Consider the following 144179-nt stretch of genomic DNA (forward strand, 5'->3'; position numbering starts at 1 on the left):
TCGGTTTTACTTAATCACCTGACCTAAGGCAACCCAGCACCAGGGGAAAAAGACCAGCAGCAAGAAAACCACAACAAGATGGCGGATGGTCAAAAACAAAACAGATTCTAACAGTCGGAAGCAGCGGGTGCATGACCGCAAGTATGAGATTTTCATGCTTATGGTCACATGCGGACTAGACGTGCACAGCCTCATTCAATGCCGGAGCATTGAGCGATGCCAGATACAGTCTAGTTGGAATGTGGCCCGAAGTATGCATATCGTATACTTGTAGTCACATGCCCGTCCGGCGTCCGCTCCTGGATCCGTAGAATCCTCAGTGTGTGCAATGTGAGGATTCACGTCTGCAGTCACATAGACTGGACAACCACTTTAAAGTTATTGACCACGCTCCTTCCTTTTTACCCTTTAATATATTTCTAGGCCTTTGTGTTTTGTGTTTCTTGTAAGCAGAGATCAGATTCAGCAATGTCATAATGCCAGAGTGCAGTCACACCACTGACCACCAGGTGGCGCTGTGCTGTTACAGCAGAAAGACCTTTAACTCCTTCACTGGTGAATGTTTTATAAGGAAACATTGATGCAATCTATCTGTAAATAATGTGTAGCACAATCCACTCGGTGACTGTAACATTATAATGTAACCACATACTCCACAATTGGTTACATTGCTTGTTTTGATGAAAGTGTATTTTTTTTTGCTTCTGCATTTGTAAACACAGAGGGCATCTAAATTTATCCTCATTGATCCTAACCACATGCAAATGATCCAGCAGGTCTACCAGTGATCTCTGCAGCTGCCCATGGAAATGCACGAAAGGGAGGTGTTAGACATGAATGGGCAGGGCTGGCAACAAAGGTGGCAGCCGCAGAGCCAGGCTGCAGATCACATTAGCAGATGCCACAGGACTGCCATCAGCTGTATTGCCATACATTGTATAGCCCTGTCTTCCTACAGCAGCAGCATCCCCTATTCAGCTTTCATCACTGCCTCCTCCTCCTCCTTAGTGAGGCCCAGGGAGGGGGCAGAGATCTCCCATACAGCAGTGTCTAGGAGCAGAGCTTCTGCCATAGCCTGGATGTGAAGCCTCTGTGCCTGGATCAGCACTGAATGCAGCAGCCAGCATGGTCTCCCTGCAGCCAGGACAGCAATGAGCCCCTTACTGAATCACCCTGACCTGCATGTAGGACCCCCGCCCACAGGTAATGCACTGCTTGCTTGTAAGGCCTCCTGTGTGTTCACCAGGCTGTATGATTGCCATAATGCATGCATATAGGTATGAATCCTATACATTTCTGGATTACATTGCCTTGCTTTCCTTCCTTTGTTCCCAACACATTCCCACACTTGTCATCATGGAGTATTATTCATTCATCAATGGAGGGGGATGAATCACTAATTCAGGGTCTTTTTCCAATTGGAGCAGTGTCTAAAAATTATCGCTTTCCTCGTAATTCAGCGTACTGTTCCATAATGCTTCTATAATAAGGTAAGCGCTACCTGTGACTACATCGGGCCAAGTCTTTCGCTCGTGCGCCATTTTTATATTTGTGATCGCTTACTGTTTTTCTAAAATGTTGCACGTCTGACCGCTCTTTAGGATAGAAAAATAGAAGGAAAAACTGAGATGTTTGTAGATGTCTTAGAAAATGATGTAACTCATTCACAAATCTAGCTCCTGATGGCAGCGCCAATGTTTCCTGTGTGTAGGCCTCGTGGTGGAGCTCGACATTAAAAACCTTATTTTATTACATACACATGGAACAAAGCGAATTATACAGGGACGATGATCTGATGATCTACTGTATAATACCCACTTTGCTGACAATTCCATGTGTATGGGTTATATCTCTTATAACGTGCACACCCAGGAGTCGTCAGTACATGGGTCCGTTGACACAGACTCTCTGACAAAGCATAGGTTCTCGGGTCCGGTATTAGGCTAGGGTCACTCACATACAGCGCTGTCCGCTGAGCGCTTCGTCGGGTTTTCTTTTAGAATCGCCATAAAACAGGATTCTGACGGAAACCACAACAGATCGCCAGCGGAGCCATTCACGTCAATGAAGCTGACGGATTCACTTTGGACACTGTCTGGCCTCCATCCTGGTTGTAGTCTTCTCTTTCAGACATGCACAAAAGTGTGGTCTGTAAGGCTATGTGTACACGTTGCGGATTTTTCTGCGGATCCGCAGCGGATCTGCAGCTGCGGGTCCGCAGCAACTTTCCATGCGTTTACAGTACAATGTAAACCTATGGAAACCGCAATCTGCAGTGCACATGCTGCGGAAAAAAACGCGCGGAAACGCTGCGGGTTACATTCGCAGCATGTCAATTCTTTGTGCGGATTCCACCTGCTCCACAATAGGAATCTGCAGGTGGAATCCGCATAAAAACCACCTTTTACCTGCAGATTTCTCAAATCTGCAGAGCTCCAAAATACGTGTGCACATACCCTAAGCAATATATGTGGGATACTTCCACAGAGGTCTGAGGATTTTTTCCATTCATAGAGCTTTCTGTGTCATCCAAAGTGAGAAAGACCGTCATGGCCACTGCTCCCCTCTCAGGAGCTTACCGGACAGAAGCCCCCTTTTCTATTAACTTCAATTTAATTCCCTAACTGTGCGTATGGAATTTGGTTTTGTAACTTGGACAAGGCCTATATATAAAGTGCGTGGAAACTGTGGAACCACTTACCTCCTTGGCACCATCTGCCAAATATTTTTAATGGAAAGCACCTCTGAGAGTGGAGAGCGGGCTCAGGAGCTGCGCTCGCTCCATATGAAGTCAGAGCTGGATGTTATACCCAACTGGGCTCCTGCTGTGATCAGAGATCATCGAATCCAAGCATCTTAACTGTTTAGATGCTGCGGTCAGTAGCAAATGTGGGATTCAAGTTCATTCAGGTGTCCGTGGATTTCGGTCTGAGCACACACCGGTAATGCAGGGTCTGGCCACGTCTCTCCCAACTCGAGTGCTACAGCTTCATAGGGTATATGAACCTGTCACACTCGGGTCAGGAGAACCGCGGCCTGTCTGCGCCATGCTCGGACATCTGAATGTGCCCTTAGGCTAACTTCAACTATCTGTGAAATACTGACTGTGTTCAGGTCACAAAACATGATGAGGCCTCGTATAAGCCCAGGTTAGGCAACTCGCCGGTTGAGCAAGTTGGTGCGATCCATCCATGGCCTGTTTAGGCATGACGATCACATTTCCATGCACACCGAATGATCGTTGACATGATTATTTTGGGCGTATAGAACACAATGTTATCGGCAGCACATGTTGTGTGTACAGAAGGTGATGAGCTGACAAAATAATGATTTCTAAATGTGTGCTCTGCTTGTTGATCAGGTGATTGCCAGTTTAGCACCTGCCACCTCCACCAGTCAGCTGGTATCCCCGCCGGAGCTGAGGTGCTCTGCTCCATACACTGCGTACATCCGGCCGCTGCCAGCAGTGATACCAGCTGATTGGTGGAGGTGCCGGAACTCCTTTTAAGGCTATGTGCACACGTTGCGGAATTTGCTGCGGATCTGCAGCTGTTTTCCATGCGTTGTACAGTACCATGTAAGCGTATGGAAAACAAAATCCGCAGTGCACATGGTGCGGAAAAAAACGTGTAGAAACGCAGCGTTGTTTATTCCGCAGCATGTCAATTCTTTGTGCGGATTCCACAGCGTTTTACACCTGTTTCATAATAGGAATCCGCACAAAAATCGAAAAAAAAACGTAGTAAATACGCAGCAAATCTGCAGGTAATCCGCAGTGCGGTTTACCTGGGGATTTTACAAAAACAGTGCGGAAAAATCCGCACACCAATCCGCAACATGGGCACATAGCCTAACACTTCTCCTATGTATATCCATGTTCTACCCAGGCTCAGACTGGCCCACAGCAGAACAGGAGAATCCTCCGGTGGGCCCCTGAGCAAGAGTGGAACATGGATGCTTCTAGAGGTATTTTCGACATAAATATTTTTACGACATTCAGATGTGTGATGAGTCCTTGATTGCTAAAATAGATAATTGATATTTATTGTCTTTTTTTCAATGTAGCGGTCTTTCATTTTTTCATTTTAATTGTAGGAAAATCTCTCACTAGGAATATTTAAAAGTTTACACGCCCTCTATTAATTGTAATGATTTATGAGCACACCTGTGTATCCATCACTGAGTTGGGGAATAATGAGTACGGTACTTGTTCTCCAGATCATAAGAGCACATATAGTACTCAACCCTATTAATACAGTCTATTATAACTCTATCCCGGAGCGCTGATAGTGAAGACTGTGACAACATGGGAAGCCAAGGGTTGACTGTTTACACGACAAGAGTTTTACATATTAGATGAAGCCATTGAAGGATGTGTAACTGGTGGAGAAAGGTTGAACTTGATGGACTTGTGACGTTCAACATATGCAACTATGAAGAATAAAGGCAGCCCTGGACATATCCTTACTTTCAAAATCGAAAAGCTACCCCCTCAGAATTGTTCCCCAAAGTCCGTTTTCCACAATGGAACAGCAGTGCATGTAAACCCAATCTGTGTACAAATGTGTGCACCCGTCTTGCGCTGTAATTATTTATATAATTTTTTTTTCCCTAATTTAATAGTTTGCCTTCAAACGGCATTGAAAACTGTGCGTACTGCTGCATTAGAAAAGGCATTTAATTTAACAAGTGACTATCCTGGATCTCCGTGTTCCTGTGGAATCCAACATGGTCACCAGAGTTGGACTGGTCCACCCTTTATAGTGGGCCCAGATTATACAAATGTAATAGGCGTAAGTACAAAACAGAGGACGCGAGGTCCAACATAGCCCAGACCAATCTGCCGCTGATAGATCCAATGCACAGACTACATGGAGCGCAGCAAGATTAGGCAGCTAGAACAATAAAGTCCAGCATCCGGAATCATGACTTTTATATCTTTAATTCATCATTTAAAAACCTTTGAAGTCACCATACAAAATTGGTAAAACGCTTCTCAGAAAAACATCGTTTGTCATCCCCTAAGCTTTATTTTATATAAGGCATAGATCTCGATGCTGGAATTTTATTGTTCTGGCTTTAGAAAGGATCATTTGTTGCTATGAATCGTAGCAAGTTATTCTATATAGTCATGATGTGGTGGTGAAGTCTTTTGTAGATAGGTCTTCAAAAAACTGGTGGGACCAAAAGACCTCATTCACCTGCTGACGGTCACTCTTCATTCTGATGAACTCTCCAGCACTTCTTCTCTCTAGATTTCCAAGGCTGGACAGAGGAATGAAAAGTTGGATGTCTTCTATAACTGCTGCGGATTGCCGATATACAGTAGCAAGTTGGCTGGTGCTTGTTTAGGCTGTGTCCCACAATTAGTTTTTGATTCTGAATATTTTTGCTGTCTAAGGGGATCTGCAGATGATCAGTAAATGCTGCGGGGTGGATGCTGTGTACTTGTGCAGCATCCAGTCCAGATGTTACAGCATAGTGGATGGGATTTCAAGAAATCCCATGTCCACTATGCGTCCAGAGACGCCCGCGGAGCTGGACATGTGGCATGTCTTCCCAGACTGCAGCATGTCAATTTCTCTTGCAGCGACGTGAGTCGGTGAATCCCCACGGCTCATTGATCAATGCGGATTCTCCTGTTTTCAATAGATGGCAGCGCTTAGGATGCAGCGAACATGCTCTGAGTCCAAAGCGCTGCCAGTCCCGGATCGTCTGCACATACCCTTACAGTACCAGAAAAGTGGATGGGAGTTCTAGTAATCTCATGCGCATTGTTTTTTAACCTCGTAAACTGACCTACGGTGCGTGTTTCACATCCACAGCGTGTCAACTTATCTTGCGGCTAGGCTGAGTTTTATGTGACGATTTTCCCCATGAACTTGCACTAGATGTGGTGGATCCACTTAAAAAATGAATCCGCGTTTTTTAGTATGTTTCCACTGCAGAAACAAACTAGAGAAAGAGACTAAAAACCAGCAGCAGAAACACATGTGAAAACACACTGAAAAGCTTATAACTAGGGCCCTACAGGGATTGTTCGGGCCCCACACAGGGTTCTTATTGTTAGCTGCACATTCTCCGTACAGATGGGCTGTAGACAATGATGATTTTAGGACTCCCATAAATGATCCACTCGACTGGAGACTGAGCATTTTGCTGATTGATATGTTTACATGTGCCAATGATGGGGAACGACGGGTCTTGTGAACACTTGTTCATCCGATTTGGCCCCTGTAAACATACCACCGATTGAGAATAACAGATTTTAGAAGTAGAAGGACAGTCTTCAAAACGGAGTTCCTTTATCCTGGCAGAATTTGTGCAGTATGTGTTACACCTTGAATATTTGTTTTGTAGAAAAGCAAGTCTAACAGGCTTTCCGTATTTCAGTAACAATGTCTGTGCTAAACATACCGGTCAGTCAGTAGTGTGTGACCTCTGGTCAAAATAAAAGTAGCAAGGTGTGAACGTTCACCTTATTTCCCTGCTGGAGATAAAATTATCCTGCCTGATGGTTCCTGCACATGGCCGCGGTCCGGGTGCGATCTGACAAAACATCGGATCGCACTCCGACCAGTGTTAGTCTGTGAGGCCGTGCACATGTCACATTCTTCCTTTAACCTTTTTGAGAAAAAAATCAATGCATGCCCAAAATGATCTGATATTCGGACTCTACTCGGCCATGCAAGTCAGTGAGTCCATGGAAAATGTCGGACTGCACTCGGATCACATCCACGGACTGATGAAATGGAGAAAATTGAGGTTTTTATTTTCCATCATCTTCTCATCTGAGAGAATTGGATCACTCTCTGATCAGTGTGTAATCAGAGATTTCCATAATCTTTCCGATGCTCTCGTATGAGAATACACGATTGTCTGCAGCCTTAAAATAATAGTGTAATACTTCACCGAGAAATATCACTTTAAATAAGGGCAGTAAACTTTGTTCTTGTCACTTGTTTCCACAAACAAATAAAACCTGTAGAGCAAGTTGAACTTTGCATTTTTATAGTCTGTTTTGTGATACATTTGGTTCCATGTTCCGAAACAAATATGCACCTGCTGCTCAGCAGATGTTGTGAAATACGGTTCTCGGCTTACTAGAGGAGCTCGCACCATGACGGGGCAATGATATAAGATCAGTCTGTTGACTACCAGGATCCATATTACAGCCCTGACTCAATATGACATAACTTGTCCCACACATACAAGTATCTCCTAAATGTTACTAGGACATGTCCGACACAAATTGTGATATGGACACACATTACAGCTGAATTCCCTCTAGCCCTGGTCTCATATTGGATTTATTATTATGCCTTCCTTCATTATCAAAGAATGTCCGGATATTTTACAAACATTGCAGTTATATCAGTAGATATTTACTACCGTATTTCATAAACGTAAAAGGCAAAAGCTGTTAGGAATAAGGAAGGACTATGCTGTGTGATCAAAGCTCCCCACTTATGACCCATTGGTGGCATTTTCTGTGGATTCTGTGTCTGAATGATTTTGGTCTTTACAAGGAGGCTTGGCTTACAGGATCCTCTGGGGCGTGTCTTTAGGCTGCTCAGCATTCTTACCCTGTGAGCCACGCCCCCTTGTACAGACCATAAAAATTTGTATTAAATAAAATGGCCCATGTCTTTTGAAACGTATGGTGGAATTAAAAGCAAAACAAAGAAACAGAATACTCGGTGGAGCAGTGGGAATAAAATAAAAGCAAAAACTGGTCACTTTGACCTCGTGATGGGTCCTCTTTAAACTATGGCTCCAACTTCTGGCTACATTTTGTATTGTCCCTTGTATTCCCTGACTGCATTCTTAGTATAAACCCCTGGCAGCCTCATCAGTTCATCTGTATCCTGACCACTTGATTACCAATCTATAACTACTATTGGAACCACAACCCAGGCAAGCTTGTATCTCTGTGGGACGGTTATGGGTGAAGAACAAACCCAAAAAAGCTTGTCCAGCTGCCCATCAATAGACTTACCGGTGATAGCACCTGATTTTCTCATTCTCAACCTTAGCGATTTATATACAGGGTGGGCCATTTATATGGATACACCTGGGTGGGCCATTTATAAAGTTGGATCCAAGATGGCTGACTTCAAAATGGCCCCCATGGTCACCACCCATCTTGAAAAGTTTTCTTTCCCCCTCCCATATACTAATGTGCCACAAACAAAAAGTTAATACCACCAACCATTCCCATTTTATTTAGGTGTATCCATATACATGACCCACCCTGTAGATACCTACCACCAAAATATCTGCACCCTCCGGTCCACTCTTTTGATTGGATAAAGAGTGCGAGAAATTAATAGAAGAGACGATCATTTCCAGCTGTAATTTACTTCTAAAACAAATTATGCAAATTATATGTAAATAAATAGGAAAAAAAATCAATAATCGACCTCTACTTGCTGTCAGTGAATACAAACTTCCTACATTTTGACCGTGACGGCACAGTCTAGTCCTGCTCACACGGCTACATTTGTTTCAATGTATGAATATAATCTGTTATCCTTTGTATACGGAGATTAGGATAAGAGGAAGATTTTCGCTGTGTCTTTGTTCAGCGAGCAGTGAGTCGCCTACGCTGATACATTGGGGTCAGGATAAGTTTTCAGATTAGAAGGAAACATGTTTCTGTTCACTGTTTGGAAACAGAAGTTTTCATTAGATAATGATTTATATTTATTAGTATTGTATATTTATAGAAGACTAGACAATGCGTTTCCCTTTATTTAGAAATGCCTTGTAATGGTTCATTAATAATGGATGTATTCATTATGGCTGAGGATTCCTGATTGCCTCCAGTTCTCTCCATCCAGCATACGAAACATAATTACAGACAGAGGGCTGTTATTACACCTAATATTAAGCACCGTCGAGGGCTTCATGTCAGATCTCTAGCCTTCGACTGGCAGGGCAGCGTTCTGCTGATGAAAGGTGTTGAAATTTACTTTCACGGACAAATTGATCAACTGCAGTTTGATAGAATGATAAATATGTTGCATTTGCTATAATAATAAATGTACATCATACATAAATCATACACGCGGCAGGAAATCCTCACTTGTCATGAAATTGAGTAAGTATGACATATGAGATTGGCTGTTAGTGTTTCTTAAGTCATATAATTTGCTCCACTTTCAGAGCTTATCTTCAAAATATAATAGGTTGTTGTCTAAGTATATATATAAAAAATAACTAAAGGTGTCCATACAAAAATGGCGACTTGTCCCAATTTCCCGAAATACAAGAACACTTGCTTGACTCGCACTGGGATGTGCGTTAAACACACAGCATGGGCCATTTGTGGACTAACCGTGTAGGCATCAAAGTAAGATCAGATGTGATAATTACATCATTGGGATCTGTGTCTCTTCAGCTATGTCACGCAGGTGGTGCAGGTGGTTCATGGACCCACTGTGTCACGGGGCTGGGCTTGGCTAGGAGGGGCGTAAATAAGTGGCTAACCTGGTTTTTACTGGAGTTTCTGATGTAGCAAGAATTTTATCAAACAAGTCCAAAATAAAAGTATTAAATATTATAAGTCAAGGGACAGGTAGGATGGGGGAGAAAAAAGTGCATACGTGCTGTAAACAAAACTGGGGCACAGAGTGCGCGCTTAAGGTCATATGAATCGCCCCCACGTAAGGGCAATGGGGGTACTCTGCACCGGGTCCTTCGGTTCGGGGGATGTCACGGTGGCCTGACCCGGTCCGTGGCCCTTTGAGGGGCGTCCAATTAAAGGTGTAGTTTGTACGGTGTTCGTGACGCCACCTGTGGTATTCGGTCAGGGTGACCGACGCTGCTTAGGGGTCCGCTGGGGTGATGTTATAGCAGCGAGATGGTATACCTTCCCACAGGTGAAGTGTGTCCCCAGGGCTTCCCAGAAGTGTAGATGGTAATGGTGGACGATGTGAGGTGCAGGGAATAACGAGGACACAAGGTTGCAGTCTCTTTACCTTTTACTGGAAGCTTCAGCATCCACAGTTCAGGGTACGGACCACAGGGCAGGCAGAGTCCGGCCGGTCCGAGGGCAAATCCAGAGTCCCCCTATCCAGGTGGAAATCAGTAGCCTTCCTACTAGCGCCTGTGTGTTGTAGTCCCTCCCTGCTGAGCAACTCGGTAAGGTCCTCACAACTTTCGTGGATGTTTCTGATGTCTTCTCTCTGTCCCCCAGATGGTATGGATAGGACAAACCCGTATGACTGGGATTGCCTGAGGCTTGTTTATAGGTATTAAGGTTGGGCAGCCAACTTGGAATTGACTGTCCTGCCGGTCTCTGAAGTAAAGCGTATAGTCAATTACTCCCTCGGTGTTACGGCTACGCGCCTCAGAAGGAGGCTGCCTGTCTCGGGGCAGAACTCCTCCCGGTGTTTTCTCCTTGTGCTGTGACTTCGTTTCTCACTCTCTACAACACAGTTCGCTTCGTGTCCTTTCTTTGGATGCTGCCGCACGTGGGGCAGGCGCAGCTCCGTAGCTTTCTATCCCGCTAGGCCTCTGTCAGGATCCCACCCCTGACAGGGACCCTCTGTCTGCAGCTCAGATGTTCCTCCTTTTCCCCCTGTCTGCCTGACAGGTACTAACTGGGTCAAACCCAGGCAGGGTCTGACTAACTTTCTATCCAAACCACCAGTTTTACCCTTCTGTGAGGAGTTTCCTACTAGATAAGAGCATGGCAATTTCTGAAACTTAACATGGACAAAACAGAATTCATCATCTTTCCCCCATCTCACGTGACCCCCCCCAACGAACCTATCCATTACAGTAAATGGCTGCCCACTCTCCCCAGTCCCACAAGCTCGCTGCCTCGGGGTTATCCTTGACGCTGATCTCTCCTTCAAACCACATATCCAAGCCCTTTCCACTTCCTGCCGACTTCAACTCAAAAATATTGCACGAATCCGTTCATTCCTCAACCAAGAATCTGCAAAAACCCTAGTCCATGCCCTCATCATCTCTCGCCTTGACTACTGCAGCCTCCTGCTCTGTGGCCTCCCCTCAAACACTCTCGCACCCCTCCAATCTATTCTAAACTCTGCTGCCCGACTAATCCACCTGTCCCCCCGCTATTCTCCGGCCTCTCCCCTCTGTCAATCCCTTCACTGGCTCCCCATTACCCAGAGACTCCAGTACAAAACCCTAACCATGACATACAAAGCGATCCACAACCTGTTTCCTCCATACATCTGTGACCTCATCTCCCGGTACTTACCTGCACGCAACCTCCGATCCTCACAAGATCTCCTTCTCTACTCCCCTCTTATCTCCTCTTCCCACAATCATATACAAGATTTCTCTCGCGTATCACCCCATACTCTGGAACCCTCTACCACAACACATCAGACTCTCGCCCACCATCGAAACCTTCAAAAAGAATCTGAAGACCCACCTCTTCCGACAAGCCTACAACCTGCAGTAACCACCGATCGACCAAACCGCTGCATGACCAGCTCTACCCTCACCTACTGTATCCTCACTCATCCCTTGTAGATTGTGAGCCTTCGCGGGCAGGGTCCTTTCTCCTACTGTACCAGTTATGTCTTGTATTGTTCAAGATTATTGTACTTGTTTTTATTATGTATACCCCTCCTCACTTGTAAAGCGCCATGGAATAAATGGCGCTATAACAATAAATAATAATAATAATAATGGCTTCCCCTGGTGGATTGGAGTGTGAAGTGTGGTGTATGTTTGGTGATACCTGGAAGGATGAACTCCTTTATTACCTACAGACGTAATATCACTTACCCTGGTGGAAGAATGACATTACTGTAGCAACCAGGACTCTGGGGCGCTGCACTCCCCCCCCCCCCCCCCCGTTAAGTCCAGCACTCCCGGGCTGGGAAAAGAAAACAACAATACATCAGCAAAAAGACATACAATACATCAGCAAAAAGACATACAAATTTTTGGAATGCTGTAAACAAGTAAATATAACAATGCTTCCCTTTATGAGAGGTGAGAACACTTGAACGTTGCAAACAAAAACATATTTACATTGTGCGTATGACTTTAAATAACAATTATTAACTATGAACGACCATTACCCATACGGGTATACTATCTATTAAGTGCAAGTATAAACAGTATCTTTCTTTATTCAAGTGCGAGTACCCTCTAAGGGTATACTAGAAAACTTCAAAGTGCTAATTAACATTTCTTCCTTTCTTTTTCTTTCACATGCAGGACTATCTATCTACCCCTACGGGCTCACTGCATTTTTCTTTAGTTTACTTCAATTTTATTCATTAACATTTCCTATTCTTGGCTACATACTACCAGCTATGTATAAACATTATCACTATCTAACTACTTAAGGCAACATTATCACTTTTAGGCGAAAGTGCAACAAACGAACATTTCCTTTAAGAGGAAATCTCAAGTCTTTTTGAGGTAGCGCAAAATTATCACATCAGCAATCTGCAAGTTTACTTAAAGGCAACATGACGTGGTAGGAGATGAGGAACCCGTTACGAACCCCCGAACGTTGGTCCTAAGACGTGTAATCCTGACCCGGAATTCTGCCGCACAAACGGGTTTTTCTTCAGGTCTGTGAAGCAAAGCAGTTATTTTTACAGCATAATTAACAGCAGTTTCTGTAAGAGGCAGTCTCTGTAAAAGCCTCCTATGTAAAACCAGTAGAGAGCACTTTTAAGAAGGTGCAAACTATTTACAGCAACAGTTTGTGAATCATTCACCGTCCATGATTCGGTAGTTCTTTTGAAAAAGTTGAAGCTTGTGCAAACTTGAAACAACAGGGATCCCGGGTAAACAAAGGGATCCCTTTAAGAGTTAACCCTAGGCGGGTTTAAGCAGCAAATTGAGAACGAACAGTTAACTATTTACAATCCGTGGTTTCAAGGTTTATTCTAGTTCTGGAGGTAGCACTGGTGGAGGTAGCCCGGTTGGATACTGGCGGCTACCAGGTGCTACATAGGATGCGCCCTCGCTCCAGATGGGGGTCTGAGTACCCACAGTGTTCCGTTCAGGGGTAACCTGGGCACAGGTTACCATTGGAGTTGGCTCTGTGGCCACGACAGTTTCAGTATTTGTGACAGTGCACACAGTTGTCTTAGTAAAGGTACAAGTAGGCGTAATAGTCGTAGTGGTAGTAGTGTTGGGACCTGCTAGTTCAGAGACTAGGGGGTTAATGTCGTTAGTCTTAGTTGTGGCAGCAGGTAGCCCCATTCAAAAGAGCAAACAAAAAGCCAGAGCGGCACAGTCTCTTTTCAGTTTATGAGGTTCTTCCCAGACTTAGTTGTGGCAGCAGGTAGCGCTGCTGCGGGGCCTCTCAGCAGTCCTTCGGTCACCGGAGTACAGGGACCCTCTGTCTGCAGCTCAGATGTTCCTCCTTTTCCTGCCTGACAGGTACTCACTGGGTCAAACCCAGGCAGCGTCTGACTAACTTTCTATCCAAACCACCAGTTTTACCCTTCTGTGAGGAGTGGCCTAGTAGATAGGAGCAAGGCTCCCCCTGGTGGATTGTAGTGTGACGTGTGGTGTATGTTTGGTGATACCTGGAAGGATGGACTCCTTTATTACCTTCAGACGTAATATCACTCCCCCTGGGGGAAGAATGACATTTCTGCAGCAACCAGGACTCTGGGGCGCTGCACTTATAATACACACAGTATAGTTAGCAAATAGCCATTAATTCAAATACTCAGAATTAAGACCCATTACCCATGTTCATTACCAATGGATGTAATGGTCAAAGGTATGAAAGGAAACACAAAGTAGTAACCTCAGCATTGAGCTTGAAAAGCAATCCACTGAAACCAAGTATTGAAGTAAAGCATACCGTACCCAAGTAGAGAATACAGCGTTTCGGCGCTGCCTTCCTCAGTTTCTGATGGTAGAGTTAGGCTTGAGCTGCAGGTAGCCAGGTACCACTTCCCTGCAGTCCTCGGTACTGCAGCTCAGGTTTGCAGGGATCGGTGTCATGATTCACGTGCTACCCGTGTGGCTCAGGTACCGCTCAGGCTCAGGTACCGCAAGGAGTGTCAGGGTTCACGTGCTACCGATGTGACTTCAGGCCCAGGGACCGTCAGGCGCAGGTTCAGGCCCTGGCACACAAGGACCAGGGTTTTGGATTCAGGACCTGGCCACACAAGGTCAAGCGGTGGGGTTCCACTGGGACCTGACAACTCATTAGTTCCACCAGAAACTACTGAGAGAGAACATTGGCTCAGGCACCTCCATGCTGGAGAGGGTGGCCTTTATAAAAGATGCCTCCCAGTTATTGGCTGGTGGAATTTTGTAAGTGCCGGGAAGCCTGTGCGACGTGCACAGAACAAGAAGTAGGAGATTGGGAGCTCACCGCGTGGTCGAGGCAGTGATTATGTCAGCATCCCTGCACGGAGGAGGAGGAAGGATCATACAGGGGTGCCGGCATTAGTGTTACAAGCTAAATTTCCTTGAAAAAATGAAAAACTACTGCTACATTTTTAAACCTTCTAAAATGCTAACTAAATAAAATAATATTTTTCAAATGGTGGTGACTTAAAGAAAACATCAGGAAATTTTATTTCCCAATGTTTTTCCGTGATATAGCTATCTGGATTAAAGGGATAGTTATTGAAAGTTTGAAAATTGCAATTTTTGTTTACATTTTTGTCAAATTTCTGATATTTTCTATAAATAAACACAAAACATATCGACCTAAATTTACCATTATCATAAATTATAATGTGCCAAGAAAAAAATATTGTCAGAATCACTGGGATTTGTTGAAGCGTTCCAGAGTTATTGCCACATAAAGTGGCACTGGTCAAATTTAAAAAATTTGGCCCAGTCACTAAGGGGTTAAAAAGCAAAACAAAAATATGCAACGTGTGCATGAGATCTCAATAATTTAATTCTTTTTGTTAATACTCTGCGTTTTTTTTTTTCGTGCTCCAAAAACACAATCTGTGAACAAACCGAAAAACTGAAACTGTCCTATTTTCAGGAATGAGAGTGGATCAGCATACATTAACAATTATACAACATGACATAGGTTCTTTTGAATTACTTTTTTTTCTTCTCAAGTATTTTCTATCGATGCTGAAAATAGCACACAAACTAAGAGTAAACTTTTCCCAGCTTGCTATCATTTGCAACACTCTAATAAAATAGTTAACTTTTTATGGCTAAAACTGAACTATAAGTGCACTGGAGGAAAATGCACCAGATTTATTAAGAATGTAGATTTTTGCTATAATTTACGTTGGCTTCTGTTGTAAATTATAGTAAATCCGTTGTCCTGAGTTGCCTTCAGCCTTTTCCATTAAATCTCATCTAAGGTTTAGAAAAGTGGTGAGGGAGTAAAAAAAAAGACAAAAACTCATAGTATAAATATGACGATGTCCTTGTGTTTGCAGGTGCTGTTGCTGTCTGGGACTACAAGACTTTTAATGGAAGTCCTAGCCGACAAGCTTCATACTGGTCCTCTAGCTGCGGCCATATGATTGATCATGATGAGATCAATGTTAATGACAAGAGCCCAGACTGGCACAGATTCAGTAACAGCCCATTACAATATCTATGGCACATCGGGTGGTTTTCTCATTTGGTTGTTCTGTGTTGGGAACCATATTTTTTGTCTATTGTCCAGAGAGGGGAATGAGAAACTTGGCTTATAGCGAGGACCGAGTGGCAAATAAGGAGTAAAGAGGTGCTATGACTATCTCTCATTGAAATGTGTTTTTCAGACTATAAGACTCACCGGACCATAAGACGCACCCCAAATTTTGGGGTGGAAAATAGCAGAAAAAAATATTTTTATAAGATGGGGTTCTGTCTTATTGTCTGAATTTAAGGTATCTTACCTGAGAGCCGGAGCTGGTCCAGTGGGGTCACAAAAGGCAGAGTCCCTTCCTCCGGAAGCCGGTGGCAGCAGAAGTGCTGCAGTCCTGTGGTGCGATGCTGCGGGTCCTGTGTTGGCGTTGAGGCATAGCTGCAGCAGGGTCCCATCATCAGGATGTCGGCGGTGGCAGAGGTGTGGCGATGCTGCGGTGGTGGGCAGTGCGGAGTGCACCTGAGCAGGGTCTCTTCTTCAGGATGCCGGCAGCAGAAATGTGGCGGAGCCGTGGCCCAGTGTCCACAGTGAGCAAAGCGCATCATCGGTTTCCCGGCGCCCATCTTCCTGAAGCCATGGGCTGTTGGAGGCTTCAGAAAAATGGCCGCCGGAGGCCACGCGTGCGCAGATTGAGATCTCAGCGGATATTTCCTGAAGCTGAGTACCGTCGAGATTTCAATCTGCTCACGCGCAGCCTTCGGTGGCCCACTTCTTCAGGATGATGGTCGCAGGGCAACCGGTGATGCGCTCTGCTCACCGTGGACACTGGGCCACTGCGCCGCCGACATCCTGAAGAAGGGACCCTGCTCAGGTGCACTCCGCACCGCCGCCGTGGCATCGCCACACCTCTGCCGCAACCCCCCGGTAAGCCTGTGTTCGCACTATAAGACTCACCCCCCATTTTCCCCCCAAATTTTTTTGGGAAAAAGTCCGTCTTATAGTCCGAAAAATACTAGAATTCAAAAAACCTGGTTCTTTTCCCCCTGTAAGGCATCAGTTACATGCCCGTAGATTCTCTCATGCAAGAGAATCGGATCGATTACGCTAATGAAACTTGGCTCAAACTCTGATCTGAGTCTGAGCAGAGTGTCATCTTAGTGTGATCAGATTCTGTCGCATGAGAAAATCGTATTGCAGGTGTAGAGTAGAGAAGATGAAGAATTTAATTTCTCCATCTTCTTCATTGTCTGAGTCCGTGGATGTCGGACTTCTCACGGATGACATCCAATTGCAGTCTGGTGTTTCACACGTACCCATAGACTTGAATGAGTGCACGTTATTCGAATTATGGAGCCACTCGCCTCATGTTGTGATTTATTTCTACGGATCGTATCGGTCTGTAGGAAAATCGCACATCTGAACTGCCCCATAGTACAACTTTGGTCAAAGTGATATCCGATAAAACATTGGATAGCACTTGGCCGTGTTAAGGTACCTTCACACTAAGCGACGCTGCAGCGATATCGACAACGATGCCGATCGCTGCAGCGTCGCTGTGTGGTCGCTGGAGAGCTGTCACACAGAAAGCTCTCCAGCGACCAACGATGCCGAAGTCCCCGGGTAACCAGGGTAAACATCGGGTTACTAAGTGCAGGGCCGCGCTTAGTAACCCGATGTTTACCCTGGTTACCATTGTAAATGTAAAAAAAAAACAGTACATACTCACCTTCTGATGTCCGTCAGGTCCCTGTCAGTCTGCTTCCCACACTGACTGTGAGCTCCGGTCGGCCGTAAAGTAAAAGCAGAGCACAGCGGTGCCGACAGACATCAGAGGGTGAGTATGTACTGGTTTTTTTTTACATTTACAATGGTAACCAGGGTAAACATCGGGTTACTAAGTGCGGCCCTGCGCTTAGTAACCCGATATTTACCCTGGTTACCATTGTAAAACATTGCTGGCATCGTTGCTTTTGCTGTCAAACACGACGATACACGCCGATCTGACGACCAAGTAAAGTTCTGGACTTCTAGCTCCGACCAGCGATATCACAGCGGGATCCAGATCGCTGCTGCATGTCAAACACAACGATATCGCTATCCAGGACGCTGCAACATCATGGATCGCTATCGTTATCGTTGCAAAGTCGTTTAGTGTGAAGGTACCTTTATACGAGCGAGCCCTATGACAAATTGTCAATCCCTTTCCCACCTGCTGTTTAAATAAACTATGTGGTACCCCCCCCCCCCCCTATTTTTTGTTTGCAGTTTTCTTTTATGGTGTGGGGTTTGTCTAAATTGATATTTGCGATAAGGATGTACAGTTGTGCTCAAAAGTGAACTTTTGATCAGGGTCATTTGGATGTTTTGGGTGGTCATTATAATTTAAAAAGAGAAAACACAGTAGTTTGACAATAAATGGCTTCACCCAACCACTAACCATGACTGAGTGGTGAAAACGTTTTGGTGTTGTTATTCATATTCTCTGAAGAAAGGCCAAGAAAGCAAAAATTCTGCTGGGGTATGTAAACTTTTGAGCACAACTGTATGTTTCTGACATTAGGCCAAAAACATGGCACAATTCACACTGTGTGTAAAATCTGAGAGTCACCTAGTCGAGCAGATGCTGCTGCTTGTTTAAAGGGACACTGTCACCTGAATTTGGAGGGAACAATCTTTAGACCTAGGGGCGGGGTTTTCGGGTGTTTGATGCACCCTTTCCTTACCCGCCGGATGCATGCTGGCTGCAATATTGGATTGAAGTTCATTCTCTGTCCTCCGTAGTACATGCCTGCACAAGAAAGGGTGCATCAAACACCTGAAAACCCCGCCCCTAGGTCTAAAGATTGTTCCCTCCAAATTCAGGTGACAGTGTCCCTTTAAATGAGATTGCGAAACGCAGTTGTACGCTCGCCAAGTGGGTGTTTATTTATGTCATTCCCAGTTTATTCTCTGTTGATGAGTGGATTTAGGTGCTGCTTCTGCTTTCAAACAATATTTCCTGGACAGCGATAATCTCTGCTGATGGATTATGTTTTAGTATGTTGTTGTGATTTTATCCATTTTCAAATTGCTTATCTTGATAATTCCTACATCACGGGGGTAACTCATAAAACTATGAAAACCGACGAGGCCATAGGTTTTAATCTTTGTACAAGGTGGATTTAATCTCTTACAAATTACACAAATATCTTTGGATGATGTGTTTGGGGTTCCCCCAAAAAAACAACTATTGCATTGTACAGTTTGTGGTTGGATTCCTCAATAACACAACAGCAACAAAAATCATGTAAGAGAACTTGCACCTGTATAAGTTTCTGTGACTGTCCCATTTGAAACCACCACATCCAAGTGGATAGAACAGGTCTTCAGTGGGAGAAATTTTTACAACAAAATCTACAACATGTGAATTCATCCTTAAGAGGATATCCCAACCATAGATCCTTACGGTGCATTCTTAGGACACATAATCAATATTTGGTAGGTGGATGGTTGAAAAGGAAAGACACTCTTAGGAAACAGTGTCTTGTAGCATGCAAACAGTAAGCCAAGGTGGCAAGCGATGGTTGAGAAAGGGGAGAGACCTAGGAAAGGTGAGGTGGAATTCATTTCAATCAGACAATGATGATATGTCATATGTACAAAAATGTCCATGGCCCACTGTGGGTAGAATTGTTAGATAATTTGTATTTCTGATGATTAATTTTATTATTGAACAACCAGGGCTTCCACTAGAAATTTCGGGGCCCCATACTGGCAACATTTTCGGGGCCCCCTTGAGACTCCGCCCAGGCTCCACCCCAGCCCCGCCTCCACCCCTCGAACTGTCCACAGTCCCACCACTCTCTCTCTCTTGGAAAAACTCCACTTTTCACGTATCACACATTAACAGTTCCTATCACCAGATCACACATATAGCCAGCAGCTTTTGTTTTGGACAAAAGATTTTTTAAGCCGCCACCATAACACGGTAGATACTTTTGGCCGGGCCCTACTTTACTGTAACCTACTAAATATTTGTTAAAATATGCAACACAATTTAGGTATATTTTTATTTATTTTTCAATTTTTAAAATGACCAATAATATGTCCAGACCACATATTACACCACAGTGATCAAATAATATAACATACAAGGAACAAATACTGCCACACCATGACCAGACCACATATTACCACCACAGTGATCGAATGATATCATATACAAGGAACAAATACCACCATACCATGACCAGACCACATATTACCACAGTGACCGTATTATAATACATACAAGGAACAAATACCACCGTACCATGACCAGACCACATATTACCACCAGTGACCGAATAATATCAGATACAAGGAACAAATACTGCCACACCATGACCAGACCACATATTACCACCAGTGACCGAATAACATCACATACAAGGAACAAATACTGCCACACCATGACCAGACCACATATTACCACCAGTGACCAAATAATATCACATACAAGGAACAAATACTGCCACACCATGACCAGACCACATATTACCACCAGTGACCGAATAATATCACATACAAGGAACAAATACCACAACACCATGACCAGACCACATATTACCACCACAAAGTGACCAAATAGCACATACAAGGGACAAATACCGAAACACCACTGTCACAATACTGTCACCATAAGTGCCATTATACACCGGAGATCTGTACTTGGTATGCGGTGTCTGTGTACAGGTAATACAGTGATCACTGGTGACATTATACACAGGAGCTCTGTAAATAGTATACAGTGTATAGTGTCAGTGTATAGGTAACACACTGACTCACCAGTGACGTCTCTAGGTGAAGTCCTTCATCTTTGTTTTTCATCTTTCATCCAGCACAGACCGCCATCACTTCTTCCAGCCAGGGCTCGTCTCTGCAGGAAATAACAGTTATCTCGAGCTCAGCTTGCAGAACACATTAATTAATTTTTCCCAACTTCTACATTACACCACATGAAGAAAATAAGGCGACATAGTATCACTCTACACAGTAACAGGACCGCCCCACATTTAAAACAGTATACTCAAAAAATAAAATAAATACATCACTGCAGTAATAATATCCCTTAATTAGCCCCTATGGTAATAATATTCCCCATCCTGGCCCCCGTGTGTCTCATTCCTGGCTTCAGCCATATGTTCTCCCATCCAGCCCTCATGAGTATCCATTCTGCCCCATATGATCTCCCCATCCTGCCCCATCTGTCTCCATCGTATCCATCCTGCCCCATGATCCTGCCCCATCTGTCTTCAATCCTGCCCCATCTGTCTCCAATCCTGCCCCATCTGTCTCCAATCCTGCCCCATCTGTCTCCAATCCTGCCCCAGTGTCTCCAATCATGCCCCCATGTCTTTCATCCTGCCCTGTGTCTCCAATCATGCCCCATGTCTGCAATCCTGCCGTGTCTCCAATCATGCCCCGTGTCTCCATTCTGCCCCATCTGTCTCCAATCCTGCCCCATCTGTCTCCAATCCTGCCCCATCTGTCTCCAATCCTGCCCCCAGTGTCTCCAGTCATGCCCCAGTGTCTCGAGTCATGCCCCCAGTATCTCCAGTCATGCCCCCATGTCTCCAATCATGCCCCGTATCTCGCATTCTGCCCCCATGTCCAGCATTCTGCCCCCATGTCCAGCATTCTGCCCCCATGTCCAGCATTCTGCCCCCATGTCCAGCATTCTGCCCCCATGTCCAGCATTCTGCCCCCATGTCCAGCATTGTGCCCCCATGTCCACCATTCTGCCCCGGGCCCCCCAGATCGCCGCTCACAATAAAAAAAAAAGTTCTTCTTACCTGGCCGCTCTCCTGTGGCGGGCGAAGCTCCCTCCATGCAGCTGAAGCGCGCACTCGCCGGCGACGGACAATGATGTCAGCTGCCAGCCTCCGATTGGCTGGCGGCTGTTAACTATTGACGTGCGGGCACGGGCCCGCACATCAATAGCGTAAAAGCTGCCGCAGCGCCGCTAAGGGCCCAGTTTAGCCTGCCGGTAGGGGCCCGGTGAGCAGATGAGACTGGGCCTGATGCGGGCCCCCTCTGCCCACCGGGCCCTATATGCCAGTCAGGGCAGTAGTGCCCTGATGGCGGCCTTGTGAACAACTACAGAGCTGTCAGTTAGTCCAAAAGGTTCATAAACTTGAATATTTTTAAGAAAGAAAAAGTAAGGTTTTGTTTTTCTTAGGAGAATATCTGTGTGCCGAATTATTGAGCAACTAATAGTGTGCAGAATTATTATGCAACTAAATAAAAAATGTACATTTTCCCATCTCAATTGTTTATTTTCATCTGTTAAAAGTGAGAATAATAACAGAACAACTCAATGTACAAATAAAATTGCTGAAATCTCTAAAAAAATATCAGTGACAGTGACAAATATAACCCCCTTCTATTCAATAACAGTCATAAGCTCCACCTATAGAGTCTGTCTTTTTTTCACATGTTGATGGTCAACTTGTTGGACAGTACCACCCACAGCCTCCCAGACAGTGTTCAGAGACGTTACTGTTTTCCTTCACCTTAAATCTCCCATTTAAGAAGGGCCCACAAGTTATCAATAGGGTGTAGGTCAGGTGATGAAGGGGCCAAGTCATTGTTCTTCCATCCTAAGGCTATTACTGCCAGCCAAGCAGTGGAGACTTCGATACTGCGGTGGAGCAATGTCCTGCAGAATAATCGTGTTTTTATTTTTTTTCCTAAAGATGCAGACTTTTTTTTCCCCTGTAACACTATTTGAATAAAGAGTCTTCTAAAAACTAGCAGTAGGTTTGGGAGTTAATTTTGAGTCCATCTTCGATGTGAAAAGGTCCAACTAATTCATCTTTAATAATACCGGTCCATAGCAGTACTCCGCCTCCACCTTGCTTGGCATCTGCGTGAAAGTGGAGATCTGTGCCTGTTGCTGATCCAGCCATGGACCCATCCATCTGCTCCGTTAAGATTCACTCTCCTCTCATCAGTCCATAAAAACCTTTAAAAAATCTGTTTCCAGACATTTCTTGGCTCAGTCTTGATGCTTCACTTCTTGGTCAGTGGTGGTTGGGCTTCAACCTTCCTCACCTTGGCCATGTCTCTGAGCACTGAACATTTTGTACTTCTGGGCTCCAGTGGGGTTGTAGTTCTGGAATATGACAGCACTGGAGGATTATGCCTTCCTGGTCGCTTCATGTTTGATTCTTCTCAAATGTTTGGCAGTAAATGCGCATCTCTCTTTTTTTTTTTTTATCTCAACACCTTTGTTGAAACCATGTTGACTTCTTGCAACAAAACGTTTGATGGTTCTGTGCTCGCGCCTCAATATCTTAGCAGTTTTCAAGAGTGTTGCATCCCTTTGTAAGAGTTTTAACAATTTTTGAGTTTTTAGAATCAGATAAATCTTTTTTTTGGCCCATTTTGCCAGAGGAAAACTAGCTGCCTAATACTTCTGCACTCCTTGATAAAGAGCATTGTATCCTCAGACAGCACCCCCCTCATTACACATATACACATCACCTGATCTGCTTCATCCAATAAGCATTCAAGTTTATACATCTTTAAAAATGATGATATGGTCAAAATATTCATTTGCCTAATAATTCTGCACACAGATACTGTACATAAGGGTTGTCACGGTGTAGCGGGATCATCCTTATTCTTATTTGCACATGGAAACACGAGAAGCAATGGCATCAAACTGAAAAGGAGAGATAAAGATCAGATATTAGAAAAAAACTTTTTGACAATGAGGGTGATCAATGAGTGGAACAGGCTGCCACAAGAGGTGGTGAGTTCTCCATCAATGGAAGTCTTCAAACAGAAGCTGGACAGACATGGTTTAATGAATCCTCCATTGAGCATGGGGTTGGACACAATGACCCTGGTTGTCCCTTCTTGTACATATACCCATTGGCAGCACAAATTTAGGTTTTAAACAAACATCCTAATATCTTTGGTGTAACACAAAAACAACCAACAAAAAGGTTAGAAGAAGATAAAAAAAATCCTATAAGTCTGTCTGCCAATTAGTAATTCCATGCTACTAGATGTGATTCTTTTAAAGTGCCTGTCTGTATATTGTCTACCTAGATACATTTGACAAAGGCTAAATCCTTCAGAAACGTTTTGCGTCTCAGCAGTGATTGCGTCCTTGTATATCTGTTTTTTACAATACAATACAAACAAGTGTTACAATATCCGCAATGCATCGTTTGCTATTTTGGTAAAGTAAATCAATCCACTGGTATGTATAATCAATCCCTCCTTCAGATATGCTGGCTCGGTTCAAGGCAATAAGTTAATGTGTCAAGGAGTATCAACAATGCAGCATTTTAGAGGACTGCTTCAAAGAAATGCGCTGTTGGCACTGGAAGTAATGGGAGTTATAAAGTGAAAGCTAAGCATCTTCTAAATCTGAAGCATGCTGTATTTAATCTCCTTCTCTTGTAGGTTACCATGCCTAATTTCGGTCCGCTGACACTGTGCATCTCTGCGACGAGCTTTGCCGTTTCTCAGTTCCTGTTTCACGTAGGAAGCCGTTGGCTCTCGACGCGTTTTACCTGTGGCTTCACCAAGCTCAACCAGAAGCAGAAGATTGAATGGAACTCCAGGTACAACTGAGAATAGACCATCGGTGACGTATCACACAGTACCATGTTTACTCCACATTATGTGTCCATGAAGATTCACAAACCTCTACATTTTAGAGTATGTTCTTGTGTAACAGTTCTTTAAAAAATATACTATAGATGTCACTTTTTGTATATTTTGCATAGAAGTCCCACTGGATGAAAAGGTCTCTGCTGTTTTACATTGTAGGAAATGTAGTGCTCACGACTGACATTGTATAGTAGACTTAGGCAGCTATAACTTAAGGTAAGTAATGTAAAGTTGGGCAGCCCCATTGGCTCACATGGAGGAGTATTATGGCTCCGTGCAGCCTCCCTAGAGTTCTGAGTGTGCCTACTTTATCTGTGTAGAACTGTTATGCACACATAAAGTGAAAGACGGGAGTATTCGCTCACCTGGCGGTGGTGTGTGAAGGCGCAAGACCTGTAGACACGTTTAACTGCTGCTGCAGCCCCTTGTCTAGAGGAGAAAATCTTCTTCCAGATGAATAATATTAGAGAAGGATCATATCACGTTAAATGGGCTGCACTACGGAACTTGAGAAGCCTTTTAAGTTCCATGATGGTTCTTTATTGGCCCAACGCGTTTCGGTGTCTAAAATAAAAAATTGCTTTTTTACCTTGAGCTAATGTTTCTACATGTGGAGAGTGACATACCGGCTCTGGCATGTCAATGTAAGGAGTCTTATTCGCCGTGCAATGCTCCTCTGGGAAATTTAATATGCAAATTGCCTCCTCAGAGAAGAAGAGAACTTGAACTCTATAGCGCCACCTGTTGGAAGCAGTGATCCTACACGTCACTATCAACAGTTTAACGAGTCTTGCAACATGACTTAGGATACAAACATGTGGTGCGATAGACTTCAAGTCTTCTTCCCCTCTGAAGAAGCAATTTGCATATTATCTTGAGATAGGCGTCGAAATGCATTGGCATAGTAAAGAATCATTTTGGGCTTCTCATTTACTGCAGTGCAGCCTGTTCAATGTGATATTGTTCTCCTCTACTACTTTATCCCTGTAAGTTCCTAATTTTATATAGCAGCATATTTATGTGACACTTGGTTTTTATACATTGAGAAAGGGGCCACTCTGGAGCGGAAACGCGTTGGTATTAATAAACACCAATTTGTAATCCCAAAGCTCTTCATTCTCACAGTGTAGCCCACCTAAATGTGCCAGTTTCCACTTTTGCTATTATACATCTGGAAGACCCATTTCCTTCAGCCATGGTTGATGGCGCAGATGACTAAGTTTCCGTCATAAGAAAAATCTGTAACAGAACATCATAATCTGAGTTCCTGATACAGATGTGAACAGAGTATTATGTTGCATGATGATAATTAGTTTTTTTGTGATACTGGAGGTACTCTGAGAATTTTTTCCTCAGCGATTATGTGCGGGGGAACGATTCATTTTGGTTAGTACAGTAGGTAAGAGATGGTATAGCAGAAGTTCCCGTGTCAGACTGGGGTGCCAAGGGCCCACCAATAACTAATTCCAGAGCCCCACTTTTCCGCTACATGCAAATGTGCCATTATCCTCAATTACAAGTTTATATAACAATGAACTGGGTTGATTGTTAAATGAATAAGATGCCGCCTTTGCTGTACATAATTACCGTATGCAAGTATATTGTACCATGTACTGCTTATATAAGAGGGTGGCGGCCCATTCTAGCACAGGTGCCCACCGGAGGATTCTCCTGTCCTCCTGTGGACCAGTCCAAGCCTGACCAGAACAATGAATGCCATCCACTATCTTCCAAATCAATGACACAATTCACAAAAGGTTCTTTTGGTGGGGTTAAGTGAAAAAGTGAGGTTTATTTAGAGGTTTTGGGTAGTCCTATGGGATCAGTTGTTGGATGTGTTGGCTAAAAGGATTTGGGGACCAGAGGGAAAAAAACAGCTGATAAGTAACCATTGAGTCACAGAGGCATTTCTGGAATAATATTGAGATAGAGGAGATTACACTTTTTTGCAATCTTCTTTTGAGCTATTTATTGAACTCTTTATAGTAAAAGATCTGTGATTCGGTGGTTATTACCAACAGTCCATTTGACCTCACTCATCAAACCATTTGATTTTGAGGTCAGCGTCTACGAGTCTGTCTGAATATGTTAAATAATCCACCTCTGTCCTAATGCTGTCCATATATACTGGATAAATGTTAGAAGAATCAGGTAAGTACAGAGGGGTTTACCTGAAAAACTAAAGCTTTGTTCACACTACCATTATGGCTTCACTTCGCTATGCCAAATCCGTAGTCTGACTAATACTCCTGGTGCTCCAACAGATCCTATTCATTGAAGAGGATTTGTCACAATCCATTTTGCTTTTCGTAATTTTTCCAGGGAAGAATAGCACAGCTTGGAGAGCTATGCTTTCGAGACTGCGGATGGACTCGTGAATCTCTGAGCCTGAACGGTTTGGGGTGTCACAACAATCAGGCCTTTCAGGAAAAGAAAGACAGAGCAGCGCTTTGTGTCTGGGAGATATGCGATTACTGATAATCAGTTGATCTGAACTTTGATAATCACTCGCTTATACCAACTGCAACAGTCCAGTTTATTTACTGTATAATTGTCTAAGGGTCACTTCCGTCTGTCCTTCTGTCTTTCTTTCTTTCTTTCTGTCTGTCGCGGATATTCATTGGTCGCGGCCTCTGTCTGTCATGGAAATCCAAGTCGCTGATTAGTCGTGGCAAAACGCCCACGACCATTGGCACGACCAATCAGCGACGGGCACAGTCCGGTGGCAAAATGGCCGCTCTTTCCTCCCCGCAGTCAGTGCCCGCTCCATACTCCCCTCCAGTCAGCCCTCACACAGGGTTAATGCCAGCGTTACCGGAGCGCGGTATAACGCACTCCGGTTACGCAGCTGTTAACCCTGTGTGACCAAGTTTTTACTATTGATGCTGCGTATGCAGTAAAAAGATCGTCGCGCCGTCCTCGCCAGTGAAAGCGTCAGGTTCCGGTGCCAAGGATGCTATGCGAGAAGGACCTTCCATGACGTCACGGTCATGTGACCGTGACATCATCACAGGTCCTGCACGCATACCAATCCTGGGACCGGAAGCTGCCGCGTGCACCGCACACCGGCGCCAGGACTTCAAGGGGCCTTCGGAGGGTGAGTATATGTTTAATTTTGTATTTTAAGTCTTTTTTAACCACGCATATAGTGCCCACATTGCTATATACTATGTGGGCTGTGTTGCATACTGCGTGGGCTCTGTTATATACTACATCTCTGTGCTATATACTAACGTGGCTATATTATATACTGCGTGGCTGCTATATACTGCGTGGGCTGTTATATATTACGTGGCCAGTGTTATATACTGCGGGGGCTGTGCTATATACTGAGTGGCTGCTATATACTGCGTGGGCTGTTATATATTACGTGGCCAGTGTTATATACTGCGGGGGCTGTGCTATATACTGCGTGGCTGCTATATACTGCGTGGGCTGTTATATATTACGTGGCCAGTGTTATATACTGCGGGGGCTGTGCTATATACTGAGTGGCTGCTATATACTGCGTGGGCTGTGTTATATATTACGTGGCCAGTGCTATATACTGCGGGGGCTGTGCTACATATTACGTGGCCAGTGTTACATACTGCGGGGGCTGTGCTATATACTGCGTGGCTGCTGTATACTGCGTTGGCTGTGCTATATATTACGTGGCCAGTGTTATATACTGCGTGGGCTGTGCTATATACTACGTGGCCAGTGTTATATACTGCGGGGGCTGTGCTAAATACTGCGTGGCTGCTATATACTGCGTGGGCTGTGCTATATATTACGTGGCCAGTGTTATACTGCGGGGGTTGTGCCATATACTGCGTGGCTGCTATATACTGCGTGGGCTGTGTTATATAGTACGTGGGCTGTGTTATATACTGCGTGGCCACTGTTATATACTGCGTGGCCTGTATTAACGCAGCGGGTATTCTACAATATGTATGTATGTATATAGCAGCCACATAGTATATAGCACAGGCCACGTACTATTTGTCTGCTATATACTACATGGCTCCTATATACTACGTGGCCTGTGCTATATACTATGTGGCTGCTATATACATACATACATATTCTAGAATACCCGAAGCGTTAGAATCGGGCCACCATCTAGTCTATTATAATCAATATAATCAATCATTCATCACACATCCTCACTGACGATGGCATATGCCTTTCTTTCTTCTCACCTAATCTCTAATTTTATTTAGTTATACATTGTACAGATTAAGAGGAGGAAGAATACGGTTTCTCTATTGTCACTTACAGGTGGTAGCTACTCTATAACACAATGTTCAAACATTTTTAAAGGGGTTGTCCAGTGACGCTCATTACCGCATTGGGATGTGGAAGGCGCTCATGATGTTGCGTCTGCATGTACCTGCTGGGATACATGCACTATAGGCAGATATCATACGCATGCCCTGTACTGAGCTTCCAAGAATGCAAGTGTCCTGGCAGAGGTGACCGCATAGGCACCGTTCGTCCCCTGATGAAAAAGGGACCGGAGCCAGATAAACTTTTTAAGTGTCTTGGTACATGATGTATGACATTTAGCCACACTGACATCCCAAGCAAGGAGAGCAGTAATTAAAGAAGAATCCAAGAAGCTCATGGTCACTCTGGATGAGCTGCAGAGATCCACATCTCAGGTGTGAAGAATCTATCTACAGAGCAACTACTAGCTATGTACTCCACAAATCTGGCCTTCATAGAAGAGTGGCAAGAAGAAAGCAATTTTTTTAAAGAAAGCCATAAGAAGTCCTGTTTGCAAAAAGTCATGAAAAAGGTTCTTTGGTCAGATGAGATCAAAGAAGAACTTTTTGTGCTAAATGCAAACTTTATGTGGTGGAAAACTAATATTACACATTACCCTGAAAACACCATCCCCACCATCAAACATGATGGTGGCAGCATCAAGCTGTGGGGATGCTTTTCTTCAGCAGGGAAAGGGGAGCTGGTCAGAATTGATGGGAAGATGGATGGAGATAAATACAGTGCAATCCCAGAGGAAAACCTCTTGGGAGTCTGCAAAAAAATTGAGACTGGGGCGTAAGTTCACCTTCCAGAAGGACAAAGACTCTAAACATATTGCTAGAGCTACAATAGATGGTTTACATCAAAGAATATTCATGTGTGTGAAGGGCCCAGTCAATGTACAGACCTAAATTCCATTGAGAATCTGTGGCAAGACTTGAATATGGCTGCTCACAGATGCTCGCCATCCAATCTCACTGAGCTAGAGCTAGTTTGCAAAGAAAAATGGGCAAATATTTCAGCTTGTACATGTATAAAGCTAATAGAGACATACCCTAAATGACTTGCACCAGTAATTGCAGCGCAAGGTGGTTCTACAAAGTATTGACTCAGGGGGCTGAATACCAATGCACGTCACAATTTTCAGATTTATATTTTACAAATATTTAGAAACCCATATATTATTTCCTTTACTCTTCACAAATACTTGCTACTTTGCGTTGATATATCGCATAACATCCCAATAAAAATACATTTACGGTAAGTTTGTGGGTCCAAAGTAAAAAAATGTGAAAAAGTTAACTGGATATGAACACTTATTCAAGGCACTGTAAATGCCGTCATCTGTCTGTGCTTTATTGTAGCTTGAATTACCGTACTCAGCAAGCTAAACACAATTACATCACAGCATCTAATTTATAGTTTATTATAGTGTCTGGAGCCTTTTTACTCTCTGTTAGGTCCTATGTAATAGACATAATTAATGGTGATAATTTTATTTCTATATTGCCAACATGTTCCACAGCACTGTACAATTCAGAGGGGTCATGTACAAACAATAAGACATTACAGAGTAACACATATTTCAACACATATCAAGAAGAGTGAGGGCCCTGCTTACAATCTATAAGGAAATAGGGGGGCAAGAAAGGTAAAAAAAAAAAGTCCTAAGTCCTTGTCATGTAAAGTCCATCAATCATTATAATAAACTAGATGGTGGCCCGATTCTAACGCTTCGGGTATTCTAGAATATGTATGTAGTTTATTTATGAAGTTTTCAGAATAATGCAATTTATACACAGGATTCGGCCTGCCGGGCATGACCAATTAGCGAAGCGTGGTTCAAATTCTGCGCCAATTCGCAGCCAGACTGCGCCTGTCGCTGATTGTTCGCAGCCGGCCAGGCGTGACCAATCAGTGAAGCCAGGACCTGCTCCGGGTTTTTGAGGGCCCTGGGCGAAAGAGTCTCAGTGGGCCCTCCTCTTTTAACACATACCATGATTCATGATGCAAAGATACAGCAGAGAAATATAGCACAGCCAAGTAGCATATAGGACAGCCATGTAGCATATAGCACAAGCCACATAGTATATAGCACAGGCGACGTAGTATATAATACAGCCCACGTAGCATATAGCACAGCCAGGTAGTATATAACACAGCCACGTAGTATATAACAGCCCACGTAGCATATAACACAGCCCACGTAATATATAGCACAGCCACGTAGTATATAGCACAACCACGTAGTATATAGCACAGCCCACGTAGTATATAGCACTGCCCACGTAGTGTATAGCACAGCCACATAGTGCCCGTCGCTGATTGAATCAGCGACGCGGGATTTCCGTTACAGACAGACAGACCGAAGTAACCCGTAGACGATTATATATATAGATAGGGGCATTCAAATAACACTGCATGAACCGGTCACCAGCCATTATCTAAGTACAGATACAAAATGCTGCTGAGTGCATGGAGGTTGAGGAAATAAATGATAAGAAGAACCAAATTCCAGTAAAGGTACCGTCACATTAAGCGACGCTGCAGCGATAGCGACAGCGATGCCGATCGCTGCAGCGTCGCTGTTTGGTCGCTGGAGAGCTGTCACACAGACCGCTCTCCAGCGACCAACGATGCCGAGGTCCCCGGGTAACCAGGGTAAGCATCGGGTTGCTAAGCGCAGGGCCGCGCTTAGTAACCCGATGTTTACCCTGGTTACCAGCGTAAAAGTTAAAAAAACAAACAGCACATACTCACCAGCGCGTCCCCCAGCCTCTGCTTCCTGACACTGACTGAGCTCCGGCCCTAACAGCACAGCGGTGACGTCACCGCTGTGCTTTCACTTTCAGTTTAGGGCCGGCGCTCAGTCAGTGTCAGGAAGCAGAGGCTGGGGGACGCGCTGGTGAGTATGTGCTGTTTGTTTTTTTAACTTTTACGCTGGTAACCAGGGTAAACATCGGGTTACTAAGCGCGGCCCTGCGCTTAGTAACCCGATGTTTACCCTGGTTACCAGTGTAAAATATCGCTGGTATCCTTGCTTTTGCTGTCAAACACGGCGATACACGGCGACCTAGCGACCAAATAAAGTGCAGACCTTCTAGCAGCGACCAGCAATTTCACAGCGGGATCCAGATCGCTGCTGCGTGTCAAATACAGCGATATCGCTATCCAGGTCGCTGCAACGTCACGGATCGCTGGCGATATCGCCTAGTGTGACGGTACCTTAACAGTTGTGAAGTGAGAATTGGGAATAGATTAACCCCTTTACCCTCCAAGCCTGTCTCACCTTACTGAGCAGGCCAAATTTAACAGTTCTGACCACTGTCACTTTATGAAGTTATAACTCTGGAACTCTTCAACGGATCCCACTGATTCTGAGACAGTTTTTTTGTGTGACATATTGTACTTCATGACAGTGGTAACATTTCTTCGCTACGACTTTATTTGTGAAAAAAAAAAAAAGGAAATTTGGTAAAAATTTAGCAGTTTTAACACTTTTAATTTTTATGCCATTTAAATCAGAGAGTTATGTCACAGAAAATAGGTAATAAATATAATTTCCCACATGTCTACCTTACATCTGCACAATTTTTAAAACCTATTTTTTTTTTTTGTTAGGAAGTTAGAAGGGTTAAAACCGTGATGGGCTAACCACTGGATGTTCAACTCCGGCGGGTTCGGCCGAACAGTTAAAGAAAAACGTTTGGTGCTGGTACCAGAATAGTACCCAAACCCGGACCCCATTCACTTGAATGGGGGGCTTGAACATCCAGTGTTTGCCGCGCTGTCATTTGCATGACAGCATGGCAAACACTGCCTCTGATTGGAGGTAAAATTATTACCACCGGTCTGACAGCCTTGGCTTCCACACTGTAAATTACAGCTTGAGCTTGCAGCTGTGATCAAAGGTAAAAAGTTTACCTTCAGTCACTGGCTTCGGCTGATGGGACTACTGCTCCCATCAGCCTAAGCCTGCTTCCGTTAATAACAGTGAGAGCAGGCATGGCTGATGGGAGTATTCATCAGCTGGCATCTGCACTATAAAAAAATAATTAATCAATAACGTCTTGGGTCTGCCTATGTTTTTGATAACCAGCCAGGGAAAACTGACAGCTGCGGGCTGCAACCCTCAGCTGTCAGCTTCAACAAGGCTGGTTATCAAGAACAGAGGGGCCCACACGCCGCTTTATTATTTAAATAAATAATTTTAAAAAACGGCATGGTGTCCTTTTCATTTTTGACAACCAGCCAAGCTAAAGCAGACAACTGGGGGCTGGTATTCTCAGGCTGGTAAGGAGCCATGGATATTGCCCCCCTTGAGCCTAAAAATAGCAGCCCACAGCCGACCCAGAAAAGATGCGTCTATTAGAGGCACCAATTTTGGTGCTTTGCCCGGCTCTTCCCACTTGCACTGTGGTGGTGGTGGGAAGTAGGGTTCATATTTGTGAGGTTGATGTCACCTTTCGTATTGTCTGGTGACATCAAGCCCACGGCTTAGTAATGGAGAAGCGTCTATAAGACATCTATCCATTACTAATCCTATAGTTGTATGGCAAATAAACACACAGAACGAATCGCAGAATGAACAAAAACCAGCAATTCAGGATCTTTTTTTTTTTAATGCCATGTGGTAAAATTCATAAGGCTGCTTTTTTCTTTGGGTCAGTATGATTACACCGATACCACGTTTATATCTTTTTTTTATGTTTTGGCACTTTTACACAATAAAAACCATTTTATGGAAAAAAATTATTATTTTTGCATTGCTTCATTCTGAGAGGTATAACTTTTTATTTTTCCACTGATGGAGCTGTATGGCAGATTGTTTTTTGCAGGGCAAGATGACATTTCCAGGGATACCAGTTTTATTTACATTTGTCTTTTTGATTGCGTTTTATTGCACTTTTTGCTCAGCAATATGATGATAAGCATTGTTTTGCACCTTGCTTTTTTTATTCATTTTTTTATGGTGTTCCCTGAAGGGGGTTAACTAGTGGGACAGTTTTATGGTGCAGTTCGTCTCAGACACGGCAATACCAAATATGTGTATTTTTACATAAAAATAGAAATTTATCAGTATAATATATTTTTTGTTTATTTTTTATTATTTTCTGATTTTACTCTTTTTTTTTATATTTTTTTGCAACTTTTTTTTAAACTTTTTTTTTTACTTAGTCCCACTATGGGACTTTCACTTTCAACAGCCTGATCGCTGTTATAAGCCATTGCACTGACACAAACTCCTGAGCCCATGCTCTGTGCATGGCCTGAGGGGCCTGCCGTAGCCTGGTGACCCGGATGTCTCCCTACCTCTGGATGCCTGCTAAATACTGCGATTGTAGTATTTAGGCGGTTAAAGTGCCAGGAGCAGGACGGCACCACTCTTGCAGTGAGTGCTAGGTGTCAGCTGTCAGAATCAGCTGATACCTGGTGGAAATCGCGTGCGCACAGCTCCTGTGCGCAGAAAATCGCCGCCTGAACGTACTGAGTACTTCCAAGGTCGGTGAATACCTACCATCCAAGACGTACTGAGCACGTCCAAGGTCGTGTAGGGGTTAATGAGGTGAGGTGATAGGCCAGTCTATAGAGATGTATTTTTAGAGCATGCATAACACTGTGGATAGTGGAAATTAACTAGATTATCAGGGGTAGTGCATTCCAGAGAACTGGTGCAGCGTGAGTGAAGTCTTGGAGATGAGAGTGGGAGGTTCAGACTGTAAAGGATGTTAGTCTAAGGTAATTAGCGGACCAGAGAGCATGAGTACGGTGGTAAACAGATTTGAAAGAGAAGATGTAGGGTGGTGCAGGAATGTGGACAGCTTGGTGGATGAGAGAGATACGAGTATGTTTTATATTGTATTGTGTAGTGGATATGTAGCGCCCCCACTGCCGCAGGGCCGAGGGGTACCCGGTACCGGGTCTCTGAGTCTCTGCTCTGGGGTTGTCACGGTGGCTAGACCCGGTCCGTGACCCTGCTGAGGGGCGTACAGTAATAGATGTAGATAGTGGTGGTGGTGCGGTGCAGTAAATAACGAGGACACCAGGTTGCAGTCTCTTTACCTCTTTACTGAAGGTCTCTGGGTCCTCAGTCCGGAATACGGTTCACCAGGCTGCGCAAGTCCGGCCGGTCCAATGGCACCTCCAGAGTTCTCTTTGCAGGTGGAAATCTGTGCCTTCCTGCTAGCGCTATGTGTTGTGGTCCTCCCCTGCTGTGCTTACGTGATAGTCCCCACAACTGTTGTGTCTGTTTCTCGTGTTCCCTCAGAACAACTCGATTAGATGATGTTCTGCTAATCCTCCGTCCCTCCCGGTGTTATGGTTGGGACGCACCCGTATGACGGGTAGGCTCGGAGCTCTTCCGGGACCCTAGTGTCGCCCCTCTCCACAGGTTGCCCCCTATGTCTGCATAGGTGATTTAGGTGAGACAGCCCGCCTGTGACTGACTGTCCTGCCGTTGGTTTGAAGTATTGCTTGGAGCTAGATATATGAATACTTCCTCGGCGTTCCGGCCGCCGGTTGTGCGCCTCAGTAGGATGTTGCCTCGGTCTTACAGCACGACTCCTACTGGTATTCTCCTTCTTGCTTTGATCTCGTTTCTCACTCAGCACAATATATCTCGCTTCTGATCCTTTCTTAGGGCACCGCCGCTATGCTGAGCAGGCATGGTCCCGTGACGTTCTTTCTTGTTGCCAGGCCTCTGTCAGGGTCCCAAACCTGACAGGGGCCCTACCGAATCTTCCCCTACAACACCCTCTGCCACCAGGTGTTGTCTGGTTCCAACCCAGTCAGCTTTCTGTCTAACTTCCTGCCTGACCCCCAGTTTACCCACACGGTGAGGAGTGGCCTAATAAATAGCACCCTTAGCTCCCCCTGGAGGCCCGACTGTGAAATGTATTGGTGTATGTGATACCTGGTCAGATGAACTCCTTCAGTGCCATCAGACGTACCATAGCCCCCCTTAGCGGCGGAGCCACAGTACTGCAATGACCAGGACTCTGGGGCGCTGCACTCCCCCCCGGTTAAATCCAGTACTCCGGGACTGGGAAGAAAACAACAATACATGTCAGCAAAAAGACATACAATTTTTGTGAGTGCAATAACAATAAGCATATTGGAACAGAGCTTCCCTTTATGGGAGGTGAGGACACTTAAACGTTACAAACATGGTTAAATACTTTTAAATAACTTTTCTTACCCAACCGGGTATTCTACTAAGTGCAAAATTTTAAACATTAATTCAACATTGCCTTTAAGGATGTACACTCTGAATCCACTAAAGACCTTCTTATAACACATTATAAGGCTTAAGCAACTGTGCTACATTCTCCTACTTTATGTCTGCAGGACCGCCTGTCCTAAACGCTCCAGACCTACTGCCTCTCCTTTCCATTACAGGACCGCTCCTTTCCGCCCGAGCCTACTGTCCTTCCACTACTATACACAGTATAGAACATGTTTTTCTTTCAGTTTGAGATCACTGAGCCATCTCTATATGGCTCCTAAGAGGACTCACCACTAACCCCTACGGGTTCACTTCCTGTCCTCATCCTTCTGTTAACATTATTGAACATTTCTTACAATCAACTAATTGGTTACATTTAACTTTTACATATCAACATTATTACTTCTTCTTTTAAAGCATCATCACTCTTTAAGTGCTATCGATGAACATCCCCTTTAAGAGGGGACCAAGTCTCTATGAGGTAGTGCAACTTCTCAAGCTGCAAATCCGTATGCAGCAAGGACTCCAGTACAAGTTCCAAGAACCGTATCTTCGCAAAGAGTCCGTCTTTTATATAAAACCAGTAGAGAGCACCTTTAAGAAGGTGCAGCTATGTACAAGGAGTTTGTATCATGCATTGTTCATGATTCAGCAGTTTCTTTGTAACGGAACAAAAGGTAGAAAAACAACCAAAAAGCAATAGGGATCCCGGGTCAACAAAGGGATCCCTTTAAGAGTTAACCCTGGACGGGTTTAGCAGCAACATAGCAGAAAAACAATGAACTATTTACATGTTATGCAGAGTTTTAAGATCTTACTCTTGTGCTGGCGGTGCAGGAGGTGGTTTCCTTCCGGGCCTCACCAGACCAACGGGTCGCGCTGCCGATCCAAGGAGCGGTTCCTGCCCCAGCAATGACAGGATCCCTCGCCGTGATGCCCTTCTCACTGATGGACCAGCACGCCCCCAAGGTACATGGTGGGTCTGGGTTCCCCGCTGCTCCGCAGGGACAGGTTCCGTTGCCTTTTCAGCAGGAGGTTCATCTTCTGATGTTCCGGCAGCGGCCTGGAGTGCGACGCACCGCTGGACGCCCCAAGCTATCCAGCCAGCTTCACCTGTTTCCCTCCTCCACCTGGTGTAGGTCACAGCGTCACCTGGCTCCAGGTCGCGAGCAAACCTTCCTCCGCAGGGCTCCACTTCCTCCCGGTCCACACGGACCTGTAGCGGCTCCCCAATCTCCTGTATAACTCCCCTTCCGTGTCGGGAGTTAAAGGACACCACTACACCCCAGTGTGACGGCGGGGTTTCTTCCACGCTGGTCAGGTCAATCTGGGCTGCAGGCTGGGGCCGGCTCCGCCACGCCGTCATCAAGCGCCGCAGGTGTTCGGCCTCCGGCAGGATTCTCATGCCCTGTGTCTGCAGCGTACCTTCAGCCGCAGCCGGGTTGGGAGGAGCAGGGGACACCGGAGACAGGCGGACCTCCGTGGGCTGGCCCAGCCGAGCGAGCACGCGGGCATCAGCCTCCAAGCGGCGTGCTATCTGTCGGGCCTCGGCTGCGGCCACACACTCCTCGGACATTTGCCAGCTAGGTCGGCCCATCGGTGGTTCCGTGAGGGCCAGTCCCCGCAACGATGGCGACTCCTAGGCTGTGTCCGGTGATGCGGCTCCATGCCGAGTCGGGTCATCCCCACGCGGTGCTCCCTGTGTCGCCATCTTTATCTCCTCCCCAGCGTCTTCTTCCCACGGTCTCTTTCGTAGGCGGCCCCGTCTCCATGGTCTCCACCCTCCAAACAGGATCAGGAGGCGGACCTCGGCTGTTGACTGACACGTCCTCAGGACACAGAAATATTTAGACTGGGCGGCCATCGTCGTTCGCGCTCTCCAGCTTGCCTACGCCCACTCCACGCCCCTCTTCTTCTCCTGCGCTCTCCTCAGCGCTGCAATGGCGGCGGATTTTGGCGGCAAATGGCACAGCACAATCCTTGCAATAAAGTACAGTCCAAGCACAGTAAATCACAGTTCCAAGGCACACATGACCCGATTCCTCAGGCTTAAGTAGATCCTGTTCATGACGCCAAGTTGTGGCGCCCCCACTGCCGCAGGGCCGAGGGGTACCCGGTACCGGGTCTCTAAGTCTCTGCTCTGGGGTTGTCACGGTGGCTAGACCCGGTCCGTGACCCTGCTGAGGGGCGTACAGTAATAGATGTAGATAGTGGTGGTGGTGCGGTGCAGTAAATAACGAGGACACCAGGTTGCAGTCTCTTTACCTCTTTACTGAAGGTCTCTGGGTCCTCAGTCCGGAATACGGTTCACCAGGCTGCGCAAGTCCGGCTGGTCCAATGGCACCTCCAGAGTTCTCTTTGCAGGTGGAAATCTGTGCCTTCCTGCTAGCGCTATGTGTTGTGGTCCTCCCCTGCTGTGCTTACGGGATAGTCCCCACAACTGTTGTGTCTGTTTCTCGTGTTCCCTCACAACAACTCGATTAGATGATGTTCTGCTAATCCTCCGTCCCTCCCGGTGTTATGGTTGGGACGCACCCGTATGACGGGTAGGCTCGGAGCTCTTCCGGGACCCTAGTGTCGCCCCTCTCCACAGGTTGCCCCCTATGTCTGCATAGGTGATTTAGGTGAGACAGCCCGCCTGTGACTGACTGTCCTGCCGTTGGTTTGAAGTATTGCTTGGAGCTAGATATATGAATACTTCCTCGGCGTTCCGGCCGCCGGTTGTGCGCCTCAGTAGGATGTTGCCTCGGTCTTACAGCACGACTCCTACTGGTATTCTCCTTCTTGCTTTGATCTCGTTTCTCACTCAGCACAATATATCTCGCTTCTGATCCTTTCTTAGGGCACCGCCGCTATGCTGAGCAGGCACGGTCCCGTGACGTTCTTTCTTGTTGCCAGGCCTCTGTCAGGGTCCCAAACCTGACAGGGGCCCTACCGAATCTTCCCCTACAACACCCTCTGCCACCAGGTGTTGTCTGGTTCCAACCCAGTCAGCTTTCTGTCTAACTTCCTGCCTGACCCCCAGTTTACCCACACGGTGAGGAGTGGCCTAATAAATAGCACCCTTAGCTCCCCCTGGAGGCCCGACTGTGAAATGTATTGGTGTATGTGATACCTGGTCAGATGAACTCCTTCAGTGCCATCTGACGTTCCATAGCCCCCCTTAGCGGCGGAGCCACAGTACTGCAACGACCAGGACTCTGGGGCGCTGCAGATAGGCAACCAGTGCAATACATGGCACAGGGTGGAGGCATCAGTGTAGCGGTTGGACAGAAATATGATCCTGGCTGCTGCATTCAGAAAAGATTGGAGAGGGGAGCATTTAATAATGGGTAACCAGATTTGTAGCAAGCTGTAGTAGTTCAGACAAGAATGAATAAGAGTGAGATTAAGACATTTTGCATTTTATTATTTATTTGCTGAAATGTGACAGTTGTGCACCAAGCACTGACTGACCGAATGAGCCCCTGTTGCCATATGGGATGTTGATTGAGATTCAGATTATTTGTGAACTTGTGAAGTTTTACAACAAGCCATTTCCCGGCCTAGCTGTGACTGCAATGCACAAATACTTTTCAGCTTTGAATTTCACTGACTGGTATCTCTGGGTGTAATATGATGTGCCTGTAGGGAATTTAAAGTAGCTTTCCCCTCTGTCTTGGCAACCAAGCAAGTTAATGTTGCTCTTTGAGATGCAGAGCTGAACGGAAGGAGACCGCTGCATAGGAGATCCTGAAGCAAGATTTCATGCATTAGAATGCTAGGAAATGACATATTTCATAGAAACAACTTATTATTTTGTCATTTCTGTGCCTAAAGTTATTGCCTCAAATTGACTGGCTGTCTGATTGGAGATGCTGTCTTCCTGAAGCTTAACCAATGTCTTAATTAGATTCCCATTTATGAGCATAAACCTCTCCATAGTCTCTTTTCCCGGATGACCTTTTTAATATATTGTAATTAATACAGTATAATGCATTTAATTGAGCTCAGATAGTATTACTTGCAGTAACATTTGTAGGATTCAGCTGATGTCTGGCATCCGGTTACCCAAGATTCTTCTGGGAAATCATGTTTTATCTACAAAGTTAAATGTTAACTTTAGCAATAATTGTTAAAATACATCTCTTCTCCTAAGCTGAACAGCTTAGGCTAGGTTCACATTAATACAGTTCTCTCCGTTGACCACTAAATCGGGGTTTCTGTCCGAATCCCTGAAAAACAGCATTCTAACAGGAGACATTCACTTGAATGAAGCCAATGGATTTGCTGTAGACCCTACCTGGCCTAAAAAAGACGAATACTGCCAGGATGGACTCCAGATTGTGTCCACAGTGACTCCATTGTTGGAAAAGTGTTTTTTTTTGGGGGGGGGATTTTGAAAGAAATCTCAATGTAGTGCTCAATGGAGAGAAAACTCAATGTGAACCTTGCCTTAAATGTGAATTTTCTGCTGGTGTAGTGCCAAGATGGGCACAGTGATCCTGCATCACACAGGCTACATCAGGATGTCTCCATAAATAAATTTAGTAGCTGCAATGCATGTAAAGACATATCCCATAATTGCTGCTGTTTACCACATTGAGGATGAGGGTGCACAGTGTGCCCCAGCAGTGACTGAGGTAGCGTTAAGGTAGTTGCCAATTATAAGGCACAGAAGTTGCTTAGGTGAGCCACTGGGTTTGGACATGTTTACAAAAAAATCCACTGACACAGTTTGTAAACTCAACAGTGTTTTAATGGGTGGTCCGAAACTAACATTTATTTTATTCCTAAATGTCTGTCAAATGTCATAGTCTAATCTCTTTTCTAATATATATTAATTAAAAAGTCCCTATCGTTCTGTCACTACTCTTAAATTCTTTATTTTTAGACCAACTTCTTGTTCGATTACACTTTCTCCTTACAATGCTCACTGACAGTGCGCTCTCTTGCCAGCTCCTCATTTCTCATTAGAGTCGGCGAAGGAGCGCACTGTCCTTTGCACTAAAAAGAATATTGCATAGTAACAAAGTTTCCATACATCAGAATTAACAACCAATGCATGCTCAGTAGAGCAGGGACTAGCCCAGCCCCTGAAATGGACATCCAGAGGCTACAGTAGTGAACTCAGCCTCTGCCACCTGATGACGTCTCGTTTGAGTATCCCAGCATGCACTGCGGGCTCTCAAACAGGAAGTAGGTAAAAAAAAGAGGTTAGTGTAGTGAGGGATTGATACAGACTTTTTAATTGAAGTTTATTTGAAACAAGATTAGATTGTGACATTATTAAGACAGAGGACTAAAATAAATCTTAGTTTCGGATCACCTCTTTGTAATTTTTCCTCCGTAGAGGCGCTCAAGCATTGTAGTTACACTTCCTTAATATACATAAGGATAAAGGTTACACTTCCAAATGTTACACAAAGTGGTTCAGTATGGCACAATGCTTGGAGTTTTTAGTTAGAAAAGTATATTGCAATTTTTTTATGCAGCTTTTTATTGGAATATTCATTATGGTGTATCTATGTTGCTCTACATTGTGAAGAGACGCTGATCTGGCCTAGCTTCATCATCAGCATACAGGGAGACGGTCTCTTCACCTGCCATTTTCTCCGAGTGCAGGAGGCGGTTTCTTCCTGACCTACTTGTCCAAAGTATACTTGCATTTCTCTGCCATCAAAGTAGTTGGACAGCGCCATGCTGAAAGCTTCAGGTGAAGTCTTGTTACACTACAGATATGACTGAAATAAAATCTGAAATGTCTCAAATATTCATCCAGAATTTCACCTTATCTTGCGGTGCTCACTTCGGCATCAGGAGATGAGTTGGCCAGTGGTGTCAAGCTTGAATACATCGACAGCTTGTGTGCATGAGTGGCAGGTATCGCGCACCTGTCCTCTTCTAATGAACATATACTGCAGGTAGACATGACGTCTCTGGTTCTTCTCATCTCCTGATGCAGATATGAGTAGAGCCTGATTGCCACTTTATTACAACTGTCTGGTTCTGAAGGTGTAGAGGACAAGTTAATTGCATCTGTGGCCCTCACTTCTAACAACAAGTCGTAAAAAGCACATTTGGAAGTCCACAAATATTAAGAGACGAAGGCACTTTTTTAACATGATCTATCAAATGAAAGATTGACGAGAAGAGAATTCTGTTAATATTAAGATGCCTTAAGACTGGTGTTTTCGGTGTAGTACGATGCACCAAATTCAATAATAGGCACACGCCACTTAATGAATTCGGCACATCTCTTCAATGGCGTGCGCCTCAGCAAAAATGCTACTTCAATCGCAGTGTAAAAAACGCTGGCACATTTTCTGAATTTGATGGCCTGGCGTAGTCACACCTTGTCCTGCCTCTTCTTTGGTGGAGCTGCTCCGAACTGAAAAGAAAAGGCCAAAGTTCCAACATTTTTTCCAACTTCGCATTCTACAAAAATTTTGCAGTTTTGATAAATCTTGCCCTTAAGTTTTATATAGCGCTAGAAATAAAATAGGTCTGTAGAAATTTTGACAGTTTTGATCTAGGACTTGTATTTTTGAGAAGATTATTCAGTAGTTCCTTTACATCCCTTCTTGTCCCCAGGACTGTATCCACATTCCATGCAGTGGTGGTCGGATGTTTCTGCTTGTACATCTTGGTGTATGATGACACCGTCAATATTGATCCAGTGTGGTAAGTAGTTGCTGCCTCTTACACATTTCTTAGTGTAGGTTGTCTAGATGCCCTGCATATCAAAAAAGCGTTATTTTCCTCTGAGTGCACATAATATCTGTGGACATCAAAGATGGTGTTTCCTCTATTAGTATATTGTTTTCACTGGGCATGGGTACGTTTCCCTGTATGAGTTGCTATCGGATAACATCCACTATGACTTATCAAAAGTTAATTCATTAGGTGCCAAATACTTTGCTAATATTTTGGCAATTTGTATTATAAAGTGTATTTGACCCAGATCTTTACAAAATGTTGTCATCATGAACTTAGAAACTTAGCTGACCAGGCTCTTGAAATAAGTGAGGACCAAAACTTGGTTTGGCAAGTCGGCCCATTAAGGCCACATTTCAGGTTCTTTTTTATGTCTGATTATGGACACAGTATGCCAAATAAATAAATCTCACTGTTCATCAGAACTAGAGTTGGCGCTCCATCGGTTTCCCAATATGGGCACACAAAAGTGCTTTTATTACATCTGTTTAGAAGTGGCCTTAGGGTATGTTCAGACACCACAAACATTTTCCACTAAAAGGCATGCTGCCAATACCCAAAGCCACAGCCTTCCCTCAATGCCGTAATGGAAAAATCTTGTATATGCAAATGTATAACTTTGTTGTAGACTTTCAAAGCAGAAACCGCTCAGCAAAATTGCAGGAAATTAACTACAACTGAATGTGACCTGATGTGTAGACTCAGCTGAGCGTGGTGGTGCTGATACTTGGGTCATTTGGGTCTATCTAAGCTTTACTGAATGCACTGTCTATTGACAATAGACAATATGACGTGTAATTTTGTGATGATGATTCCATTTAAACAGTAACTAAACGTTTGCATATTTTTATATGTTGTACCCTTGGGCCCAGATTTCATAAAAGTATTTATGCTAGAAATCTGTTGAAAAACAAAGTCGCAAAACTTTATCGCAAATCGCAGTTGCGCAAACATTTTGTATTTTAACGCTGGTTGTGGTGACACCTGCTCATTTAATTCATGACAACTTGTGATTACATTACGCCACAAATCCAGTATCTGACTGAGTAAGATATATATGAAATGGCGTAAGGAGGGGCCAGCCACTTTTAAGTCGCACATCTTAATGAGTCAGGCACCTCCACCATGCCCACTCATCAAAACTGTCGTGAACAACACTTCATCAATGACTTTCTAATGACTGTACTATTCTCTGGGCCCTCTCTCAGGTTGCAGTTCTGCTCTGCTGCCTCCTGATCTGCGCCCGTCTAATAGGTCTTTTGAGCAATTAATGGGGGTCTCAGGTCTCGGACACCCATGGAATTAAAAGGCCGACAACCTATCAAATATTGTCCAAAAATTTAATTACTCTTTAAAGTTATACCTCTCCTCCCTAAGAACTTCAATCCATATTTTGAATGGAAAAAAAAGTTTGAGTGACTACACCAAAACTGGAACTGGACCTTCTAATAATCATCTAATAGAACGAAATGATAAATTCTTAATAGGTTTACATGTAAGTCATTTCTTAAGTCACACATGTATTTCATAATCTAACAAGCCATAGGCATTTTCCATACTATAGCTCAGTAGGTTGGCGAGTGGTATATATAGAGATGACCTGTGTATATCATTTAGTGATATACGACTGTCGTGTGTCAGTGGATAGCATTACTGTCAATGTAAATGCCTTCTTCTTGCTCTATAAACCATGTGGTGTTGCACGTTTCTTCTTTGGTTGATGTCTGGAAATGTATAAATACTTACTATATCGGGTGCATAACTCGCTGCCATCTATTTTCCAGGGGAGATCCCTTTCTGGTGAAGTTGAATGTTGCAATAACTTCAGGCTACCTCATCTCAGGTAAATGACGGCTGGGGAGGCATGGATCAACCACTGCCAGGTCTTTCCTTTCTTTAGGTTATAGGGCTATGCTGCCAGTGGTCAGTCCTTTGCATTGGGTGCCGTTTCAAATACTGCTGAGTGTCATGAAATTAGTAGTGATGAGCGAACGTGCTGAGATAAGGCGTTATTATCCGAGCACGCTCGTGTACCAACCGAGTGTCTTCAGCGTGCTCGAAAAATATGTTCAGGTCCCCGTGGCTGCATGTCTAGCGGCTGTTAGACAGCTAGAACACATGCAGGGATTGCATGTTTGTTAGACAATCCCTGCATGGGTTGCGGCTGTTAAACACCACTAGATATGCAGTCACGGGGACTTGAACATATTTTTCTAGCACGCCGAAGTCACTCAGTTAGCACATGAGCGTGCTCAGATAACTTCTTATCCCAACATGTTCGCTCATCCCTAGAAAGTAATCTAAGAAAAAGTAAAGTTGATTGGCACATCCAAAAAATAGATAAAATCTTAAGATTTTATCCCACAAGTATTAAACAATTAAAATCCACATGCTAGTGATAGAAAAAGCATGCTGACGCGTTTCTGGCGCTGTTTGAACAATTAGAGAATGCATTCTCTATGACTAAGGGCGCACACAGTCCCACAAATAATAATAATAATAATAATAATCTTTATTTTTATATAGCGCTAACATATTCCGCAGCGCTTTACAGGTTGCACACATTATCAACACTGTCCCCATTGGGGCTCACAATCTAAATTCCCTATCAGTATGTCTTTGGAATGTGGGAGGAAACCGGAGTACCAGGAGGAAACCCACGCAAACATGGAGAGAACATACAAAACTCTTTGCAGATGTTGTCCTTGGTGGGGTTTGAATACAGGACTCCAGCGCTGCAAGGCTGCAGTGCTATCCACTGAGCCACCGTGCTGCCCACAAAGACGTCTGCATATATCATTAGCATATGGATTTTAATTGTTTGATACTTGTGGAATAAAATTTGAAGATTTTATCTAATTTTTGGATGTGCCGATCAACTTTATTTTTCTTGGACTAATCCCATACAATAAATGCACAGTTACTGTATGTAGTAATGCTAGGAAGCCGTGCTACGCCTCTTCATGGCACCTAGTTGGACATTCCTGATTAATATTGGACTGAAGCTGTCCTCGCAGCCCACATCTAGGTGCCGTGTGCGCATGCTCCCTTCTTTGTGCCATTTAATAGTGACAGACCTATGATACGATGCCAATACAGTAGCAATAATAATTCAATAGAGCCGCATGGAGTCCAGGTTTTCTTTATTTTACGACCATTGCAATGGTTGTTACTGATTATGTATTGAAGAAAAAAAGGGAATTAAGTGAGAAATTGTTCACATCTCATCATAGTTAGTCATTGCAACTTTTCTCCAACGTATAAAGCTCTTAAAGGGTGCCACTGTACAGACATACAAAACCATGTTTTCCTCTTGCCATAATGTTCAAAAAAGTTAAGATCTGCAGTATGTACTTTCTTATACATTGAAGAAAAGGTATGGCAGAGGCATAAAAGCGTGATAAAGTTAATAGAGGCATAAACATGGTATAAACTTATTAGGGGCCTATTGCAATGTTTGGCATTTTGCAGAGAAGTCTTCAAGCAGTTACATTGGATGTGTTCATATACAGGGATATAAAAGGAGCCTTACCCATACAGACCTGTATGGTCTTCCATAGGAAGTATATAAGGCTCTGCTCATATCTAAAGTTGACCGCACTACATGGTTCATCAGGGGGCAACAAAAAGCAGAGGTTCATATACAGCCAAGGATAATAGGAGACGTACCGTCATTTCTGGTCTATGTGATAGCATGATGGGGGTGATATTTAGAAGTAAATGAAAGGGATTGTCCAGGACTTTTACATTGATCGCCTTTTTCTGTTGATTCTAATTTGTGGCGGATGTGTGGTACTCGTCTATGGCCGCTGTGCAGTTGATGGAGCTGAGCAGCTGCGTACCTGAGGACTTTTAGCCGCCAGCATCAGGAACAGATGATCGATGGGGGTTCTAGGTGTCGTACCCCCCAACAGTCAGATACTGATAACCTATCCTTCAGATAGGACATCAATGTAAAAGTCCCGGACAACCCCTTTAATGATCTTGACAATTGGGCTACATTATAAATTTTGCAACATTAGGCTGTTAGTTTCTTTGCTTATTTCTGGGTGTGAAATGAGATTAATTAAGAACCCATCAATGAACCCTTTGTGACAGAGTTGGCAACTCCTGTCATTTACTGAGTTCCAAGCGGATGATTTATGACCACAGGCCACATCAAAGGAGACCTGAACATTCATAAAGTCATAAATCAGCAGAAAGGAGCTCAGTATAAGACCTACAAAAGCATTACAAATTCTCTGTCACAAGGAGCTCACTGATGGGTTTCCTAATTAATCTCATTCTGCAGCCATCAATAGATGCACAAAGAAGAACAAAGAGGCTAAAGAAAGCAAATGGTGTCAAATTTTTAATGCAACTCAATTGCAAAATTTTAGCCCAAAATACACCCATTTAAGTAAAAAATAAAAATGCCCCAAAGGTATCCATTTCCTATTGTGTCTGTTTTTACACTTACTTTGAGAATTACTATACTGCACCACGTCCTGTATAGGAATAGTAACTGGACTTGTTCTGCAATGACCTGGTATTATCGGTTACAATATTCAGGCCCATCGCCACCTCTTTTAGGTTTCTTTCCATTGCAGACTGTATGTCATTCTGGCTTTTTCTCTTGCAGACTTGTTACTGATTATTTGTTACTGGAAGGCGATTGGGGATAAGTATTTTGTGACGCATCATGTGGCAGCTCTGTATGCTTACTACTATGTACTGGTGAGTGCCATATTAACTTATACTGCAGTAGTGCCAGCAGACAAGTTGGAAAAGCTTGGCTACAAATGAACTTCCAAGGCAACATGATCTAATTTAATGAGAGATCAGCATTACTTAAGAGGGTATAATGCCATGTAATACCTTTAATCCTAATTAGTGTCCCAAAAGGATTAAAACACTTTATAAATCCGAGTTCATTGGAACAACACCAACACCATTTGGACTTTTGATGTAAATCATTAAGTCATTTTGGTAAATAACTCTTCATCTTAAATGGGAAGACAATGTACCCTTGTAGCTGATTTTGTGGCCAATCTATGATGTACTTGGCTTGAGTTTTCTTGCCTTTTCTGCCAGGTAGGTCCTGCAATGACTTGTATAGCAATTCATGTTGGGTCCTGCTGGCAGAGATGGAAATCTGTTTGCACGGAATGCTGAATATTTCTTTCTGTCTTCTGTACAGTAAGATAATGCATGTCTGCCTGCATGAAAATGTCGTATTGAGGTTGGGATGGAAAGACTCTATGCATGTTTTGTTTTTAGATTCTGAAGTAGTGAAAGTTTTTGTGAAACCTACATGTGCATGTGCTCGTAGACGTAGTAATAGCCGTATGTGATGCCAGGCTTGCATGTACCGAGGCCTCGAATGTAGAATATTGTATATATGATAAATATTGTTTTTTTTTTGTATTTTATGTTTTTGGAAAATAGCAGCCCAGGAAGTGTGAAATGTACAGTTATTGCACCAATATTCTTCTCAATATACCATAATAAAAAACTACTAATAACGTACAGTTGTGGAACAGTAGAATAACATGTAGGGTATTTATTAAAGGGTTTGTCCACTACTCGGACAACTCGTTCTCAATCACTATATTTCCCCCTATGTTAAATAATAGCAGCTATGCTTGCCCCTGGGAGAGGAGGAACTGTTTCAGTGATGTTGGTGCCTCCTCTCCTGGTGTTCCCGAGACATTATGTCATGCGAGCCCTGCAGCCAATGTCATACCAGCTCTAGGAGAGCAGGCACTGTTCCATTGATCTTAGTGCCTGCTCCCCTGGAGCTCCCGAGACATTATGTCATGGGAGCTCTGCAGTCAATGTCACGCGAGCCCCAGGAGAGCAGGCACTGTTCCATTGATCTTGGCGCCTTATCCCCTGGAGCTCCTGAGACATTGTCACTCCAGCCCCAGGAGTGCAGGTGCTGACCTCACTGGAAGGCGCTCACACCGGAGTGGAGTATAGCAGTTATTATTTAATATGGGGGGAATATAGTGAATGAGAAGGGGTGTCCTAGTAGTGGACAACCCCTCTGATGCCGGTTTCAATGTCTTCTATCTGGATCCTATTTTTAGATTTTTGCTAGGACTTAGAAATAGTTAGAAATAGATGTATGTAGTGCCCAAACAAATGTTTTAGTAAGGTATTTAAAGGGCTTGTCCAGTTAAAACAAGTTATCACCTATCTTTAGAATAGGTGATAACTTGATAATTGGTGAGAGGGTTTCACCACTGGGACTTGCGCCCATTAGGACATTTTTTCATCCTTGTTAAGCCACTTTCACACAGTCAGTATTTTACATCCGTATTTGTAAGCCAAAATTAGGAGTGGAACAATCAAAGGCTGGAGTCCTGGGTTCATGCCCCACTAAGGACAACATCTGCAAAGAGTTTGTATGTTCTCTCCGTGTTTGCGTGGGTTTCCTCCGGGTTCTCCGGTTTCCTCCCACATTCCAAAGACATACTGATAGGGAATTTAGATTGTGAGCCCCATCGGGGACAGCGACGATAATGTGTGCAACCTGTAAAGCTCTGCGGAATATGTTAGCGCTATATAAAAATAAAGATTATTATTAAAAATAAAGATTATTAAAGGAAAAGTATAATAGAAACACGTCACCACTTCTGTATTTTTTTCATTCACTCCTGGTTTTGATTTACAAATACTGACGTAAAATACTGAATGTGTGAATGTGGCCTAACAGAAAGATACAGCAGGGTGGGCACCCGACTGCTGCTCAAATTAATGCTCTATGGCACTGCTGGAAGAAGCCGAGCACAGCTTCATAGGAAATGAATGGGGCAGCGGTCAAGCATGCGCAGTGCCATTCAATTCTAACAGGGATAACATTTCCCCGTTCTGGCGATCAGTACAGGTCCTAGTGGTCAGACCCAAACCAATCAGCAAGTCATGACCTATCTTGTAGATGGGTGATATCTTGTTTTCCACAAACAACCCTTATAATGCCATCCTTGATTGTTTTATGACTGTAGCTATGTCAAGACAACAGCGCAGTAATATAAAAGGATGAAATTGAGACTATGCTAAATAGAAGAAGGACATATTGAAATAATAAAGTGCTTTTTATTCTAATTGTTTTATATTAGATATTGCATCAGAGTAGGGTCACAGTGCACAGCCCCTTTGTCACCATCGCAGCACATGATAGAAAACTACTATATATTCACATAATATTGCTAATGGTCAAGTGCGTGGGCAACAAAATAAAACAAAGGGTATGTTCACACGGTTTTATTCTACATGGATATTCAAGTGGACCCACTTTAAACTCCACATCAAGGAGTATATGAAGTAGTATTTTATGTGGTTCAGCTGCAAAATCCATGTCAAAAACCTCTGGGGGGTTGAAATGATGAAGGCGATGTAGGCAGCACTGACGAGCCATCTATGGTACTTTTCTAAAATTCATACTTGACAAGATCCATGGCAGACAAAAATGAAATCAAAGATGGAAATACCGTAGGTTGAAAACAAGAAGTATGCATGAGGCCTAAACATTAATAGAAATATCATGGAAATTGCATCTTTTTAAGTGTAGAATGCTGGCACCATATGCCGCAAGTATTTTGTGAATGGGCCGTTGTACTACTGACGGTCAACAGGAAAGCTACTGCAAGAACGCCATTCATAAAATACATGACTATTAGTGATGAGCGAACGTGCTCGGATAAGATGTTATCTGAGCATGCTCGGGTGCTAACAGAATGTCGTCAGCGTACTCGAAAAATATGTTCGAGTCTCTGTGTCTACATGTCTCGCGGCTTGTGTGTATTTATCTAGAAACAGTGCCACTCTTGTCCATTGGTTGTGTCTGGTATTGCAGCTCACAATTATATACTTCCAAAAATCCAACCTTTTTTTCTAATGTGTGCGCTGTTCCAATGCAGATGAGATCTCGGGTACCGCCTGATTTATGGGTTTCATGCATGCCACATTGTCTACGTACACAATTTACCTGCTGTATTGACATTTCTTTCAGCAGAACGGCTCCAGGTTTATGAGGGCCCTTAGGCTACAGAGTCCTAGTGGGCCTCTCTTCGCTGTTGATTTTTTTTTACTCCTCACTTTCAAAGAACCAATAACTTTTTTTTTTTACTTTACGGTTGATGGAGTCAAGAACTTTAGATTTTTAACCCCTTCCCGACCTGTGACGCCACGTAGGCGTCATTAAAGTCGGTGCCAATCCGACCTGTGACGCCTATGTGGCGTCATGGAGGGATCGTGTCCCTGCATATCGGGTGAAAGGGTTAACTCCAATTTCACCCGTTCTGCAGGGACAGGGGGAGTGGTACTTCAGCCCAGGGGGGGTGGCTTCACTCCCTCGTGGCTACGATCGCTCTGATTGGCTGTTGAAAGTGCAACAGCCAATCAGAGCAATTCGTAATATTTCACCTATAAAAAGTGGTGAAATATTACAATCCAGCCATGGCCGATGCTGCAATATCATCGGCCATGGCTGGAAACCCTGATGTGCCCCCACCGCCACCGATCGCCTCCCCAGTCCTCCGTTCTGTCCCGTAGTCCCCTCCGCTCCCCCGTCCTCCTGCCCGCTCCCCCGTGCTCCGATCCACCCCCGTGCTCCGATTCACCCCCCATGCTCCCTCCCCCACCCCCTCATACTTACTGAGCCTCCCGGAGTCCGTCCGTCTTCTCCGTGGGTGCCGCCATCTTCCAAAATGGCGGGCGCATGCGCAGTGCGCCCGCCGAATCTGCCGGCCGGCAGATTCGTTCCAGGTACATTTTGATCACTGTGATAAAACTTATCACAGTGATCAAAATAAAAAAAATAGTAAATGAACCCCCCTTTATCACCCCTATAGGTAGGGACATTAATAAAATAAAGAAAATATATATATTTTTTTTCTGTACTATGGTTAGGGTTAGGGCTAGAGTTAACATTAGGGTTAGGGTTAGGGCTAGGGTTAGGGTTAGGGCTAGGGTTAGGGTTAGAACTAGGGTTAGGGTTAGAATTAGGCTATGTGCACACGGTACGGATTTGGCTGCGGATCCGCAGCGGATTGGCCGCTTCGGATTCGTAGCAGTTTTCCATCAGGTTTACAGTACCATGTAAACCTATGGAAAACCAAATCCGCTGTGCCCATGGTGCGGAAAATACAGCGCGGAAACGCTGTGTCGTATTTTCCGCAGCATGTCAATTCTTTGTGCGGATTCCGCAGCGTTTTACACCTGTTCTTCAGTAGGAATCCGCAGCTGAAATCCGCACAAAAAACACTATAAATCCACGGTAAATCTGCAGGTAAAACGCAGTGCCTTTTACCTGCGGATTTTTCAAAAATGGTGCAGAAAAATCTCACACGAATCTGCAACGTGGGCACATAGCCTTAGGGTTAGGGTTGGAATTAGAGTTAGAGTTGGAATTAGGGCTAGGATTGGAAATAGGGTTAAGATTAAGCCTGTGGTTAGGGTTATGGTTAGGGGTGTGTTGGGGTTAGGGTTGGGATTAGGGTTAGGGTTGGGATTAGGATTAGGGTTGGAATTAGGGTTATCGGTGTGCCGGGGTTAGGGTTGTGGTTAGGGGTGTGTTGGGGTTAGGGTTGTGATTAGGGTCATGGCTAGAGTTGGGATTAGGGTTAGGGGTGTGTTGGGGTGAGTGTTGGAGTTAGAATTGAGGGGCTTCCACTTTAGGCACATCAGGGGTCTCCAAACGCAACATGGCGCCACCATTGATTCTAGCCAATCTTGCGTTCAAAAAGTCAAATGGTGCTCCCTCTCTTCTGAGCCCCGACGTGCACCCAATCAGTGGTTTACCCCACATATGGGGTAACAGCATACTCAGGACAAACTGGGCAACAATTATTGGGGTCCAATTTCTCCTGTTACCCTGGCAAAAATAAAAAATTGCTTGCTAAAACATAATTTTAGAGGAATGAAAAATTATTTTTTATTTTCACGGCTCTGCGTCATAAACTTCTGTGAAACACTTGGGGGTTCAAAGTGCTCACCATACATCTAGATAAGTTCCTTGGGGGGTCTAGTTTCCAAAATGGGGTCACTTGTGGGGGGTTTCTACTGTTTAGGCACATCAGGGGCTCTGCAAACGCAACGTGACGCCCGCGGACCATTCCATCAAAGTCTGCATTTCAAAAGTCACTACTTCCCTTCCAAACCTCAACGTGTGCCCAAGCAGTGGTTTACCCCCACATATGGGGTATTAGTGTACTCAGGACAAACTGGACAACAACTTTTGGGGTCCAATTTATCCTGTTACTCTTGTGAAAATAAAAAATTGTGAGCTAAAAAATAATTTTTGAAGAAAGAAAAATGATTTTTTATTTTCACAGCTCTGCGTTATAAACTTCTGTGAAGCACTTGGGGGTTTAAAGTGGTCACCACACATCTAGATTAGTTCCTTGGGGGGTCTAGTTTCCAAAATGGGGTCACATGTCGGGGAGCTCCAATGTTTAGGCACACAGGGGCTCTCCAAACGCGACATGGTGTCCGCTAACGATTGGAGCTAATTTTTCATTCAAAAAGTCAAATGGCGCTCCTTCCCTTCCGAGCCCTGTCGTGTGCCCAAACAGTGGTTTACCCCCTCATGTGAGGTATCAGTGTACTCAGGAGAAATTGCCCAATACATTTTAGGATCCATTTTATCCTGTTGCCCATGTGGAAATGAACAAATTGAGGCTGAAAGAAATTTTTTGTGAAAAAAAAGTACTTTTTCATTTTTACGGATCAATTTGTGAAGCACCTGGGGGTTCAAAGTGCTCACTATGCATCTAGATAAGTTCCTTGGGGGGTCTAGTTTCCAAAATGGGGTCACTTGTGGGGAAGCTCCAATGTTTAGGCACACAGGGGCTCTCCAAACGCGACATGGTGTCCACTAAAGATTGGAGCCAATTTTTCATTGAAAAAGTCAAATGGCGCTCCTTCCCTTCCGAGCCCTGCCGTGCGCCCAAACAGTGGTTCACATGAGGGGTATCGGCGTACTCAGGACAAATTGTACAATAACTTTTGGGGTCCAGTTTCTCTTTTTACCCTTGGGAAAATAAAAAAATTGTTGCTAAAAGATCATTTTTGTGACTAAAAAGTTAAATGTTCATTTTTTCCTTCCATGTTGCTTCTGCTGCTGTGAAACACCTGAAGGGTTAATAAACTTCTTGAATGTGGTTTTGAGTACCTTGAGGGGTGCAGTTTTTAGAATGGTGTCACTTTTGGGTATTTTCAGCCATATAGACCCCTCAAACTGACTTCAAATGTGAGGTGGTCCCTAAATAAAATGGTTTTGTAAATTTTGTTGTAAAAATGAGAAATTGCTGGTCAAATTTTAACCCTTATAACTTCCTAGCAAAATTTTTTTTTGTTTCCATGGGTCATGAAGGGGTTAAAAAGCAAAGTTACCTAAAAACAGCAATTCTGACATTTTGTAATTTTTGTTTTCCACTTCAGTTTTCACCTTATGAGATAAATATTATGATATTTTGTAAATTCAGACTGTTCAGCAAAATATAATTTCACTTTTTTGATTTTATGGGAAAAGGACAGAGATTTGAACATCCCCGGGCAAAATGGCCCTGCAATTAATTGGGTTAGCCAGATCCTAATGCTAGCCATGCTTTCAGTATCAATGTATCAATTTCCAGAGGACTTTTAATCAGTAAATCTAAATTGTAGAATCCCAACAGTCATGGACAAAAGTGTTGGCACACTTGAAATTGTTCCAGAAAAAAAAGTATTTCTCCCAGAAACTTATTGCAATTACGCATGTTTTGTTATACGCATGTTTATTTCCTATGTGTGTATTGGAACAACACAAAATGAAACAGAAAAAAAGGCAGATTGGATATAATTGCACACAAAATCCAAAAATGGGCCAGATAAAATTGTTGCCACATTTTCAAAATTGTGGGTGGACAACTTTGTCTCAATCATGTGATGCTTGTTCAAACTCAGCTGTGGCAAGTAGCAGGTGTGGGCACAATGAAAATCACTTGTGAAACCAGATAAAAAGGAGAGAAGTTGACTCATTCTTTACATTGTGTGTCTGTGTGTGACACAATAAGCAAGGAGAACAGAAAGAGGATAAGAGAACTGTCTCAGGACTTGAGAAACAAAATTGTTGAAAAATATCAATAATCTCAAAGTTACAAGTACATCTCCAGAGATTTTGATGTTCCTTTGCCCATGTTCGCAACATAGTCAAGGCACTGTAGGTAATCTCCCTGGATGTGTTCGGCAGAGAAAAACCGGTAAAAGGATGCAACGTAGCATAGTCCAGATGGTAGGCCAGCAGCCCCGATCAAGTTCGAAAGAAATTCAAGCTGTCCTGCAGGCTCAGGGTGCATCCATTTGAGTGCAAACTATCCATCAACACTTAAACGGAATGAAACGCTATTGCAGAACACCAAGACGGACCCCACTGCTGGCACAGAGACATAAAATAGCTAGACTGCAGTTTGCTAAAATGTACTTGAGTAAGCCAAAATCCTTGTAGGAAAGCATTTTGTGGACAGATGACACCAAAAAAGAGCATTTTGGTAAAGCACATCATTATTCTGGTTACTGAAAACGGAATGAGACCTACAAAGAAAACACAGTACCTACAGTCAAATATGGTGAAGGTTCAAAGATGTTCTGGAGTTGTTTTGCTGCCCCTGGCACTGGGTGCCATGACTGTGTGCAAGGCATCATGAAATCTGAAGATTACCAAAGGATTTTGGGTCGCAATGTACTGCCCAGTGTCAGAAAGCTGGGTTTGCATTCTAGGTCATGGGTTTTCCACCAGGACAATGACTCCCAAACATGCACAGAAATGGATGGAAATAAAGAGCTGGAGAGTTCTGAAGTGGCCAGCAATGAGTCCAGATCTAAATCCCATTGCACACCTACGGAGAGGTCATAAAATTGCTGTTGGGAGAAGGCGCCTTCAACTGTGAGAGACCTGGAGCAGTTTACAAAAGAAGAGTGGACTAAAATTCCATTTGAGAGGTGTAAGAAGCTTGTTGATGATTATAGGAAGCGATTGATTGCAGTTATTTATTCCAAAGGGTGTGCAAACAAATTTTAAGTTGAGGCTGACAACAATTTTGTCTAGTGCATTTTGGGGGTTTTGTGTGAAATTATGTCCAATTTGTATTTTTTTCACACAACAGAAATAAACGTGTATAACAAAACATGTGTAATTGCAGTAATTTCCTGGGAGAAATACTTCATTTTCTGGAACAATGTCAAGGGTGCCAACACTAGGCCATGACTGTATGAGAGTAAAAAATTACAATTTAAATATGACATCTCTATTCATGATTGCATTTTTTATTGATAGATTTTTAGCTACTATCAACCATCCTTATAACAAGTGTGTGGTATGAGTGCATCATTATTTACATCCATCCATTAGTTTCATGTTTTAGATTTGTGTTGATATGATACTTTGTGTGAGTTGTATGTGAACTGTTTGTGGATGTCCTTTACACAGGGTTATTGGTACACTAATGACTCATTTAGATGAGCAGATAATCTGCGAATGATCACTCATTCCTGAATATCAACCTCTGTAAACATCCTGGATATCACCTGACAAACGAACAAAATGTGTTCTTGTCGGCTGTTCAGATAGTTGTCAGTAAAAATAATAATCGGAGCTACATTTCCCCCTATGAACGGGATATTTGCTGTCTATGGCATGGAGTTGTGTGGGGACAGAACAATCATATTATTGTTCTTTCTGTCCCCATCATAGTTCATCGGCCTGTCTGTAAACAAGCACTGATGGACTTGTATGTAGTCGATCGTCGCTTGATAAGGAGCAATGACAGCACACTAAATGCACCATTAATATTTTCCAAACCTGTAATCTATGCACTATTATTAAATCCATAAGTTAATAATTGCTAGCTGCCAATGCAGGCTGAACAGAGGCCCTCTAGATAGAGGACTGCTTTGAGCAACCCTGGTCCACTGTCCAAGTCAATGTTCTCTAGCCGCGGGTATTCCCGAGCTTTAGGATTTCCCTGCACGGTGTTTGATTCGGGGGCCTGCCGTCACCTCATCTGTGTGGCACACAAGTGACATTTCGCCAGCACTGACATCAACTGTTTTTGCATGAAGTGATTCTCTCTACCACTAAATTGTTCTCATTATATACAAATACCTCAATATACCAAATAGACAGGGATTTTCCTGTGTGGACAGCTGTTTTAAAGAGCGTTTCCAAACTTAAAATCTGTATTTATTTATTTTTTTTTTAAATCTTTCTTGGTTATATCAGCCTTTAAGAAACTCCGTATGACTCCCACAAGCTTTCAAAGGGTCTTCTAGTTCAGTAAAGCCCCCCATAAAAGAAATAGACAGCTGATGAAACAACAATGGTTCAGCTAGGAGCGATCTCTCCTGATTCCTCCATACTTTACCAAGGGCACCTCTGTTCTCTTAAAGAGAGCCACTGCCAAGCTTCTCTGGTACCAGTTCATTTCACAAAGAGCAAAAGAATTGGCAGTCCGAAATGAGAGGGAAGGTGGGAAGGCCTACATATACATTAGACTAACCACTGAGCTACCAATGTTGGTAGGTTTGGAGACGTTAGTCTAATGTGTATGGGGAAAAGGTTATACAATCATACTGGACAGGAAGATTACTGGATCAGCTGTCGGTCCAATGTCCATTGGGGCTTGCCCACTATCACTCGACAGATAAAGTCAGAGAGATAAGGAACTGTCCAATTTTTAACTGCCAACGCTTGTATTCTCTGTGAGATAAGCTGGCGCCAGAGGATTTTGACAGTGTCCCTCTCTTAGAGAACATAGGAGCGCTTGATAGAGTCAAGTGTTCCTGTATATGGAGGAATCAGGAAATAAAGCTATAAGCCAAAACCTTGTTCAGTTAACAGCTGTATTGTTTATGGTGGCTTTACTAGACTTTATCTAGAAAACTGGTTAGTAGGATTGTGGAAGTCGTATTAGTTTTCCTAGAAGCTCAAATAACCAAGAAAGAGCTCAAAATATAATTTTTTTAAATCATAAATTTGCTTTTTTAAAATTGCTGTTCAATCCAGGACAAACCCTGTCTACTTGCTTTATTAAAGCATTTGAATATTATGGGTTTGATTTAGTGGGCACTTTGCTCATCTTTGTGGTGCTACCTAGAGAAAGTTTCTACGAGACTGACAATTAGTTTAACTTCCCCACTCTTGAGACCCTGGGCTACATGAAAACTTCTGGAATCATGATTACTGGAAGTCTTCGGTGGGGCCCAGGAGATTTGCAGACTTTTCTGGGAGTCCAGGAAGTATTCTGGTTTTCTATGAGCCTCCTAGGCACTCTAGAAGTATTGGACAATATGCCTTGCGTTTATGAGTGATGAATTCCTTTTATCAGTTGAAGGCTTGAATGCATGTTTGTGTCTCCTACTAACTGCAACTAATTTCCTCACACTTTGTACTCAATTCTTAGTATGACAACACTTTTGTCATTCACTTCTTAATATTCAGCATCCACACGCGTATAATAAGCCAGTTACTGACTTGTCTGTGTGTAGTACTAATAGTATAAGCCAAGCTGTCTCCGTGCTTGACCATGATATGGATTTACCAGTATGTAAGAGTACTGGTATGACGGCTGTTCATATCTGTTGCGTTGGAGTTTCCTCTTGCTTTTTTAGGCAACTGTTTGCTCATGGACCAGTAAGTACGTCTTGTATGCGTACAGATCACCAACATGTAAGCTGTCATTGATGTTCTATGTGGGTAAGAACAATGGAGGGTTTACTTGGAGACCGGTCAGAAAGCCACAGTTTTACCACATAATTGTAAGGTTTGGCAATGTGTCGTGAAACTGCAACTCTCGACATGCCCTGCCAATTGTTAGGTAATTCACGGTGTAAGTTGTCCATAATGCCATCTTGGTAAATAAGCAGCTACAACAATTTACGACAGAAAAATGGCAACAAGCACTGGCATATCTATTCAACACGTCTGTAGAAATGGCAGCCACATTAATACCATTAGCATTAAAGAACTGTGGCTCTTAATTTACAAATGGATGGCAGATAAATGTTGTTCTGTCTTTCTGTTTCCCACACTTTCCCTCAAATTTATGAACTTCATTGTGTTTTGTCACTTCTAGTGAGTCATTGTGCGTGTGTAATGGAGCCATTTTGTCAGGTGTGCCTGTGGTCTGCAATGTTGGGCACAATGGTCTCACACAGTAATGTTCAAAATAATAGCTGTATGTTCAAAAACATATCACAAAATCTTTAAACTTGTTTTTATTTCCATACATTGGGAACATTGCACGCTGTTTTCTAATTCAAAACATGAAGAGAAATGTATATAATATTTAACTACTTTACAGAGAATAACAAAAAATGAACTTTGGATGGTTCTAAAAAATAGCAGTGTCTGCATTTGTTTTTGCAAACTCTCAATATGTACTTTTTTGTGGATTTGACATTCCTGTGAATCACTAACCTAATATTTAGTTGTGTACCCACAATTTTTTAGAACTGATTCACATCTATGTTGCATAGAGTCAATCAACTTCTGACCCCGGTCACCTGTTATTCCAGTCTTTGCCTCAGAAACTGAATTTTTGATGTCACCCCACAAGTGTTCTATCGGATTAAGATCCGGGGACTGGTCTGGTCACTCCATAACCTCAATTTTGTTGGACTGGAACCAAGGTTTTGCTCATTTACTGGTGTGTTTAGGGTCGTTGTCTTGTTGAAACACCCATTTCAAGGGCATATCCTCTTCAGCGTAAGGCAACGTGACCTCTTCAAGTATTTTAATCTATGCAAACTAGTCCATGATCCCTGGTATTCGGTAAATCGGTCCGGCACCATAGTAAGAGAAACATGCCCATATCATGATACTTGCACATCATGCTTCACTGTCTTAAGAATGTACTGTTGCTTGAAAGCAGATTTTGGGGGTCGTCTGACAAATTGTTTGCAGCCCTTGGACCCAAAAGAACAATTTTACTTAATCTTAATCTTATTTATTTTTTTTTAATCAGTCCACAAAATGTTTCTCCATTTCTCTTTAGGCCAGTTGATGTGTTCTTTGGCAAATTGTATCCGGTTCAGTACATGTCTTTTTTTTTAACATTTTAAAAATGGACTTTGCGGGGATTTCTTGCTGAGAGATTAGTTTCACACAGGCTTCTTCTTACTGTCATAGTACTCACAGGTAGGTTGAGACTGTCTTTGATCATCCTGGAGCTGATCATTGGCTGAGCCTTGCCATTCTGGCTATTCTTCCATCCATTCGAATGGTAGTTTTCTGTTTTCTTCCTCGTCTCTCTGGTTTGGCTTTCCATTTTAAAGCATTGTAGATCATTTTAGCTGGACAGCCTGTCATTGTCTGCACTTCTTTATAAGTTTTAAGGTACCTTCACACGAAACGACTTTGTAACGATATCGCTAGCGATCCGTGACGTTGCAGCGTCCTGGATAGCGATATCGTTTAGTTTGACACGCAGCAGCGATCAGGATCCTGCTGTGATGTTGCTGGTCGCTGAATAAAGTTCAGAACTTTATTTGGTCGTCCGATCGCCGTGTATCGTTGTGTTTGACAGCAAAAGCAACGATACCAGCGATATTTTACACTGGTAACCAGGGTAAACATCGGGTTACTAAGCACAGGGCCGCGCTTAGTAACCCGATGTTTACCCTGGTTACCACCGTAAAAGTAAAAAAAACAAACAGTACATACTCACCATCTGATGTCTGTCAGGTCCCTTGCCGTCTGCTTCCCACACTGACTGAGCGCCGCAAAGTGAAAGTGAAAGTACAGCACAGCGGTGACGTCACCGCTGTGCTCTGCTCTCACTGTACGGCGGCACTCAGTCAGAGCAGGAAGCAGACGGCAAGGGACCTGACGGACATCAGATGGTGAGTATGTACTGTTTTTTTTTTTTTACTTTTACGATGGTAACCAGGGTAAACATCGGGTTACTAAGCGCGGCCCTGCGCTTAGTAACCCGATGTTTACCCTGGTTACCCGGGGACCTCGGCATCGTTGGTCGCTGGAGAGCGGTCTGTGTGACAGCTCTCCAGCGATCAAACAGCGACGCTGCAGCGATCGACATCGTTGTCGCTATCGCTGCAGCGTCGTTTCGTGTGAAGGTACCTTTACCCTCTCCAATCAGCTTTTTAATCAAAGTACGCTGTTCTTCTGAACAATGTCTCAAGGAGAAATGCACGTACAACATGTCCTGGCTTCACCCTTAAATAAGGGCCACCTGATTCACACCTGTTTCTTCACAGAATGATTAACCGCACTAATTGAACGCCACACTGCTATTATTTTGAACACACCCCATTTCAATTAATTATACTAACACACAGACTCAAAAACATGCAGATCATGAATTCTGAGTCTGTTGATTTTCTTAGAATTTACTGCACGAACTGGTAAATTGTTTAACATGTGGTAATGTCATTTATACCAAAAACAGTGATTAATCTGGTTAGTCATATTGGACTGTTATTATTTTGAACACTTCTGTATATGAAATAGGAGCCTTATTATTTATAGCAACCAGGGGTCCAAAGTAATGTCATTAATGGCATGGGAAAAATGAAGCTCAGTTGCAATTGGTAACAAGGATACTTGTCACAGGCACCTGTCATGCAAAATATGCATTCTACAAGAAATGGCCTGGAACAATTCTCCAAAATATACCAGATGTGTAATCTTCTCATATTGTGTTATTATTGTGCCCTCTAGCAGTGAACAGATTATCACTTTCTCATTTTACACTGTGAATGATGGCAGCGGGTGTTCAGCTCCTCCTTATTCCAAATTGAACCTGATTTTAATGATTGATTTATCATAGCTTTTTCCTTTTCAATATGCTACGGGCAAAGATTTGGTTCAGCCCTGTCAGTAATGCTTGAAAAAAAGAAGGCTGTTATTATGAGGTAACTCATAACATACTAGGCCTCATGTATAAAACCTGCCAGTGTGTGGTAACTCATAACATACTAGGCCTCATGTATAAACCCTGCTGGTCTGTGGTAACTCATAATATACTAGGCCTCATGTATAAGCCCTGCTGGTCTGTGGTAACTCATAATATACTAGGCCTCATGTATAAGCCCTGCTGGTCTGAAGGTAACTCATAACATACTAGGCCTCATGTATAAAACCTGCTGGTCTGCGTTAACTGATAACATACTAGGCCTCATGTATAAAACCTGCCAGTGTGTGGTAACTCATAACATACTAGGCCTCATGTATAAACCCTGCTGGTCTGTGGTAACTCATAATATACTAGGCCTCATGTATAAACCCTGCTGGTCTATGGTAACTCATAACATACTAGGCCTCATGTATGAACCCTGCTGGTCTATGGTAACTCATAACATACTAGGCCTCATGTATGAACCCTGCTGGTCTATGGTAACTCATAACATACTAGGCCTCATGTATGAACCCTGCTGGTCTGCGGTAACTCATAACATACTAGGCCTCATGTATAAACCCTGCTGGTCTGTGGAAACTCATAATATACTAGGCCTTATGTATAAAACCTGTGTAGCAGTTGCCCATGGCAACCAATCAGTTAAATGCTTTTATGTTTTAAACTGCACTGGAAATATGAAAGCTGCAATGTGATTGGTTACCATGGGGTTCTCCTGCACTATGTCATGTAGATGATAACCATTTTAACCAGAATAAGGCTCTGTTCACAAAGCATTTGAGCCCTTCCCCAGAGGTGTACATTGAAGGATTTCCTTAGAACTATATACTCTGACTGTATACACCTCATATAGTGACATATATTGTCCATAGACTTTTGTTATCATCTTGCCAACTGCACAACTTTTTAAGACGTGCCGCCATTTTCACAAGAAAATGATTATAGGGCAGGACTCTTGATTACTTTATTTGTGTTTTTTTGTTGATAACCCGCAGCACAGCACAGACTGCCTGAACTTTTAAGCATAGACTTTGGGCAGTCCGTATTGCTGGTTATCACCAAAAATTGCTAATAGGGCTCGCTCATACCAGGAGGTACATCAGACGAGTGTTTTTTGTTTTTTTTTGCTTGCTTTTTTTACTGGACAGTACTTGATTCAATGGTGCGGTGCTGATGCACGATTTTTTTCACTTAATGGAATCTTGTCAGTGAAAAAAAACTCTCAGTATGCTGCGATTTCACTTTGAAATTGGAAGACACTCACCCATTCAAGTCTATGAATGCGTGGAAAACATCGGACTGCACTCGGAGGACAACTGAGTGCAGTGTGATTTCCGCGGACTCACAGAATGGTTGTACTGCAGAGTCTGGTTATACTGCAGTGTCTTGCAGTATAATAATTTTCTTGTTGCAGGGTGTGAACTAGATGACAGGGGAGACAAGGGAGCGCTATATAAGGATAGTATTAAATTATATCATTATTGGTTGCAAGTAAGAAATTTTGCTCACCTTCTGGGGTTGAGCAAATAGACACAATTCTAGGGTAATGTGTATTCCGTATTAATCCTTGTAAGCGTTCTGCTGCCACCTTGATATACAGTGGAGGGTCCTTCAGGAGGTTCCAACGTTACATACCGTACCTTATGTAATTTGTAGAAGAAATAAAAGAGGCACTTCCACTTTGTGCTTCCAGGATTTTTTTTCCACCTATTTAGCTGTGATTAACTCTATTTTTGTGTCAATTATGAACTGCATGTAAATTTGTATAAACATGTACCAATTTGAAGTGTGGCGTAGTTTCTGCAGAGCTCTGCTACTATACTGTATATACAGTGCTTCCCCTTACATTGATGTCTCCACATCTCATCTTTTACAATGGCAGAATTCAACATTTATCTCCTTTTATTGCTCTAAATTAAATGTAGTCTTAGGCAGGCACTGCGAAGAGGGAGCACTGTATATAAAAAATACTTGCAACAGATATTTTTACATCTCTGCTTACTTTCCAGGGTGAAGGAATGTTGCCATATTTTGGTAATTTCCGCCTCTTAGCTGAATTCTCTACACCTTTTGTCAATCAACGGTACGTCAAAAACCTTGTTTTGCTGTAATTTTTAAATATTGTGTGCATACGGGTCTTGTTTCATCCTGTCTTGCCAGAGGAGTGACATACAAACCAGTAGTATAGTACAGTGGGGGGGAGATGAGAAGATTGATATATTTTTGTGGGAAAAGGTTAAATAGAACTTTTTTTTGTAATTTACATTTCTGCTCATTCTGGGTTTAGTAGTCCAGTGGGCGGAGCTACGTACTACCCAATATCTCTGTGTCCACACTTATATAATGCTAGCTGTCAATAAGACCGCCCACTGGACTCCTACGACTAGAGTGAGCAGGAATTAAAATGAATAAATCCATTATACATCAATTAGTATTCTACTATATATAAATTTAGGCTAAATATCTTGCCACAAAACTTTAGATCTACTCAACTCTCCCTGAACTATAACTTTCTGCATGTTCATCGTGAAAAGTTCTCTTGAATTATATATAATGGTATAGTATAGGCTAGAGGGATTAAGCTCAAATTTTTTGCCTGGTTTTACTCTGTATACATGAAGCTTTGTGCATGAGTTGCATAGTGAGAGCTAAAAATTGGATCCTGTTGGTGTTGATAAACCTTCTGTCCTTGGCCTAATATATGTCATTGCACGTAATGTAATATTGCCTTCAGCATGATGTGCTTTTAATCACAGGTGGAGCTTCCGATTATTATTATTATAAAGAGTCTTGCCAAGCCAAACTTAGGAAAATTCTATTTTCGGGCGTCACCCCTGAATTTCTCATCCATTCCAAATCTAGTTGTGTTCTCAAAGGGGCTGTCCAGGCTTTGGTCTCTCTGTGACTGCAGACTGCCGGATTGTGACAGCTTGTGGAGCGCACGCTGTCACGATTCCCAGTGCAAGTGAACGGCCATGTGACTGCATGTATGTGATGTGCATGTCTGTCGTCACATAACAACTAACCTTATCCAGCTTCTCTCAGTTCTTTTCTATTGAGAGAAGCAGTAAGCGTCTTGTAGGTATGTGACCTCAAGTGTAAATCACATATATGGGAATCATAACTGCCAATTTTTGTCCCAAACCTGGACAACCCCTTTATTACACAACCCTGTATAGAAGAACAGACCGCTGAGAAATAGTAATAAACGTTCTCTCCTGACTTTTACTTACTGCTTCCATCACATCTGTCGTAAATCAGATGATAATCTAGATTGCAATTTGCTTCCTTCGCATATTAAGTTGCTTGAACAACACAACATCTATATATGAGGAAGGCAGAAGAACAAGGCTTTGTGTTATATATCCTGTAGTTATCACACTCGCTTCATTGTTAAAGTTTAACTTTAAGAAACGATTCCATATTATTTGTTTTGTGCACATCACTTTGGACAGTTGGGTTTTAATCCTTTTATCCCCTCAGTGCAACATAATTAACAATATTTTATTTTTTGTATCTGATTTATCATTAACGCTATTTCACCTATTGAGTTTTGCAGGTGGTTCTTCGAAGTCCTGGGATACAAAAAGCACTCCCTGCCTAACATGGTGAATGGAGTCTTGATGACAGTTGTCTTCTTCATTGTTAGAATAGCGGTCATACCGACCTATTACAGGCGGGTCTTTTCTACCTTTGGCACAGAGGCATTTCATAGACTGGGCTTAGGAGCACAGTGTGCTTGGATCATCTCCAGCGTCTCTTTGGATATAATGAACGTTATGTGGATGATGAAAATTACAAAGGGATGCTACAAAGTCTTGTATCACACTGATGGTATATCGACCAAAACTCAGAAAAATGGAAAAGCAGAGTAGAAGCAACAGACTTTCTAGTGTCTTCCATTCTTCCATCCTTCAGATGTTGCAGGCTCTGCCAGGACATGCATGTTTTTTTCTCCCCATGACATAAAATGTATTTTAATGAACTTCCATAATTACCTCTTCGTAATGATCCTTCTTCATATTTACATCCTGCACTTCCACCAACCATCCACTGTTCCAAAGAGCGAGAACTTCTCTCCTGATAAAGCGTTGTTGTCACCATAGGCTGTAACTTAGCAGGAAGTTGGAAACTTGGACACTCTGTGACCATCCTGTTCTTCACAAATACTAACATTGGTTGGCAAGATGAAGTTGGTGGGGAAGTTTCAGCTCATTTGATCTTATATTTTTTGCAAAGCTTTGCCAAGCATATAAGGTTCCTTGCAAATAACATTTGGGAGATCTGCTCTCTCGTACATCCAAGGGAGGCTAAGATCATGGCTCATGTCAAATAAGGGGCTTTTCACAAAAAAACCCATAAGGGAATATTTCACTTGTCCTTTGCGGCATGATACATTCACCTTTTTTTTAATCTAAAATATGCACAGAAGAGCTGATCTTCCAAACTTGGATTGCCAGGGGTCTTACTTGGGGGTCTCCATGAAATTATACAGATGTCATATAAATCCAAGGCACCTCCTTAAACGACACTCTATGTAAAGACAACTGAACTATTGATATGTTAACGGAATTGTTCCTTCTGGGATATTTATGGCATATTGATATGCCACGCCATAAATAACCAATATATGCAGGTCCCACTACTGCGACCCCCATCTATCTCTAGAACATGGGTTGACAGAAATGGGGAGGTGGTGACAAATGTGCGACTGTCTCCATTTTATATGATATTTCTGAAAATTGACACTCATGCTTCACCCTTAGAAGGTTCCACCAGGTTAACACGTTTCAAGCCAACCCTTGGATTTTGATCACCTTGAATATTCACAAATATTCACTGATCGCTTTTGAAATTTGCATATTCTATGAAATGCCATGATTGTGTAAACTATAAGAGGAAGGTATTGAAAAAAAACAACAACGAGCTGTCTTAAAAGATCAGTGTCTTGTTTTGTGGCAGACATAGTTTTATAGAATTAATTTTAATCTTACAAATGCTTAAAAAAAAAGAGTTAAGGATGGAGGGTATAAAGCCCTCCTCAAGGTAAAGAAACAATATTATGGTGGGAAATAATGTAAAAAGTTTTTTATCTGCCAGCACACTCATATGCACGGTTGAAAACTAAGGGCCTGATTCATCATTTGCATTTTTTCAGTAATTTTCTTTTCTTGTTTTGTGGTATTTGATGACTTTTTTTTGCAGCAAATTCTTCAAAATCTCACACTTGGTTCGTGAATTTTTTGCAAAGTAAAAAATGCTTTTTATTTTCGTACTTAACCTGTTTTGCGTCATTTTTATTGCGAAAAGTCACATTAGACTAAAATATGCAAACATTTAAGGCATAGATAAAATCACTCCAGGTTGGACTGCAATAGATTTGTGCAAGAAATTAGCAACAAAACAGTGTAAGTGCAATAATGAATTTGGCCCTGAGTCTACTGTAAATATTTGAGTGGGTCGACCGTAAAATGATAATTACACCCCCTATTTTTCATCTTCAGTTTGTTAGGTGCGATCAGATTTTACGTACATTTTTGGTTCATTATTGGGAGAACTTTTTCATGCGTTGCATATACAATAATTATCTGACTTCTATTACCTGATTAATTTTACAAGCAAAGAAGATCTAGATTACAAAGAACAAGCATGCAGAAATCCAAATTCCATGTTAGCCTATTTTCATATGTTTAATTCCCAAACATTTACCCCGACATGCGTCCCAGTTTAGGTATACAGTAGGATAAGCCCCCTGCCTACAGTAGCATGTAAAAGTTTGGGCACCCCCTGGTCAACATTACTGTTATTGTGAACAGTTAAGCAAGTTGAAGATGAAAACATATCTAAAAGGCCTAAAGTTAAAGATGACACAATTCCTTGGTATTTTAGAAAAAAAAATATATAGTCATTTTTTTTTTTCATTTTAAAAATTATAAAAAAGATAATTGGTCAATGCAAAAGTTTGGGCACCCCTGGAGATTTGTGTGCTCAGATAACTTTGACCAAGGTTTCAGACCTTAATTAGCGTATTAGGCTTATGACTTGTTCACTATCATCGTTAAGAAAGGCCAGGTGATGCAAATTTCCCAGCTTCATAAAAACCCAACCTCCTCTAACCTTGTGCCAAAAAATGAGCAGCCATGGGTTCTTCTAAGCAGCTGCCTAGCACTCTGAAAATGGTGGAGGTAGACAAAGCAGGAGAAGGCTATAAGGCTGCTTTCACACATCAGTTTTTTGCTGTCAGGCTAAATCCGGCGAATTTTGAAAAAAACGGATCCGTCGCAAATTGTGAAAAACTGATGCAACGGATCCGTTTTTTTTGCCAGATCCAACTAGCTGATATCCGGGGAGGAGAGAGAGAGAGACCAGAATGGGAAATCTTAAAAGCCTGCTCAGTTTAAGAAACCAGAATCCGTTGCCAGATTCAGTCATTTTACGGATCCGGCGCCATAGGCTTCCATTATAGCAAACGCTGGACACCACCGGATCTGTTGCTGTCCTTTTTTTCAGCGGACCCAACAAACGTTACAAACAAATTTTCGACAAATCCTGCAAAAAACGGATGAAATGAGAGGCAATCAGTCGCTAATACAAGTCTATGAGAAAAAAACGGATCCGGCGGAAAATTTTGCCTGATCCGTTTTTTTTCTAAATTGGACAGGTTGCAACTGATGCAACGGATCCGTTTTTTTTGCCAGATCCAACTAGCTGATATCCGGGGAGGAGAGAGAGAGAGACCAGAATGGGAAATCTTAAAAGCCTGCTCAGTTTAAGAAACCAGAATCCGTTGCCAGATTCAGTCATTTTACGGATCCGGCGCCATAGGCTTCCATTATAGCAAACGCTGGACACCACCGGATCTGTTGCTGTCCTTTTTTTCAGCGGACCCAACAAACGTTACAAACAAATTTTCGACAAATCCTGCAAAAAACGGATGAAATGAGAGGCAATCAGTCGCTAATACAAGTCTATGAGAAAAAAACGGATCCGGCGGAAAATTTTGCCTGATCCGTTTTTTTTCTAAATTGGACAGGTTTAGCCTGACGACAAAAAACTGATGTGTGAAAGCAGCCCTAAGAAGATGGCAAAGCATTTTCAAGTTGCCCTTTCCTCAGTTTGCAATGTAATTAAGAAATGTCAGTTAACAGGAACAGTGGAGGTTGAGATAAGGTCTAGAAGACCAAGCAACATTTCAGTGAGAGCTGCCCATAGGATTGCTAGAGAGGCAAATCAGAACCTCCACTTGACTGCAAAAGAAGTTCAGAAAGATTTAGCTGACTCTGGAGTTGTGGTACATTGTTCTACTGTTCAGAGACACAGAATGGCACAGAATTTCAGGAAAAGAATATCCTGCCAACGAATAAGCATGGGGGAGGATTAATCATGCTAGAGGGAAGAATGGATTCAATAAAATGTCAACAAACTCTTGATGCAAACATAACACCATCTCTAAACATTTTCAGAGTATTAGGCAGCTGCTTAGAAGAAACCATGACTTATGTTTTTTTTGGCACAAGGTCAAAGGAGGCTGGGATTTTATAAAGCTGGGAAATTTACATCACTCGACCTTTCTTAACGATGGCAGTGAACAAGCCATAACCCTAACAGACTAATTAAAGTTTGAAACCTTGGTCTAAGTTATCTGAGCAAACAAATCTCCGATAGTGCCCAAACTTTTGCATCACCCTATTTTCCTGTTTGTAATTTGTAAAAAGTGACTATATATGTATATATATTTATTTTACCTAAAATACAAAGGAAATGTGTTATCTTTAACTTTAGGCCTTTTGGAGATCATTTCATCTTCAACTTGCTTAACTGTTCACAATAACAGTAATTTTGACCACGGGTGCCCAAACTTTTACGTGTATGTTTTGTTGTAAAAAAAAACAAATGGTATACTTTTGTGGGATACTTTGAGATACATAGACAAAAATTGGTATACCAACCTAATCGAGTGAATGGGGTCTATGGATCCCATAGATGTGGGTGTTCGGAGCTTCACTGGTGCATATGGCAAACGTGTACTGTAAAAGGAGTGTGAACATGGTGTTGGTGGAATACATTGCTGTCTTGATAGATTTATTAATTAACTACATGCACTATAAACAACCTGTGAAACTGTTGATGGCGCCAGGTAGCACAACCAATGAGCATTTTATTATAATGCTCCTTCTCTGTTATCTAAATCACTCTTCCTTGAAAAAGAGTAGTATGAACAGCTCTCCTAGTCCTTTTGTCAGACAAATGAGTGCACGCAACCTGGCAGACCAAGGTCTTGAATGTTCTTGAAATATAAATGTTGAAAATAGTAAAAAAAAATGAAGCTGCGCTCTAAGTGATCTTTCTAGACAGTTTATACCGATCCAAGATGCAACGTTTCGGCTACATTAGAGTACAGCCTTCCTCAAGCATGGTGTCTGGAAATATCACTTGGAGTGCGGCTTTTTTTTTTTTTTGCAACGTTTTACCTTGTAAAAGGAACCCGTCTTAGGTGCTAGAAGTATATACGATTCTCTAACATACAGGTAAAGGTTCAGTGGTGAGCCTTCCACAGAAGAGATACAGATTGCAGAATTTATTGTTGTCTGTTTGACGATTTTATGTTTATTCAGAATTTGGAAGGAGTTAAAAGGAATGATGTTTATAATATTTTGAGAGTTGCTATACCAATATTGATGTGCCAGTCTTTTTTTTTAATTTACATTATTTATTTATATTAGCATTTTCATAGGGTCGCAGTGTGGGCACCAATTTGCATGATTTTTTCTTTACTGAAGTAAATTTCTGCCAGCTGGCACCCAGCGACGCATAGAAATGTGCTTGGGCTAAATTCCTAATGCTGCATTCAGCAGTTCTTCATGAATGCCACCTCTATGCATCTGAGCTAAAAGTCACAAAGTCATGTGAAACACCTGTTTTTACTCATCCTTTTACTTGATTTTGTAAATCTTTTCTCCTCATTTCTGTTACACTTTCGGCAATTTTATGAAAATAGTGTAAATATCTTTTCATTATTATCATAGGTTTATATAAAGCTCTCCATACACAGTGCTAGAATTTAGTGATGAGCGCAAGTGCTGGTTACTGGAGTTTGCCTAGGGTGCTCGAGGGACATGTTCGAGTCCCTGCGGCCACATGTTTTGCTGCTTTTAGCCACAAAACATGCAGTGATTGCCTGACAAACATGGGCAATCCCCACATGTTTTATGGCTGTCTAACAGCTGTGACACGTGCGTCCGCAGGGACCTGAACATGTCACTTGAGCACCCGCGATGCTCGGTGCCTACCCAAGCACCCTAGGAAAACTCCAGTAACGAGCGCTTGTGCTCATCACTACTAGAATTTCATAGATACAAGTTGCTTTTGGTTATCAGAAGTATTTGATATTACACTGATTTGTGATGGAAAAATAATGTAATGATTGCCCGTCATTGCCTTCTTTTTTTAATACACATTGGAAGCACCAGATGTAATTGGTGCCAATGGTCCATGCGGGTGAGTACAAGGCGTCTCACAATGTAAATGGTATAACGTTCCTTCAGATTAGAGGAAGGTTCAATGAACTCTAAGGTTATGTTACCATAGAATTTTCTGAGACATTTAGAAAAAAAAATTTTTCAACTTCAGGAAGCTTTTTTTTTTGTTTAGCTACGACATCTTTAATTCGACAGCGCAGCCTTTTTTTCTTGATTCGGCTACGCTGTTGTTTTTGTATTCGCTTTTGCGATGGCAGAGCCACCAGCGTCTTTTGCCTGTATCTTCTATTGTATAGTGAGAGCAGCTTCCAAAAGAAGTCGCCCGAAGAATTAACATGTTGCTTCTTTTAACCACTCCAGTGTTTCTGAAGAATGAAGCGGTTGAATATATCTTCTTACTTGTTTAATAGAACAAGTTTTACATCACTATGTTATGTTTTATTACTCACCTTATTGTCTATAACTATAATCCCTTTCCCATAAATTGTTAAAAAATCCCCCCAAATAAAGAGAATATTGTTGAAGCATGAAGCGGTTAAAAGAAGTAACTGAAATGCTGAACATGTGCACAGCAATGTTGTTTTGACATTGCTGTGCATTATGTTCATTTTTTTCCCTGCAGTTTTTCACCTCTTTTTCAGGCGGATTTCTGGCAGAATCCTTTTGAAAAAGACTTTATGTTCACATTGTCTTTGGAACGTTTGATGAGGAATTTTTCTTTTCTTGAAGCATTTCCTGACGCGTTTTTGCAGACACTTGATTTGACAGTGCCTTGTTTAGAGCAGTTAACATTAGGATCCACTTCAAAGAAGTGACATACTTTTTATTTTCATCCACCTGGCTTTTTACAAAAACTTTTCTGGGAACAAAAATTCTCCAAAAACAACTCTTCTGAACAGCAAAGTGAAGTTCATAGAGTTTTCCAAGCTGCTTTTTTAAAAGAATTTTGGAGCAGATAATCTCCAAAAAAAACTCCCAAACAAACTGTGTGAACATAGCCTAAGTTACCATTTTATAACAGAACTGCAGATGTTTGTGTGCTGAAAATTATTCCGACCAATGGTTATTTAAGATTGATATTAACAATGCTCATAATACTTTGTTAGTAGTTTTTAAAAGATATCTACTAAAAATGTACTGAAAGTTGCATACGATTACAGCAATCTTCCTATTTTTACATGACTTTCAATTGTTCTGATCATGTGAAAATTTGAGTCATCCTCTAATCTTATCTCGCACATTCAGTACAAAGAGATATAATGGTGCAGTTGCTCCATGATCTTGATCCTTAAGCATTTATACGTCTCAATAATCTTTGCAGTTATTATCTTCCTATTAAGTTCTAAAGAGATAATTATCTTCTGTAATGGCTTGATATGTAGGAGAAAATAAACCTTATTATGGGCATTTTTACTGTTGCTGAACAGTGTTTAACCAAGAGTACTGTAGTATTGTAAACCAGAGAACTGAGAAGATAGTCCATGTGTTAATGGATGGGATTAGGTATCTGCAAATGAGGGTTCCCTGGTTATAAAAAAATAAAATTAAGATTTTGCACTATATTTGAATCCTATTAGGTAAAGCTACAGTGCCCATCCAGAGTTTTCACTAAACCAAAGGGTTCTATGAATCTTAGATCTTCATAGGATTATATGAAGCTTGGGTGTTTGTATGGAGTTTAGGTCACCATAGGGTTACTTTAATCTTCATAGGTTAAATGGTGTATGGTGCTTAGTTCACCATAGGGTTGTAGGGAGTTGAGTTCATCGTAGGATTGCAGGGAGCTTAGTTAACCATAATGCTGTATGGAGCTTAGATCACAATAGGGCTGTGTGGAGCTTAGTTCACCACATGGTTAAATGGAATCTAGTTCACCATAGAAGCTTAGATCACCTTAGGTTTGTATGGAACTTGGATCACTAAAGGGTTGTGTGAAGCTTGGGATCATCATATAACTGTATGTTCATATCACCATTGGATTGTATGGCACTTAGATTGTCGTAGGGTTGTATGAAACTCGGGATCATCATATAATTGTATGAAGCTTAGATTGCCAACGGATTGTATGGAGCTTAGATCGCCATACTGTTGTGTGAAGCTTGGGATCATCATATAATTGTGTGGAGCTTAGATCGCCATTGGATTGTATGGCGCTTAGATCGCCATTGGATTGTATGGAGCTTAAATCGCCATCAGATTGTATTGAGCTTAGATTGCCAACAGATTGTATGGAGCTTAGATCGCCATCAGATTGTATTGAGCTTAGATCGCTATTTGATTGTATGGAGCTTAGATCACCATCGGACTGTATGGAGCTTATATCGCCATTGGATTATATGAAGCTTAGATCATCACTGGATTGTATGAAGCTTAGATCGCCATTGGATTGAATGAAGCTTAGATCGCCATTGGATTATATGAAGCTTAGATCACCACTGGATTGTATGAAGCTTAGACCGCCCTAGGGTTGTATAAAGCTTGGATCATCATATGATTGCATTGAGCTTAGATTGCCGTAGGTTTATGTGGAGCTTAAATTGCCATAGGGTAGCATAGCGCTTAGATCACTATAAGGTTGCATAGCGCTTAGATTTTTATTCATTTGGATTAAATGCATTTTTTTAACCAATTTTCCACATTTTATGTTAAAAAAAAAATTTGTGCTTGCCTAATAAGGTTAAAGGGACTCTGTCACCTGAATTTGGAGGGAACAATTTTCAGCCATAGGGGCGGGGTTTTCGGGTGTTTGATTCACCCTTTCCTTACCCGCTGGCTGCATGCTGGCTGCAATATTGGATTGAAGTTCATTCTCTGTCCTCCATAGTACACCCCTGCGCAAGGCAAGATTGCCTTGTGCAGGCATGTACTACGGAGGACAGAGAATGAACTTCAATCCAATATTGCAGCCAGCATGCAGCCAGCGGGTAAGGAAAGGGTGAATCAAACACCCGAAAACCCCGCCCCTATGGCTGAGAATTGTTCCCTCCAAATTCAGGTGACAGAGTCCCTTTAAGGTTACTTTTAATTGTGTGCAAAGAAATGTGAAGACTTGAGAAAGCATTGGTTTGAGGCGCTTCTCCAATGTGACTTTCAGATCCTGCTAAATACTTGACAAAATGTGAATATAAATACTAAGGACAACTAAATGTACTGTAAATCTAGGTAGCTTAAAATCTATCTCCCGCCAAAAAGTTAGCACTCACTTTTCACTGTGATTCCACCTCCCAACCCTTCTCACCTGTTTAACTGGTTTCATTAGCAGCTGAATGCTGGCTTACATTAAGGGCATCTTCCCACGTAACTCTGCTTTTTTTTTCTGCCATGTTTTTGTGCAGAAAATGCATCTTTGCCATAGTTTTTTGGGTTTTTGTTTTACGGAGTTCATTACATTGTAAACATAACTCAGTAACGCGATTCTGCAAGTCAATATGATTACTGTGATAACAAATTTGCTTGGATTTTTGGTGTTAGTGGTGGAAAAAATTCAGAAGCTTTTGTTTAAAAAAAGAAAAAAAAATGGCTTTCTGACACCCGTAAAAAAAATATTTGTAGTTGATGGAGCTGTGTAAAAGCTTGTATTTTGCATGGCGAGCTGACATTCTTATTCATACCATTTTGGGGTAACGTGCTTCTAATTATATTTTTTTAGTGTGGTGGTTCCTGAAAACACCCTGCAGCTTTGGAGTTTCCATTCTTTTTTCTTATTACAGCATTTACCAGTTGGGTTAATGATATATTTTGATACATCAGACTTTTACGTATGCGACAATACGAGTTATATTTATTTACTTTTAATTGCGAAAGTGGATGATTTGAATTTTTCTTTATATTTTTAAAACTTTTTTTTTTTTTACTGTTATTTTTTTAGTCCTCTAAAAGGACTTGAACCTGCAGTCGTACACTGTATAATGCAATACCATAGTATCACAGCATATAGCTGAGTTTTAGAGTAGGACCTAGATGGCAGCAACAGGGGCCTTCAAAAGGCCCCCCGGCTTCCATGGTGTCCCATCAGTTCCCCGCAATTTACGTCACATAGGGAGCTGATGGAAGCCCGTGCGCATGACAGCTGCGCCATTTAAATGCCGCTATAGACGCTATTGACAAGGGTGTTTAAATCGTTAACAGGCGCAGGCGGAGCTCAGCTCTGATTGCTGATGGTAGACACAGACGCTGGCTATGGTATATAGCCGGCATCTGTCTCGTGTGGAGCACTCCACAAACTCTGACACGTGATGAATATATCCGTCATGGGGCATTAAAATGTTAAAGACATTGGAATATGTATTTTATTGTGCATTTTTGGTGCCTGAAAAGGCTATGTAAATAATGTAGTTGTGTTTTTAAATGCAGAAACCCAGCATTTCTGCGGTAAAGAAAAAAATGTAAACTGTTTGGCAATCCAATCAATTAAAATTCAAGAATTTTTATTGTGGATCCTTTAAAAACAATGATGGAAAAACGACTGGCGACGCTACTTTAAGAAGAGGACCATCAGCTTCTTCCTGAAGCGGCTTTGCATAGAAAAACCTTGTTGGGTCCGCCAACATCTTAAAGACGTCGTGTGTGAATAATCTAAAGATCGCTGAATTGTAATCAATAGGACTTAACCGGTCCACAAATTGTCCACAGTTGATTACTCCAATGCTGTTGCTCTAGAAGCGTGATGCCGGGGTCTCCTTTGAAAGCTCAAGCTATTAGACGGGTGAGCTAGGATTGTTTTTTAGCACTCCACTAAATAAAATCACTAAAAAAAGGAGGGGAAGCAACAAAAATGCAGAACAAATGCCATTGTATATTTTAGTACAAACCACAGCAGAACATGTGGGAACACGGCCTAAAACACTGACCCATCCCAACAAGAAATCGAATTTCCTGGACATATTAAGAACCATGATTCCTTAGAGTATGTTCTCACGATCAGGAAGTAGCAGCGCTTTGGACGCAGCACATATCCGCTGCGTCCAAAGCACTTCCGTCTATCGAACGCAGGTGAATCCGCATGTGTTCACTGAACCGTGCGGAATCACCACGCCCAATACATTCTATTGATTACATTTCTGTCGCGGAGACTAGCGTCTCATCAAGAGAAATTGACATGCTGCGGTCCTGAAAGACTCGCCCCATGTCAGTGTCCGCAGGTTCACATGCACGCATAGTGGACAGTGGTCTTCTAGAAATCGCATCCACTTTGATGTAACAGCTGGCAACTGCGAGTTTGATGCTGCATAAATAGGCAGCATCAAACCCGCAGCAATTCCTGATCGTGGACTTGTACCCTCAAAGCTTTCACATCAGTATTCTTTTGTTCAAGCTTTGAAAAGTCACAAAATTTGCTGTTGGGCCAAAATTTCACAACTTTTGGCATTTTCATTCCAGTTTCTCCCAGCTCTTCCGAAATGGGTGAAACTGGGGCATGACGGGGTTGTTGTGGGGGTCCGTGGCAGCTTGTAAGATTTCTAGCACAGCGCACGCCACTCATGAGACACTCTAGAATCGAAGAAGTGTGCATCTGACACCAGCACGCCCCCCATCAGGACTGGTGTGAACAATGCTAGTCTTGATGCATAGGGTCTAATGTGCTCAGATAAGGTGTTGTCCGAGCATGCTCGGGTGTTATCCAAGTATATTGGGCGTGCTTGCATAATATGTTCAAGTCCCCGTGACTCCATGTCTATTGGTTGTTCGACAGCTGCAACACTTGCCGGGATGGCCTGTTTGTTACGGGACTTGAACATATTTTTCAAGCACGCCGAGGACACTCTAAGGCCAGGGTTACACTTGCGTGTGCAATTCGAGAAACTCGCACGAGTCTCTCGCCTCAATACCCGGCACTGCCGCCAGCACTCAGGACCGGAGTGTGCGGCTGCATGTATTTCTATGCAGCTGAATGCTCCGGTCCCGAGTGCCGGCGGCAGTGCCAGGTATTGAGGTGAGAGACTCACGTGAGTTTCTCGCATTGCACTCACAAGTGTGACCCCGGCCTTAGAGTGATACCTCCAGCCTCTTTCGAAGACACTCTGTTAGTACCTTATCCGAACATGTTCACTCATCACTAATAGAGTCCCATGTTTTCCAAAATGTAAAAATGATTACCGTATGTAACCTTTACATGGATATTATCATAATTACAGTATTCTTACAGTGAAAGCAGGGTTTTTAGTGTTATATTTATATTTTTATTTTTTTTTTAAACTGAAACTTGCTCATTAGGCACTGACAGATGTTGTAAAAAGTGAACCGGGGCATTTTGACTGCGCATTGTACATTTGTCATAGGAGGTGTTAAGCAGTCGGGTGCCTTGCATACTAATTGCATTGTCTCATGCTGTGAATATTTCATGTGGCACAGACAGGTATCGCCTCAGACAATGTATGAACCTATTGAAGAAGATACTTAGGAACAAATTGCTTACCTTGGTGTTTCCAGCAGGTATCTGAACTATTCACTCAGGTTTTTTTGATAGTGTTTTTTTTTATGCACTTCACAAGATAAATGGTTTTAGTAGAGTAGAGAATAATCCTAGCATGTTAAATAGTCGATTTCTGCTGATCCTAAATAATTAATATTGCTTTGCATAGTTGATGAAGTCCACCTTCATTTACACGGGGGGTCATTAGGACATTTTCCATCACATCTATTGAAGCTTCTCCGTTGTGTTATGATCGAGCTCGAGAGGATTCAGTTTTATTGATCGTATTTTATGAGCCATCGTGCTTTGCTAAAAAAATGTAGATTCATCTTTTTGATGGTTTGATATGTTTTCCTTCCACCTATTACATTAAGCAGTAAAGAAGAAACTGCACCAGTTAACAGAAAAAAAAAAACTTGATATTTTTGTGTCTGCACACAAAATAATACTCTTGATTTATTTTTCCTAATTCTAGGAGGGCAATAAATAAACAGATTTTATTTTCTTAATCTCTTAACGTCCAATCACTCAGTTGCTTGGATGAAATGGATTATGACATTTTGAAAGGTTAAATGTTATTTTTGTCTAGTTTGTTGCACCACGTCTGGGCCGTACGGGTCCCTTTCAGATTTATTATGCTATTTTGAATAATGAATGCAATAAAAGTTTCTCTTTAAATCCGAGTGGCTTTTAGTTTGTATTGTTAAGGATGGGATATGTGAAAAATGACCTGAAATAAAGCTAACAGTACATTCTGCAATTTTTCTGAAGACGCCATCATATTGGGCAATAGTAATATATACACTGCTCAAAAAAAATAAAGGAAACACTTAAACAACGTAAATCATACTTCTGTGAAATCAAACTGTCCACTTAGGAAGCAACACTGTTTGACAATCAGTTTCACATGCTATTGTGCAAATGGAATAGACAACAGATGGAAATTATTGGCAATTATCAAGACACCCTCAATAAAGGAGTGGTTCTTCAGTTGGGGACCATAGACCACATCTCAGTACCAATGCTTTCTGGCTGATGTTTTGGTCACTTTTGAATGCTGGTTGTGCTTTCACACTTGTGGTAGCATGAGATGGACTCTACAACCCACACAAGTGGCTCAGGTAGTGCAGTTCATCCAGGATGGCACATCAATGAGAGCTGTGGCAAGAAGGTTTGCTGTGTCTGTCAGCGTACTGTCCGGAAGTTGGAGGCACTACCAGGAGACATGCCAGTACACCAGGGAACGTGGAGGGGGCCGTAGGAGGGCAACAACCCAGCAGCAGGACTCCTACCTCAGCCTTTGTGCAAGGAGAAACGGGAGGAGCACTGCCAGAGCCCTGCAAAATGACCTCCAGCAGGCCACAAATGAGCATGTGTCTGCACAAACGGTTAGAAACCGACTCCATGAGGATGGTCTGAGTGCTCGACGTCCACAGATGGGGGTTGTGCTCACTGCCCAACACCATGCAGGATGCTTAGCATTTGCCACAGAACCCCAGGATTGGCAAATTCGCCACTTGCGCCCTGTGCTCTTCACAGATGAAAGCAGGTTCACACTGAGCACATGTGACAGACGTGACAGAGTCTGGAGACACCGTGGAGAGTGATCTGCTGCCTGCACAATCCTTCAGCATGACTGGTTTGGCAGTCAGTCAGTAATGGTGTGGGGTGGCATTTCTTTGGAGGGCCGCACAGCCCTCCATGTTCTCGCCAGAGGTAGCCTGACTGCCATTAGGCACCGAGAGGAGATCCTCAGACCCCTTGTGAGACCATATGATGGTGCGGTTGGCCCTGGGTTCCTCCTAATGCAGGACAATGCCAGACCTCATGTGGCTGGAGTGTGTCTGCAGTTCCTGCAAGATGAAGGCATTGAAGCTATGGACTGGCCCGCCTGTTCCCCAGACCTGAATCCGATTGAATACATCTGGGACTTCATGTCTCGCACCATCCACCAACATCACATTGCACCACAGACTGTCCAGGAATTGGTGGATGCTTTTGTCCAGGTCTGGGAGGAGATCCCTCAAGAAACCATCCGCCACTTCATTAGGATCATGCCCAGGCGTTCTTGGAAGGTCATACAGGCACGTGGAGGACACACACACTACTGAGCATCATTTCCTTGTCTTGAAGCATTTCCACTGAAGTTGGATCAGCCTGTAGCTTCATTTTCCACTTTGATTTTGAGCATCATTCCAACTCCAGACCTCCGTGGGATATTAGTTGTGATTTACGTTGATCATTTTTAGGTTTTATGGTTCTCAACACATTCCGCTATGTAATGAATAAAGATTTACAACTGGAATATTTCATTCGGTGACATCTAGGATGTGGGATTTTAGTGTTCCCTTTATTTTTTTGAGCAGTGTACTTCACATGCTAAAAATTCAGAAAATTGCTACAAAGGTCCTAGGTTTTGGTAAGTCTATTTAGCCATTACTTATCTTTCTTAAGTTTTAATAATTTGGTTTTTCAAATAGGTTTATTAAAGGGAACCTGTCACCAGTGGCATAACTAGAGTCCGATGGGACCTGGTGCAAAATATGAACCTGGGTCCTCACCTGCATGTGGAGCGGCCCCCAAACGCAGGGCAACGGGGTACTCGGTACCGGGTCCCTCTGTCTCGGTTCTGGGGATGTCACGGTGGCCCTGCTAAGGGGCGCCCAAATAAAGATGTAGGTGAGAGTGTCAAGTGTTTGTGACACCACCTGTGGTATTCGGTCAGGGTGACCGACGCTGCTAGGGGTCCGCTGGGGTGATGGAATGGCAGCTAGATGGTATACCTTCCCACAGGTGAAGTATGTCCCCAGGGCTTCCCTTGATGAGTAGATGGTGATGGTGTAGGTCGCAGTAAATGACGAGGACACAGGGTTGCAGTCTTTACCTTTTTACTGAAGGCTTTGGCATCCACAATCCAGAGCACTGCTAACAGGGCTGGCTGAGATCGGCCGGTCCGAAGGCACATCCAGAGTTCCCTTTGCAGGTGGAAATTAGTAGCCTTCCTACTAGCGCCTGGGTGTTGTAGTACCTCCCTGCTGAGCACCACGGGATAGTCCTCACAACTGTCCTTTATGTTTCTGATGTTCTTTCTCTCCGTCCCCCAGATGGTTTGGATAGGACGCACCCGTATGACGGGGTAGGCCTGGAGTTATTCTGGGACCCTAGAGATGCCCCTCTCCCACAATTGCCTCCGTTGTCTTCATTAGGTGTAAAGGTGAGACAGCCAACCTAAAGTTAACTGCCCTGCCGTAGTTCAAAGTAATGCGTAGAGCCTATTACTTCCTCGGCGTTCCGGCCGCCGGCTACGCGCCTCAGAAGGATGTTGCTGATCTTGGGGCACAACTCCTTCTGGTTCTATCTCCTTTGTGCTGTGATCTCGTTTCTCACTTCTCCACAATATACTTCGCTTCGTGTCCTTTCTTAGGATGCAGCCGCAATGAGGTGCAGGCACGGCTCCGTAACGATCCGTCTTGTGCTAGGCCTCTGCCAGGATCACACCCCTGACAGGGACCCCCCTGAATCTTCCCAAGCAACCTCTTCTCTCACTAGATGTTACCTGGGCAAAACCCAGTCAGCTTCTCCTCTAACTTCCTATCCAGCCCCCAGTTTTACCAGAGTGTGAGGAGTGGCCTAATACATAGAACCTTTTGCTCCCCCTGGTGGCCGGAGTGTGAAGTGTAGTGTGTGACTGTGATACCTGGTCAGGTGAACTCCTTTAGTGCCGTCAGATGTACCATCACACCCCTTAGCGGCAGAGCGACGTTACTGCAACGACCAGGACTCTGGGGCACTGCACTTGTTCCTCAGATGTATGGGACCTTGAAGCACTCCAGACCATATGAAAACGTGTTCACCTCTCCCAAGTAATAGTGTCCCCCATCATGTAACAATGTCCCTGATCCTGGCCCCTTCCTGAGTAATGTCCTCCATCCTGGACTCCTTCCTGACTAATGTCTACCATCGTGGGCCCCTTCCTGAAATAATTTCCCCATCCTGGGCCTCGTCCTGTAATAATTTCCCCCATCCTGGGCCCCTTCCTGTAATAATTTCCTCCATCCTGGGCCCCTTCCTCTAATGTCCCCCATCCTGGGCCTCTTCCTGTAATAATGTCCCCAAACCTGGGCCCCTTCCTGTAATAATTTCCTCCATCCTGGGCCTCTTCCTGTAATAATTTCCCCCCATCCTGGCTCTTTCCTGTAATAATGTCTTCAATATTGGCACCTTCCTGTAATAATGTCCCTATCCTGGGCTCCTTTTAGTACTAATTTTCTCCCATCCTAGGCCTCTTTATGGTATAATGTCCCCATCCTTGGCATCTCCCTGGTACAAAATGTTTTGACCACGATCGCTACACCCCTGCCTGTCACTTGATTTGTGCTGCCCAAACCATAGGTGGTATCAACCAGAAAGCAGTCTCTACATTACAAACATCATTTGAGAGAGTAGGAAGCAAGGTGACTACTCAAAGAGGTATGTCCTTGTCAGCTTCTCCTTACCCGCTCTGTTAGACTGACAGCTCTCCTCCCTGTACTCATATAGGGACAGACTGTCAGACTAGCTGAGCAGGCTAAGAAAAGCCACTGGGGAACGTCCTTTTGGTTTAGATACCTCAATCACACAGATTACATTCAGTTATGTTTTCCCCTGAAACACTGCAGAGTTTGAGGGTAAAATTTCCATGTTTGCAATGCAGAAATGTGTCTGATTCATGCTGCTTGTGGTTTGAGCAGCACAAATCATGTGACTGGCTCCCTTTTAACCCCTTAATGACCACCAATACGTCTTTTTACTGACCTGAGTTATAAGAGGATAGCATCCCCATACAGGTGACAATCCAGCAGCTGTCAGCTGTGCACTATAGCTGCATTAGCAGCTTGCTGTATCAGTCATGAACAGTGTCGGCACCGTTGATATCTGTTTAACCCCTTAGATGCTGCTGTCAAATGTGACTACATCATATAAATGGTTAACAGAGTGTGGGGGCTTCCTCTTTATCCCCATCAGCACCCTGAGATCATGATTGCGTTGTCCTGATGTTTGCCATGGCAATTCACAACCAAATAGCAGCCTTAGGCTATGTGCACACGTTGCGGATTTTGATGCGGACCCACAGCATTTTTGGATGTACGGAATTGCATCAAATCCGCAGTGTAGTGCACAAGCAATGTTGGTCAATGTGAAATTGAGAATTGTGCACATGCTGCAGAAAAAAAAACGTGCGGATTTGCAGCATTTTACTTTCCGCAGTATGTCAATTCTTTTTGCGGATCTGCAGCATTTCTGCACCCATTAACTTCCATTGTGTCAGGCCAATCCGCAGCAAAGCTGCAGGTTTAAAAAAAGATCTGTGGATTTGCTGCGGATGTGCCTAGGGAGAAGATGTGCGTGTCTGTGTGTGGGTGTTTGTGTGTATCTATGTGTGTGTGTGGGGGGGGGTGTGCAGGAGTCTGCGGGTCTGTCTGTGTGCGGGGCTGTGTGTGTGCTGGTCTGTATGTAGGCAGGCATCATCCAATGAGACCACTAGTCCCATCCGGCTATGCCTGCTACAGTGACAGCTAGCTGGATAATGGGACAGTAGTAGTCCCACCATGCGGCAACTGTGTTCAAGTGTAAAAAAAAACAAAAAACACACACATATAGACATACAGTACATACAACTTACAGTATATACTCACAATCGCCTAGTCCCTGAAGCCCTCGATCACCTGTAAAAAAAAAAAAAAGTATACTCCCTGATCCGATGTAATTCATTTAATAACGAGTGTCCCACGATGATATCCTGTGGAGAGCTGTCACATCGGCAGATGCGACCGCTCTCCAGGGGCTCCGGTGATACAGTGACAGGAGGTAATCCTCCGCACTATATCCCTCTGCCGCTGTGAGTGCAGAGTTTATACTGTCACTTATGGCACCACTGCGTGAGAAAATTCTCACACAGTAGTGCCGTAAAGTGAGAGGCCATTGAACCCTCAGTGATAGCACTGCAGGAGCCATTGTCTCCTTTCAGTGTGTCACTGACGGCCTATAGAGCAGTCACATCTCCTGATGTAACTGTTCTATAGGGGAGATCGTCATGGGACAGCCATTATTAAATGGACTGCGTCGGACCAGGGGGTATTTGTGTTGGCTTATTATTTTTTCTTTTTTTGCAGGAGATCGAGGGCGTCGCAAGGATTGTCAGAACAGTAACATTAAAATACTTTATTCTGGCTATGTGTTTATTTAACCCTTTCACAACTATAGGATTACTAATGGTAGGTATCTTATTGGCGCCTCTCCATTACTAAGGCGGCTTGATGTCACCTTACAATTCAAAGATGGTATCATCCCCCAACTATTACCCCATATGCCACCGCTACAGGGCAGTGGTAAGAGAAATGTGCCATTTCTGGGGCGGCTGTGTGCTGGTGTTTGTAGCCAGGGGGGCAATATCCATGATCCCTTCCTAGGCTATGAATATCAGCCCGCAGCTGTCTGTATAGCGTTTTCTGGCTATTATAGGGGGACCCCACATTCTTTTTCTTTGGGTGGTCCCCTATTTTAATAGTCAGTAAAGGCTAAATATACAGCTGTGGGCTGAGATTCATAGCCCTGGAAGATCCAGGCGATAAACATCGGCCCCCAGTCGCTGGCTTTCCCTCTCTGGTGCAGAAAATTGCACGGGAGCCCACACCTTTTTTTTTTTTCAATTTTGTTTTTTAAATTAAACAGATATTGCGTTTAAGGCCAGGGTCACACTTGTGAGAAACTTGCATGAGTCTCTCGCATCAATACCCGGCACTACCGCCTACACTCGGACCAGAGGGTGCAGCTGCATGTATTTCTATGTAGCTGAACACTCTGGTCCCAAGTGCCGGCGGCAGTGCCGGGTATTGATGCGAGAGACTCATGCGAGTTTCTCACAAGTGTGACCCCGCCCTAACGCAGATTTTGTGTGTGTGTGTCTTTATTTAACTCTTTATGTACCATTTTATTATGTTTATTACTAAACATCGGGCTTGGTATTATCTATCCATCTATCTATGGATATGTCTATCTATCTATAGATAGATGGATAGATATATCTATAGATAAAAAAACAAAAAGACAGAAAGCAGCACTCCCAAAAATTGTTTCAAAATGAGGTGATCTATCTATAAATCTATCTATCTAGCTATCTATCTGTGTGTAAACATTATTATTCAATGGAGTATGTAAATGAAGAGGTTGGACAAGAAATTACATCACAATTCTTTTATTTTTTGTTACATAAAAAATCTTTATTTAGCTTAAAAAAACACATACAAATCTACATGAAAATCCGCATCAACAATGCATCGAAAACGCATCAAATCCGTGCGGATTTTTACCTGCGTTTTCTGCCAAGAGATGCAGAATCTGTGCAGAAAATTCCACAGGCAAATCTGCAATGCGTGCACATACCCTAGAGTTGGCTATAGTGACCTGTTCAGAAGTTAGCGACATTTAGGTGGTAAAAATACACTTTTTTATTCCTGTCTTGTCACTTTGCATTCATTCCTGAAAATCACCTGAAGGGTTAATAAACTACCTGACAGCAGTTTCCAATATGTCGAGGAGCGCTGTTTTTAAAATGGTATCACTTTTGGGGGGTTTCCAATATATAGGACCCCCAAAGTCTCTTCAAACCTGGATAGGTCCTTAAAAAAAAATAATTTTGTAAATTTCCTTGGAATAAAAGTTAAAATTACTGCTACATTTTTAAAACTCCTAAAATGCTAACAAAATAAAATATGCAAATTGCCTCTTCTGAGAGATGGTATGTCACTCTCCATAAGGAGAAACGATACCCCTTAAACAAAATAAAATAACATTTTTCACATGCCAATATAAGGCCTTAAGGCCTGTCCCACACGTCCAGATATTTCCGGTACCAGAAAAATCGGTACCGGAGTTATCCGTGTGCTCACGTGGCACATCAGTGTGGCACACGTGCGGCAGCCGTGTGCCGCCCGTGTGCCAACTGGGTACCACACGAACCGTGCAGGACACAGCGCTAGAGATAAGCGCTATCCCCTGCATCTGGTGCTGAAGCCGGAATTCATTCCTTCTTCCCAGCAGCGTTCGCTGGAGAGAAGGAATGAAAAAATCATTGTTTTTTATTTTTTTTGTGGTTAATATAAAGATCCTTGTCACCACCCCCCTCCCACCCCCTGTGCACCCGCCCGCTGGAAATAAAACACTCACCCGGCTCCCTCGATGCTTCCTCTCAGCGCCGCAGCTTCTTCCTGTATGACCGGTCACGTTGTACCGCTCATTACAGTGATGAATATGCGGCTCCACCCCTATGGGAGGTGGAGCCGCATATTCATCACTGTAATAAGCGGCACCACCGCTCATACAGGACAAGCTGCGGCACTGAGAGGAAGCATAGAGGGAGCCGGGTGAGTATTTTATTTCCAGCGGGTGGGCGCACAGGGGGTGGGAGGGGGCTGGTGACAAGGATCTTTATTTTAAACACAAAAAAAATAAAAAAAACAATGATTTTTCATTCCTTCTCTCCAGCGAACGCTGCTGGAGAGAAGAAATGAATGGCGGCTTCAGCACCACAAGCTGGGGGGACAGCGCTTACTGTAGCGCTGTCTCCTGCACGGCACACGGACTGCACATGGACAGCATCCGTGTGCGGTACGTGTTTTACACGGACCCATTGACTTTAATGGGTCCGTGTGATCCGTGCGCTCCCACGAACACTGACATGTCTCCGTGTTTTGCACACGGACACACGGTCCGCAAAAAATCAATGACATCTGCAGAGACACGTTGATTTTAATGTGTCTACGTGTGTCAGTGGCTCCGGTACGTGAGGAAACTGTCACCACACGTACCGGAGCCACTGACGTGTGAAACCGGCCTAAAGCAGACATGTGGAAAATGTTATTTATTAATGTTTCTGTGTGGTATGGCTATCTAGATTAAAGGGATAATCATTCAAAGTTTGAAAATTGCTATTTTTTTTTTACATTTTTGTCAAATTTCTGGTATTTTTTTTTTTAAATATACACAAAACATATTGACCTAAATCTACCATTATCATAAAGCATAATGTGCCATGAAAAAACTGTCTCCAAGTCAATGGGAATTGTTGAAGCGTTCCAGAGTTATTACCACATAAAGTGACACTGGTCAGATTTCAAAAATTTGACTCCGTCACTAAGGACTTAAAAGGAGTTGTCTGATCTTTTGATAACAGTCTTTAGTCACGCTATGTGATTTCAAAATTATGAATCCTGACAGCACGTCGTGCCCACTGTCAGGATTCCCCAGTATTGCCGGTGAAAGCGGGCTGTCATGTGACCACAAGTATGTCATTTCAATATTTCCTGCCACATCTTGACTAGACATGCCTGGCTTCTCTCAGTACAAGTGAACTGAGAGCGGCTGAGCACATCTAGTTGGCATGTGACTGTATACAGATGTGCTCAAAACTTTACATATCCCAGCAGAATTTTTGTTTTCTTGGCCTTTTTTTTCAGAGAATATGAATGACAACACCAAAACTTTTTCTCCACTCATGGTTAGTGGTTGGGTGAAGCCATTTATGGTCAAACTACTGTGTTTTATCTTTTTAAATCATAATGACAACCCAAAACATGCCATATTGTGTTTCTTCCATTTTCTAACGCTAACTTATGAACTGGCCACTGTAGCCGTCAGACTCTAAGGCCGCTATTTGGTTGTAAATTGCCATGGCAAACATCAGGACCACACAATCATGATCTAAGGGCACCGATTGGGATAAAGAGGAAGCCCCCACACCCTGTTAACCATTTATATGATGTAGTCACAGCAGCATCTAAAGGGTTAAGCAGATATGGACGGTGACAACACTGATCGTGGCTGATGCAGCAAGTTGTCAGCTATGGTGTACAGCCGACAGCTGCTGGATTGTCATCTGTGTGGGGAGGCTATTCTCATGTATCTCAGGCCAGTAAAAAGACGTATTGGCGGTCATTAAGAGGTTAAATTGACCTGACAATTCTGGTGTACTTATTTTGAAAATCCATGTCGGCATGTCAACTTAATCCTGATATTCATGGGGGATTTTAGGAGCCCAGCTGTAAATTGAAATAGTTTGAGTCCAAGTGTAAAAATGTCTGTTTTAGTACATTCCTGTATTTTTATGTTCGCACGCTCAACTGGGTAACACCAAATTAGCAATTTATTCATGAATTTCTAGAAGTAAATGTCATGCTCAAGTGAGGACAGCCGACAGCCAGTCCAAGGATTACGATGTGACCCTCGCGTTAGTAATACAACCGTACGACTGCGCCCTTACAAGAATCCAGAACTAATGTGTTATGGGGCATACAAATACCAACAGATAAAACAGCAGAGGTGCAAAGTTCTCTTTTGTACAAATAAATGTATGACTGCAGATCCCCAATAGATGCCTTATGAAGGCAAGGCTGGATTATAGTTGCAGATCTTTTCTCTTTCATATATTTTTTTAATCTAGACAAATTAAAAGTTATGGTGCCAAAATTTGGGAAAAGACAACTTTTTCTTGAGCATGAGTGGACAATAGTTGACCCTGCAAAAACAGTACTTGGGGTGAAGGGTAAGGAGTGGATGCAGAGCTATCAACACAATACTCTACTCTTTGATGGGTAATCCAGCATTTTGGTGAACTGGATCATCCGTCTCTGCTCAGGAACAAATAACCCCGTCCCGATGTGGTGAAATCCTCGCCCACGTATAGTCATCCACTGACTCGAGCTGCTGGCTGGGCGGCTAGGGTTTTATTTGCATCAGTAGCTGGACAGCCATTTTATTCTCATTCATAAAGAGCAAATGGCTCAGGAGCAGTGTGTAGTCTCGTTGTGACACCGTGTTTGGATAACCGGACGGGGAGCTGCGGCTCCACCACAGCTGAGTGAAGAGTTGAGTATGCATTTTCTTATTTCAGATCTCTACGTTTCATATGTTCTAAGGTCCAGAGGATAATAAAACACACTGGATTCGCATCAACGCAATTTCTTGGCCAAATCTGAATTTCACTAGAATTTGCTCATTACTCTAGCATCATGATGCTGCGATTACTCAGCTTGTAAGGTTAGGCTATGTTCACATGTTGCATTTTTTGCAGCTTTTTTTTTTTTTAAATTTTAGGCAAATTTTCAGCTGCGTTTTACAGTACCAACAAAATCTATGAGATTTCAGAAATCGCATGCACAGACATTTTCTTGACTGTTTTTGTTAGAGTAGCATTTTTGCAAGCGTTTTTCACCCATTGAAATCAATGGGTAGTGCAGAAAACGCTGCAGGTATCAGGTTTTGCTGCGTTTTTGGTGCCAAAACCTGATGAAGTTGAATCAGATTATGTTTTTATGCTCTAAACTCCATCATCATGCTCAAGAGACAAATGTACCCTGACAAAAACGCACCAAAAATGCATATAAAACACAATAAGCGAACATAGCCTTACAGAGCGCTTTAGACTTATGAGACACCATATGCAATGCTACTAAGGTTAACATGGAGATGTAGCGCCACCTGGTGATAACATATAGGTAAAACACTAGAACTAATCTTATTAAAGGAATGCCTGATTTAAAATAAAGAAAATTAGTAACTTTAATAAATTAACTTGCCAACATTTTTGGAAATCACCAGCATAGGCAATGGGGGATGATGATGTGTTAAGTGGTTTTCATTTTTCCTTTGTGTAGAAGGAGAAATGATATCTGCTAATTAGGTAAATATGGATTATTTGCACATAAAAATAGAATTTGTCATTGAAACTTAATTACTGTATATTTGCCATGGTAGAAAAATCTAAAATAAGGGATGCAGACCGCATGAGCCGCTGAGCCCGTGACTGGTCGCAGCAGTCACCGCTGCAGCCTGTAAATAATCACAGAAGCAGCAGTTCAATCTTAGCGCTTGATCCAGACAGGAAAAGTAATAATTGATTTTATATTAGTATTGACACGCCAATGGGTCGAAGTCAATTATAACTGGAAACCTGTCTTAAGACTAAGCACTTTTTTTCATGAGCCTTTTTTTTGTTTTGTATGAGGGTTTTTTTATTTTTTTCTGGGACAAACAGACTTTAATTTGTACCATTATGGGTTATATAAGACTTTCTGATCACTTTTTAAGACTGTTTGAGAGGCAAGATGACCCTTAAGCATTATTGTCAATGGACATTTTCTTTTTACGTTGTCTGCTGTGAAGGTTCAGCGACAGAATATGTTTATATATTGGGACATTGCAGGTGTATTTATACCAATTGTGTACAATTACTAGCATTTATTTTATTTAAGTTTTAACATGTATTTATTCCCTGCTATTATTTATTTTTAGGCTGCAATACTTCTTCATTGCACCCGCTACACTTATGTCCAAATATTGCATGATCACATGCAGATAAAACATCAAACACCTTTTATCAAAGCATGATGAAGCAAAGAAATAAAGTATAATACAAATATCGTCTTTATTTAGAATTAGAGCTATTCCATTAAAATGTATTAACAGTGTGTTCCAGTTATTTGGCTTCTAACATAGACCTTCAATGCCATCCATTATCTGCCTCCTTCATATATCTCAGAACTAATCACCTGATATCTTCCCAAAAGTGATCTCCACTCCTCACAAGACTACTTGTCTCCTCCACACTTATATTTTCCTCACCTTTTCGCCCTCCAAAACTTCTCCCAGGTATCCCCCATCCTCTGGAATTCTGTGCCCAAACAGATCCGATTATTATCCAACACATTTGGAACTTTCAGAAGGAACCTGAAAACCCATGTCTTCAAGAACGCTTGCAGCCTGCAATGACCTTGCTGCCACTTCAACACCTCTGGAGCTGCCAAACCTCCAACCTACTGTCTCCTTCCCCATCATCCTGTAAACCAGCAAAGGCAGAGCCCTCTCCCCTCTGTTCCAATCTGTCAATGTTAGTCTGATAATTGTAATTGTGTTTTGTATGTAACATCTCATGATCAGCACCTTGGAATCAATGTTGCTCTAAAAATAAATAATAACAGTTTGATGATACATCAATTTGGAGGTGACCAATGCTTTGTCCAGCATGGAGACCGCATCACAAGTGATAGCGAAGTGACTCGGTGAACAAAACAATGACATATTGGGTCCATGGCCAGGAAATTTCCAAGTTCTCGACCTTATCAGAATCTGTGTTCAATCTTCAAGAAGCGGGTGGACACACAAGAACCCAAAAGTTGTGATAATCAGTCAGTAACTGATATCCAGCCTGTTATTGAGCCGATATCCAGCCCGATGTGGAGCCGATATCCAGCCCGATGTGAAGGCGACATCCAGCCCGATGTGAAGGCGACATCCAGCCCGATGTGAAGGCGACGTCCAGCCCGATGTGAAGGCGACGTCCAGCCCGATGTGAAGCCGATGTCCAGCCCGATGTGAAGCCGATGTCCAGCCCGATGTGAAGGCGACATCCAGCCTGATGTGAAGGCGACATCCAGCCCGATGTGGAGCCGATATCCAGCCCGATGTGGAGCCGATATCCAGCCCGATGTGGAGCCGATATCCAGCTCGATGTGAAGGCGACATCCAGCCCGATGTGAAGGCGACATCCAGCCCGATGTGAAGGCGACATCCAGCCCGATGTGGAGCCGATATCCAGCCCGATGTGGAGCCGATATCCAGCTCGATGTGGAGCCGATATCCAGCCCGATGTGAAGGCGACATCCAGCCCGATGTGAAGGCGACATCCAGCCCGATGTGAAGGCGACATCCAGCCCGATGTGGAGCCGATATCCAGCCCGATGTGGAGCCGATATCCAGCCCGATGTGAAGGCGACATCCAGCCCGATGTGGAGCCGATATCCAGCCCAATATGGAGCCGATATCCAGCCCGATGTGAAGCCGATATCCAGCCTGATCTGGAGCCGATATCCAGCCCGACATTGTAGGCAATATCCAGCTCGATATAGAGCCGACATCCATCCATCAGGGCGAGTTGCAGATTTAGATAATAGCTAAAGACTGTAACTATTGAGTCTTTACATAAACTTGATGTATTTGTCCATAAAAGTTTAAAAACTCATGACGTGTTTTGTACTCTAGTAAGCAGAAGCATCAGGCTATGTGCACATGTTGCAGAGTTGTCTGCAGATTTTTCCGCACTGAATCCGCATCTCTTGGCAGAAAACGCAGGTGCATTTATGATACATTTTTGTATGCATTTTTGAAAGCTAAATAAAGATCTATTATTGAGCAAAAAAAAAGATTTGTGATGTCATTTCTTGTCCAACCTCCTCTTTTACATTTGTCCAACCCACACTCCATTACACACAGATAGATAGATAGATAGATAGATAGATAGATAGATAGATAGATAGATAGATAGAAATTCAAATAAGAGGCAGCACTCCATAGTAAGGTGAAAACATGTGGTTGGTTTAATCGACCCACATAGCCGGGCGACGTTTCAGCTCAAACTGAGCCTTTCTCAAGCAGTGAGTAACCATCCCTCCTACCTATTTATGTGTATTTCAACAAGTGTTACATTACTTTCAATTAAATTTGATATATATAAATTATTCATAAAACATTAACATTGCATTTATCAGTGTATATTGCCTCTGTATTAAAGTGCCTTGTGCTCTGTGCATATATGCAAATACTAAAGAATAACAACTCTCAATTGCATCCTTGAATGTACTACCTTTAAGTGCCTATAATACTCAGAATACATGGTCTTTCATCAATCATTTCTATATTAATATAATACCAATGTTGCTGGCCACTCACCCACAGCTCATGGCAGGCCCATGGAGGACATACTTTACACACATCGGCGTCTTCCGCTCTCCAGTGCGCATGTCTGAAGCGCATCATTGTTTCAGAGAGGCCACTTCAGCCAATGGGACGCATTGTGTGGCAATTTTTGTATGGCGCATGCGCAGTAGCGCTAGATATCGCCATATTGGTAGTGGCTCCTTATTTCTACACATAGCGCCTTGCCTCAGCTTCAGCGCGGTGGTATGGAGACGCAATACACGTCCCCTACCACTAGCACTAGCGCTACTATTGAATAGAGACTATAAGGAGTAAAAAAGGAAAGATGTTTATCAACTCTAATGCGCTCCACCGTCCGGCCACAGTAAACTCATATTAATTGTATATTTTATTGCAAACCACCCGGATTTATCATGAGATCACACCAACAATACTTCTTATTAGTTTAAGAGTACTGATGTACGGTATCTAAATATGTCTTAACCCCTTAGTGACAGAGCCAATTTGGTACTTAATGACCGAGCCAATTTTTACAATTCTGACCAGTGTCACTTTATGAGGTTATAACTCTGGAACGCTTTATCGGATCCCGCTGATTCTGAGATTGTTTTTTCGTGACATATTGTACTTCAAGTTAGTGGTAACATTTCTTCGATATTACTTGCGATTATTTATGAAAAAAATGGAAATATGGCGAAAATTTTTAAAATTTTGCAATTTTCAAACTTTGTATTTTTATGCCCTTAAATCAGAGAGATATGTCACAAAAAATAGTTAATAAATAATATTTCTCACATGTCTACTTTACATCAGCACAATTTTGGAAACAATTTTTTTTTTTGTTAGGGAGTTATAAGGGTTAAAAGTTGACCAGCAATTTCTCATTTTTACAACACCATGTTTTTTTTAGGGACCACATCACCTTTGAAGTGATTTTGAGGGGTCTATATGATAGAAAATAACCAAGTGTGACACCATTCTAAAAACTGCACCCCTCAAGCTGCTCAAAACCACATTCAAGAAGTTTATTAACCCTTTACGTACTTCACAGGAACTAAAACAATGTGGAAGAAAAAAATGAACATTTTACTTTTTTTTGCAAACATTTTACTTCAGAACCATTTTTTTTAATTTTCACAAGTGTAAAAACAGAAATTTAACCACAAATTTTGTTGTGCAATTTTTCCTGAGTACACCGATACCCCATATGTGGAGGTAAACCACTGTTTGGGCGCACCGTAGAGCTTGGAAGTGAAGGAGCACCGTTTGACTGTTTCAATGCAGAATTGGCTGGAATTGAGATCGGACGCCATGTCGCGTTTGGAGAGCCCCTAATGTGCCTAAACAGTGGAAACCCCCCACAAGTGACACCATTTTGGAAACTAGACCCCCCAAGGAACTTATCTAGATGTGTGGTGAGCACTTTGAACCCCCAAGTGCTTCACAGAAGTTTATAACGTAGAGCCGTGAAAATAAAAAATCGCATTTGTTTTCACAAAAATGATTTTTTCGCCCACAAATTCTTATTTTCACAAGGGTAACAGGAGAAATTAGACAACAAAAGTTGTTGTGCAATTTCTCCTGAGTACGTCGATACCCCATATGTGGAGGTAAACCACTGTTTGGGCGCACCGCAGAGCTTGGAAGTGAAGGAGCACCGTTTGACTTTTTCAATGCAGAATTGGCTGGAATTGAGATCGGATGCCATGTCGCGTTTGGAGAGTCCCTGATGTGCCTAAACAGTGGAAACCCCCCACAAGTGATACCATTTTGGAAACTAGACCCCTTAAGGAACTTATCTAGATGTGTGGTGAGCACTTTGAACCCCCAAGTGCTTCACAGAAGTTTATAACGTAGAGCCGTGAAAATAAAAAATCTAATTTTTTCTACAAAAATGATCTTTTTGCCCCCAAATTTTTATTTTCACAAGGGTAACAGGAGAAATTAGGCCACAAAAGTTGTTGTGCAATTTCTCCTGAGTACGTCAATACCCCATATATGGGGGTAAACCACTGTTTGGGCGCACCGCAGAGCTTGGAAGAGAAGGAGTGTCGTTTTACTTTTTCAATGTAGAATTGGCTGGAATTGAGATCGGACGCCATGTCACGTTTGGAGAGCCGCTGATGTGCCTAAACAGTAGAGACCCCCCACATATGACACCATTTTGGAAACTAGACCCCTTAAGGAACTTATCTAGATGTGTGGTGAGCACTTTAAACCCCCAGGTGCTTCACAGAAGTTTATAACGTAGAGCCGTGAAAATAAAAAAATCGCATTTTTTCTACAAAAATGATCTTTTTGCCTCCAAATTTTTATTTTACCAAGGGTAACAGGAGAAAATGGACCCCAGAAGCTGTTGTACAATTTGTCTTGAGTACGCCGACACCCCATATGTGGGGGTAAACCACTGTTTGGGCGCATGGCTGAGCTCGGAAGCAAAGGAGCGCCATTTGACTTTTCAATGCAAAATTGACTGGAATTGAGATCGGACGCCATGTCGCGTTTGGAGAGCCCCTGATGTGCCTAAACAGCAGAAACCCCCCAAAAGTGACCCCATTTTGGAAACTAGACCCCCCATGGAACTTATCTAGATGTGTAGTGAGAACTTTGAATGCCCAAGTGCATCACAGAAGTTTATAATGCAGAGTCGTGAAAATAAAAAATATATATTTTTTAACAATAAAGATTTTTTAGCCCCCAAGTTTTTATTTTCACAAGGGTAACAAGAGAAATTGGACCCCAAAAGTTGTTGTCCAATTTGTCCTGAGTATGCTGGTACCCCATATGTGGGGGTAAACCACTGTTTGGGCGCACGGCAGAGCTCGGAAGGGAAGGAGTGCCATTTTGGAATGCAGACTTTGATAGAAGTGTCTGCGGGCGTTATGTTGCCTTTGCAGACCCCTAATGTACCTAAACAGTAGAAACCCCCAACAAGTGACCCCATTTTGGAAAATAGACCCCCCAAGGAACTTATCTAGATATGTGGTGAGAACTTTGAATGCCCAAGTGCTTCACAGAAGTTTATAATGCAGAGTAGTGAAAATAAAAAATATTTTTTTTCCCACAAAAAAGAATTTTTAAGCCCCCAAATTTTTATTTTCACAAGGGTAACAAGAGAAATTGGACCCCAAAAGTTGTTGTCCAATTTGTCCTGAGTATGCTGGTACCCCATATGTGGGGGTAAACCACTGTTTGGGCGCACGGCAGAGCTCGGAAGGGAAGGAGCGCCATTTTGGAATGCAGACTTTGATAGAATTGTCTGCGGGTGTTATGTTGCGTTTGCAGACCCCTAATGTACCTAAACAGTAGAAACCCCCACAAGTGACCAAATTTTGGAAACTAGACCCCCTAAGGAACTTATCTAGATATGTGGTGAGAACTTTGAAAGCTCAAGTGCTTCACAGAAATTTATAATGCAGAGTAGTGAAAATAAAAAAATATATTTTTTTCCAACAAAAAAGATTTTTAGCCCCCAAGTTTTTATTTTCACAAGGGTAACAGGAGAAATTGGACCCCAAAAGTTGTTGTCCAATTTATCCCGAGTACGCTGATGCCCCATATGTGGGGGTAAACCACTGTTTGGGCGCACGGCAGAGCTCAGAAGGGAGGGAGTACCATTTGACTTTTTTAGCGCAAAATTGGCTGTCGTGTTTGGAGACCCCCTGATGTACCTAAACAGTGGAAACCCCCCAATTCTAACTCCAACCCTAACCCCAACACAGCCCTAACCCTAATCTCAACCCGATCCATAATCCTAATCACAACCCTAACGATAATCACAACCCTAACCCCAAAACAGCCCTAATCTCAACCCTAACCATAACCCTAATCAAAACCCTAAATCCAACACACCCCTAACCCTAATCCCATCCCTAACCCTAATCCCAACCCTAATCCCAAACGTAACACTAATCCCAACCCTAATCCAAACCCTAACCCTAATCCCAACTCTAACCCTAACTTTAGCCCCAACCCTAACTTTAGCCCCAACCCTAACCATAACTTTAGCCCCCGTCGTCACAAAAAAAGTTCAATGTAACCTTTTTTTTGTACGTCGCGTCCGCCATTTCCGCGGATGCGTGGCCGTAACTCTGCCCCCTCCTCCCCAGGACATAGACTGGGCAGCGGATGCGTTGAAAAACTGCATCCGCTGCCCACGTTGTGCACAATTTTCACAACGTGCGTCGGTACATTGGGCCGACGCATTGCGACCGCCTCGTACCGACGCAAGTGTGAAAGAAGCCTAAGGCTACTTTCACACTAGCGTCGTACTCGGCCCATCGCAGTGTGTCGGGCCGACGTACCGACGCTAGCGTTGTAAGCGCCGCACAACGGGTGCAGCGGATGCTGTTTTTTCAACGCATCCGCTGCCCCATTGTGAGGTGCGGGGAGGCGGGGGCGGAGTTCCGGCCACGCATGCGCGGTCGGAAATGGCGGACACGTCGCACAAAAAAGTTACATGTAGTTTTTTTTGTGTCGACGGTCCGCCGAAGCACGACGCATCCGTCGCACGACGGATGCGACATGTGGCAATCCGTCGCAATGCGTCGCTAATGCAAGCCAATGGAGAAAAAACGCATCCTGCAAGCACTTTTGCAGGATGCGTTTTTTCTCCAACGACGCATTGCGACGGAAGCCAAAAAACGCTAGTGTGAAAGTAGCCTAACCCTAACCCTAGCCCTAACCCTAAATTTAGCCCCAACCCTAACCCTAACTCTAACCCTAACTCTAACCCTAACCCTAACCCTAACTCTAACCCTAACTCTAACCCTAACCCTAACTCTAACCCTAACCCTAACTCTAACCCTAACCCTAATTTTAGCCCCAACTTGTCTTCTCCTGCCGGCCGGCAGATGGCAGCAGATGGCGGGCGCACTGCGCATGCGCCCGCCATGATGAAAAAGCCGGCTGGCAGGAGAAGACAGAAGAGGACCCAGGGACCCCGGGTGAGTATGATAGGGTCCCCGAATCCCCCTATTTCTCTGTCCTCTGATGTGCGATCACATCAGAGGGCAGAGAAATAACTGATCGCTTTTTTTTTTTTTTTTTTTTTTTGCGGTCGCCGGTAAACTGTTAATTACCGGCGATCGCAAAGCAGGGGTCGGTGCAAACCGACCCCGATCATGTTCTTTGGGGTCTCGGCTACCCCCGGCAGCCGAGACCCCAAAGAACATCCGGGTGCCGGGCGGCGGGCGCACTGCGCGTGCGCCCGCCATTTTTTCCCGGAAGAAAGATGGCGGCGCCCATGGGGAGACACGAGGAGCACCGGGGGAGGTAGGTAAGTATTGGGGGGCTATTGGGGGCCATCGGGGACCACATTTCTCTGTCCTCCGATGTGCGATCACATCGGAGGACAGAGAAATTAAACGGCAAATCGCGTTTTTTTTTTTTGTTGTTGCGACCGCCGGTAAACGGTTAATTACCGGCGATCGCAACTCGGGGGTCGGTAAAAACCCCCCGAATCATGTTCTCTGGGGTCTCGGCTACCCTCGGCAACCGAGACCCCAGAGAAAATCCGACTCTGGGGGGCGCTATTCACTTTTTCCACAGCGCCGTTAATTAACGGCGCTGTGGATTAAGTACCCTTAGCGGCCGCCGTTAAAAGGCGTATCGGCGGTCGTTAAGGGGTTAATCTCATAGATCGTTATGTCTCTTTTGTGGATCTTTTTATTTCTCCATTATCCATCCGGATCCACTAATTATAGCCGTATTTTTTAATGACGTACACACGGTACTTATAACATAATTATTTTTATTGTACCTTGGCTCCACAGGTGATCATATTTTTTATACAATCCCCGTGAGCCAATAGAGCCATACCACACCTCAGTTGTCCCTCCGGACCAAAAAGGTGCAATTCTGACATCTATAAGGTACCAATATGCTGAGTAGTTATAACGGCTACAAACTAAGATCTAAAAACATCCGTACTATTTATTTAATATTTATCCATTCTGCATAATAAAGGTAGTACATTCAAGGATGCAATTGAGAGTTGTTATTCTTTAGTATTTGCATATATGCACAGAGCACAAGGCACTTTAATACAGAGGCAATATACACTGATAAATGCAATGTTAATGTTTTATGAATAATTTATATATATCAAATTTAATTGAAAGTAATGTAACACTTGTTGAAATACACATAAATAGGTAGGAGGGATGGTTACTCACTGCTTGAGAAAGGCTCAGTTTGAGCTGAAACGTCGCCCGGCTATGTGGGTCGATTAAACCAACCACATGTTTTCACCTTACTATGGAGTGCTGCCTCTTATTTGAATTTCTGTGAACCTGGTGCAATCAATTGGACTGGTTGCCTGAGGCCTTGCACCCGAAGATAAGTATCAGTGTAGTGCTGTTCCTCTTTTTTCTTAGATAGATAGATAGATAGATAGATAGATAGATAGATAGATAGATAGAGATAGCTAGATAATAGATAGATATGGGATAGATAGATCTATAGATAATATCTATCGATCTATGTATAGATCTATCTACCTATCAGTGAGCCCCATCGGGGACAGTGATGATAATGTGTGCAAAACTGTAAAGCACTGCGGAATATGTTAGCACTATATAAAAATACAGATTATTATCGATCTATCTCATTCCTTCTATCTATCTATTATCTATCATCTGTCTATCTGTCTGTCCTATCTATCTCATTCCTTCTATCTATCATAGATACAGTACCTAGAAGGAATGAGATAGATAGTAGATAGATAAAAAGAAGGAATGAGATAGTAGATAGAAGGAATTAGATAGATAGATAGATAGATAGATAGATAGATAGATAGATAGATACAGTAGATAGTAGATAGATAGAAGGAATGAGATAGAAGGAATAAGATGGATATATCCAGGGCCGGACTGGCCATTTGGCAATTCTGGCAAATGCCAGAAGGGCCTATCTGGTTGTGGGCTGCCTTGTGTGCTATGTTGTTAACAGAATCAATGTTCTCAAGACACCCATACTGTTAACAGTTGTGACGGAGCACAAAGCCAATCACTCCGTCACTTACCTCAGCATGCCGTGGGTATAATTAGAAATATTAGTCTTGTAGTAAATCTTCCTTTCCTCCATCCAGAGTGACCCCTGAGGAAGCTGTTGTGAAACGTGCGTAGGGGCGCGTGGTCACCCCCATGGACACACGTATGGGTACGATTTAGTGGGTGGTCTTGTGTCTCTTTCCTCACTTGGGATATAATATGTATATGGTCACTGAATTTAACCCTATAATGGGAGTCTAATTTAGAGACATAATGTGATTTACCCTATTTTGGAGACTTTAACTTTTTGGATAAAATTGAATGCACTTTCACTTTATATTATATATGGAATATATGACCATGTGTGGGTCATAAGAGATAGTCACATATCCAGGTATCTGTTCCTGGGGTACTACTGAGTTTTGGTGCACCCTTAACTGTAGTTGATTTCTCTGTTTTAAATATTTGTCTTGTAATATTGTGTCAGAATTGATTGTACTAATAAATATATAATTTTATGATACATTGTTTGTGGATATATGCTCCAAACTTTGATGTTTTTGATATTGAGAGGGAGCTCCATAGGATAGTTTCCATTGTCCTGATCCTTGACTTTGGGACTAATATTCACTATTGTATTATGGTATCTGCATTTGAGATATTGTGTATGAATATCAGCCAGCAGCTTTTACTGGCTATTAAAATAGGGGGACCCCTCCCAAAAATTACGTGGGGTTCTCCTATATTTTATAGCCAGAGAGGCTATGCAGACAGCTACAGGCTGATATTCATAGCCTAGGAAGGGACCATGGATATATTGGCCCCCCCCTGGCTAAAAATACCAGCATGCAGCCGCCCCAGAAATGGTGCATCTCTAAGATGCGCCAATTCTGATATTTAGCCCCCCCCTTCCCACTCCCCTGTAGCTGTGGGATATGGGGTAATAAGGGGTTAATTTCACCTTTGTATTGTAAGGTGACATTATGCCTGGTTAATAATGGAGAGGCGTCAATAAGACACCTATCCATTATTAATCCTATAGTAGTGAAAGAGTTAAATAAAAAAGACAGCCAGAAAAAAGTATTTTAATTTCATCATATTTACAACCACGCCTAATTCCTGTGACACCCTCGATCGCCTGCAAAAAAAATAAAATAAACCAACGGTATACTCCCTGTCCGACACAGTCCAATTAATAATCATCCCACGATGATCTCCCCTATAGAACAGTGACATCTGGTCATGTCACTGCCCTATAGGGCCTCCAGTGACACACTGACAGGAGACAATGGCTCCTGCAGTGCATCACTGAAGAGGTTACCTGAGTTCATTGCTCTCACTTTATGGCAATGCTGTGTGGGAATTTTCCCATGCAGCAGTGCCGCAAGTGAGAGTATGAACTATACTCACAGCGGCGGAAGGATACAGTGCAGAAGAATACCTTCCGTCATTGTATCGCCGGAGCCCCTGGAGAGCGGTTGCATCAGCTGATGTGGCTGCTCTCCATGGGGAATCGTCGTGGGACACTCGTATTAATTGGATTACTGCGGACACAGAGTATATTGTTGGTTTATTATTTTAATATTTTTTTGCAGGTGATCCATGGCTTCAGGATCAAGGTGAGTGTACTCTATGTTGTATGTACTGTCTGTACTATATATGTGTGTGGTTTTTTTTACATTCAACATATTAGCCGGATGATGAGACTACTACTGCCCCATCATTGGCTAATGTGTCAATCACTGTCACTGTAGCAGGCATAGCTGGATGGGACTTGTAGTCCCCTCGGACGATGCCTGCACCCCCCCCCCCCAAAGACACCTCCAGACAGCGCCGCAGACCTCCAGGCAGCGCCGCCCAGCCCCAGAGACCCACGGACAGCCCACAGACCCCTCCTGCGCACACAGCGTTTCATCCGCAGCTAAACCGCAGATCTTTTTTACATCTGCGGTTTTGCTGTGGATTGGCCTGACTCAATGCAAGTCAATGGGTGCAGAAACTCTGCAGATCCGCCAAAAGAATTGACATGCTGCAGAAAAAACAACGCTGCGTTTCCGCAGCATGTGCACAGTGAATTTGGTTTTCCATAGGTTTACATGCTACTGTAAAACGCATGGAAAACTGCTGCAGATCTGCGGGAAAATCCGCAACGTGTGCACATAGCCTCAGACTAAAAGATCAAAAAACACTGAAGCAGCAAACTCTGCGAAAAACAAAATTTGTGTCAGTCTCAAAACTTTTTGCCAGGACGGTACAGAGCCCTTAAAGGGGTTGTCTGGTCTAAAAATGAGAAGTCTGTGTGACTGCAGACTTGTGGCTCCTCACATCGGGCGCACTGTGGGGCGGGAGGACTCTGATGTCAGCAGCGGTCATGTGAGCACAAGTATGTGATCTGCGCATGCTCGCTCAATGCACGAGGCCAGAAACGTCTAGTGGGATTGTGTCCTTGAGTGTGCATATCACAGACTTGTCCATGACCGCTGCGGACAGTCACAGGAGAATCCTCACAGCGCACACGCTCATTCACAAGTCTGCAGTCATATATAGTGACAGCAGACTTGTCGTTTTAGGCGGGATAACCCCTTTGCACACAAGTGCGGGCGGCTGAAGCCAGGTGAATGCTGCAGACTACTTATGTATTTCATAGTATCTTCTCTGCCGGGTGCTGACTGGAGGGACAGGTCGGTGTGCAGACTACACGGTGACTGCGCCTCTGCCGCACACCAGGAACAGTCAGCGGTTATCAAACTACAGTTCCCAGAATGCAATGTGCCGCAAGGAATTCTGGAGCTGCGCGCCGCCTGACCTACTCCCATCACCATGACGCGCCCGTACGCCTGTTGCCTAGACAACAGCCACAGCCTGACACTCCGCATGCGCAATAACCGTGACGTCATTTGTAGGCGACCGGTCCTCGTGCAGGAGACCCGGAGGATCTTCAGAGAGGACGTCTCTCAGGTCCCCGGTAAGAGGAGCGTGAGGGGGCGGCAGACAGCGCGGGAACCTCCTGTTATAGAGGAGGAGGCCTCAGCTTAGTGTATGAGGCTGAGAACTGAGCGGTGACCTCTGCGGTGTGAGGACACATGACCCAGTACTGCCCCCTGTTATGTGCCGGTGATCTCTCAGGGCAGCACACACTCACCGCTGCAGCTGATGAAAGGGGATAACACGGTACCATGACTCTTTCCTTCTCAAAACTGGAGTTGAGGGATCACTATAGAGCTAACACACAAGTGATGGCAGCGCAGTGTCTGGTGACATCCAGGGCTCAGTCCGCAGAGCGCCGGGTCACTGGTTACACATGAGCGGGAGGTCATCACTGAAACCGCCAGATGGAGCGTCGGGGGATTGGGGCATGTCCGCACTAGCCCTTCTCTCTGACCGTTTTTTAAACAGCTGCGTAAATCCCCTTTAACGGAGGAGAAAGTGCTGATTACATTCACATATGTGATATGTGGAAAGAAGTATCCTGCTGACGTGTGGGGGGTATGTGCGGGCATGGGGGGGTATGTGCGGGACGTGGGGGGGGGGTATGTGCGGGACGTGGGGGGGGGGGTATGTGCGGGACGTGGGGGGGGGTATGTGCGGGACGTGGGGGGGGGTATGTGCGGGACGTGGGGGGGGGTATGTGCGGGACGTGGGGGGGGTATGTGCGGGACGTGGGGGGGGTATGTGCGGGACGTGGGGGGGTATGTGCGGGACGTGGGGGGGGTATGTGCGGGACGTGGGGGGGGTATGTGCGGGACGTGGGGGGGGGGGTATGTGCGGGACGTGGGGGGGGGTATGTGCGGGACGTGGGGGGGGTATGTGCGGGACGTGGGGGGGGTATGTGCGGGACGTGGGGGGGGGGTATGTGCGGGACGTGGGGGGGGGGTATGTGCGGGACGTGGGGGGGGGGTATGTGCGGGACGTGGGGGGGGGGGTATGTGCGGGACGTGGGGGGGGGGTATGTGCGGGACGTGGGGGGGGGGTATGTGCGGGACGTGGGGGGGGGGGTATGTGCGGGACGTGGGGGGGGTATGTGCGGGACGTGGGGGGGGGGTATGTGCGGGACGTGGGGGGGGGTATGTGCGGGACGTGGGGGGGGGTATGTGCGGGACGTGGGGGGGGGGGTATGTGCGGGACGTGGGGGGGGGTATGTGCGGGACGTGGGGGGGGTATGTGCGGGACGTGGGGGGGGTATGTGCGGGACGTGGGGGGGGGGTATGTGCGGGACGTGGGGGGGGGGTATGTGCGGACATGCGGGGGGGGGGGGGGGTGTGTGTGTATGTGCCTGATGGGTATGTGCGGGGGTATGTGCTGACGTGCGGGGGTATAAGCTGACGTGTGGATGTATGTGCCTGATGGGTATGTGCGGGACGTGGGGGGTATGTGCAGGACGTGCGGGACGTATACAGTGTGCCCCTTAAGACAGGGCATGGGGCAAACCCTTTAAAGAGTTTTATGTAAATCTTAAACATGGATCGCCCTCATTTACTAGGTGGTCCCTAGACCCCTGCTCTGCATTTTGGCTGAATCAGTCTCTGATGAAGCCTTAGTGAAAGTCACGTCTGGTGTGGTGGGTGAGCATTTCTGTATTTGGTTCACTATTTGTCCCTTTCAGCAATTTTTTTTTTTCCATCTTTGCACTTTATATTTATTATATTTATTATTTTGGGGTTATAGAACTATTGACTTATAACTCTTCTGTAAATATAAAAATTGACTAAACTTAAAGAGGTTTCCAGTTATATTACTGCTGATCTTGTACAAATACCATTGGTAAAGTGAGACCGGGCTTAGCGTTGCAGTGCTCACTTTAAAGGGAACCTCTCTGTAGAGTTGTGGTTAATAAACTACTGGTATTTTTCTATAGGGTGTGTAAATACCTTTTGTAGGAGTGTGCTATTCACTGAGAGAAAGAAAGTGGAGCTATTAGGCGAAGTTCACACTGGGCGTTCTTGCGGTGTTTTTTGTGCTAATTTTTCAGCTGCGTTTTACAGTACTGGCTATGTCTATGAGATTTCAGAAATCCCATGCACACATATTGTGCTTTTTTTTTGTTTTTTATTTATTTATTTTTTGCATCAGTATTTTGTGCTTTGCATAGCATTTTTGGACATACAGCATGTCACTTCTTTCAATTTTTTTCCACCCATTGACCTGAAAATGAGTGGTGAAAAACCACAGGTATTAGGTTTTGCTGCGGTTTTTGTGCCAAAACCTGATTCTATGGAATAGGACTTTTTCTTTCAACACTAATATTTATCAGCATGCACAAGGGACAAATCTAGCATGCTAAAAACGCCCAAAAAATGCAAGAAAAAAAACAAAGAAAAAATGCTTTTTTTCTGCAGCTTATTTCCTGCCAAGAGATCAGGTTTTCCTGAAAAAATAATGCTGAAAAAAAGCCTATTGTGCACTTTCCCTAAAGGTACCGTTACACTAAACGACTTGCCAACGATCACGACCAGCGATACGACCTGGCCATGATCGTTGGTAAGTCGTTGTGTGGTCGCTGGGGAGCTGTCACACAGACAGCTCTCTCCAGCGACCAACGATCAGGGGAACGACTTCGGCATTGTTGAAACTGTCTCCAACGATGCCGAAGTCCCCCTGCAGCACCCGGGTAACCAGGGTAAACATCGGGTTACTAAGTGCAGGGCCGCGCTTAGTAACCCGATATTTACCCTGGTTACCATTGTAAAAGTTAAAAAAAAAAAACACTACATACTCACCTTCTGATGTCTGTCACGTCCCCCGGCGTCCACAGGGTTACACGCTGCTGCTCAGAGCTTCCTGCACTGAATGTGTCAGCGCCGGCAGTAAAGCAGAGCACAGCGGTGACGTCACCGCTGTGCTCTGCTTTACGGCCGGCGCTGACACGCGATGTCTCCTCCTCTCAGCGCTGGCAGCTTGTCCTGTGTGAGCGGTCACGTGGGACTGCTCATTACAGTGATGAATATGCGCATATTCATCACTGTAATGAGCGGCCCCACGTGACCGCTCACAAAGGACAAGCTGCCGGCGCTGAGAGGAGACATCGCAGGAGCTGGGTGAGTATTTCTCTACAAGGGGCCGGGCGGCACACTGGGGATGGGAGGCGGGGATCACCTGCAAACTTTATTTTTAACAAAAAAGAAAAAAAACTTGATTTTTCATCTCTTCTCTCCTGCGGGGGAGAAGAGATGAATGCCGCCTTCAGCACCACACGCGGGGGGGGGGGGACAGCGCTTACTGTAGCGCTGTCTCTCCTGCACGGTCTGTGTGGTCCACGGGCGGCACACGGCTGCCGCACGTGTGCCACACGGATGTGCCACATGAGCACACAGACACGGATAACTCCGGTACCGGAATTATCTGGACGCGTGAAAGAGGCCTTAAACTGCATTGTGCCGCTGATGATGGTCATCTGGGTGGTGCAGCAGCAATGACTAGTCCTGGTGTCCGTGCTGTTAGCCCACTGACTTGATTGATGTTCATCTTGGCAGAGCTAGAATGAGGTTCGGGGAGCAGCCATCTTGCTTGAGCTGCATTGAGAGATGAGGAACCTGTAGTCTGGATATATTCTTTGTCTTTCATAGCACATTGTTGTGGACTTACCCCATGACCTTCTGCAGAGGTCTTTGTGCCTGAAGTGGGAGGAGTTGAGCTTAAACATAAACACTGAATGGTAAATCCTGTTTGGTCTTCACACCTCAACATTGAAATTGCAACACCAAGATGGAAAAGTCGTGGAATTATGCAAATTACGGGATGGAAAGACAAGTTACTGATATAAGCAAATGATGAGAAAATGGAAACCATTTTTTTTTTTTTTTTTAAATATCCAATTTATTCATTATCGACTATGAGTTCCACACGTATAAATCCCTGCACATACATGCCTTGGCTGCCATCCCTGGGGTTATTAATGGTTGAGGAATGTTCTGTCACTCTGAATGCACTTGGGGGCAAGTCATCAAGATCCGTTGCTGGCAGCTTCCTCTGCAGTTGCCGACCAATAACGTCTCACATGTGCTCGATGGGAGACAAGTCCTGAGACGCTGCGGGCCATGGTAGCACGTGTAGGCCACACAGGCTGCTCACAGTAGCATGAACATCCCATAAAATGATGTTGCTGTGTTGAAAAATTACTCCTAGGACACTTTAAAGAAATTACCGTACCACTGGTTCCACAATTGATGAATTCTGTACTGCAAGTGAAATTAGACGTCACTTACCAAGCCTACGATGGCGCAGTGTCTACACAAACCACTTGCACGACATTGGGCTCTCCACAGACTTCCATCTTGACTCCATCGCTCTCTAAGGTGATCTTGGTGCAGAGGAAGATGGCAATGGAGGTCTATCCTCAGCGATGAGTCCTGCTTTTGTCTTCATGCGATAATGGCCGGAGGTTGGTCTGGAGACCACGTGGGCAATGCCGTGAAGAGGCCTCAGCAAAGGAAGGTCCCACAAGTCCAACTCCCGGGATTATGCTGTGGGGTGGCACACTGTTTTCGATGTTATCCTTTTCAGTGGATTAATTTAAAGATAGATGTGATGCAGATGGTGTCTTTATGGCATTCGAAAAGTAGTGCATGCTGCGATTATTTATTTTTATAGAAGCGAACCATCAATAAAATGTTTTGAACTAACCTCATTGATGTTCATTGTTGTTTCCATGTACAGTGTGTTTGGCCCACGAACTGAAAACCCGCTGTATGCCGTCCATGGATACAGAATTGTCCAGTCCAAATATAGGTTGCTGAACTGTACGATAAAAAGTAACATATTCAGTGTGTGTATTTCTGTTTATCAGGTACAATGGGCACCTCTACATCAGCCCCATCTACTCCACACCCTTCACCGGCTGGATCAGTAAATACAGACTTGGCCACGTCGCCTCCTGCAGGATGTCCGATGCATCAAAAAAAGATGAAAGGTATTTTGATTTTTTTTTTTGCTTTGGTAACTTTGCATAAAAAAGGTGTCCAGGTTTGGCTTGAAAGTCTGTGGGCGCTCTATGCGACTGCAGACCTGCGAATCCTCATATTACACTGTCAGGATTCTCCGGTGCCGGCAGGGAGACCAGGCGGTCATGTGACTGCAGGTATGAGATATGCTTACTCCTGGCCACGTTCTGACTAGACGTGGCCGGCCTCGAACAATACAAGTGAGTTCAGCGAGATCGTGTATCACTTTGGATGAAATCTCGTCCACTTCGCAGCTACTGTAATACATTTCTGGGATTCTACTTGCAAAGTCTGGGGAAAAGAATCGGCCTCACATCTGACCCATGTGTATCCAGCATTTCTGTATATTTTCTTTTGATGCATAGTGAATACTTTGCGTGTGAAAAATCTTTGGCGTATTATTGTAGCAAAATTGTGGAGGAGTTATTACTAAATGTCATCTAAATAATCCATAAAAGACATCTTCACGGTCAATTGTCCTTTCGCTTCCTACTCCGCCATCTTTTCCATGTCTTAGTTACTAGCTAGGAATGTAATGCTCTGTATACACTGCAACATAATTACCGTATAACTATTTTATTAAAGCAACAGGATGTCCGATGCACAAAGAAGTTTCCCAGAACGCAGAGAGCTGCTCAGGTCCCAGCCATCAAGAAAGAGCCTACGAATATGTCCAGTGTCCCATGAGAGCGAGCGGTAAAGATGACATTGACCCCAGCAATATGGTGAGATGAGATTTTATGGAAGGTATAGAGTATATAGTATTTCCCTTTTAGATATTACAATGACGTTACTTGCCAGAAGACTTGCTTAACCCCTTCCCGACCTAGGAGTTATTTGTATGTCCTACTTTCAGGTCTGCACATATGTAATAGGCTCAGGAGCTGAGCCGCCACCACGGCCGGTAGATCAGTCGTGTTACACAGCCAACATCTACCTGTAATCTCAGTGTCTGGAGCTAGCTCAGATTGTTGCTGTTTAACCATCTAATTGCCACAGTGGTATCTGATTTGCCACCCCCTCCCCGTGCAATGCGAGCACGGTGCAGATGGGTTGCTAAAGACAACAGAGGGTCTGCGGAAACCCCCTCCCCATGGTTGGTATGTTAGTCCTCCTGTGAAGCCCAGCCTGCTGCTCTGCGTCATAGCTGAATGTCATTTTCTCTAGGTGCCACAATGCTATGGTATTGCAGGATATAGTACAAGAAATCAAATAATCGCAGGTTGAAGTGCTTAAGTAGACCAAAAATGAATGCAGAAAATAAAAACATTGTTTTTAAAAACTTAAGGTTAATTCCTTTCCTACTTTTTTTTTTTAAAAAGGAAAAGTAAGAAAAATCGACCACGTTTGGTATCGATGTATCCATAAAGGTCCAATCTAGCAAATATAAAATTAAATAATTTGTATGTTAAACACTGTAAAGAGGGGGGAAAAAATTGGACCGGCAGATCTTGCCATTTTTTGGTTACCCCACCTCACCCCTAGAACGTAATAAAAAGAACAATCAAAACAATGTATGTTTCCCACAGTAGCGTTAATAAAAACACCAGCTCCTCACACAAAACTGCAAGCTCTGTTTATAATAGTGGAGAGGTAAGAGTAGATATTACATAAGCACTGAATTGTTTAGATTTTCCGTAAGGTTTACATTACTAACCGTCAGAGAAGCCCATGAAATGTGACTGAGGATTTCATATTAAAGGGTTTGTCCATTACTGGAAGACCCCAGTTCAACCAATTCCGGACTTTAATTAAAATAAAGACAGCAGATACCCTGCAAAAGCGGTGGAGCCATCCTAGCGATGTCGATGCCACTGCTCCCCAAGGGTTGTAGGACTTCTTGGCACATGCAGGCTACAGCCAATCTTTTCCTGCTGCTCATCATAAGGCGTTATCTAAGCATGCTCGAATAATATGCTCGAGTCCCTTAGCCTGCATGTCTCGTGGTTGTTCGACAACAGCAACGCATGCAGGGATCCCCTGCTTGTTAGGCAATCCCCGCATGTGTTGCAGCTGTCGAACAGCCATGAGACATGCAGCGACGGGGACTCGAGCATATTATTCGAGCATGCTGAAGACACTCGGTTAGCAACAGAGTATGCTCGGATAGCACCTTACTTCTGTCACTCATCACTAGTCCTGAATTGTCCGCTGTTAGACAACATCTTTAAATGAAGAATTAAGAGACAACTAGTAATCATTTATTTGTTTCTTTAGATGCCGCCTCCAAACCAGTCTCCAGCGTCAGATCAACCCTTCCCTCTGTCAGTAAGCCGAGAAGAATCTACTATTCCACGCTCCAACACTGATAAAAACTGGGTGTATCCATCAGAACAAATGTTTTGGAACGCAATGCTCAGGAAGGGGTAAGCGGCTCAGGATTTCCATTTCCATAGCGCAGAGCGCCTTCTACTGGCCGTGGCAGTTCCACAACTCCTGAACTGCCTTCATGTTTCTCTATGGGGTAGAAAGTAGCTTCATTAAAAACTGCCATTGTACGTATATAGAAGCACGCCATTCACTACCCTGCTGTATTTTTTTTATGCTTAGCAAAGTCCCCCAATATAATTTCTTCTACAAATTTATTATATTAAAACGGTGAACCTTTATGTTTTTAAGGTGGAAATGGAAGGACGATGACCTGAAACCTGAAGATATGAATAATATAATCAAGATTCACAATAAGAACAATGAACAGGCCTGGTCTGAGATCCTGAAATGGGAAGCTCTCCACGCCAAGTAAGAGCGGCTGTCGTGGGATCATTTGCACATCACCATTCATTTTATTTATTCTACTAATCTTCATTATTTTTTGTTGTATCACAGAGCTTCTCATTCACTTTTCTGCTTGTCCATCTTCAGTGATTCATTACTATAGCTTGGCACTAACCCAATCCTATCTGCATAGCGGGGGTACGGTGACAGTTGCCTATTGTCAACTACTCACATGTCTTAAGTACAGAGTAAATGTGCTCAAAACAAAAGGAAACATGACTATTTTTCTGCCTAATGTAGTACGTCCCATCGCATCTGGTCCTGACACTGTGGTGCTAGAAATATTCATGTGTCCTTAAAAGATTTCTTCTGCGAATGGTAAAATTGCAAAGTTCTCATAAAATCAAGCGTCTTATTAAAAATCCTCTCTGTCCTGAAGAATTTTCAATTTTGTTTACTGCTTGTCGCCTTGGTTACCGGCCACCTCTGCTTTCTATCAAAGGTGGCCAATTTCCTAGGCAAGTAGCGCGTGCTTGCAAACGCTGCTTGACTCTTGATCCAGCCAGTTTGAGCCCCTGGGCGGCTGCCATGCTGCAGAGGCATAACTGTCCACTACTAGCAGCTGTTGAGAGGGCACGGATCAGACTAGCGGCGTAGCCATGCCACTGGTCATGAGGAGAGTACCACCCCCTGGCAAACGGAAGGCCAGAGGGTTGGGGAGCGGTGCATTCCTTAAAATGGCAGAATAACCCTTTGTAGTATTTCTCAGCAATCTCTTCTCTTTCTATTCAGAGAGTGTCCGTGCGGCCCAACTCTTGTTCGTTTTGGTGGAAAAGCCAAAGAGTTTTCCCCGAGAGCGCGCATCCGATCGTGGATGGGGTACGGTATTTTACACCTTGCATTGATCGCTTTCTGTGTATCCAGGAGCTGTTCTGATCTCTTGCTTATCGTTCTTTTCCGCAGCTATGAGCTTCCCTTCGACCGTCACGATTGGATTGTAAATCGCTGCGGAGAGGAAGTCCGATATGTCATCGACTATTATGATGGAGGCCAAGTAGATAAAAACTATCAGTTCACAATCTTGGACGTCCGCCCGGCTTTTGACTCCATGACGGCAGTCTGGGACAGAATGAAAGTTGCCTGGTGGCGCTGGACATCCTAATCTATTAAGGACTTGTTTGTTTGACAGACAAACCTGTAATTGCCTGCTTTTATTGCAGTGAGCCATTGCCAGGCTGCCATCTCCATTATAAATGCAGTCCAGTATTTAATGTTATGTATATAGATAAAAATACTTTTAAAAAAAACGCAGTAAAGATTTTAATGTCGTCCTAAAAATAAAAGAAAATATATGTAAGAAAAAATCTGCAATGTCTGCGCAATAATCTATATACTGCAGCATTAGCATGGAACTGGCATCTTGTATAGTGCTGGGTACACTTACACCTTACACCTATAGGGGAGGAAACCAGCAAAACTGTAGCTTCTTGATCACCTCTTCAAGGGGCACAGGGTGTTTACTGACAGGTTGTGTCTCTTGCTGCTTGACCCATCAATCATTAGAATAGGGGGTCCTGAGTCGCTTGTTCCTTCTCACAGTATGACTGTAAGGCCACATTCACAATATTTGGTGAGTATTTAGTGATCAGCGAATGTGCTTGGATAAGGTGTTATCTGAGCATGCTCGGGTGCTAACAGAGTGTCTTCGGCGTGCTCGAAAAAATATGTTTCGAGTCCCCGCGACTGCATGTCACGTGGCTGTTTGACAGTCTTTTACATCAGTATCTGTAAACCAAAACCAGGAGTGGAACAGTCAAAGGAAAAGTATGATAGAAACACATCACCACTTATGCATTTCTCACCCACTCTTGTTTTTTTCTTACAAATACTGATGTAACATAATGACCAAATACTGAACATGGCCTAAAGAGGAGTTTGAATGGTTCGACCATCGAACACGAACCAAGGCAATGTGTCTGGTGCAGATTGCTCCAGTGATTCTAGTCGATCCCAGCCCCCTGGGGTTAGAGCATCATCATCGATCCTGTGGATCAGTGGTAAATGGATTGTGTCTCAATCAATATATATGTTGCAATGTTTAAAATGTGGAATCCCTACTAAAACTTTCCGTTAAAGTATAGTACGATGTTGGATTTTCAGGGTAGATTTTACATTTCCTACCCAACATTAGTTACCCTTTTTTCTTACTACCAAGCTAAGAGTATGAGCACTTTTCCTGCCGTAAACTGTAACGTTGCCAGAGGCCCCTATTCACCAGACGAAGGCCACAAGTGCTTTCTTTCAGCCTCCATCTGACGGGTATACACTTCATATACTGCTTTTTAACAGTTTATAAACGCACAACAGACTGCATTTTCCTATACAGCGGGAGCACTGGAAAAACAAAATGCCATTCGGCATGTGTCCTATCTGTTGGAGTTCAACGCTTCCTGTTGCTGGGAGTCGCCCATAGTGGTCCAAAAAGTGGCTAACCACTCATTAGTTATTTTTTGGAAAATTAACAAAATAACTATAGGTCATGGTGCTCCAAATCTGCACCATATGTTTTAATGAGGGGTTAAATCTGTAATATAATGCTTGTGGATTCTCTGAAAGGATAAGGGAATGTTCACACGGGGCAGACAACTTGGGGCTTTTGCAGTATCTGTCAATATACCGATCAGTTCACACGCTACAGTGCTTGTCAATATACCGATCAGTTCACACCCTCAGTACCTGTCAATATACCGATCAGTTCACACCCTCAGTACCTGTCAATATACCGATCAGTTCACACCCTCAGTACCTGTCAATATACCGATCAGTTCACACCCTCAGTACCTGTCAATATACCGATCAGTTCACACCCTCAGTACCTGTCAATACACCGATAAGTTCACACCCTCAGTACCTGTCAATATACCGATCAGTTCACACTCTGCAGTACCTGTCAATATACCGATCAGTTCACACGCTGCGGTACCTGTCAATATACCGATCAGTTCACACGCTGCGGTACCTGTCAATATACCGATCAGTTCACACTCTGCAGTACCTGTCAATATACCGATCAGTTCACACGCTGCGGTACCTGTCAATATACCGATCAGTTCACACCCCCAGTACCTGTCAATATACCGATCAGTTCACACCCTCAGTACCTGTCAATATACCGATCAGTTCACACCCTCAGTACCTGTCAATATACCGATCAGTTCACACCCTCAGTACCTGTCAATATACCGATCAGTTCACACCCTCAGTACCTGTCAATATACCGATCAGTTCACACTCTGCAGTACCTGTCAATATACCGATCAGTTCACACTCTGCAGTACCTGTCAATATACCGATCAGTTCACACGCTACAGTGCTTGTCAATATACCGATCAGTTCACACCCTCAGTACCTGTCAATATACCGATCAGTTCACACCCTCAGTACCTGTCAATATACCGATCAGTTCACACGCTGCGGTACCTGTCAATATACCGATCAGTTCACACCCTCAGTATCTGTCAATATACCGATCAGTTCACACCCTGCAGTACCTGTCAATATACCGATCAGTTCACACGCTGCGGTACCTGTCAATATACCGATCAGTTCAAACTCTGCAGTACCTGTCAATATACCGATCAGTTCACACGCTGCGGTACCTGTCAATATACCGATCAGTTCACACGCTGCGGTACCTGTCAATATACCGATCAGTTCACACCCTCAGTATCTGTCAATATACCGATCAGTTCACACCCTGCAGTACCTGTCAATATACCGATCAGTTCACACGCTGCGGTACCTGTCAATATACCGATCAGTTCAAACTCTGCAGTACCTGTCAATATACCGATCAGTTCACACGCTGCGGTACCTGTCAATATACTGAGTCATGACAGACAACAAACAAGCCACATCAGTACCGCACAATTGTGAGGCCGGGAACTTGCACGAGTCTTTTGCCTCAATACCCGGCACTGCCGCTGGCACTCGGGACCGGAGCTTTCAGCTGCATAGAAATACATGCAGCCGCACACTCCAGTCCCGAGTGCCGGTGGCAGTGCCGGGTATTGAGGTGCAAGACCCGGTCTAACGCAGATTTCTATCTATCTATTATCTATCTATCTATCTATCTATCTATCTAATGTCAAAGGAGGAGGTTGGACCAGAAATGACATCACAAATCTTTTTTTGTTCAATAGTAGATCTTTATTTAGCTTTCAAAAACACATACAAATCTGCATGAAAAAATGCCTAAAAAACCGCAGCAAATCCGACCTGCGTTTTCTGGCAAGAGAGGGAAAAATCTGCACAGAAAATTCCACAGACAAATCTGCAACGTGTGCACATCGCCTTACTGTAGCAGCAACGGTTCTAGAATCTTATTCACACGTTGCGGTTTGTCTCTCCTTGCGTTTATTGACCTGGCGATTCTCTTATTGGATTTATTGTCTTTTCTCCTGAGCAGTAAAAAAAGAAACGAAAAAACAAACAATTCATGGCAAACAGAATGACAACACGGAAATGTGAGCAAATGCGAAGTGTTGGTTCCACACACAACGGTTTTCTTTTTTTCCCCCCCGTAAGAGAAATACAATTGTTAGTAAGGAAAAACAGTCAAACAAAGGTTACTTATTAATATTTGGGGGGCGATTTTGTTTTTTCTATGGAAATAAAATGCAGCAAAAGTGTTGTGTGTGAACAAACCCTTAGGCCACATAGACGAACAGCGCTCCAACATTCTGGCTTCAATTTCCCGACTGATGTAAAAGTTGTAACATTTTAGTGCGGCCTTGAGTTGCGGCAACATTTTGAGACTTTAAAAAGTTTTTTACACCTGGAAAATCTTTGATGAATCTTCTCCTTTGTTCCTGATTCATCACTTGCGTTTTTTTTTAAGTCATGTTTCTTAATTTATTTTGTGATATTCATTGATTTTCCAAATTCGTCAAACTGAAGCGCGTAATTCATGAATTTTACGCAAAAATGCTCTTCGACTATTACCTTTTTTGAGCTTTATTACAGCAAAAAAAATCACTAAAAATGTTGCAAAAATTCCACATGTACAGAAAATCAATCTGGGTGGCGAAGGGGGAGGGGAGAGAAGGAGTACAGAGGTGCGAAATATTTTGCAGCTGCGAAATAATAAATCAACCTCAAACGAAAAGCTCCGCCGACATTGGCGAATATTAAAAAAACAAACAAATAAGTAAACACATAAAATAGACAAAAGTATAAACTAAAATAAGAATCTGGCACAAATAAAAAACTGAGCCCATCAGTCCCAGCAGCTTCTATGGTCTCCAGTCCTACAGTCACATCCTCCTATACACTGACATCTACAGAGGCCCGATGATGGCCAATCCTAGGGGAATGCTGCCCTCTAGTGGACAAAGCAGAACTGACAGCAATGATTACACTGGAGGCGGAAAAGGAAGTAGTGTGAGGAGGAGTGCTGCAGAGATGTCCGAGGCAGCGCAGGAGGAGGTCTCTGTGCTGTCAGCCATATACTGTGATCCCGGGGAGTGTGACGTCCTCTCATGCTCAGGTGACTGCACTGGATCTCTTATCTTAGTGATCTAGAGAGGAATCCATTGTGACAGCAGAGATAGTGCAGGGTGTGAGACTGTCAGCCACACAGGGAGTATTGGAGCCCTATGTCCCAGCAGGGCTCCTGTGTACTATGTATAAGTGATGGCAAACGTGTGAAGATTGGTGTTTACAGGCGGGATGTTATTTAGGGGTATCAGACTACGGGGGGCTGAATACAAATGCATGGCACAAATTCAGATTTAGATTTTTTTAATATTTTAAAAAACGTGTATGATTTCCTGAACACTTCGCAAATACTTGCTACTTTGTGTTGGTATGTCACATAAATCCCAATAAATTACATTTAAGATTGTGTGTGCAACATGAGAACATGTGCAAACATTCACAGGCTGTGAATACTTTTTTTGAGGCACTGTGTGTGTGTGTGTGTATATATATATATATATATATATATATATATATATATATATATATATATATATAATCTCCATATGTGCATTTGTTTCCTAAAGAGTATCCAATGTGCCATAAGGTGGCACGCCACACGTGTATTATTGGCCTTGAAGGGTTAATCCGAGAATTCAAAGTTATTTCCTACCCATAGACTAGAGGATAATATGGTGGCAGTTAGGAGTCTGACTGTCGGGACTCCCAATCAGGCCACCTTCACTCGTCCTCTTAAAAAAAAAAAAAAGTGTGTGCTGTCCGTGTGTATGTGTGTGCTATCTGTGGGCCCTCTGTGTATGTGTGTGCCGTCCGTGTGTGTGTATGCCGTCTGTGTGTATGTGTGTGCTATCTGTGTGTGTGTGGGCCCTCCGTGTGTGTGTGTGTGTGTGCGCCTGCCGTCCGTGTGTATGTGTGCCATTTGTGTGTATGTATGTGCCGTCTGTGTGTGGCTGCCGTCCGTGTGTGTGTATGTGTGGGCCCTCTGTGTGTATGTGTGTGCCATGTGTGGGCCCTCTGTGTGTATGTGTGTGCCATGTGTGGGCCCTCTGTGTGTATGTATGTGCCGTCTGTGTGTGGGCCCTCTGTGTGTATGTGTGTGCCATGTGTGGGCCCTCTGTGTGTATGTGTGTGCCATGTGTGGGCCCTCTGTGTGTATGTGTGTGCCATGTGTGGGCCCTCTGTGTGTATGTGTGTGCCATGTGTGGGCCCTCTGTGTGTATGTGTGTGCCATGTGTGGGCCCTCTGTGTGTATGTGTGTGCCATGTGTGGGCCCTCTGTGTGTATGTGTCTGCTGTTCGTGTGTATGTGTGGGCCCTCCATATGTATGTGTCTGCCGTCCGTGTGTATGTGTGTGCCATCTGTTGGCCGTCCGTGTGTGTCTGTGTCATGTGTGTGCCCTCCGTGTGTATGTGTGTGCCGTCCGTGTGTGTGTGCTATCTGTGGGCCCTCCTTGTGTATGTGTGTACCGTCTGCGGGCTGTCCGTGTGTATGTGTGGGCCCTCCATATGTATGTGTCTGCCGTCCGTGTGTATGTGTGTGCCATCTGTGGGCCATCCCTGTGTATATGTGTGCCGTCCGTGTGACATGCACAGGAATAGAATGCATAATAAAAATTACAATTTTTTATTTGTTAACCACTTCAGCCCTGGGACATTTTTCATTTTTGCGTTTCTGTTTTTTTGCTCCCCTTCTTCCCAGAGCCATAACTTTTTTATTTTTCCATCAATATTATGGCCATGTGAGGGCTTGTTTTTTTGCGGGAGGTGTTGTACTTTTGAACACTTCTGAAGAGCGGTAACTAGTGATGAGCGAGTATACTCATTGCTCGGGCTTTCCCTAGCATGTTCGGGGGTCCTCCAAGTATTTATGACTGCTCGAAGATTTCGTTTTCATCGCGGCAGCTGAATGATTTACAGCTATTAGCCAGCTTGATTACATGTGGGGATTGCCTAGCAACCAGGCAAACCCCACATGTACTCAGCCTGGGTAGTAGATGTAAATCATTCAGCTGCCGCGATGAAAACTAAATCTCCGAGCAGTCATAAATACTTGGAGGACCCCCGAGCATGCTAGGGAAAGCCCGAGCAACGAGTATACTCGCTCATCACTAGCGGTAACCTTACTGACGTCAACGCTGTTGAGAGCCGCCGGGTATCGTGCAGCACAGTGTAACCCGGCAACAGCCTTCTGCAAAGACTATAGAGCCTCAGAAAGGGATACTCCATTGCTGTCTGATAGACACCTCTCCATTACTAACATAAGGGCTTGATGGCAGCTGTGTTTTTGGACAATTCACAACTGACATCAACCCCAAGCCCCATAACCCGATTGCCAATGCACCAAGGCAGTTGGGAAGAGCAAAGGTGAAGCACCAAAATTGGAGCATGTCATGTCGTGCGCCACTTCTGGGGGGGAAGGGTGTTCTGCGGACAGGTATTTTTAGGCTGGGAAGGGCCCCAAAACTATGGACCTTACCAGCCTGATAATATAAGGGTATGTGCACACGTATTTTTTAGCTCTGCGAATTTTCCGTAGTGGATTTCATAAATCCGCAGGTAAAAGGCACTGCTTTTTACCTGTGGATTTACTGCGGAATTACCGCAGATTTTATGCGGATTCCACCTGCGGTTTTACACCTGCGGATTCTTATTATGGAGCAGGTGTAAACTGCTGCGGAATCCGCACAAAGAATTGACATGCTGCGGAATGTAACCCGCAGCGTTTCCGCCCGTTTTTTTCCGCAGCATGGGCACTGTGGATTGCGTTTTCCATAGGTTTACATGGTACTGTAAACGCATGGAAAGCTGCTGCAGATCCGCAGCAAAATCCACAACGTGTGCTCATATTAACCCCTCTGTGACCTTGGACGTACTATCCCGTCGAGGTGACCTGGGCCTATCTGACCCTCGACGGGATAGTACGTCATAGCCGATCGGCCGCGCTCACGGGGGGAGCGCGGCCGATCGCGGCCGGGTGTCAGCTGACTATCGCAGCTGACATCCGGCACTATGTGCCAGGAGCGGTCACGGACCGCCCCCGGCACATTAACCCCCGGCACACCGCGATCAAACATGATCGCGGTGTACCGGCGGTATAGGGAAGCATCGCGCAGGGAGGGGGCTCCCTGCGGGCTTCCCTGAGACCCCCGGAGCAACGCGATGTGATCGCGTTGCTCTGAGGGTCTCCTACCTCCCTCCTCGCCGCAGGTCCCGGATCCAAGATGGCCGCGGCATCCGGGTCCTGCAGGGAGGGAGGTGGCTTACCGAGTGTCTGCTCAGAGCAGACGCTTGGTAAGCCTGCAGCCCTGCACAGCAGATCGCAGATCTGGCAGAGTGCTGTGCACACTGCCAGATCAATGATCTGTGATGTCCCCCCCTGGGACAAAGTAAAAAAGTAAAAAAAAAAATTCCCCACATGTGTATAAAAAAAAAATAAAAAAAATATCCTAAATAAAGAAAAAAAAATAAAAATTATTCCCATAAATACATTTCTTTAGCTAAATAAAATAAAAAAAACAATAAAAGTACACATATTTAGTATCGCCGCGTCCGTAACGACCCGACCTATAAAACTGGCCCACTAGTTAACCCCTTCAGTAAACACCGTAAGAAAAAAAAAAAAAAAACGAGGCAAAAAACAACGCTTTATTACCATACCGCCGAACAAAAAGTGGAATAACACGCGATCAAAAAGACGGATATAAATAACCATGGTACCGCTGAAAACGTCATCTTGTCCCGCAAAAAACGAGCCGCCATATAGCATCATCAGCAAAAAAATAAAAAAGTTATAGTCCTGAGAATAAAGCGATACCAAAATAATTATTTTTTCTATAAAATAGTTTTTATCGTATAAAAGCGCCAAAACATAAAAAAATGATATAAATGAGATATCGCTGTAATCGTACTGACCCGACGAATAAAACTGCTTTATCAATTTTACCAAACACGGAACGGTATAAACGCCTCCCCCAAAAGAAATTCATGAATAGCTGGTTTTTGATCACTCTGCCTCACAAAAATCGGAATAAAAAGCGATCAAAAAATGTCACGTGTCCGAAAATGTTACCAATAAAAACGTCAACGCGTCCCGCAAAAAACAAGATCTCACATGACTCTGTGGACTCAAATATGGAAAAATTACAGCTCTCAAAATGTGGTAACGCAAAAAATATTTTTTGCAATGAAAAGCGTCTTTCAGTGTGTGACGGCTGCCAATCATAAAAATCTGCTAAATAACCCGCTATAAAAGTAAATCAAACCCCCCTTCATCACCCGCTTAGTTAGGGAAAAATAAAAAAATTTAAAAAATGTATTTATTTCCATTTTCCCATTAGGGTTAGGGCTAGAGTTAGGACTAGAGTTAGGGCTAGGGTTAGGGCTAGGGTTAGGGTTAGGGCTAGGGTTAGGGCTAGGGTTGGGGCTAGGGTTAGGGCTAGAGTTAGGACTAGGGTTAGGGCAAGGGTTAGGGCTAGGGTTGGGGCTAGGGTTAGGGCTAGAGTTAGGACTAGAGTTAGGGCTAGGGTTAGGGCAAGGGTTAGGACTAGGGTTAGGGCTAGGGTTGGGGCTAGGGTTAGGGCTAGGGTTAGGGTTGGGGATAGGGTTAGGGCTAGGGTTAGGGCTAGGGTTGGGGATAGGGTTAGGGCTAGGGTTATTGCTAGGGTTAGGGCTAGGGTTAGGGTTGGAGCTACAGTTAGAGTTGGGGCTAAAGATAGGGTTAGGGTTTGGATTACATTTACGGTTGGGAATAGGGTTGGGTGTGTCTGGGTTAGAGGAGTGGTTAGGGTTACCGTTGGGATTAGGGTTAGGGATGTGTTTGGATTAGGGTTTCAGTTATAATTGGGGGGTTTCCACTGTTTAGGCACATCAGGGGCTCTCCAAACGGGACATGGCATCCGATCTGAATTCCAGCCAATTCTGCGTTGAAAAAGGAAAACAGTGCTCCTTCCCTTCAGAGCTCTCCCGTGTGCCCAAACAGGGGTTTACCCCAACATATTGGGTATCAGCGTACTCAGGACAAATTGGACATCATCTTTTGGGGTCCAATTTCTCCTGCTACCCTTGGGAAAATACAAAACTGGGGGCCAAAAAATAAGTTTTGTGGGAAAAAAAAGATTTTTTATTTTCACGGCTCTGCGTTGTAAACTGTAGTGAAACACTTGGGGGTTCAAAGTTCTCACAACACATCTAGATAAGTTACTTTGGGGGTCTAGTTTCCAATATGGGGTCACTTGGGGGGGGTTTGTACTGTTTGGGTACATCAGGGGCTCTGCAAATGCAACGTGACGCCTGCAGACCAATCCATTTAAGTCTGCATTCCAAATGACGCTCCTTCCCTTCCGAGCTCTGTCATGCACCCAAACAGTGGTTCCCCCCCACATATGGGGTATCAACGTACTCAGGACAAATTGGACAACAACTTTTGGAGCCCAATTTATCCTGATACCCTTGTGAAAATACAAAACTGGGGGCTAAAAAATCATTTTTGTGAAAAAAAAAAGAATTTTTATTTTCACGGCTCTTCGTTATAAACTGTAGTGAAACACTTGGAGGTTCAAAGTTCTCACAACACATCTAGATAAGTTCCTTGGGAGGTCTAGTTTCCGATATGGGGTCACTTGTGGGGGGTTTGTACTGTTTGGGTACATCAGGGGCTCTGCAAATGCAACGTGACGCCTGCAGACCAATCCATTTAAGTCTGCATTCCAAATGGCACTCCTTCCCTTCCGAGCTCTGTCATGCGCCCAAACAGTGGTTCTCTCCCACATATGGAGTATCAGCGTACTCAGGACAAATTGATCAACAACTTTTGGGGTCCAATTTATCCTGATACCCTTGTGAAAATACAAAACTGGGGGCTAAAAAATCATTTTTGTGAAAAAAAAAAAATAATTTTTATTTTCATGGCTCTGCGTTATAAACTGTAGTGAAACACTTGGGGGTTCAAAGTTCTCACAACACATCTAGATAAGTTCCTTGGGGGGTCTAGTTTCCAATATGGGGTCACTTGTGGGGGGTTTGTACTGTTTGGGTACATCAGGGGCTCTGCAAATTCAACGTGACGCCTGCAGACCAATCCATTTTAGTCTGCATTCCAAATGACACTCCTTCCCTTCCGAGCTCTGTCATGCACCCAAACAGTGGTTCCCCCCCACATATGGGGTATCAGCGTACTCAGGACAAATTGGACAACAAAGTTTGGGGTCCAATTTATCCTGATACCCTTGTGAAAATACAAAACTGGGGGCTAAAAATCATTTTTGTGAAAAAAAAAAAATAATTTTTATTTTCATGGCTCTGCGTTATAAACTGTAGTGAAACACTTGGGGGTTCAAAGCTATCAAAACACATCTAGATAAGTTCCTTAGGGGGTCTACTTTCCAAAATGGTGTCACTTGTGGGGTTTTTTAATGTTTAGGTACATCAGGGGCTCTCCAAACGCAACATGGCATCCCATCTTAATTCCAGTCAATTTTGCATTGAAAAGTAAAATAGCGCTCCTTCCCTTCCGAGCTCTGCTATGCGCCCAAACAGTGGTTTACCCCCACATATGGGGTATCGTCGTACTCAGGACAAATTGCACAACAACTTTTGTGGTCTAATTTCTTCTCTTACCCGTGGGGAAATAAAAAAATGGGGGCGAAAAGATCATTTTTGTGAAAAAATATGATTTTTATTTTTACGGCTCTGCATTATAAACTTCTGTGAAGCACTTGTTGGGTCAAAGTGCTCAACACACATCTAGATAAGTTCCTTAAGGGGTCTACTTTCCAAAATGGTGTCACTTGTGGGGGGTTTCAATGTTTAGGCACATCAGGGGCTCTCCAAACGCAACATGGCGTCCCATCTCAATTCCAGTCAATTTTGCATTGAAAAGTCAAATGGCGCTCCTTCCCTTCCGAGCTCTGCCCTGCGCCCAAACAATGGTTTACACCCACATATGGGGTATCAGCGTACTCAGGACAAATTGCACAACAATTTTTGGGGTCCAATTTCTTCTCTTACCCTTGGGAAAATAAAAAATTGGGGGCGAAAAGATCATTTTTGTGAAAAAATATGATTTTTTATTTTTACGGCTCTGCATTATAAACTTCTGTGAAGCACTTGTTGGGTCAAAGTGCTCACCACACATCTAGATAAGATCCTTAGGGGGTCTACTTTCCAAAATGGTGTCACTTGTGGGGGGTTTCAATGTTTAGGCACATCAGGGGCTCTCCAAATGCAACATGGCGTCCCATCTCAATTCCAGTCAATTTTGCATTGAAAAGTCAAATGGCGCTCCTTTCCTTCCGAGCTCTGCCCTGCGCCCAAACAATGGTTTACACCCACATATGGGGTATCAGCGTACTCAGGATGAATTGTACAACAAATTTTGGGGTCTATTTTCTCCTGTTACCCTTGGTAAAATAAAACAAATTGGAGCTGAAACAAATTTTGTGTGAAAAAAAGTTAAATGTTTATTTTTATTTAAACATTCCAAAAATTCCTGTGAAACACCTGAAGGGTTAATAAACTTCTTGAAAGTGGTTTTGAGTACCTTGAGGGGTGCAGTTTTTAGAATGGTGTCACACTTGGGTATTTTCTATCATATAGACCCCTCAAAATGACTTCAAATGAGATGTGGTCCCTAAAAAAAAATGGTGTTGTAAAAATGAGAAATTGCTGGTCAACTTTTAACCCTTATAACTCCGTCACAAAAAAAAATTTTGGTTCCAAAATTGTGCTGATGTAAAGTAGACATGTGGGAAATGTTACTTATTAAGTATTTTGCGTGACATATGTCTGTGATTTAAGGGCATAAAAATTCAAAGTTGGAAAATTGCGAAATTTTCAAAATTTTCGCCAAATATTCGTTTTTTTCACAAATAAACGCAAGTTATATCGAAGAAATTTTACCACTATCATGAAGTACAATATGTCACGAGAAAACAATGTCAGAATCGCCAAGATCCGTTGAAGCGTTCCAGAGTTATAACCTCATAAAGGGACAGTGGTCAGAATTGTAAAAATTGGCCCGGTCATTAACGTGCAAACCACCCTTGGGGGTGAAGGGGTTAATATGAAAAAAAGGAGCAGAAACATCCATGACCACATTATTATTTATATAAAATTGAAACTTTATTAAATACTTACAACTCAATAGTATCACAATAATGACATAAATACTGCGGTGAGTGCTGTACGCACTCCGCAAGAACAAGGAGGCAACAAACAAAGGGACGTGATGATAGCCAAGTACAGTAGGGGGAAGCACATATAAATAAATGTGCCCCTAAACTCTCTTGCCCATTAGAGTGCCCAGCCCATACGGTATGACAAGCAAGGTCCTTGCGGTATCCTAATCACATCTAATACAGGGCTCTGATGCCAAACAGGCACCAAACATTAAATCAGGCTTACCCATAATGGATGCTTGAAAAGGGTTCCCCCTCGTGACGTGGCTCCCCTGGACGCGCGTTTCGTGTGACCGCTTTCTCAGCAGGGTTAGTGTGTAGCCATTCTTGTGCCGTTTAAATATTAAAAAGACCGGAAGTGGAGCTGGTATTGCGGCGCATGCGCGGTGGCGTCCGGGGCGCGTCATAGCCTAGACCGTCACAGCAGGGCGAGCATAGGGGGAAAACACCTCCCATAGACGTCATATGATGCTCGCGCTGCCAGTAAGGACGGACGCAGCAAAGAACGCACTCCCCGGGCGGCAGCGGGCATGCGCTCACCAAACGTCCATTTTTAGGAAGATCACAGCGTCGGCCATATTTTCAGAGAACCAAAGGGCTGGATGTCTCAGTCCACCATGTAAGTGTACTAAATATGATGTATCATTGCGCACACGTGATATAATAATATATGGGGCAGACAGGGAGTATAGTATACCTCTGTGCTCCTAACGTAAGTGTGAAATTAAAACATAGATCAATATCAACAAGTGCATAAAGTGACAAGTGCATAGTACGAATATAATATATATATGAAAAATACAAAATTAAATATAAAAATATATAGGATTAAGAAATTTGGCACTCCGATCTTCTTAAATAGATCATCAGTTGCTCCTTTATATTCTTTATTTCTTCACCAAACTACGAAGTGATAATATTGCATGGAGACAGGAAACATCATACCGCCCAAATAGTATCAATGGCCATTGACATATACAAATGAACTAAAATAAAAAACAAACACAAGAACAATTAATAAAACAATTAAAACAGAATGGTGATTTGGCTCAGGAGTAGAAAATATGCAAAGGGCAAAAAACTACCCTGTCATTAAATATCAACTATCAAATTTCCCACTGCTACACAAGCGCAACGAGACAGAAGGATGTAAAATAATGTAATTTCCAGGCTCTTCAGAGGAAAGGGGCGAAACTCAATTTTTCATTCAGCCCCTTTGGGGCTACCGTGTCAAGGGTGACAATCCACCTACACTCGTGCTGTGCAAGTGCAAGATCGGAGTGCCAAGTTTCTCAATCCTATATATTTTTATATTTAATTTTGTATTTTTCATATATATATTATATTCGTACTATGCACTTGTCACTTTATGCACTTGTTGATATTGATCTATGTTTTAATTTCACACTTACGTTAGGAGCACAGAGGTATACTATACTCCCTGTCTGCCCCATATATTATTATATCACGTGTGCGCAATGATACATCATATTTAGTACACTTACATGGTGGACTGAGACATCCAGCCCTTTGGTTCTCTGAAAATATGGCCGACGCTGTGATCTTCCTAAAAATGGACGTTTGGTGAGCGCATGCCCGCTGCCGCCCGGGGAGTGCGTTCTGTGCTGCGTCCGTCCTTACTGGCAGCGCGAGCATCATATGACGTCTATGGGAGGTGTTTTCCCCCTATGCTCGCCCTGCTGTGACGGTCTAGGCTATGACGCGCCCCGGACGCCACCGCGCATGCGCCGCAATACCAGCTCCACTTCCGGTCTTTTTAATATTTAAACGGCACAAGAATGGCTACACACTAACCCTGCTGAGAAAGCGGTCACGCGAAACGCGCGTCCAGGGGAGCCACGTCACGAGGGGGAACCCTTTTCAAGCATCCATTATGGGTAAGCCTGATTTAATGTTTGGTGCCTGTTTGGCATCAGAGCCCTGTATTAGATGTGATTAGGATACCGCAAGGACCTTGCTTGTCATACCGTATGGGCTGGGCACTCTAATGGGCAAGAGAGTTTAGGGGCACATTTATTTATATGTGCTTCCCCCTACTGTACTTGGCTATCATCACGTCCCTTTGTTTGTTGCCTCCTTGTTCTTGCGGAGTGCGTACAGCACTCACCGCAGTATTTATGTCATTATTGTGATACTATTGAGTTGTAAGTATTTAATAAAGTTTCAATTTTATATAAATAATAATGTGGTCATGGATGTTTCTGCTCCGTTTTTTCATATTAATCTTTGCTTGGAGCTATTCCTTTTTGCAGACGCCCGGTGGGTGTGTAGAGGGAGCTTATGAGGTTCGCTCCCCAGTACTATCTATAGTAGTGTTTCAGTATTTTTCAATTAACGTGTGCACATAGCCTAAGCCCACAGCTGTCTGCTTTACCTTTGCTTGTTATCAAAAATAGGGGGGACCCCATGTTATTTTACTTATTTATTTGGTTAATAAATGTAGTGCAAGGTACACACGTGTGGCCCTAATTATATGTCTCACGGATATCTATCTAGCTGTCTGTTTGCACACCTTTACCACCTAAATATCTATAATTTCTATTCTGTATTCTATTCCAGTACGTGGCACACAGACGGTGCACAGATGTCACCTTTATGTCATCAGTGTGCAGTACTTATTGTCAGCCATAATGCCGTAAAAAAGCAGACATGTGCGCAGCCCCGTAGTTTATAATGGGTCTACATGTGTAAGTGACACCACACGCACCGGAAACGTGGGCGTGTGAAGGGGGCCTAATTCCAAGGAAAGTGCTTCAGGACTCCGGAGCAGAAGGACAGGAACCGCGCACAAGTACAGAGCAGTGGATAGGGAATTAGTACATTCTGGAAATATGAGCTTTCACATTAGTTTTTAGTAGTGTCCTAATATTTAATCCTTTCATGGCCAGGTAATCTTCATTTTTGAACTGGAAAAGGAATGGTAATTTAAACTTTTAATTTTTTAACATTTTTTTATTTATTTATTATTTTTACTTTCCGTAGGCGACTAGAACCTGTAAAGCCAGCCCCCTTCTCTACAAAGCCAGCCCCCTTCTCTATATTAGCTGTGACAGAGAAAAGGTTTGGCTTAGCTATTCAGACATGAAGTTCTGCATATCACATTGATTAACTTATAAATTTAAGCACAATTGTTCTGAAATAACAATAGCTTAATAGAATATGTAAATAATATGCTAAAAACCCTGCTACAAAATGCTTGTACAGAAATAACACTGGTTAAATGACTCTTCCCATCTTATATGAAACAAAGGATTCGAGATTGCTTCTAAGTGACCACCTGGCTCCTGAAACAAGCTCTGGGGGCCACAAACCTATATTAGCTACTAACCCATTTCAAAAACCTTGCGCTATTGCTTGTTATTTTTTAATGCCATTCCTGAGGGTTGAACTAAGCCTGGATATTGTTTCTTTCTGTCCCTCCCACATCATTTCCTGTAGAGGGCAAAGAAATAACCCACACTCCCCTCAACAACATAAGTAGTCCATGATGTCACTACCCACTGAACTGAGGTCATCCCAGAGTCCCAATTCCACTTACCTTGGCTAAGAGACTGGACCTGGAAAGTATGGTACATATAGCAAACAGAACGTCTTCATCTTGTGATAGGTCTTAGAGTGCTGTTCCCATCATCTTAGATTAATGTTATTTGTTTAGTGCTCGTAAAAACAAACAATTTTCCAATTTACCGTTTGTTAAAATTTGCAGCCGTTCTTGAGATATTAACGCTTTTGTTTACAGCGGTGGTCGGTCTCCTAGGCAACAGACTGCAAACAAAAGAAAAGTGTCATTATCTCGAGAACGGCTGCAAATTTTAACACGCAGTAAATTGCAAAAGTGCTTCTTTTTAAGAGCTCTATCTGACAATATATCCATCTATAAAGATGGGAATAACCCTAAAGAAGTTTATGCCTTTCTCTCCGACCTCTTTCCCTACTGTGCCTTCTTAATGTCACAATGTTTATCTAAAATGTCAAAAAACAATAATTACAAAAAAAAGTCACAGAATGGAGTTTGTAAGTTTTATATAACCCTTACCTGTTCCGTAATTATTTGTGTCTGGGTGCCCCCTAACCAAAGATAAAAGCTTTAGGAAAATGTAATTTGTCCTTTTGATGTCTGGGCATTGCATTGTGGCTGATCGGGGGCCCGTGTTTTCTAGAGCGTGGCATAACCGTAATGATCCAGACCAACGTACGGAGGATAGCGGAATCCGAAATCCGGCTACGTCTTGTGTTTGATCTGCCGGTTGCATATCCGACCTGCCCGCCGAATCTGTCTGTCAGCAGCGAAGAACTCACCAGGGCCCAGTGTAACGAGCTGAGAGACAGATTACTTGAGCAGGCCCGCCAGCGTCTCTCCGCACCCATGATACATGACTTGGTCTTGTGGACGCAGCAGAATTTTAACAGTGTAATTGGGAATTCCATCCGAGATGAAACGCTCCTTCCGTCGGTGATGACTGACGATGGGACGTGGACGGCGCTTTTACATTTAGATCACATGAGAGCCAAGAACAAATACATCAAAACTGTAGAAAAATGGACGTCGGATTTAGAACTGACTGGGAAACTAATGTTCGTGGGCAAGATAATACTGATCCTTCTGCAAGGGGACAGACGGAATATTCGGGTGAGTAGGAACGAGAACGCCTTATATCTTCACCTGTACAATGTTTTATAGACATGTCCGACCTTGATCCGAGTGTCAGAACAAAATCGTCAATTCAAGTCTATGGGACTGTGAAAATAAAATCGGACTGCACTCTGATGACATCTGAGTGTGGTCCGATTTTCACAGACTGTTAGAAAGGTGAAGGAGAAACTTTTTTTTTCTGCACATATGACTCTCGGACCACAGTCTGATCAAAATAACCTGTGTTTTTTTTTTTCCTCGTATGTGAAAAATACCGATAATTTCATATATTTCTGCATTGAATATAATTAGACATACATTAATGAGTCTGATTGTTATCTAAATCCCAATTATTGAGAAACACAACGTAAGAATTCTTGGCCGAGCGTTCATGTGTTCTCTGATGGAAGGGTAAAGTTAGGCGCTGCGAGACTCCACTATCTGCGGGACAACAAAAAGGTCAAGGATCTGACCTGCCCAATTCTCATCTCCTCCTAATCATGGGGAATCGGGTGTCCCCCAATACACATCGTGGTTAGCCGATCTGATTTATATTGGTGGGTTATGATGATATTTGTCAGGTTTTTGCTAGCCAAACAACATAATGTAGATACATAGACCCTGATTCTAGTGATGTGTCACTTACTAGGCTGCTTGCTGTAGTTTAAAATAAAAAAATGACCAATATCCTATGGATCGCTATGGGTTTTCACCTAGCCCTCAAGATAAATGGTGTACAGCCTACCTTCTATGACCTGAATTTGGTTTCTCCATTGTGTAATGTAAATCATTATTTTATCTTATTTTTGTATTCCTCTTGTAGGAATATATGGTTCTACAAAAAACATGTAAAATTGATATTGATTCAAGTGGAAAGAAATGTAAAGAAAAAATGATGAGCGTTTTGTGTGAAGTTAAATTACCTCCTGAACATAAAAGGTGCGTAAAACAATGCTAGAATTGTGATGGCTTTTGTAAAGTTAATTAAAGAGCTGCATAAGCAGCAACACAGGTAAAACAAAGAGTAATATACACTCATCCATATATTCTCTGCACTTGTGAAGGTGGAGAAGATGCCGAACACCCTCCTGTCATTGTATCTAATGGATGAGCAGGGTTAACAGTAAGGCTAGCCCATGTTTTGGGGAGGAGTAAGTGAGCACTAGGAGGTAGTTCCTGTTTATCAGTTAGTTCCAGTTCTGCGAGAGACGGAAGAGTTGCCAGTTGTATGGAGTGTGTGCAAAGAAGAGCAGAATCACAGAATGTAGTACGATCCTTCACTATCAAGCAACAGAGACTAGTGATTGACTGCCATCCATCTGCCTTCCATCTGGTATAAATAAGTGCACTTTCATCACATAACAATCTATATTAAAAATAATTATTAGTAATCTTGCAATTTTCACACCGGCCACTGGAGCTTTTTTAGGCTCTAACTTCCTGTGGCTTTTGGAAACAACACATGTACATTAGCAGCAATGATCAGACTCTGATCCTGTCTATTGTATTTTTGCATCTAATGAGCGTGTGCAAAGGTCATTGTGAAGGGAGGAGGGTCAGCTGTGACATCACCTGAAAAAAAAGCCCCAGTGGCCGGTATGAAAATTGCCAGATTACTAATTTTGTATTTTAATAAAGATCGTGATATGGGAAAATAAATGCCAACATTTTTTAAGAATGCATGTAACCCAAAATTATGTTTTAAACAATAGGTAACTTTCTGATCAAATCTTCCTTCCCTTTTGTGGAACTTTTAATTTGTGTTCCATCAATTATTTGTATATTGATGTGATAATTTTTTTATTTTATCTTTTTTATTATCTTTAATTTCAATGTCATGTGTTTGATTATAGTTTCATTAACCAGTCTTTAATATATTAAATTACTTTTTTTTTTTTTTTTAAGTTCATCTATTTCTTTTTTTCTATTTAGTAAACCTTTCCCGAGGGAGTCCATATTGGTAGATTAACGGTTCCTTTCTTTGTCTGTATATTCAAAATCATAAGTCTGTACAAGTATAGGCGTTAGGCACTTCACAAGTGCATTAGAAACACTAAAGACAGGTGGTGGGTGATGCCAGAGACACTCAGTTAGCACATGAGCATGCTCAGATAACACCTTATACGAGCACGTTCAGTCCTCACTAGTGGTAGAATAATGGCCTGTTTAGACAGGCCGATCAGAATTCTGTGCACACAGAACAATCAATAAAACGATTGTTCTGTGCATGTAGACTATTATTATCATCTATTTACACAATGATTTTAATGCTGACAAAAATGATCCGTACTCCAGGCAAATAAAAATTTTGCTCATTTGTTGTGCGATTGCCGTTATGTTCACTTAAGTCAATAATCGGCAAATTAATTTTATAACACACTCATTCCCAATTACCAACACATCTAAGCCTTTATCTTCCTGTCGTATCTGACTTTCCTGCATCAGTAATACCTCACCCACTATTTGTAGTGAGATGACTCTGCTCATTCTATCCCAGTCTATACAGAAAAGCTGGCAAGTGAGCTCTAGAAAGTACCAACTTATAGTGACTCTTCTTCTGATGGAATGAAAATTGAAATATGTAAATTTTTATGCGGATAGTAACAAATAAAGTTAATATGAATACCTGAAATGTCATTTATTGATGATTTATTCTTTCAAAGAAGCAAGAATCAGGTGAATTTTGTCATAATTATGTTGCAGATTTTCAGCGTTTGAAGTAAAGGAGTATTCATCAGTTAGTGAATTAGAGGAAGAGTTCAAAATGGCCGGACTGTCCAATATTTTCACAGAATACGTGATGGGTCTATTTTAACGCTTCATACAAAAGAAAAAAAACCGAAGAAATGTAGAAGAAAGAAAGTTAAAAAAACTCGGTAGTTTAAGACTGATCAATAAGATGTTTATTTTATTTGCTTTTTAAAGAAAATAATAAAATAAAAAATGGAATAAAAGAAATGAATTCCCAACATATTATTTTCTTTCACCATCGTCTGACTGCAGAAATGTTTCCTCCTCCGTGTCATGACTGAGGACGGGGCGGTTCTGGCTCCGTCCTGGTCAGGTCAGGGTTAAGTTTGTCCGCCTCTCTTTGGTTCTGGGGCGGCTATTTAATGCTGGTGGTTCCTGGGTCCAGTGTCGGTGATACTTCTGTTTACTCGGCTAGAGATTGCTGACCCAGGTTACTCGTCTGTAATCGCTGTCATGTGTGAGTTTCGCTGTGTATAACCCGGTTTGTCTCTTTACTACTGACTCTGTCTTCCCACTCGGTACTGCTTTGTCCCTCCTGGTGTTCTGACCCCTTGGCTCGTCCCTGTTTACTCATCTGTCTTGCCCCTGTTTACCTCATACTTGTCCGGCTTCTGACCCTTGGCTTTGCTTTGACTTTGTTATTCGGTTTGCGCACCTTTCTCCGCACCATGGTCGGCTTTCCGGCCACCCCCGGTGGTCACGTGACCGGCTTAGCTCCACCCCTGGCGATCACGTGACCGGCCTAGCTCAGGTCCTGTGCGCTCTGCACACCTCGGTCTTCTCACTCCTTGTTCATCGGCTCGTGATCCCAGCTAGCGCCCCTGGCTTTAACCCCGGTGACACTATCCCCATGTCACTACACTCCTGATATGTAGACCATAGAAACAGGGCTGTGGAGTCGGAGTTGTGGAGTCATAGCCAATTTTGGTGGAGTTGGTGTCATGGAAAATGAGGAGTCGTAGTCGGAGGTTTGGCATACTGACTGACCCTGGCAGGGCTGTGGAGTCAGAGTCGTGGAGTTGGAGTCGGTTTCATGGAAATTGAGGAGTCGGAGGTTTGGCTTACCGACTCCACAGCCCTGCATACAAAGCCACATATAATAATAATATAATAATAATTTTTATTTATATAGCGCCAACATATTCCGCAGCGCTTTACAACTTATAGAGGGGACTTGTACAGACAATAGACATTACAGCATAACAGAAATCACAGTTCAAAATAGATACCAGGAGGAATGAGGGCCCTGCTCGCAAGCCTACAACCTATGAGGAAAAGGGGAGACACGAGAGGTGGATGGTAACAATTGCTTTAGTTATTTGGACCAGCCATAGTGTAAGGCTCGGGTGTTCATGTAAAGCTGCATGACCCAGTTAACTGCCTAAGTATGTAGCAGTACAGACACAGAGGGCTATTAACTGCATAAAGTGTATGAGAACATGATGCAAGGAACCTGATTGTGTTTTGTTTTTTTTTCTATTTTTAATAGGCCACACAGGGATAGTTAGGTTAATGCGTTGAGGCGGTAGGCCAGTCTGAACAAATGCGTTTTTAGGGCACGCTTAAAACTGTGGGGATTGGGGATTAATCGTATGTGTAACCTAGGTAGTGCATTCCAAAGAATCGGCGCAGCACGTGTAAAGTCTTGGAGACGGGAGTGGGAGGTTCTGATTATTGAGGATGCTAACCTGAGGTCATTAGCGGAGCGGAGGGCACGGGTAGGGTGGTAGACTGAGACCAGAGAGGAGATGTAGGGTGGTGCTGAGCCATGGAGTGCTTTGTGGATGAGGGTAGTAGTTTTGTACTGGATTCTGGAGTGGATGGGTAGCCAGTGTAATGACTGGCACAAGGTAGAGGCATCGGTGTAACGGTTGGTGAGGAATATGATCCTGGCAGCAGCATTCAGGACAGATTGGAGGGGGGATAGTTTGGTAAGAGAAAGGCCGATTAGTAGAGAGTTACAATAGTCCAGACGGGAATGAATTAAGAGAAACAGTCAGAGTTTTTGCAGAGTCGAAAGTAAGAAAAGGGCGAATTCTAGAAATGTTTTTGAGATGCAGATAAGAAGAGCGAGCCAGTGATCGGATGTGGGGGGTGAATCCAATGCTATAGACGATTGTGGAAGGCAGCAAGATGTGAATGACACCTGTTTCACTGCAAGATTTCTATAAGATTATTTCAGGAGATTGAAGAAGACCAAGAACATCAACAAGTATTTATTTCCTACTCATTGTAAGCTTTATAAGCAAGGAAAAAAATGTTGGGTTCCCATGGAGCTGTGTTCCTCTGAGCATTTTGCTCCATCCTGGGGAGATTGCCAAAAAAGTGATTTCCCGCTGCCCCTTTACAAATGCTTGTCTGGTCCTGGTCTCCGCTTACTGGTCCGATCTAAACAGTTAATGACCCAATCGCTGGCTCCAGTAGGGATCGAGTAAGCATCAGAATGGGAATAGTAGGGGAATCAGGGAGAGTGAGTATGACTTATATTTTTAGCCAGTCTGCTCCCCTTAAAAATATCTTTTTCTGCTGGACAACTCCTGAAAGTTTTATTTTGACCTGAAGAGACCAGTATAAACCATATCAAATCAAAGTACTTGATCTCCAGAACCAATACTAGAAACATTAAGGTCTGTGGTCCTATTCTCCTTAAAAAAAAAAAAACTTATTTTTTTTCCTAAATTTCACAGATCAGCACCAAGTCAGATTTAGTGGAATTCAATTAAAAAATCCCGTCAGAGAAGAGGAAAATTGGGACTAGCATTTCTAGCCGAATTCTAGCATCGACCTGTGCTACCTTTTTCTCTAAGTGACCATGAACATGTAGAACGTATCTCTCCCTTTATACTTCTAATTTCCTATGTTAACCCTTTAAAGGGAATCTGACGCCAGGCTCTTTCTACCCATCCGAGAGCAGCATCATTTAGGTCAAGATACCCTGATTACAGTCAAGTCTCACTTACTGGGCTGCTTGCTGCAGTTTTGATAAAATCACTTTTATCTGCTGCAGATCTAGCAGATCTCTGAATGCTGAGCCCTATAAAACCCCGCCCACATCACTGATTGGCAGCTTTCTGTGTACACTGTGCATAGGCAGAAAGCTGCCAATCAGTGGCGGGAGTTATATAGAGCTTAGGATTATTCAGGACTACCTGGCAGCAGGTTTGCTAGTCCCTCTAGTAATACTGTCAACTGATTTAATGAAAACTGCAGCAAATAGCCCAATAAGTGACACAGCGCTGGAATCAGGGTCTCTGTCTCTACATTATGCTTTTCTCAGATTAGGTGGCAAAAGCCTGATTACCGATTCCTTTTAAAGGGAACCTGTCACCCCCAAAATGGAAGTTCTGTAATGCTGTAGATAAGCCCCCGATGTATCCTGAAAGATGAGAAAAAGAGGTTATATTATACTCACCGAGGGGCGGTCCTGCTCCGGTCCGATCCAATGGGTGGGCGTCGCGGTCCGGCGCCTCCCATCTTCTTACGATCACGTCCTGTTCTTGTCTTCATGCCGCAGCTCCGGCGCAGGCGTACTTTGTCCTGTTGAGGGCAGAGCAAAGTACAGCAGCGCGCAGGCGCCGGGAAAGGTCAGAGAGGCCCGGCACCTGACAGGCCAGACAAAGTACGCCTGCGCCGGAGCAGCAGCGTGAAGACCAGAAGAGGATATCATCGCAAGAAGATGGGAGGCGCTGGACCGCAACGCTCATCGGACTGGACCGCAGCGGGACCTCCCCTGGGTGAGTATAATCTAACCTCTTTTTCTCATCTTTCAGGTTACATTGGGGCTTATCTACAGCATTCCAGAATACTGTAGATAAGCCCCTGATGCCGGTGGGCTTAGCTCAACTTCCATTTTGGGGGTGACAGGTTCCCTTTAAAAAGGTTGAAGAAAACTATATGTATAGAAATATGTGAGCTTTCAGCAGATGCAGAATACACGCAGCAAATAAGAAGCAGCAATATCCTCAGTCTGGTCTCTTTTTACATAAAGTAAATTTCTCTTGGTTTTGTTCTGCAACTTGAAAGCTCGCTAACATTAGACATTCACATCATAGGTTAAGTGTACATGACAGGATAGACTTTGTTGTCTGCTCCATTCATGTTCTCAGATCTGCTCATAGACTCTTAGATGTGTCATCTTTGATTAAAATTACATTTAGTTTTTGAGAAGTGATTTATTTCGGAAATTTACATACCATCTGTAGCGGCGGCCCTGCTTGTTTCAAACATTAGTTTGATGTATAGAATTAATACATTGCTAAAGATGACTGTATTTATTAGCGGAATTATTTTCAATGTCTTCCCAGAGTCTCCTGCTGTTAGCACATGGTGGTTAAAAAACAAAATAAAAAAAAAATCAAGTTTTTTTTATCTCAAGCTTGAGTGGGTCAAGACAGTGGTGTCTACAAATGGGAACAACTACAAGAAAATGCAACAGCGCTAAGAAATATTAACTTCCTATACACTATGTATGGACTTTGGATTACAGAACTTATTTCGGAGTGTCAAAATGGAAAGCTCGAACACGGAACTGCTACTCAACACAAAGGTTGTAACTACTGCCAGGAATGACCAGGACACATTTGAGATGGACGGCGATGAACTGGAAGTTGTAAAGGACTTCAGCCTACTTGGATCGATCACTAAAGATCCAGCAACGACAGCGAGAGTCAATAGAATAGCTATAGGCAGCTCAACAATGAAGTCACTGGACAAGGTCTTCAAATCAAGGAACATCTCACTGGTGATGAAGACTTGGCTCGTACATAGTTTGGTCTGTTCTGTAATAACATACGGATGTGAAACCCAGACGATAAAGAACAGAAGAAGAATCTACGCCTTTGAAATGTGGTGCTGGAGAAGGATGTTATCAATACCATGGATGGCAAGAAGAACAAACTAATTTTGGAACAAAACAAGCCAGACATGTCACTCGAAGCAAGGACCACCAAGCTATGACTTGCCTACTTTGGACACATCATAGGTCAATCACTGGAGAAGGACATCATGGTGGGAAGAATAGAAGGAACAAGGCGAAAGAAGACCAGCAACCTGTTGATTTGATATTACAATCAAGATAATGGCAGAGAAGACCTTGGTGGATCTATCTATTCTTGCCCAAGATCGATCTTCCTACAGATCGCTCATCCATCAAGTCTCGAGATCTAGCCGGAGGCCTTAAGCAAAAAAAAAGTGTGTGTGTATATATATATATATATATATATATATATATATATATATATATATATATATATATATATATATGTATATATATATATATATATATATATATATATATATATATGTATATATATGTATATATATGTATATATATGTATATATATATATATATATGTATATATATATATATATATATATATATATATATATATATATATATATATATATACAGGTACTTCTCACAAAATTAGAATATCATCAAAAAGTTAATTTATTTCAGTTCCTCAATACAAAAAGTGAAACTCATGTATTATATAGAGTCATTCCACACAGCTTCTCCTTCTCCACAAATCGGACTGCATGTACAACATGGCTGGTTCCTTTTAACCTTAACAGTTATGTTCTTGTCTAGTTTAAACAGTTTTGGAGTGATATCAGTGCACGACCAAGATAGAGGTAGCCATACACCAACATGTACAATTCAAAACGCAAAGGTAGAAAGCCAAGGTGTAGCTAGGGGTTAAGCTGGGGGAGGGGAATATCTGAGTAGGCAGCACAGTGGCTTAGTGGTTAGCACTGCAGCCTTGCAGCGCTGGAGTCCTGAGTTCAAATCCCACCAAGGACAACATCTGCAAGGACTGTGTGTGTTCACCCCATGTTTGCGTTTCCTCCCCCACTCCAAAAACATACTTATAGGGAATCTAGATAGTGAGCCCCAATGGCGACAGTGCCAATTTTGTCTGTAAAGCGCTGTGGAATTAATGGAGCTATATAAGTGAGAAAAATAACCAGTAAACCAGCATAGCATAGTCCTCCATACAGTATACTGCACTACCCATAGTCCTCCATACAGTATACTGCACTCTCAATAGGCCTCCATTACTAAATAAAAAATGTCTCTATATGAGCGACATGATATTTCCTACAGCGCAAATACTCGGCATGCCCCCTGTAAAGTCCTGGTCCTGCTCTCCCCATAGTTCTCCATACAGTATACTGCACTCCCCATAGTCCTCAATATAGTATAATGTACTCCCCATAGTCCTCAATATAGTATAATGTACTCTCCATAGTCCTCCATATAGTATAATTCACAAAATAGTCCTCCATGCAGTATGCTGCACTCCCCATTGTCCTTCGTACAGTATACCGCACTCCCCACAGCCCTCCACGCAGTATACTGCACTCCCCATAGTCCTCCATATAGTATAATGTACTCCTTGTTCTCCATATATTATACTGCACTCCCCATAGTACTCCATACAGTATACTGCACTCCCCATAGTCCTCCATATAGTATAATGACTGCCACACTTTATGGAGTGCCCATACTGTATGAGAGCCCCACAGTATTCCCTACAATGTATGAGGGGCCTCCATCCTTTATGATTCCCCCACAGTCACACCATAAATTTTAGTTAAAATAAGCATCATATACTCACCGAATCCAGGATCCTGACGAGTCCTCCAACAAAGTGCTGGTGCGTGCACTGGACTTCAGAGCCCCAGTGCAGAGCGATGGAACCCTTTGACTTCATGCGTGTGTGCTGCAGATTTCGGTCTACAGAACAGAGAGTGGTAGTGCAGGGAGATTATGTCTCCATATTCTACCACAGAAATTAATGGTATCAGTGTGCTGCACATGCTGATACAGTCAAGGGTAGTGTAGCCCCTGGTGGGCCCATCAGAGCATGGGGCCCGGTGTGACTACACTCTATACCCACCCCGGTTGCTGCGCCACCGCTGGAAAGTCAAAGTAAAATAAATGTGACTGCCTCTGTACCAGTGCGATCAAAGCAATGACTTAAGCAGAGGATCAGAGGTGGGCTGAGAATACGTGGCAGGGCAGCGGGCCCCTTGTATTTTTTGTGTTTCTGCAACGGCAACATAGAATAAAATGCATTTAATCCACTCACACCAATGACTTTATCAATAAAGTTTTGTTAAAGCTAAGTAACTGCACAAACAGAATGCTTCCAAAGCAAACATTTTATTTAAAGCTTGACATCAAAAAGAGACAAAATCTACAGTGTAAAAAAATGCAATACAAAACACTAGTAAAAAAGCACAAACTATGCAATTCTAAAGTGCAAGTTAACCTTAACAGGATTTTCCCATCTTGATAAATTCCCTGTCCTTAGACTGCCATTTGTCATACAGCAGTACTGAGCAGTGTATCTGTGAAACCAGCAATTTTAAAAAGTAGTAAAAAAAAAAAAAATGTTTTGTTCAGGTTTTAGCATGTTCTCCTATCATCATTATAATTATAAAATGGGGCTATTAAAAATTAAGTAATTTTAATTTTTCCCTTCAATTAATAGTACAGGTGAAAATAAGAAACTTTATAATATATCTTATTAGAGAAATCTGCTTCTTTCTTGTCCTGGATTGGACATTCAATCTCAATTCATGAGTAAAATCTGTCTTCAGTCAATAAAGATTTTCCCATTAACTAAGATAGATGACAGTTGGTGTTTTAAAGTTCCATGGAGACCAGTTACTGATGCTTCTGGAGGACTTGTAGCAGAATGTCTGTGCCTCCTGCTCCTCCTCCTAATCTCTATAGAATTTTAAAAGCACCAACTGCCATCTCCTAATCTCATTAATGGGAAAATCTGTCTTCACTGAATAATGATTTTACCGATGAATTGAAAGTAAAAGGTGAAGCCAGGAGTTGAAAAAAAACATATTTTTCTCATAAGACATATTACAAAGTTTCTTATTTCCATGTGTACTATTGATTTATGAAATAAAAATTAAAATGATGGTCACCTTTTTTTTTTTGTATAACTTTAGAGACACCTGCTGCTATACAGCCCGGATATACAAATATACAGGTAGACCCCAATTTATAGGATTTTGCCTTCTCTCTGTAGGATACTGTTCAGATGACAGATTGGAGGATCCTGTTTTGGCAGACTCTCAAACAATTTTCTGTAATGTAATTCTGTCTTTATAGGGGATATGTTTTATCGAGTGTGTACGGAGGAAATTGTCAGCCAGACAGGTCAGTGAGTTGCCTTTAATCAATTTGTGAGTGTCTGAAATAATACCCGCTTTAATCTTTCATGCTCCTAACAGGTATCCTCCTACATTGTTTTCGTAACTGAATAACTGTCAGTTTGTTTAAGAAAAGCCATATCTACAATTTTTCTCAAATGGGAAAGTTCTGTGCGGGTGACAGCTACAACTCCGGCGCTGACTATAGATTTTCTGCTTAATCTGGCATACTTTAATAACCTTATACTGGCAGGTGATGTGAGTACAGCTTGTCTGCTGTTGAAAAAGAACATAAAAGTGAATGTCCTTCTTTTATGGTATCAAAGATAGTGTTTTAACCTTCCAGTCAATCTTCTGTGGATGACGGGAATGAAGACGCAATCTTGTGTGAAGGTGGAGAATGAATATCCTATTATTTTATTAAAATGCACATTGGACTACTCAGAAAAGCTGGGAAAAAATAACATTGTGGGGTCTGTTGTGTCCTGATGCATTTCGCATTGTACATGTGTCTTGCATGTATATCATAATACACAACGATTACAAAACTGCAATTACCTCCCCCCACCGTAATAAAAAACAACAACAAGGTATCACCTGTCCATAGGATAGTGGATAATTAGCCGAATAATAGTGCTCAGAGACCCCAGTGCTCCTCAGATCCGTGCTCCACATCCCACTCTTGAATTTAGCTGTGGTGCTCCATTCATTGTTAATGGGACTGCAGCGCCCGGCTTTCTCCGGCAGTCCTTCATAGACTATCATTGTCAGTGCTGATTGTACCGATCCTCTGCATTGACTGATTTGGAAAGTGAAGATTTTTATAATATTATATGGAAATTGTTTCTTATGGGAAGGAGTGAAAAGTACTTGAGCTCTAGTGCCACGTATTGGCTATAACAATCCTAAAAGTCAAAACCAACCCTTTAACGAGCCTTGCCACATGTCTTTGGATGATAAATCAAACCAAATACTCCATTTCCAGGCACGTGTTTTGGTTTTTTGCGACTCATCAATGCAAAGAAGGACATCTAATTTGGCTAGGTGAGAGACCTGTAATATTATAGTATCTGCTATGCTCTGAGGCCACCACAGCTCCCTTCATGTCAGCTTCTATTTTCTGACTTGGCCTCCTGCTTACCGGCGCTCCCTTCTTCTGGGCCCTCTGGTGGTGCCTCCAATTCACAGAGTCCTAGTCTCTTGATGTGCCAGAGTACGTCAAAATTCTTCTCCGACCAATGTCCTTCAATTTCAGGACCCCTCTACCATCACTTACTGGCTTGTTTTCTGAATATGATCTTCCATCTGCCACATACTGTGACCTTTGGCCACCAGCACTGAGCAATTTTGACTACGTTACCTGCATTACATTTTGGTACCTTGGCATCTACTTTGAGAAAGCCTACATCTCTAGAGATTTAAGGGATTGTCAAACAATAAACCTATTTTTTTTAGGTATGGATCTTTTTAAAACAATTATCGGAATAATACTCGCCTTGCAGCACTCCTGTGGATCCAGTGCAGTCTGTGCCAGTTCCGGAAGCATTGCCGGCTCCTTTTGGAAGCCAACAGTGAATACCGAAGCCAATGATTAGCTGCAGAGGTCAGATGATTAGAAAAGTGCATAATCATATGGTTCCCTGATGATTTGCTCTTCTAGTCACTTGACTGTGTCTGACAATTACAGACTTCATCGGTCCTGTTGAATTGTGATCTGTGCTGACATTGCTTCTGGAGCCGACCTGCTCTGGTTCTATGGGTTGCTGGAAGGAGAGTATGCTTAGGTGGTTTCTTGTTTTAAAACATCCATGACTAAAAAAAAAACAAAAACGTTTCTTAGTGGCTGATAATCACCCCCAGTGAAGAATGCATACTCCCTTTTGACTCTGCCCTGGTTTAGTCCACATCCAAACAGGTAGCATTACAAAGCATCCTCAGTTCAGGTGGACCTAGTGTCAGTAACTATGATTAATGATGAGAAAACCCCTGCCTAGCCTCTCTGCCTGTAATTAATTGGTAGTTCTCCACTGTCTGCCCCATAGCGTGCTGGAGAGCCTCAGTGCTGTCGTAGCTAACACTGCAGCCCTAACGAATCAGGGATATTTTTTCTGAGCATGCCCGGTGGGTTTCTTTAGAAACGCCATCCAAATGTTGCAGTTAGCTCACATATCTATTCTTATTTTTATAAAGTCACTACATGTCCCATCCTCACCAGGAAGTTACTACATGTCCCAACCTCACCAGGACGTCCCAACCTCACCAAGAAGTCACTGCAAGTTCCAGCCATACCGGGAAGTCACTGCATGTCCCAACCTCACGAAGAAGTCACTGCAAGTTCCAGCCATACCGGGAAGTCACTGCATGTCCCAACCTCACGAAGAAGTCACTGCAAGTTCCAGCCATACCGGGAAGTCACTGCATGTCCCAACCTCACCAAGAAGTCACTGCAAGGTCCAACCTCACCAGGAAGTCACTACATGTCCCAACCTCACCAGAAAGACACTACATGTCCCAACCTCACCAGGAAGTCGCTACATGTCCCAACCTCACCAAAAAGTCACTGCATGTTCCGGCCATACCAGGAAGTCACTGCATGTCCTGGCCTCACCACGAAGTCACTGCATATTCTGGCCATACCGAGAAGTCACTGTATGTCCTGGCCTTACCAGGAAGTCACTGCATGTCCCAACCTCACCAGGAAGTCACTGCATGTTCCGGCCATACCAGGAAGTCACTGCATGTTCCAGCCATACTGGGAAGTCACTGGATGTCCTGGACTTACCGGGAAGTCACTGCATATCCCAACCTCACCAGGAAGTCACTGCATGTTCCTGCCATACCAGGAAGTCACTGCATGTTCCGGCCATACCAGGAAGTCACTGCATGTTCCGGCCATACCAGGAAGTCACTGCATGTCCCAACCTCACCAAGAAGTCACTGCAAGTTCCAACCTCACCAGGAAGTCGCTACATGTCCCAACCTCACCAGAAAGACACTACATGTCCCAACCTCACCAGGAAGTCGCTACATGTCCCAACCTCAGCACGAAGTCACTGCATATTCCGGCCATACCGAGAAGTCACTGCATGTCCTGGCCTTACCAGGAAGTCACTGCATGTCCCAACCTCACCAGGAAGTCACTGCATGTTCCGGCCATACCAAGAAGTCACTGCATTTTTCAGCCATACAAGGAAGTCACTGCATGTTCCGGCCATACCAGGAAGTCACTGCATGTCCCAGCCTCACCAGGAAGTCACTGCATGTTCCGGCCATACCAAGAAGTCACTGCATGTACCGGCCATACCAGGAAGTCACTGCATGTTCCGGCCATACCAGGAAGTCACTGCATGTCCCAGCCTCACCAGGAAGTCACTGCATGTTCCGGCCATACCAAGAAGTCACTGCATGTTCCGGCCATACCAGGAAGTCACTGCATGTCCCAGCCTCACCAGGAAGTTACTGCATGAAGAGCTGATTTCTATTATAGCAATGATGAAATGATTATAAATGACAGATTACTAAAATGGGGAAAAGAAGATTGCTGTGCAGTGGTTGCACTGACATATACTAAAGTTCCTGGAGAATTGCTTTAAAATATGCACCATTTATAATAGTAGTGGCTCATTAATTGACAGAGTGACATTTGTGCCCCCTAAGCCACCAGCGTCGGGTGCAACTGCTGAAACAAATCATTATGAGTGACTTTTGTGCTAAAAGACAAGACAAGGAATGTTTCTGCTCAGATGTGTGATATGCATGGTTTTCTTAGGTGAAATTGCCCTTTAAAGTTGTAATACTGTTACTATAGGTTCTGCAGATATTTATGTGAGCAAAGTTTTCTTTCCAGTTTATTTTCTGGCAATGTTAGTAACATATGGATATATATTTCTGCACGGGGAACCTAATTTGTATGCACATTTATACCTATTGGTGTGTAGAATATGAAGCACTGCTGTTTATCCAGCCAAGAAAAACTGAAACGTCCCCCATTCATTCCAATGGAATGAAATTATTCTGGATTATGAGGGACTGTTCCTCAGGCTTTAGCTAGCAATAACTGTTGATCAAATGAGGGGTCATTTTCCAAGCGCAGGAACTGTGCCGTGATGCAGTTATAATGCAGTTTTTTGTTTCAAATGACACAAAAGAAAGCCAACAAGCTGCAAAGTATGAGAATCCTCACCAACAATCTCTTCTGCCTGTTTGCACATATGACACTTTTTTGTTAATTTTTCAGATAAGGAGGACAATCCATAAGCTGAAGTTTAGCATTTTGTTGATATAACCAAAACTCCATTATTAACAAGTCTTTAAGGCTAATGATCGCCCATTTGAGGTATTGGAGTGGTCCCAATAGTTGTTAATATGGTTGACACTGCTGAGCGTTATAAAAACATCTCCTGCTTGAAATGTGGGGATTTTAAGTGGTTATGGTCACTTTAAAAAACACAATATGTTTAAAAAATGAAAATGATTTTCATTTTTTTCCCCTGAAATCAATAGTACACATGAAAATATGAAATGAAAATCTATACTCTTCTATCTATGAAAATCGGATGCGGTCCAATGTTTTCTATGGACCCATAGACTTGCATTGTCAATTTTGATCCGACAGTTGGATCAACATTGGACATGTCACCGATTTTTTTCCCCTCAGACTACTCTGTTCAAGGAAAAAAATTGAATATGCATAAACCCATAGAATAACAAGAGTAAGAGTGCTGTTTGTCAAAATGTCTGTAACACCAAATAAATGAGCCATACTATAAACTGGTATATGTTCAAAGTGTAAGTGCATGTTCACACTGTAGCCATTTTACAGACAAAACCTAACAAAAAAAACCAAAATGAGAATATACCCTTACGGCAAGGTAAGGTACTTAGGTAATGCTATTTTAATCAAGTAAACATAAAAACTATCCCACTACGACAAGGTGTACCCATCAGGAGGGTCCTAACCTTTACACGACAAGGTGTATCCATCGGGATGGTCCTAACCTTTCCACGACAAGGTGTACCCATGGAGATGGTCCTAACCTTTCCACCATAACGTGTACCCATTGAGATGGTCCTAACCTTTCCATGACAAGGTGTACCCATGGAGACGCTCCTAACCTTTCCACCATAAGGTGTACTCATCAGGATGGTCCTAACATTTCCACCACAAGGTGTACCCATGGAGACGGTCTTAACCTTTCCACCATAAGGTGTACCCATTGGGACGGTCCTAACCTTTCCACCACAAGGTGTTCCCATCGGCATGGTCCTAACCTTTCCACGACAAGGTGTACACATCGGAATGGTCCTAGCCTTTCCACGAAAAGGTGTACCCATTGGGAGGGTCCGAACCGGTCTCTGGTATTAAAACCTTACCATGTGTCAAACGACGTCAATATTA

At 43.3% G+C, this 144179-nt stretch overlaps 3 protein-coding genes across 6 annotated transcripts; all 3 read left to right on the top strand.

The window, feature by feature from the left end:
• The first annotated feature begins 821 nt into the window (after window positions 1-821).
• Window positions 822-66518, top strand: TLCD4 (TLC domain containing 4). Its single transcript, XM_077275940.1, has 7 exons — window positions 822-1203; window positions 23963-24123; window positions 42222-42311; window positions 44129-44187; window positions 46966-47060; window positions 63253-63326; window positions 64803-66518. Exons 2-7 carry the CDS (start codon window positions 23969-23971, stop codon window positions 65116-65118), a joined length of 789 nt encoding a protein of 262 aa, XP_077132055.1. The 5' UTR covers window positions 822-1203; window positions 23963-23968; the 3' UTR covers window positions 65119-66518.
• A 34769-nt stretch (window positions 66519-101287) lies between these two features.
• HCCS (holocytochrome c synthase) lies at window positions 101288-110895 on the top strand. Of its 4 annotated transcripts, none has more exons than XM_077278319.1 (7): window positions 101288-101488; window positions 106658-106780; window positions 107397-107536; window positions 109029-109177; window positions 109431-109550; window positions 110319-110405; window positions 110490-110882. In XM_077278319.1, exons 2-7 carry the CDS (start codon window positions 106663-106665, stop codon window positions 110686-110688), a joined length of 813 nt encoding a protein of 270 aa, XP_077134434.1. In that variant the 5' UTR covers window positions 101288-101488; window positions 106658-106662; the 3' UTR covers window positions 110689-110882. The 4 variants fall into 4 exon arrangements, with proteins under 4 accessions (XP_077134434.1, XP_077134430.1, XP_077134431.1 ...); XM_077278315.1 differs by lacking the exon at window positions 101288-101488 and adding an exon at window positions 101680-101839 and having other exon boundaries at window positions 110490-110895; XM_077278316.1 differs by lacking the exon at window positions 101288-101488 and adding an exon at window positions 101874-102045 and having other exon boundaries at window positions 110490-110895.
• A 3923-nt stretch (window positions 110896-114818) lies between these two features.
• Window positions 114819-130810, top strand: RWDD3 (RWD domain containing 3). Its single transcript, XM_077278631.1, has 4 exons — window positions 114819-115074; window positions 127380-127849; window positions 128676-128791; window positions 130556-130810. Exons 1-4 carry the CDS (start codon window positions 114879-114881, stop codon window positions 130665-130667), a joined length of 894 nt encoding a protein of 297 aa, XP_077134746.1. The 5' UTR covers window positions 114819-114878; the 3' UTR covers window positions 130668-130810.
• Window positions 130811-144179: the final 13369 nt, after the last annotated feature.

The sequence above is a fragment of the Ranitomeya variabilis genome, chromosome 8 (assembly GCF_051348905.1).
Source record: "Ranitomeya variabilis isolate aRanVar5 chromosome 8, aRanVar5.hap1, whole genome shotgun sequence".
Lineage (NCBI taxonomy): Eukaryota > Metazoa > Chordata > Amphibia > Anura > Dendrobatidae > Ranitomeya > Ranitomeya variabilis.

Bases quoted from the DNA above. Each gene is read 5' to 3' on its own strand.
- TLCD4 (XM_077275940.1), top strand. From the start codon at position 23,969: ATGCCTAATTTCGGTCCGCTGACACTGTGCATCTCTGCGACGAGCTTT. The intron at 24,124-42,221 runs GTACAACTGAGA...TCTTGTCCCCAG, and splicing joins AAGATTGAATGGAACTCCAG to GACTGTATCCACATTCCATG. The intron at 63,327-64,802 runs GTACGTCAAAAA...TGAGTTTTGCAG, and splicing joins ACACCTTTTGTCAATCAACG to GTGGTTCTTCGAAGTCCTGG.
- RWDD3 (XM_077278631.1), top strand. From the start codon at position 114,879: ATGATGGCCAATCCTAGGGGAATGCTGCCCTCTAGTGGACAAAGCAGA. The intron at 115,075-127,379 runs GTGACTGCACTG...CGTGTTTTCTAG, and splicing joins TGACGTCCTCTCATGCTCAG to AGCGTGGCATAACCGTAATG. The intron at 128,792-130,555 runs GTGCGTAAAACA...ATTATGTTGCAG, and splicing joins TTACCTCCTGAACATAAAAG to ATTTTCAGCGTTTGAAGTAA.
- HCCS (XM_077278315.1), top strand. From the start codon at position 101,695: ATGACGCGCCCGTACGCCTGTTGCCTAGACAACAGCCACAGCCTGACA. The intron at 109,178-109,430 runs GTAAGCGGCTCA...TATGTTTTTAAG, and splicing joins AACGCAATGCTCAGGAAGGG to GTGGAAATGGAAGGACGATG. The intron at 109,551-110,318 runs GTAAGAGCGGCT...CTTTCTATTCAG, and splicing joins TGGGAAGCTCTCCACGCCAA to AGAGTGTCCGTGCGGCCCAA.